This window comes from Ascaphus truei, chromosome 4 (genome assembly GCF_040206685.1).
Source record: "Ascaphus truei isolate aAscTru1 chromosome 4, aAscTru1.hap1, whole genome shotgun sequence".
NCBI lineage: Eukaryota > Metazoa > Chordata > Amphibia > Anura > Ascaphidae > Ascaphus > Ascaphus truei.
The window spans coordinates 363,910,577-364,052,433 of NC_134486.1; the positions used below are offsets into that span (position 1 = coordinate 363,910,577).

Sequence of the window (141,857 nt, forward strand, 5' to 3'; positions counted from 1 at the left end):
GGGTATCATACCACTCCGCTGGCTTGCGATGAGGTCCTCTTCTCCCGACACGCTGGGAGTCGCCGCGGCCGTGGGACTCTTCCTCTGCTCCGGCCGCACCAGCGCATGCTGTCGGGGAATCTCTATGCTCAGCTCCTCAAGACCACCGGTGAGTATCTTTTCTTGACTTTCAGCACCGCTGTAGTGGCCCACCGGTAGGCGCATCACCACCGACGTAGGACTTCCATGCTCGTCGTCCGACGAGGCGGACGCCGATGATGGTAAGGGTACCTCCGCAGGGGACCGACAGCGAGGTTCCAGGTTCTCGCTGTGGTTGCACGCCTCTGCGCCATCCGTTTTAGGTACCGTCATTAGCAGCGATCCCCATTCTCTGGGATCGACCTCCTCTCTCTTAATTCTTGGCAACGCTCCAGCCGTCAGCATGGCTGTATCTCCTCCCGCCTCCACAGCGTGCCCAGGCACAAACGGCTCCACGGCCCACAAATAATGGATACCACATCTCCATGCAGTACTTAGGGCGTCACCTACTGTTGGCTACACCTAGCGCAGATCCTCCCAGGAGTTCCTGACCCACGTTAACCATGCTACTCCATGAGCATGGCGTCCTACGACTAGCTGCTTCAAGGTGACTAGACCAGCAATAGCCCTGGCTCCAGATCTACCTTACTCCATTCCAGGCCCTAGGGTGTGCTTTGTGAGTAGCCATCTACCCCTGACTACCCCTAGGCTCCCTTCCAATCCGCAGCACATTACTGGTAGTACATATCCTTTTTCCCATTAGCCCAGCTAAAGCCTGTCTTGATGATCTCAGCAGCACCTCCAATTGTAACGGTGTTTCCCTGGGCCCCTCTCATACTGACCCCTAGGTGAGAAAACTGCCCCCAGTTACATATCATGTCGTGTGGTGCACCTGCTGGCTTACAGGACTCCTGAGTCTCCCGCTTGATGGTAATGGGGAATTCACCAGGACTGGCTCGTGAGGTAGTGCTGAGTTTGTACTCACAGTTGGTACAGCGCCTCCATCTCTTCCAGGTCTCCATGACAGCAGGGAGGAGTCTCTGGAAGAGAACCCCTGGGTGCAGCTTCCCCCTGAATTACTCCAGGCTCAGGCGAGAAGGTTCTTTTAATCAAGGCACTCTTTATTAACATCCTCCATGGCATACTGCCCATCATAGCGGCCGGTCCTTAGCCGCACATGTTCAAGGTTGCCCACCTCAAGGAAGTTCCTGGACACCACTCCTAGTCAGGGCCCTAGAAGCTGTCCTTGCTCTTCCCTGACTCTCTAAAAGAGAAAAGGGAATAGTCTGTATCCTCTCCTCTAAAGGAGGGCCACAATCTGTGCCAGAGCCCTGGCACAGTGTCTGGTCAGATTGTCCACTCTGCAACACTTGACAGACTGCCACTTGAACTGCACAGACTCACAGCTCTTGCAGAACACACTAACTTTAGGAAGTGATGCGTAATATATAGCTCCAGGAGGCACCACCCCTGTTTCACTGTCAGTGGACACAGAGCATGCTGTCACTTCCTTTGCTACACATTACACCTCACAGGGGGTTGAGGGAAAACCTCATGATTATTCCTGGCAAACCTGCCCTCGTAACAGGGTTTACTGCACATGAGGCGAGAGGCATGTAACCCCAACATTACACAGGGCTACACAGGCATACCCTGGTTTAAGGACACTCACTTTAAGTACACTCACGGTGTAAGGACATAATCGCCTAATAGGCAAACGGCATCTCACGCATGCGCCTGTCAGCACGTCCTGAACAGCAATACCAGCTCTCTACCTGTACCGAAGCTGTGCGCAAGCGGGGAGACTATAGAGCCTGTTACAAATGCGTTATTTACATCAGTTATGCACGTGTAGCCCTGGTAAGAAATTGGGCTATATGTCTTTCCTCCTACTGGTATAAGTCCTGCTAAGGGCAGGCTGCCAGTAGTTATCATGAGTTTCCCCCGCTTCAAGCCCTGCCCTGAGTGGTGGAGGTAGGCCCCCTGACTCTGTGTCTAAGGCAAGAGACACAGGGGAGGGGCCTGCTGACATCATGATGGGCAGGGCTGTCTCAATTTAGTTGGCAGTTCCTGTCACAGACAGGCAGTTAGTGTTGGAGTGCCTGACTGCACAGTCAGAGCAGTGAGTTAGCTAGGTTCCTAAGCAGTAGGGCAAAGTTAGCAATAGGTGGACCAGTGCCCCTCACCCTGCCTAGGGGGTGAGGGAAGAGGTAGCCCCACCCTGAGTGCCTGTGACTTGGGGTGGTGGCAGGGAACAGTGAGAACCCACAGACCATCCTGAAGGGGTGCAGTCTGGAGAGAGAAGACCTGCTGTACCTGATTGCTGCTGCTGTGTGCTGCTGTACAATAAAGAAGCTGCTGCTACTACTTTTATAAAAGACTTGAGTGAGACTGAAATCTCTCGCCCCATCGAGGGGTTCTCTGGAAGGATTTCACCCTACCCTGATAGGGCTTGCCAGAGATGGAGGCGCTGTATCACCACTAAGAAATAAAGGCAAGAACCCCAGAAACCTGTCCCTGTTGTCCCCCATACCATCGCGGGAGACTCAGGCCCTCCTATTCCTCACAGATATGCACCACCAAGACGCATGTAGCCAGACCACCGTACACCCTAGGGGTCCAATCTGCGACCAGGGGGGGGGGGGGGAGTAGATGGGTTACACACGTATATAACGATTGCAGTACAGTACATGCATCGATAAGTGGAAAAAAGGTAGTGCTTCACTTTAAGTTCATTTTCGCTTTACATACATGCCCCAATCCCATTGCGTACGTTATTGCGGGGTATGCCTGTATATTGTCATATGATGTTGCGGCTTCCTATTAGGGTGTGGTACCATAGCTGACTTGGCGGCCATCTTGAATTCCCAAATGGAGGGACAACAGCAGCTATTAAAACGTAAAAAAAAGGGTCTTGGGGAGGGGTGGGGGGTGCAAAAAGAAAAAAAGATTGTGGGGCATTGTTGATTTAAATGACATCACTTGTTATTTTAACATTGTTTGTGCTTGGGGATGTTTAATATTTTGTAAATAATTGATGAAAGTGACAGATGGTTGAAGGGCCCCAAACTCATTCCCGTTTTAGTAACCCCAAAAATATAGCACAAGCCACGTCCAAAGTGTGACATTATACAGCAGGTAAAAAAACATAAACAAACACACATTCTATGGCTACAGAGTGTATTATCTGCCTGTCAGTTTTGATTTAATAGTGCTCCTGCATTGTTTCAGGCAGCAGTGAAAGGATTTGCTGGCTCAGTAGTTGCCTGGTTTGTACATATTTACAAAAGGAGGTATTACTGCAAGGTGTCTGTAAATCATATGACCACTTTTATTGTATCAAAACAAGGACTGACTCACGTGCATAGGAGGAGGTGTTCTAGCGCTGCCTTGTTTACACCTAAGTTCTCAGCTACACTGCCCACAAATAAGTTATTTGTACAAATGTCTGTCTCCTGTAGCTAATTCACAGTTAATGGAGTGAAGAATAGTGTGGTTCAGATACAGGGGACCGTGTTCTGTAAAATAAAAAAAATAAATTAAAAAAAATGGGGGATGGGAGGGAGGAGAGTGTTGTGCTTTTAGTGCCACTCTATCCAATATTATTTCATCACTTCTCCACAAATTCTGCACACCATAGGCCAACTTTCCAATATGTGACACAAGGACACGTCAGTTCCTCCATCATTGAAGGGAATAGGGCATTGTCATTAGAAGCTTCATAATGTCATTGCCACGCCTCCACCATGCCTCCCCATTGCCTGAACCTACAGTTCACAATCACTGGAGCGACAGGCATGCGCAGTAAGTATAATCACGGACTTAGATATGCAACTAGGGTTAATACACACTGCTACTCTAGCCAACTCACATTTTACCTGTGCAAATGTATTCAGCTCACATAGATAGCTAACGGGTAAAAAAGGCACCTACGCGTTTCGCGCTCAAGTGCTTTATCAAGCACTTTATCAAGCACTTTATCACCATGATAAAGCGCTTGTGCGTGAAATGCTTATAAGCAGTGTTCGACAAACCTATACATTTGCACGCCCCGGGCGAGTGGATTTAACATCGTGGCGAGCTCCTATTGGCCCAAGCAGCACACGTGTGGTACTAGGTGGCGAGTAGATTTTTTTGTTCGGCGAGTAGATTTTTGGGTGATTTGTCGACCACTGCTTATAAGCATTCAATTACCCTCAAAGTGAAACTTTTTCTCATTTGTTTCTCATGAAAGAGATAGAGCAGTGTTTAAAAAAAGTCATACTAGCAGCCATTTTTTAATGGTATCAATGTAAACGTGGGCATACAGTAAATGGTTCAATGATAAAAAAAAACAAAGGAATATGAAAACATATCTGAATTAATGCTGCACCGTTTCCTATGATTCACACAGAAATCATGCAGAAGTTTCGGCAAACTTTACCCAATCGCAAAAATGTAGTTTAATGTTTTTTTGGGGGGGAAATCTACAAAAACATAGACGTAGCAGGCTTCATGACTGACTCTGTTGTGACATGGTGTGTAATTCTGCACCAATGCTGCCGTTTAAACACTAATATCCTACAGCACATCTGAGATATTCGATGTTATAACAGGATATGGTGTGTTATCATGGGGTGAGCACGAAACACGTGTATGTAATCTAGAGATGCAATTATGGAAGAATAATATTTTGACATTATTTCTATGCATAGCGATAACCAGGTTTTTGTTTTCCATAGCTATAAGACGAGTCATTCTTTGTGTTTCATTGCGTTATGGGTTAAATTAAATTGTGTGTGTGTGTGCAAAACAAGTTTCTCCCTTCAAACTTTCTTTAATGCTGAATCTGTAAGTGCTTTGTTTAGCTGGGCTCCTGGTCTTATCTATTAAAACTCCCCCTTGTAGTCAGAGATGTACCAGCTGTCGGCCTTGAGAAAGATGAGGTAGCTCAGCACCTGAGCTTTCTTTTTGCTTAATCTGCTAAAATATATTGCAAAATGTAAAACCAAGAAAAGTATGATGCCCGATGAAGTCATTTGGTCAGACATTGCAAAATTATGTATGCTTGCACCTTTTCTGGTATAAGATAGCTTACTTAGAGCATATAGTCCAGTGCATTATGTTAGATCTGACACGTCTTGATTTAATATGTTAATGTACTCTTGTAAGCAGCCGCTGCAATAAAGTTTCTCAATAGATTGCTTTTGCCTAAATAATAATAAGTGTGGACTGCGCTTTTCCACGACACTCTATAATAATAAAACAGCCCGTGTGTCTGTCTGTGAGGGCCATAGCTCCAAGACCATAAGACCTAGACACCTGAAACTTTGCAGACATACGAAGGGGGCCATATTGGTGTGCACCGGATGTTTTTGGTTTTATTTAAATGCATTAATCCTATGAGTGATTAACATTTCTCTGACAAGCATGTTAGTCAGTGGGTGTCAGATAAGGAGTCAGATAGCTGTAAAGTTTACACATAAAGCAGGTGAAGAAAATAAGGAAGTCAGTTGACACGTGAGGAGATAGCAAGAATGCTGGAGAAGAGAGGCAGAAGAATTTGGAGGCATCATAAGGCATTAAAGAAAAGTGATGAGAGGAACAGAGAAAAGGTGGGGAAGAGAGAGAAGGAGAAGGCGGGAAGAGAGAGAAAGAGAGAAGGTGGGAAGAGAGATTAAAAGAGAAGGCGGGAAGAGAAAGAGAAGGCGGGGAAGAGAGAGAAGGCGAGGAAGAGAGAGAAGGCCGGGAAGAGAGAGAAGGCCGGGAAGAGAGAGAAGGCAGAGAAGAGAGAGAAAAGGTGAAGAAAAAAAAACGTCACTGAGGAAATGCATGTTGATAAAGCTCATTAGAAAAAAATCCAACCCATCAGTTTGACAGACTTTTATTGTTGGGGTTGCAGCCTCACTCACTGGAAGGTGGAATTGTTGAGTTAAAGAGGGCGCCATTATCGATTGATTCAGTTTCAAGTCTGTAATGGAAAAGCTGAGTCCAGAGTACTACAACCCGTGCGATGCCAGATACTTTAGCTCAGTGGTTCTCAACTCCAGTTCTCAAGTCCCACGAACAGGTCATGTTTTATGGATATACCGGCTTTAAAACAGGTGGCTCACTCAAAATGACTGAGCTACTGATAAAGTTTAGCTAGTCTATAATAATAAAATAGTCGGTCTATCTGGGCCAGAGCTCAAAGACCGTGAAACATAGAGACCTGAAACTTTGCAGGTATACTAAGGCGACCCTAGGGGTGTGCACCTCTGAGTTTGTATTTTATTTTTGAATGAAACGCGTTAATTCTATGGCGTTAACATTTCTCTGACAAGCAAATCAGCCGGTTGATGCTGTACCTGGTAGGCTATGTATCTGACACGTGACATTATAATGCTAAGATAGCTATAAACTTTACATAGAAAGTAGACTAAAAAAGAAAAAGATGAGAAAGCAGATGAAGAAAGTAAAAGAGGAAGTCAGTTGACACATGAGGAGAAAGCAAGAATGCTTGAGCAGAGAGGCAGAAAGTATTGTGACATCAAATGGTATTAAAGGAGAGCGATGAGGGGAAAGGGGGAAGAGAGAGAGAGAGATTGAAAGATTGAAGGGGGAAGAGAGACAAAAGAGGTGGGGAGAGAGAGAAGAGGTGGGGAGAGAGAGAGAAGCAAAATATATCAACAATGCTGCACACCAAAAAGTATATATAAAAAACATACAATTACCGGTGCTCCTGGTTCAGGGAATACCTGTCAGTTATCCAAGTTGAGATAAAGAGAAATACAACTCAGGGCACTTTGGATTTTAAACTAATTTATATCGTCAATGGATTCGACGTTTCGGTCATCACAGCGACCTTTTTCAACAGTGACTGGCATAATGATAACCAAGAAGTGTCTAACATTTATAACTCCTCAAATCAAAAAGTTCCCAGGTGTCCCTCGTAGGTAATCATCCAGGTGTCCTCTTTCCTCATCTGATGGTCATGCGATCACGCGACGTGCGCCGGTTGCATGTGATGTCATTGCGGTATTCTTCCTCATCGTGGATTGGTCAGCTCCTAATCCTAAAATCCCGCGATGCTTCGGCTTCTGTCTGATGTCACTCCGCTGCTTGCGCTTCGTCCGAGGCTCTTGCTGCTAGACAATTCACCACCTTGTCATTTGCACATGCATCGTGGTCCATATGAAATCCTGTATGTTTTCTTTCTGCATCGCAACCTCTGCACATGTGTTGTAGTCAGTGTACGAATTTGTGTGCTTTCTCTCTGCACCGCATCTTATTCTTTCTCATCCAAGGGGGTTCATGCAGGGCTTTGATTAGATCATGAAAAAAGGACGAGATGAAATCTGTGGAATCTTAGCCTAATCCCCAAGTGAAAAGAAAATATAACTATGTTAAAAATGGAAGTTATGTTTTATGTAATTTGTGATACAATCACTGTCTCTGTATAAAATAGAGTGTTGCTGCTAGTGTGCTTTCCAGCCTACAGGGAGTTAATCTCCCTTAGAGAAACTAGTTTCAGCTGCAGCTAATCAGGATGGAGTCCTGCATGAACAAGGAAGTGTTTTAAGGCAGACACAGAGAGCTGCCATTGTGAGGGAGACTGCTTTTCCCCAGAGGAAGCGGAGGGAGAAAGTGCTCCCCAGCTAAGGAAGCTGGCACAGTACCCTAGACCCGCCGGATGGTGGTCGCGGAATCTGCTGGGACTGACTGGGTCTTAATCCCAGGAAGGAGAAGGAAGCACGTAACACCGCAATGAAGCAGGGATGACTTATCCATAACCTTAGAACTACAGAGGAGGGATTCTCTGAACTCTCACAGAGTCCAGAGGGAATTACCTGGAGCCCCAACAGTAACAGACCAAGAGCTAAGTAATATATTAATGTACCCAAGACTGTTCATATGGGGTGCATATGATAGGGCATGTTTTAAGCTGGGAACCAGTTTAGTTGGCTAGCGCCAGTTAGAATGGGCTGGAGTATGTTGTGTTAGTTTTCCCTAAAGGGAATATGTGTTATTTTTATGGTTTATTTTGACTTAAAAAGACGATGGGCCTGTTGGTGTATAATTTAACCCTATAAATAAACCCTGTGTAGAGAAATACAATGTTTCCAGCCTTATTCTGGGACTTAAAAGATACTGCAACGTGATGTAGGCATCACACATTAGTGTATTCATACAATCTACGGGGAGCATATAGGAGAGAAGACAGCAACACAAACAATTTAAGTGCAGGTGTAGTGCAACACTGAATAATAGTCAGCTTGTATCTTGGCTCTATACACAGCCTACTCACAGGATGCTAGGTGTTTAAAGGCGGTTTCAGACAAAGCTGTGGCTGTCAGTTCTCAGTGGGTCTGGTGTGATCAAGATGTCATCCACAAGGCTGATGACACCAGTAAAGAGAGATGAAAAAGAGCTCCATAGCACAGATCAATCAGATAAAAGTAATTTTATATGTAATGAATATAAATAACGCACTTACAATAGTACATACATATAAAATGGGCACGTAACACTAACGAGTGTCAAAGAGAAGCAGCACAGCGTGTAATCTCACCGCCCCACCTCAGTTGGACGTCTGTTAGTCCCAGGTAAGTACTCAGCGAACGGTCAGTAACCAGCTGATGTCATCCGTGGTCTCCGCTCTGTCGTGTCCTCGAGACTCTGACGTCATCTCCGGTTTGGTTCTCGCGGTGTGCAAGCTGTTTGCAGCTCATCTCCTAAGTCACCAAACATAACATGGTCCTCCCACTCTGCGCGTTATGCCTGATCAAGGTAACGGCTTCATCAGAGGGTCTGAGCAGGGAGTTAAGACTTTACATTTGTATTATATTATCACTGTATTCATTTAAATTTTATTATTCACACATGCACTATAGATTTTTTTCTTGAGTGCTGAATTAGTTATTCACTTTAAAAATAGTGATCATTTTATGCTGTTTGTGCCTATTGAATCACTTTTACTTGTTCACTCGGCATCCCACATTATATATATTAAAATTGTCTCAAAAATGAATGAGGTGAGTTGAACTGAAGAAGTGCGCATGCGCACAAAACGCGTTGGGCCTTTGAGAGTCATTCTAGCAGTCAACTTGTACAGGAGCAGACCCCTGCAAGAATCCTTTTGACTACGGCATATAGGAGAGTCAACACGAGAAGTGAGTTCCGGAACGCGGTCCCGCCTACTGTGACGCAATTCCGGGCGCGGACGGAAGGCGTCGTGAGAAGCTGCCTGCAGTGACGCCCAAACCGGTGTCGATCGGAAGAGGCGCTTGCAGTCTTCCACAAGTGGCACGCGTCCACCAACAGCTGCCGCCGGACCACCTTCACTGTATACACCTGCCTGTATCCTGTGGATTTCTTGTAAGTAGGATTCCGGTTTTACACACCGGATCCTAGACCTGCTCTTCAAGAGTTCTCTGCTTTTTATTATGTTTAATAAAGTCTCTGTATATTAGTCAGCCTATCTGTTTATTGTTGTATGTGCTTGTCTGTCTATGTCTATGTGATACATGTTGTAGTTCATACCTTGTTACGCTATGATGTTGTCTTCTTGTCTCCCCTGCATCATATATCATTGTTGCTGCTGAGGAGTTTGCTGTCCATTCGATTGGATTATCCTTCAATTGGACATTGCAGCATATCTCTGGACTTATCCTAATTCTATCCATTTGGACTTTAAGGCGCCGGTCTGTATTGTTTTTCTTGTGTTTTTCACTAACTGTGTTTGGGTTAGTTTTTCCTGGCAGCCTTGCCTCATTTAAACATTTATTGTTGATCACATTGTTTATTAGTATTGCACTTATTTCACAATCATTTTTAGCGCTGTTTACACCATTTTTTCCTTTTATGTACAGTACGGTGCTACTGTGTCAATTTCAGGTGTTTAAAAGGCACAACACTAAAATGCCATTTTATGCCCTCGCGTCTTAAGGCGGTACGTTTGGAAGCAATCCCGCGCTATGACATGGGTATGCCGAGGTATACACCATGTGATTTGTTAAAATAATGGGCGCTACATCTGTATTTATAAGGTTGTGAGAGTTAAATTATTTCTAAGTCCAGCTTCGATACAATTGAAGCAACCCTGAAAATTAACCTAAGCATTATTTGAAGCAACTTTTATTAAAACTTCTTATAGGAAGGTCTAGGAGCTCTGAAAATGAACGTGCGCGTCTTTTCAGTAGATCCTAGGGGGTGCGGGATTTAGAAGAATTTTGTATTATTTTTATGAACATGGTGTATAACAATGTATATGTATATGCCCTGTATATGAACTGGGGAATTTCCGAGTCCATGGTTCCGAGAGACCAGATGGCCACCAGGCTTGGTGCCACTGTGTCTGGTCCCAGACTTGAAAGTCTCAGAGATGCCAAGGTGTTAGGGCGGGCGGGGTACCGGAGTTACACACAAGTACCCATGTCCTGACATGAATAAGGGTTATCCGGCAACCATTTACCCAGCCCCAGACTCTGAGGAGCCTGGCACAACGGGGGGTTCAATATGCTAAGCGGCAGAGGTGCCAGGTTGGCGCATACCCCTTGGCAGAATTGAAATCAGTACTGGCAAATCTGTGATAGGCTGGTATGAAAATTCCCACACACTGATTGGCTGTAGCGTTTTGTGAATGGGACTCAAACTCCTATAAGAAACCTAGCAGCCAATCAGGTCGAGAGATTCTAAGCGCCAACCCAGCAGCGTCAGATTTGAATTGACCAAAAGATGCTTTGAGAGAAATAGACGCGAGCCGGCTTCAGAAATTTCAAGGCGAGAAATTTTCTAAGTCTCACTTTTTGGGGCCAAGTTCTCAGAATAGAACATAGTGGTCGCGGCTGGAACTACAATCCGAAACGAGTACCAGGTCGTTCGGTACTACCTCCCGGTCAAGGGATTTTGGCATCTCTGGAGCAGATGCGCCTGGTAATGCATGCCGAGTTGAGTACAACCAAAGACTTTGTTTTAAGGACTATCTGAGCTAGGAAAGGTTAGTTTTTTTAGCCCAGATCCCCCAATAAGTGTGCTTCCCCCTGTATAATTGTAATCCACTGTGTGTACATCTGTTTCAATGGAATAAATTACAATTTGTTTTACTCCTTGGTTTTGCTCAATGAATGATCCCGGTTTAAAGGTGTAATTGCCTGGTCTCCCGTGACAGTCCACATGCTAGAAAGCGATTTTTAATATCTACTAGCGTTTGTTCCAGCGGTACCAGTATGTCAACTATCCTCGATGCTCTAACTTTTTGTGAGAACGGTAACATCTTTTTTTTTTTTTCAACAGAAATTTTTTTTATTGGGGCATGGTACAGATCAAACATTGTCTAACAACACATTGCCATACATTGGTGTCCATAGTCCCTTTTCCCTCCTTTTTCCACTCTGAACAAATTAGGACATACAAGGAAGACCAACAGACAAACAGGACAGACAAAACAGACAATAGGGAGGGGGGGGGAGAGGCTGCGCAAGGAGCGCCTCACGTCTTTTTCTTCCTCGCATCTGTTTGGTGCGCGACCTTTTTAGGGAGCCCTATCTTATTCTGTCGTCACCCCTACCTGTACCCTGTCTGGTTACTGTCAGTACCGTTGCTTCAACGGAGAATGCATCTCAGACTATCAAAGCAATATATTGGTGGCATTTTCCCCGGGGATATCTGATTGAGCCAGCCACGGGGCCCAGACTTTTAGGAAATTTGTGTCGGTGTCATTGACCAGACTCGTCAATTGCTCTTCAATTGCTCCATCCGGCAAACATACCAAATTCTGTTCTGAATTTTCGTATTTGTGGGTAAATCTGGTTGCTTCCACAATGCTGCGATTTCGCACCACATGGCTGTTGCAAAATGTGCAATCAATTTCTGCGCCTGTCTGCTCAGCCCCTGCATGCGCCTGCCCAGCAGGAACAACCAGGGATCCAAGGGGACCACCAGTCCGAGAATTCTCTGTAGCCAATTTTGGATTTCCTCCCACAAAGGAGCCACTCTGGTGCAATCCCGCAGCATATGTAGCAAGTCTGCTTGTTCCCCACATTGTTTCGGGCACAATGGGGGGTAATCTTTTACAAACTTTGCCAATCTCACTTGGGTAAGGTACCACCGCATTAGGACCTTATATGCATTCTCCTTCAAAGTAGTGCATATGGAGCTTTTAGCTGCGGCCAGTACTATTGTGGCCCAGTCTGCGTCTTCTAAAGTCTCCCTTAAGTCCGATTCCCATTTGTTTCTATAACTCAGTTTAATTTCCTCATCAGTTCCAGGACAGACCACATCTCTGTAAATCCTAGAAGTAAGTCCCGTGGTGTCCGTTCCTCTTGAACACAGCTGCTCAAAATTTGTACGCCGGGGGCATTGTGGGATCTTAGTGTAGAATGCTCTTATCTGGAGGTATCTAAAAAATTCAGAATTTGGCATCCCTTTTTCTGATTTAATTTGGTCAAAGGATTTTATTGATTGACTCCCCTCCAGGTGTAATAACTTCGTGAGGCTCTTTGTTTTCCAGGCGACTAGGTTCCTGCTCGGCAGGCCCGGAGCGAAATCAGGGTTCCCACAAACGGGGTCATTAAAGTGTGCTGGGCAGTAAGAGCACATCTGTATCTGTACCCTCTGAAGTCGCCAACGAGCTCCTCAGTGCGGCCAGCGGCTCTCCCATTGTCCCATGTACCTTTTTTGGTAGTCAAATTAAGTCTTGTAGATCTACAGGTGCGCAGCATGCTTTTTCTAGCTCAACCCATCTGCGTAGGCCAGACTGCATGTGGCACTGTATAATTTGGGTTAATTGGGCCACTCTGAAATACGATATCAAGCAAGGTACCGCCAGTCCTCCTCTTATTGTTGGTCTAACTAGTGTGCTAGATTTAATGCATGGTTTTTTGTTACCCCAAACGAATGTCACCATGGAGGATTGTAACCGGAGGATGTCGTCCCTGGCCACTTGTATCGGAGGGTCTGAAAAAGATACAAGATTCTGGGAAGGAGATTCATCTTGAGGCTCTGGATCCTGCCGATCCATGAAATTGCGTAGCCTGACCAGTTTCTGAGATCCTCCGTGAAAGTCCTTATCAGTCAGGGGTAATTGGCTTTGTATAGGGCGCTATATTCCTTGGTGATATTTATCCTTAGATATGTAATGGAGGAGGCTTGCCATTTGAAGTTAAAATTCAGATCAATTAGTTTTTCAGTGACCTTTGGCAGGTTTATATTTACCGCTTCTGATTTGGTTTGGTTGATTTTGAATCCCGAGATCTTGTTAAATTCACCCAACAAGCCAAAAACATTCGGCAGGGAGGTAAGGGGCTTTGATAACATCAGGATAATATCATCTGCGTACAGGGCCACCTTGTGTGACTGTTCTTGTATTTGTATTCCTGCTATGTCTGGACTGTTACGGATGTACGCCGCCAAGGGCTCTATGCATAGTGCGAAAATAAGTGGGGACAGGGGACATCCCTGCCTGGTGCCACTCCGTATCGGGAATTCTTCCGAAGGGAAGCCCTGGTGCCTGACCTTCGCCTTTGGTTCCCGATAGAGAGCTAGAATGGCGCCCAACATTCTCCCCCCTATGCCAAACTCCCCAAGCGTCTCTCTGAGGTAGGGCCAATCAATCCGGTCAAAGGCTTTCTCGACGTCCAGACTAAGCGCCATAGACGGGATATTTTTTCGTTGCGCCAACTCAATTAGATCTATGATCCGTCTAGTATTGTCTGCCGCCTGCCTCCCGCATATGAACCCTACTTGATCTGGGTGGACCAGCTTTGGCATAACTTTGTTTAGGCGGTTAGCCAACAATTTGGAGAAAATGTTAGTGTCCGAGTTGATAAGGGATATTGGGCGATAACTTTTGCAATCTGATGGGTCCTTCCCTGGTTTGGGGATCACTGATATAGACGCTTGTAGCATTTGGCCAGGTATAGGGGCACCCTCTAGAAATGAGTTAAACAGTTTCACCAGGTGAGGCACTAGAATTTTCCGGAATTTTTTGTAGTAGAGATTAGAGAAGCCATCTGGGCCTGGGGCTTTTGATGGCTTCAGTGTTCTAATTACCTCTGATATTTCCTCACCCGAAAAATCTTCCTGTAGCACGTCCCTTTCCTCTCTGCCCAGTCTGGGTAGGTTCGCTCCCTTTAAAAATGTTTTTAGCTGCGTATGAGTGGTCTCACAATGGGAGACCTTCGCCCCATCATAGAGGGCCTCGTAGTAGGTTTTAAACTCTTCCACGATTTGTTTGGGATCAGAAGTGAGGTCACCTTTTTTTGTCCGAATCGCCTGGATATGAAAATTACGGTTTACGTTCCTAAGTTTATTGGTAGGTGGGGTATCTTGCTTGTTCGCCTTTTCATAAAATTTCCGCCTGGACCAAGTCATCTCCTTCTCAGCTAGGGAGGACATCAGTAAATGTAGTTTCGTTTTAGTATCAAGCCAGGCCTTTAGGGTCTGTGCTTGTTTGTTATTCTTATGGAGGGCAGATAGGGCCGTCAATTCAGATTGTAGGGTTTTAATCCTATGTTCCCTTTCTTTCTTCCGCCTACTATCCCTACTGTATGAGCTCACCTCGTAGTGTCGCCTTATGGGCCTCCCATAGAGTAGATTGAGACGTCACGCTACCAACGTTCTCTGTGAAATATCCCCTGATTTTGTCCCCTACTTTTTGTTCAATCTCTGGGATTTTTATTAGTAACTCAATGAGTTTCCATGTCGCTCCTGGTCTGTCCAGTCTGAAATCAGTGCACCGCAGCTCTACAGGTGCATGATCGGACCATGAAATATCATGGATTCCCGTGTGGGAGATCTGCTAAACCATTCTGTTGGACACAAAGAGGTAGTCTATCCTGCTGTAGCGGTCGTGTGGGTGTGAGTAAAATGTGTATTCTTTTTCACCTGGATGCTGCTCGCGCCATATGTCAACTAATCTATTGGCTTTTAGGCCTCGGACCCAAGCTGCTCTGCTTTGCAGGTGTTTAAGCCCGCCTGGAGTGCATCTGTCTGCGTGTGGGTCCAACGTGAGATTAAAGTCCCCTCCTAGTATTATACCGCCCTGCGCTACTTTGTGTAGGATCGTAAAGAATCTATCCATAAAGGTATCAACACGGTCACTGGGAGCGTATACGTTTGCTAAGGTGAGAATTTGCCCTCGGATGGCGCCCACCACTATTATGAACCGACCATTGTTATCCCGTTTAGTGAGTTTAATATCTAGTGCTAGGCGGTTGTGTACCAGAATCGCGACACCTCTCTTTTTCTTGTTAGCTGCCGCTGAGACCCAGGTTTGGTATCTACTGTCTATGTATTTTGGGGAGTTATTTTTAGAAAAATGTGTCTCCTGTAGTAGGATGATATCGGAGTCACTTTTTTTATAATCAGTCATGGCCAAACGTCTCTTGTGGGGGCTATTAAAACCTTTCACTTTGTGTGAAATCACTATGAAATCCCTACCATCGGTGGCTTCTGGGTATCGCCCTGTGATGGAGGCTTGTGTGTAGACCGGGGCACCTCTATCTCTCTGCTGGCACCTCTGGTTCCCAGTTCTTTCACGTGCTCATCTGGCCTGTGCGCGGGGGAAACAGAAGGGTACATATACGGGGAACATAGAAAAAACAAAACAAAGACAAGTAAAACATTTGGTGTACCACTGGGGTTGAGTCCCGGTAGCCACCTGAATTGCCCCTCCTGGGGTTCGGGTCTGGGCATTTCTTCCTTTGGTCTTGCTAATTTGCTCCTGGCCCACGATTGCCGGCCCAGTGGGGTCTTGCATGGGCCCCCTGAGGACTGCTCCCCAGGTACCCATGTGGAGTCCCATGACGATGGCGGGCGTAGAGCTACCCCCCCCCGCCTCTGAATAAGAAACAGTGTTAACATCAACATCCACATTATCAACGTTGCAGAAACTCATCACTCCCTATAACCTATTCTGGTCCCTTGACCTACTTCAAGCTCCTCCACCCCGTGTCTGCTAGCCCTCTTTGTTTGCCTGCCCCACCGTTCTCCCCCTTCTCTAGCTTTGCCTCGGCTATCTTGTATGTAAGACCTGTCGGGTGCGAGTGTATTCTCCATGTTTTGTTAGGAACGATCTTTTCCTTTTTATCCCTTACTACGCCTGCTGGGTATTGAACGCTAAAAGGGTTCCCTAGCCTTTCTTGCTGGGGGTTGTCAGTTGGATGCCTATCCCTATGCATGGATTTTCCCTCGTTTTCCTGTGCCCAAGGGAGACGCTGATTTTATGTTACCGCCGTATGCGGCCTGTGGCCTTATTGGGGCTTATCTGGGGCCTATCTGGGGTCATTTCCTTGTTTACCCGGTGGCCATCCCTTGTCGGCGGCCTGTTGTGGCTGCCTGCCCTGGCTCCCCATCCCCCCCGGGTCTCCTGCTGCTCTGCGTGCTGTTTATATCCCCCTGTTCATGTTCCTAAGGGACCCCCCCTGTCTGTTACTGTTGGCATGGCCGCGCTGCGGCATGTCCGCCGTCCACTTCCGGTATCGGCTGTGTTATGCCTCAACCAAGATGGCCGCCCGTCCATATCCGGTGACGTCCATCCGGTTTCCGTCATTCTGCCGCCGGACGTCCTCGGAGGCGGATGTCTTCTCGTCCTGTCTTCGCGCGCTGAGTGCTTCTGCATCTGGTGCTGTTCTTTTAGCCCGCCACGACCCGGAGCGCCTCCATTTTCCCGAGCGTGCGTTCCACGGCCTTCTTCCGGGGTGCCGTCCTCCCTACTCGGCCGTAGTCCCAGGTAAGTGCTTGGACATCTTTGCAGTACAGGTTGCCGCTCTCTTTGTCATCGCGTGTAGCATCTCTGAGGCAATAAGGGGTTTTATTGGGGCTTCCTCATAGGGGAGGGCAGTAGGAGACCTCGTAGTCCTTTGAACTGTGTGTTATAGGGTAACAGCGCCATTTTGGCTAGAACTTGCGCCGTAACTTCGGCAACTGAACCAGGGAAATTGTCTTTTATTTATGGCCCTTCACTCTTTCTCAGTCTCCGCCGTTTCCCGGTTTTTCTTGGAGGTGGCGACTTGCTGCCATTCCATGTCCAGCTGGGGTCCCGGCGCCGGGCCTTCCTTCACCCCCAACTTTTGGAGAAAGTCAGTACCCTCTTCGGGTTCTTTTATGGAGATGGCCCTCCCGTTCCTGATGACCATCAGGCCGAACGGGAAGGTCCATCGATAGCGGATGGCCCTGTCACGGAGTACTTTAGTGACCGGCTGGAGTTTCTTGCGCCGGGCCAGAGTTATAGGGGAGAGATCTTGAAACAGCTGGAGGGCGGCCCCCTCAAATCTGCAGGCTCCCTTGCCCCTTGCAAGACCGCTTCCCGCGTTTGGAAGTAGTGCATACGAGCGATGACGTCCCGCGGTTGCTCATTAGCCAACGGCCTGCTCCGGAGGGCACGGTGGCAGCGGTCCATCATCAGCTCTGCCGCGGGAACATTTGGTAGCAGGGTTTCCATCCACCGGGTGACGAAGTCCTCAATATCGGTGACCTTTTCAGGGATGCTGCGTATCCGGATGTTACTGCGGCGATCCCTGTTCTCAGAGACCTCCTGTCGGTCCGCTAGATCCGAGGTCTGGGCCTGCAGGTAGGAGGTCCGCTTCTCCGTTTTTCTGATACTTGTGGCGGCAGCCGCCATCTTGTCCTCCAGGGCACACGTGCGCTCCCCCAGTCCCTGGACCTCTTTTTTAAGCTCCTGGATCTCCGCACGGAAGAGTATTTTCATTCCGTTATACAGGCGATCGAAGTCGCATCGCCGTACTGGTAACTGCTCCGGTGCCTCCTCCATGTCCTCCTCGCGGTCGGAATCTGAGCCCGCGGCTGAGCTCGGCGCCATTTCTGCTCCGGCACCCTTTGCTGCAGAACGGCTCAAATATTTGCGCAGATCGCCTGTATTCTTTTTTTTTTGCGGACTGCGGGGCCATCGCTGATCGTTCCCTGACTTATGTGGGGGAATTGCGGTTCAAAACGCCAGGTTTTGTGCGGATATCTATGCTTTATTCGGTTGGCGGGGGTAGGAGCTCAAGGCTTAAGCAGCTAACCACCACACCATCGCGCATGCGCCTCTCGTTAGCATCTTTTTAAAGGACTCTGGATGAAAGATGGACGCATGTAAAAGTGGAATTTCTGTCAGTCGGTTTTCGATAAAGGTCTGTATGTAACATGTGCTCATAACGTGTAATTAGTACATTAAGAAATGAGATCTGTGTTGTACTCCAATATTTAGTGAAGCAGACTGGGGTTTTAAGTGAATCTAAATAGTTAAAGAATCTAATTAGCGCCTCATCTGTACCCTCCCAGATGAACACATTGTCAATATATCTACAGTAATAAGCCATTTTGTCATGATATACTGTATTGAGAGAGAGAGACGACCAGGGAGGGAGAGAGGGCAGAGGAGGGATAGAAAGAGAGGAGGGATAGAAAGAGAGGAGGGAGAGAAAGAGAGGAGAGAGAGAGAAAGAGAGGAGAAAGAGAGGAGAGAGAGAGAGAGAGAGAGAGAGAGAGAGAGAGAGAGAGAGAGAGAGAATGGGAGAGGGAAGAGGAGGGAGTGAGAGAAGAGAGGGGAGAGAAAAGAGGATGGAGAGAGGAGGAGGAGGGGAGAGAGGAGGCAGGAGGGGGAAGAGGAGGGGGAGAGAGAGAGGATAGGGAGAGAGAGAAGAGGGGAGATAGTAGAGGGGGAGACACAGAAGAGGGGGAGACAGAGAAGTGTAGACAAAGAAGAAGGGGAGAGAGAGGGATAAGAGGGGAAGCAGAGAGAAGAGGAGGGAGAGAGAAGAGATAGAGAGAAGAGGGTGGGGAGAGACAGGAGGAGGGGGAGAGAGAGGAGGGGGGAGAAAGAATAGGAGGGGAGAGAGAGGAGGGGGGAGAGAGAAGAGGAGGGAGAGAGAGAGAAGAGGAGGGAGAGAGAAGAGGTAGGGGAGAGAGGAAGGGGAGAGAGAAAAGAGGAGGGAGAGAGAGAAGAGGGGGAGAGAGAGAAGAGGTAGAAGAGAGAGAGAGAACAGGAGGGAGAAGATGGTGAAAGAGATGAGGAGGGGGAGAGAAGAGGGGGATAGAGAAGAGGGGAGAGAGAGAAGGGGGAGAGTGAGAAGAGGCAGAAGAGAGAAAAGAGGAGGGAGAGAGAGATGATGAGAGAAAGAAGAGGGGGAAAGAGGGAGCGAGAAAGAGGGAGGGAGAAAGGGGGAGAGAGAAAAAGAATGCGAAAGAGGGAGAGAGGGAGACCTGTGCAAAGTCTTATGACAAAGTTTTATAACTCCCGAGTGCTGCAACCCGTCAGAAGCCGGGCTCTTTAGTTAGTAAAAACAAAGTATATATAAAAAAAAAAATTGGAAAAATATCTCTAACTAGTCTCCTCTCAGTTATGTATGGATTGATACAGACTTACACCTTTCTTCATTATGCAAGATGAAAGTTAAAAAAAAACATTTTCATATTTCACTGTTGTTGTTTTCTGAAGTTTCAATCATTTGTGTTCCAGTAATCTGCAAAACTGGAGGTACTGCCGACTGGAAAAGGGATACTCTCCTGATATCTTGATGTAGGTTGCTGACCCACAATAAAAATTATAACTCAGCAGTGAAAAAATATTAATATTAACTAGTTTAATCAGTGCTTTCTACACACCTCTGTGTGTGTTATCATCGAGATACCAACATTTACATGCCCGTGAACTCAATAACTGTAGTCATATGACTTCCCTGTAAAGGTTCTGCTTCTTCAGCAGTGGCGTGTTAGCACAATACTCCAAGCTGGAATGCATTGGGTTTTGTAAATCCTTCCAAACTTAACTACATTGTCTCAGTGACAGTGGTGAAAAAAATGTATTTCAACTCTAATAAATAATCCAGCTTTAAATAAAGAAATGTGGCAGAAAAAGCAGTGGGTTCACTTTGTCAGTATCCAGCTTGATTCCCTATAATTTTCTAAGAAAAGGTGCCGGAACTCAGTTCATTAAAGTGCCCCCCCCCCCCCCCCATAATAAATAGCCTGACTTGATTGCTATAATAAAATGATAAAGTAATAATTAAAAAACTATTTTCCATGCGTTGGCGCTATAGTGTTTTAGAGCTGTACAACTATTATACTGAGAACGGCTGCAGTCTGTTCTAATTGCAGCCACAACAAGCATGCAGTGTGCTAAAGAGAGTGATACTTGCAGTGTTTTTTGTTGTTGTTTTTTGTTTGTTTTAGAAAAAAGAAGAAACATTTGAAGACGTGCACTCTCCAATGGATAAAGAACAGTCTTTCAGAGTGCTGCCAACAGGGTAGATGCTTAGATTCCTCTGCTGCACAGTAGCCACAAATGTTCTGGAACCCTGTCATACAATGACACACTGTGCATTCACCTGTGCATCATTGTGCAATGGTTTCCAGAACGTTTGTAGGTTTCACGTAAGAGAACAGGGAGATTCTAATATGTGCTGCACGTACTGCACATATAATTGCATATGGCTATGGGGACACCCCATCATACTCCAGGCCGATTAATAGAGCAGGTTGACGCCCACAATTCTCAGAAACCCATATTGCATGGCAGTTCGAAGACAGCAGCCATTCAAAATCATAATCTTATATCCTGCTGAGTATGTATACATCATAGCTTCCATGTGTACCTATTTTTCATGTCCTATGAACGCTTTGAGTGGCTGGCACTCGAGGAGCCCCATGAAGTAGTGGCTAAATCATGGATTTTTTTTAGTTAGTTTTCCAGGTCAGATTGTGTTCTGTGCTCCAGGACCATGATCTGGCACACAGGGAAACAGAATATGAGGACTCCTCCTCTGTCATTTCCAGACCCAGTGACATTGTGGTCACCCGTTCCCAATGTGCCATGACACTCAAAGGGTTAGAGCCAGGTGTCCTTATTCCTGCCTATGTGTGAGCACCAAGGAGATATCCATTGCCCGACTCCAATTGGTTCAAGCCTTTAACCCTTTGAGTGCTGGAGCAGCAGCGGGCAGAGGGCCGCAGCCCCTACGATCACCTGACCGCTTCGAGGATCCGTGACGTGATCGTTTCCGTCACTGATGACAGAGCGGAAGGGGAGGAATCACCACCCTTCTGTCCATCAGCTCAGATCGCGTCTTGCGCAAATCGACCAGCCCCAGCAAAACTAACAGGAAGTTTGTACATAAGTACTACATCATGGAGCACCCAGGGTGCCGAACCCCATGGCGTAATTGCTAAGCTCTGGGGCACCCAAAGGGTTAACTAATTATAGCACTTTGAAGAAAAATTACAGATTTAATAAATTATCAGGGGGTTAATGGGAAAAAATTACCACTTTTGTTATGTTTACATTAGTACTGTATATAGAGTTTGTGTGTAAAAAGGTTGCATGTACTATGGTGCCTTTATACAAGTGGCCAACTTGCTTGCAAGTACCTCTGTCTGTTACTTGCTTCTCTTCCTCCATCTCACCTCAGGACTTTGCTGACTATTTCAAGACAAAGGTGGATTCCATTTGTCAAGACATCCACTCTGTATCCTTCTCATATTCTACACCTCCTCTTCCTAACTCTGCTCCTCCCTTGACTTTTTCCTGTCACTGAGGAGGAAGTGTTGCTGCTGATCTCCTCCTCTCCCTCTACCACTTAGCCTCTTGACCCAATTCCTCAAACCTATTGCCCTCACTCTAATCCCTATACACATATTTTCAACTGCTCCCTCTGCTCTGGAAGCTTTCCCATCTCCTTCAAGCATGCAACAGTTAAACCTTTACTGAAAAACAGTAAGCTTGACCCTACCCATCTCTCTATCACCCTCCTGCTTTTTGCAGCTAAGCTCCTTGAACACCTTGTATTTTCACGCTTCCATTATTTTCTCACCTCCTATTCTCTCCTAGATCCTCTACAATCTGGCTTCCGCACTTCTCACTCCAATGAAAGCAGCAATACCACAATACTACACCCCCGCCTCCCCATTTTGTTTCTTTCTATATGTAAAATATGTGACGATGTAGAAATGTACATTCTTACCTAAGATGGCAATCGTTTGGTGCTCCTGTTATAAATCTGTCAAAATCCTGATTGTGTGCCTAACATAATGGCTGCTTCAGTCAGTATAACTCAGCAGTTACAATGTATCCTTATATTACTAAGGTAACATTGTCTATTGTTAAAGTTTACAGCACAAACTGTTGGGAAATTTGGTGACAAATGATCTCAAACAGGAAAGTGTTGCAAGTAACTTGCACTGCTTGTGAGGTGGGCTAAATAAAACCTGCTATAAAAATCAAAGGATGCTTTAAAAACCTCATTGAAAATGGCATGGAGTTGAATTTAAAAAAAATGCAGTATCATCTAATATTACAGAAATTATTTATTTAAAAAAAACCCCGTAAGATTTAACGTTTTCCTGCTTGAAACAGACCTCACCAAAATAACTAATGACCTCAATGCTGCCAAAGACCAAAGTTATTGCACCCTGCTTATATTACTTGACCTCTGTGGACCACCACCACCTGGATTTCCATTTCCATTGTACTTTCAGTATCTAATTTGCAAATACCTGCTCCTCCTTGTCGATCTCTCTGTGGGTGTACCCCAGGGGTCTGTCCTGGAAACTCTTCTCTTTTCCCCCTCTAGGTGACCTCATCACATCTCTTGAATTCAAATATCACATATATGCTGATGACAAATTTACCTTTCAACCCGACCTTACACCTGCTGTACAGACCAAAATCTCTGAATGTCTCAACATTATATCATCTTGGATGACCTACCGCTGGCTCAAACTTGTCAAAGACGGAGCTCCTCATACTTCCTCCCAACCTTGGCCCTACTGCCCCCTTCTCCATTACTGTTGGCAGAATTATTATACACCCAGTATCACAAGCATGCTGCAAAGGTGCCACATTTGACTCTTCCCTCACATTCACAATGTAGCTAAACCCAGTAAATGTTTCCTCCGTAACATTGCAAAGATTCGCCCTTTCCTCTTTCAATATACTTCTAAAACTCTACCATAGGCCCCCATGCTCTCCTGTCTCGAATTTTGTAACTTTCTCCCCTATAATCGATCCTAAATGCTGCGTCTCTCCTGCTGAAATCCCTCCCCTGGCTTCCTATTAACTCCCATATTACTTCAAAATTCTCCTCCTCTCTTTTAAGGCTACACAATCCTGTCCCTCCTTACATCTCAGCCCTAATTTCTCACGATACATGCTCAAGGATGTCTTCTGTCTACGCCTTTTGTACATAAAGCCCTCTCCCACACCTCTGGAATGCCGCCCCTCACCCCTTTGGCGGGGTGAGTATATTGGTAATGGTGTGTATGTGTATAGATATATATCATGTTTGTATTACTGCAATCCTCGCCTTGATAAAGGCTGATTTACAGCCGAAACGTTGGTTCATTTGGCACAATACATTTCCACATGATTGACGTCTGTGTGCTTGTATCACTCCTTTCCTCTACACCTCTGGAATGCCCTTCCCCTCAATATCCAACTAGCACCCTCTCTCGCCACCTTTAAGGCCCATCTTAAAACACACGTCTTTAATGAAGTATATGGGTAGCTCAGTTGGCTGATTACTATACATCTCATGTGCATTTACCTTGACCCCTTGCAGACACACTTACCATAACACCCCCTTACTTTCTCTGTAAGTTCTCCCTACTTACCACTTAGATTGTAAGCTCTTTGGTTACTTTTTTGTCTGAAGCGCTTATTCCTATTACAGTGGCGACAAAGTTTATTCGAACAAAAGCCGCCGGTTGACCAGGACTTACTCCGGCTGGTGCTGAGAATAGTCAGCGCGCCAGCCGCGTCCCCTCCTTTCCCCCCCCCCCTCCAATCTGCGCGCAATTTATACCCCTTCCCGACCCCTAGCTGCTCCTGCTGTGCCCCTCTGCTTCCCCGCTCCCCCGCTTACCTCACTTCAAACCTTCAGGGGAGTCGGGGAAGCCGGGCGCGCACGTGACTGTGACATCACCGACGTCACGCGAACGGGCCGCTTCTCCACGCTGCCGCCACGCCTCCTGCCGTGTGGCTTTTGTTGCAATAAACTTTGTCGGAGCAGTATGTAAGTGTGATACTACTGCAAAGAGCTATGTATATGGATGGCACTACATACTTATATACAAGAGGACCGTGGTTACCTGACATTCCGCAAACTGCCGGCGGATATTGAAAATGTCGGAATGTAAATACCATGTTAATGAGCGGCGGATAATCCATTCCAACATTGGCTAATGTGTTTCGCGGAATTCTTTGTGATCCATCGGATAACCCAGTCGTTGTAAAACAAAACGACGGATAGAGTGAATCACCTGTACCTACATTTCACACCACTCCGGGTTTGACCCGGAGACTACGGGTTTTGTCCACGGATCTTCGGGCTACAGGTTTACCTAGGTGGCGGCGTTCGGCAGCAGTATGTCCAGGCATCTTCCCCTTCAACTCCTATCAATATGGCCGCACGGAGTCAAATGGCGCCGCATTGCCATGTCAACGCCATGTGATGTCACATCACCTGTTGCCATGACATCACTCAACGCTACGTTGCCATGAACGCGACGCCTCGGTGCCAGAGTCCCGTTGTCATGGCAACTTGATGCCTTGTGATGTTACAGGAGGGCCCCATTAATACGGCGGGTTCCGTTCTGGGGACCCGCCGTAAAGCGAAAATTGCTGTAAAGTGGAACTGGCGATTTTCGTTAGGTGCGCATGCGCTGACCAGCAATGCGCCGTTCTGCGCATGCGCGACAGAAGGAAATCCCTCCATTCTGCGCATGCGCGACCCCTGGCCGGCCCGTTCTACGCATGCGTGGACATGACGGCGACATGGCGGCCCCCTTCTCGACACCGCCATATCGGCGGATCGCCGAAAAGCAGAGTGCCGAGAAGCGGGGCCCTGCTGTATGTCATGGCAATGCGACACGTTGCAGAGGGAGATGCCGGGAGGATGTCAGCGAATGCCTGGAGACGAAGGTAAGCGCTAAATTTTTAAATGTCTCCAGGTAAGGCTGCGTTTATAGTACTGGCTACGGCAACTGTGACGTTGTGCAGCGCCGTAGCAAGTACATGCGATCAGTCGCGGGTGCCCATAGTGGGCGTGACCACGACAGCTGACGTCATGCGGTTGCTGGAAGTCAAAGGATTTTGACATCTTCAGCGATCGGCCCGTGACATCAGTGGCACGTGAGCGGTTCAGCCAATGAGGGCGAACAGCAGACGGCCACGCCTCCGCCACGCCCTCTTGTCTCCTGCACCATAGTGTAGGAAACGCTGTAGGGACAGTGACAGCTGACGTCACGCGGTCGCGTCGCCGTCGCCCTAACTAAAAATGCAGCCTTAGCTTTCAGTAAAAAGTGGCAACCCTGTTTCACATTGACGTTTCACGTCCTGAATGACGGAGAATTTGGCAAGTTTAGCCCCATGGGGGCTGTAAGTACTGTAGGTGTGTTGGGTGTGTTACCATAGCTCCCCTCAATACATTTTTACATTGTGGTCATATATGTGTTACTGATTTTGTATGTACAGCAAAAATAGTTCCTGCATTACATACAGGCCTATTTCTGTGGGGTAACCGAGTTCAGCTGAGCTCTCTGCTGTAAACAGATGATATAGAAACGCAGGCATTTTACTGGCGCTTTTGTTTGACCGTTGCACAGTGACTTTTCAGCGCGAGCCTGCAGGCGGGCTCTCCCCCAGACATCCCCTCCCTGCTTCCCTACTCCTCCTCCCTCCCTCCGCCGAGCGACCTTTCCCCTAGTTTCCCGCTCTCAGTTCACCCGGCCTCTGACAAACTCAGCCGCCGAGTCACTGGGAACGTCCCCGCCCCCTCCCTCCCCGCAGCATGCCGGCTTCACGCGCCGATCACGCTCCCCGGGCGTCTCCTATTGGCTGGAAGAGAGGCCGGCTACGCTGTGATTGGCCGGCGGTCTCCCCCCTCTCATAGAGTGCTATGTCCTCACCTTGCCTCCGCGCCCCCCCTCCTCCTCCTCTCTGTGTGTGTGTGCATGCTGGAGCCAGCCCTCCCCGTGCATGCAAGATGACGAGGTACATCCCCAATGCAAAGAAGGGGAGCTTGTTATTGCTGATGAGCAGCCTGGCTCAGGCAGGCGGCACCAGGACCGGCTGCTGCACCTTCATCCTTTGTTACAGTGTAACAGGCAGACCTGCACCATGCTGCATGTATCCACTTCAGACATGCAGGACTCACCAGCTGTAAGTAGCCCCCCTCTGCTGTGCCCAATCATTCCTTCTGTAGTGTTAACAGTGCATCTCAAAAAAAGAGCTATTGTTAGGTGTATGGAAACCTTCTTCTGTCACTGCATAGCTCTACATAAAGAGTACTGTATGTATTATTATTCTTGTATATATATAGATGGTACATAAACATCATGACAGTAGCCGGCTCTATGCCACTTGTATGCATACCTTAAATATATCAGTGTATTCGATAGTTTAAATATTGCAGCGTTTGGTACAATGATGCTATTTTTGGTATTCACATATTTGAGTGGCTGGTTCGTGGAAATATTGTGTTTGCTGTTTGTGCTCAGTCACTATGTAAAAATATATATTTATTTATTTAACACATGCCAGCATCTCTGATGCGTATCTACTAATGATAGTAGATATGGGGGCAGTAAGGGACGTGTTGGTGTATCTGTGGGTAGTTAGGGGAGCACATCTCTGCACATGAATAAGCCTCTGCTGTTTCTATGTGCAATCTGTGGGGAGGGATGTTGGTCTGTTCTTGCTCATAATACGAAGATTATCAGCTGCTCCTGCAAAATCAGATCTGAGAGCAGGCAACACATTAACTCCTTTTGTGCCAGAGGATGCTACAGAGCCAATCGAGGCAATGAAGTGGGGTAACAAACGCTCTGCCTCCTCCCCACCAGATCTGTTTTTTTTTTGGATGGTCTTTGAGCAAGAAAAAAAAAATCCTGCCCCCAGTAGCTTCCTTCACACTCCTCCTCCTCCTCCTCCTCCTCCTCCTCCCCAGCACATGCCCTGCCCACCTCACATGGCTATTTTAATGCATGACGTCCCATGGAGCTATATTTGGACTGCAAAGCCCCACCCTCTGTGGAGTACAGGAGGGGTGGGATACGGGGAGGGGTGGTAGTAGTAGATTTGCTTAATGCACCTCCCCCAACACATTTGGGGTGGGGCAGTGCTACTGTCAGCATCAACTTCTCAGCTTCCTCCTCCTAACCTGAAATTGAAAAACAACATCATTCTCATCAGACAGGGGGGAGGGGAGGGTGGCAGCCGGGGTTGTTATGGGAGTGAGCAGGGAGTGGTTTCTGTAAACAAAATCTCTCCTCCCCCCACCCCCCCTCTTGCCTTTTTATTAATAGTGATTCAAATTTAGTGTGCTGACCCTGTTGTAACCAAACAATAGATGTGGAACAAAGTAGGACAGATCCATCGAAGAATGTAGCAGTTCACCTAAAATTAGTGGGTCTGTTGGAACTGATGAAATATGTTTATAAAGATTAAGCGCGTGTAGTTTAAATAGTCAAACTCCCGGTAAATGATCAAGACAGTCGGTGTAGTGAAACACGAGCACAGAAAAGTTTATTGGTGATTATTGGTACCACTAGGCCAGTGTTTTTTTTTAACTTTTTTTTGTTAAGGAAGGAATCCTATCATTATATTGTGAAATTCTGAGGATCCCCAACCTCTCTTGATAGTCTCTGAGAACAAAATGCATTGTAAGGAATACACTGATAGAGGGGCTCCTGCTCAGCTGGATATAAATATATACGTACTGGAGGGGTGCTATCCGGGAACTATTAGAACAGTTAATAATTACAAAGAGGGGTTCCCCATGTGATGCACTGAAGAGCCTCCACTAGATGAAAATAAAATATAACTTTTAATTATGATTGAATAAAACAATGCAGGAGAGAACTAAAATAAAATGTTAAAAACTAATAGAGCAGTGAAAACTGTATGACTAACATGATAAGAGTCCAGGGTTTAAGGGCAGAGTGTGGAATAGGGCAGGGGTGCGCAAACTGGGGGACGCTGGAGTGTTCAGGGGGGCGCGGCAATGGCAGAGGCCCCACGCTCGTCCCCATGGCATTAACATTAAATGCCGGGCGATCGCTTGAGGCCTCTGCAACTCTTCTTACCTTTATTCAGATGGCTGGTGTGATGTGTCGCTATGGCAACGACGACGCGGTGTCATGTGACGTCATGTCTTCGTGATGGGGCCACGTGACGTCAAAAATAACTATTGATTATCGGATCTATGTACTGCACGGAGCTTAATGATATTATAACGGCTCCCTAACTAGTCTTGATATATCTATCTAGTTCTATCACATATTCATCTATAGAACTCCCTACTATGCCTTCTGTACTAGCTAGACTATAAAAAAAAAATCACTATCTCTCCGAGACATGCGTCTGTCGCACTCATGACGTCACCACATCAGATGTCGCTAATATCCGACGCGCGCTTCGTTCGACTGAACTTCTTTGGGGGTGAACTTTTTCCCCACTCCCAAAGAAGTTCAGTTGAACGAAACGCGTGTCGTGGTAGCAGTGACATCAGATGTGATGAGTGTGACAGACGCATGTCTCGGAGAGATAAGAGAGATTTTTTTTTAAGTCTAGCTAACACAGCAGCATAGTAGGGCATATATATATATATATATATATATATATATATATATATATATATATATATATATATATATATATATATATATATATATATATGTATATGTATATGTATATGTATATGTATATATATATATATATATATATATATATACACACACAAGCTGCTGCTTCTTCTGCTGCTACTACTACTACTACTTAGGGAGCAGTTATAAAATCATTACAGTACATAGATCCGATATAATGAATAGTTATTTAGATGGTGTGGTCCTGTGCATACACGTTATGTGAGCACTATTTGTAACTCAGCACCTTTATGGTTATTTGTTTTTTTTTCTCACACCAATCACTTAAATATTATTTGTATTCCACTTGATGTTGGTTTAACACTTCATATCCCTTATCCCTTCAGGACTTTCTTACTAGCACAATAGCCCTCTAGGATATTTCTTGTGTGACTCAGACCCTATGCCACACCCTCTGCCCTTACGCCTTGGACTCTATCATGTTTACATGCTCCATTAGCTCTTAACATTTTATTTTAGTTCTCTCCTGTATTGTTTTATTTAATAATAATTTAAAGTTATATTTTATTTTCATCTAGTGGAGGCTCTTGAGTGCATCATATTGGGAACCCCTCTTTGTAATTATTAACTGCATTTTGAGGAACCCCAACCCTCTGTAATAGCGCGTCTGAGATCAGATGCATTGTAAGGAACCCCAACCCTGTCTAATGGCACGTTTGAGATCAGATGCATTGTAAGGAACCCCAACCCTCTCTAATAGCGCGTCTAAGATCAGAAGCATTGCATTTTCTAATTGCTACGAATCCTTTAGGGATGCCTGGGGAACCCAAGGGTTCCTAGGAACCCCTGTTGAAAAACACTGCATTAAGCATGTTCATTTATCTTCATATCTTACCTACTTTTCATCACCATTGTATGTTTCTCCTTTTATTGAGACTGCGCATTAGCTCTGAAAGCCCCTGTTTGTTTTCTGGATAAGACTCAAAGGTCGCATGTTATGGGTGACTGGCCCATCCCTTTCTTCCCCTATCTCGACAAACCTCATGACCCTTCTCTACATTATCTGCACCCACTGCCAAATCGACCTGTGGCAAAAATGATTGTTCGCTGAACGCTTGTGAGGCAATGACCGGTTAAACATATGTACACATGGTAACAATTTACATGTTAAGCGATTGTCTCTCATCCCAGTTCTGCTGCACCGTAGATCCCAGCGGCATCTTGAAAATAAATGCTAATGAACATATAACCGAATCTTCAGGCTGCAGCAGAGATAAGGAGAGAAAATAAAAATAAAAATATCGTATCTGGAAAGCACAATCAGCTTTTGTTGAAAGGTTGCGTCCACAAAATGTGTGTTTGCCAAGAATTGTCAAGGGCCCCCACCTGATTCGAACACGAGCTGTGTGTGATTATCAGTGATAAAGGACAAGAAGATGCCTGAATCTCTGATAAGAGAATCCTTGAATTGTAGCACTCGGCAGTGCCATGTTGATACAGGTCACCTGAGGACGTGTAGAGCTGCATGTGCTGTGAACATTACACGGCTGTGAGCAGGCATTCTCTCTCTTGTTGTCTGCTGGTGCTGCTGACATCATTATTTTAAGCTTCCAAATAAATTCTCTTGCAGTGCAGCCATAAAATGTAAAAGTGCTTTATTGATGGTCTGATAATGTAACTTGCTAACCATAACCAAAACATGTTGTTTACTTTACAGCCTTTTTTTAATTATTATTGTTTTTGGCTCTTGTACGCAGACACCTTTTTTTTTGTTTTGTTTGCATTGGTCTTAAAGCAAGGGTGGTGCAACTGCAGTCCTCAAGGGCCACCAACAGGTCAGGTTTTCAGGATATCCCTGCTTCAGCACAGGTGGCCCAATCAGTGGCCACTTGGAGCTTGTGCTGCGCGCAGTGCCCCTCAGTCACTGCCACGACCGGTAACCGCGCTCCCAGCATGCTTTTATAGCGGGACCGCTAAGCGGGATTAGGGGCTCACTGTCGCGCTGCTCAGTGTGGCCTGCGCGAGGACGGGGGGCACAGAGCAAGTGTCCGAGGTGTGCAAAGGCTGGGGGAGGGAGGCGGAGCGCTCTATTCAGACATTTATAAATATAAATAAAAAATTGGGGGAGGAGTGTGTCAGTGTGTCAGTGTGTCACAGATACAGTGTGACACAGAGCTGCTGACTGTGGGGCAGCCGGTACGCAGCCCTCAACTAAAAATTCTGCCTGGCTCCTAAATATTGTATCTTTTTGTTCACTCATGACTTAATTTAGCAGGCACTGTACCTATTTCTTATGCTCTGTATCCATTGTACCTGTGTCTGCCTCAATCTGGGGCAGAGGAGAACTCCACTGCTCGTCTCCCATCGGTTGAAGCTCAGAACCTTCAGCTCATTACTGCACTTTGCAGATCAATGACTGATTTGATAAATGATCAGCCGTTGTATAGGGAATGTATAACTACTTATATTTTATGTATATTCAAATAACTCCAGGAATAAAGGTGCACTATTGGTAAAGACATGATCTTTACATATAATATATTACCTGTGATACAGCACCTTCATAGATGGCGTTCACTTGCTTGTAAGCTCATGTACCTCACTTTGACAGAGGAGCTAAAGTGTACAGTACCTTTTTTTCATGTGCCCTGCTGGAGGGTCTGTACAACTATTGCACCTTTAAGACAGACATGTTGAACTCTCATTAACATGTGGATTTAAATCTCTGATTCTCCGTAGTTCGACTTCATGGACATCTGTGAGTCCATACTGGGACGGAAACGACATGACAGCGAGAGGTCTACATGTAGCACCTTAGAACAGAACGACATTGAAGCGGTTGAAGCCCTGGTGTGTATGAGCTCATGGGGTCAGAGATCGCAGAAAGGTGACGTCTTGAAGATGAGGCCGCTCACTCCCGCTTCTGACTCCTCCGATTTTACCATGCAGTGTGAGCCTGCACCTCCGCTGCCTAAAGATTACCACTCTCTCTCTACCCTGGTAAGAATAAATGCATCTACATATTATTAATGTGTGTGTGTGTGTGTGTGTGTGTGTGTGTGTGTGTGTGTATGTCATGGCTTTAAGTGCCAGCAAGGCCTGCTGCATGCAATCAACATCACATATATATGGATCGTGTTTCGTTTGGATATTCTTCCAGTGTTTCATTGTTACAGAGAAAAGTGAATGTCAAGTAGTTTTAGGGCCTCTAAAAAATAAAAATTAAAATACATAAATACCAGTATTGTGATTTGTTGTTTTCTTTTCAGAACAGTTACGTATTGCAACATATTAATGCAACTCATAAATTGTCTGACTGTTCTTTCCTGAGTGCCCCTTAAAGAAAGTACATATTATTATGTATATGTAAATGGTGGTTGGCTTCCTTTGCTGCTGTAGAGGCTCCTTTGTATTGACCAAGAATATCCAGCAGAGTTAAATTAATCTGAACCATTGTGTCGGAGATGCCAACCTCAAAGTACCAAAATAAGCGAGATTTGAGCATTTTGGATAATAAAAAAAATCAAAATGACACTTCAATAGAAACGTTGTTGATTTTTACCAGCGAGGCTCCATAGAAGTCTGAGAAAGCAAATGCTAAAGATCCGTAAAACTAACACCAAATAAGAGAACGTTGACCGGTTTGCATTTAATTTAGTGGGGAAAACAGAACAATATTGAAGGGGTCCTGATATTTGAACGTGCAATCCCACGTATCCATCCAAAAAAATGGCCGTTTGTAAAAACAATAAATTAAAAAAAATCTAACGATCCTTAAACTAAATTGACAGAGCTGAACGCAAAGAAGTTGCTTCTTTTGTGTCTCTGAAAAATGAATGACTAATTGTATTTCTAAGGGGCCTCTGAATGGGGAAGTGTGTGTCAACCAAGTGTTTTAGTTACTCTCTGCTTGTCCTTCTGGCCAATATAGATAGGGGGGGAGGGTGGCCTTGGCTGTGCAAACTCTTGTCTGATGTCACTGTCCAACAAAAGGGAGTAAGTAGCCAGAGGAAATTACACCCCTCCCATTTCCCCCGCTCACCATGTTTACAAACCTAATTTTAAAATGATTTTAAAACACTTAAGTGTCAGATTTAAAAATTAAAAAAGGCATCACGTACCCAGGTGTAACCTCTTAAACGTGTCACTGCCATTACTACACTTTGGTCCCAGTAGGGACTACCCCTTTAAAGAATTAATTAGTGCACGCCGTAACAAACGCCAAACAGTTGTGGACATATATACTCAAATCCTTTATTTTTACATAGCCCTTGTGATGCCACTTGTGCATACGAAGAAAAATTGCAGTTTTGGCGATCAGTAGTGGTTCTGTAGAACTGACGGTTAGTATACCGTTTGATATAAAAACTCCTAACTTTCAAAACACGTGGCCCCCGTATATATTTGCAAAAGGGTTGATAATTGATTGATTGATTGATGATTGGCAGAAATTAATACCATCAGGTCTGCAGGGGGCAAATCCACGGGGAGAGTACAAAGTGTAGATTTAACCAGGGGTGCAGCAGAAAGATGGAGCAAGAGTCCGGATCCAAAGTCGGGGGAGGAATAAAGGAGGACACCGGATACTGGACTGGAACCAGGATAAGAGCCGGATTGGAGCAAGGCAAGCTCGAGGCAATAACTTGTTTGCTACTAAAGGGCAAGAACACAATAACAGGGGCAGAAACAAGCAGCAACACAACCTGCTCCAGCCAGGTAGAATGAAAGTTGTGCTGCCTTGAGGTGAGGGACAGGTGGCTTCTTATAAAGTAGAAGTGTGTGCTGTATCCTGCACAGCTGACTTAACGAGCTGCCAGGAATGCAGCAGTCCCTGTGTGGGGGTCTTGACAGTACCGCCCCCTCTACGGGGTGGAAGCATGTGGGAAAGACCTTCACCAGGGATCTTGGTGCCATAGCATTACAGCATATGCACCTCTTGAAACAGGACCGTCTCTGACGGGTAGCAGACTTGAAACAGGACCGTCTCTGACGGGTAGCAGACTTGAAACAGGACCGTCTCTGACAGGTATCAGACTTAAAGAAAAAACGTCATTGACGGTTAGTGGACTTGACGTAAATCTCTCGCTTATGGGTAACAGATTTGAAGCGAGACCATCTCTAACGGGTGGCAGACTTGAGGCAAGATCGTTCCTTTGCGACTACAACCTCTGACAGTTCTAGTAACGAAGGCAAGAAGGACGAGTTCAGTACTTCCGAAGTAGTGTCCCTGAAAGCTCTGATTTGATAGCATCATAGAAGGACTCGGATGACATCACAGGTATCGTTAACACTGAAGCCACCTTGGAGTGTCAGGATGCATGAACACATACTCCCTCAGCCTATATATAAGAAGCCACCTGTCCTTCACCTCAAGGCTTGACAAACTTACAGGTCTGCAGGGGGAAAATCCACTGGGAGAGTACAAAGTGTAGATTGAACCAGGGGTGCAGCAGAAAGCTGGAGCAAGAGTTCGGATCCAAAGTCAAGGCAGGAACAAAGGAGAACACAAGAAACTGGACACAGGATACCGGACTGGAACCAGGAGAAGAGCAGGATTGGCGCAAAGACTGAGCAAGGCAAGCTAAAGGCAATAACTAGTTTATTACTAAAGGGCAAGAACACGAGAAAACAATAACAGGTGCAGAAACCAGGGCAAAATAACAGGTGCAGAAACCAGGGCAAAATAACAGGTGCAGAAACCAGGGCAAAACAACCTGCTCCAGCCAGGTAGAATGAAAAGTTGTGAAGCCCCGAGGTGAGGGACAGGTGACTTCTTATATATAGTATAAGGGAGTTTGTACTGTAACCTGCACAGCTGACTGTTCATGATCTGCCAGGAATGCAGCAGTCCCTGGGCGTGGGCCCTGACAGATACAATACTTCTAAAGTAGTAGAGGGGACATTTTTTAAAATTTAATTTAAGACCGTTGCATGATGTTTTCCTGGCTGTGCTGTTTGCTTCCTCAATTTGCTATCGTAACCTTCTCCCTTCTGAGATCTTGCTATTAAGCTAGGTTATGTGGGGTCACATTTGCCTTATTAGCTTTAAACCCATTACTTTGTGTCAACTGGACCTGCAAAGCAAAGGGGCTTATTCACAAAAATCTTTCAAACTATTTTCTATTCGGTTTGTAATATAGTCTGTGTGGCAATAAACCTTTCATAAAATGACCATGTTTTGTTTGTTTCAATAAATGCTTTAATCTGTGCAGCATTCGTTCCATGACTCAGCCAATGAGGGCGATCCTGCCGGGTGGCGTCAGGGCCGTCTTTCCCTTTCCCCCTGCAGCTCATCACAGCTGCACGCGCCGCCAGCCTGGCAGACGCACGTGCAGCGCCGACACAGGGGCCTCAGCCTTGGGCTGTGATTATACCAGAAATCGCTGGCGACGCCGTGCAGCTTCAAAACAATAAAATCCAATGAAAGCGCACATACCAGTTGCGACATAAGCGCCGCAATGAACTGCAACGCTTCTGTCTCATGAAGAGATTTGAGATTGTTTTTCACAGGCGACGCCCGCGTCACATGATTCGCACGGCCAATCACAGTGCATCTTAAACAAAATAACTGCACGTCTCCTCTGCAGTAGTGCTACAAATCGCTATTGCATGTGCACATGTCGCCTGGCGACGTCACTACGATAACGTCACCGGATCGCTCTGCAGTTTCTGGTATAATTGAGGTCTTAAGCTGCACTCCTAGCTCCAGTAATAGAGATAACAACTATTGTGGTTAAAGGGATAGTGATGTAAATGATACATTATAACGGCAAGCTGGTGTTATGAATCTTCTAGGAACTGCTTTATAATTTAATCCTAAAGACTGCAACATAGGGATATCCATGTCCTGCATTCTCTGTCCCAAAAGCAGGTGTGCCATTTGGTTTTGGTAGTATTTATCGTTCGTATGCTTAGACATGGCTTGTCCAATGTTGGCTGAAAACCTATTATACATCCTAAATGTTAAATAAAATGTTACAAATGTTCAGACGGTACAGCAATGATTGATACTCACGCTATTTAAGGGGGCCGTTCAATGAAGCAGAATAAACAAAAAAAAAATAACTACATTCACCATCACACATCATACTCCCCTTTTAATCAACACACACTCCACATTGATCTCTGCTCAGACAGCACACTCACCCTCTTAATCATAAATATCGCTTGTTCAACACCACGCGCCTTCCTCCACCCCACACCAAGCATTCTCCTCTCCCTCCTCCCATTGCAAAGCCCTCACTCCTTCCCTCCCATCTTCCAACACACACTTTAAGCATGTGAGCTGCCCAACGAGCATGTACTGCACTGTCGAGATGGAGAGGCTCCCGTTCTGCCCTCTGTGCTGGGGAGAGAGAGAAGCGTGGCAGCCGCCACGTCTCCAGGCATTGTGGGATGTGCCCATTGAGCAGCCAGCAGAGTTTTTTTTTTTCTTTTGGGGCCGTGGTACCCCTGGCAGAAGGTCGCGACACAGCAGGGTTCCCCGCCACCCTGGTTAAAAAACACTGCTTTAAAGTAACGGTTTCATTTATTGGCAGAATGAGCTGCATTTTTCCGAGAGCACCGATTTCAAGCATATTTGTTTGACTAATGATCGCACCATAGTTACTTAGCAAGCAAAGATAAGGGCAAAACTAACAATGTAGGCCCATAGATATCAAGGCAAATGTGGTACGATTCTGGGCCAAACAACTGTACCGTATGTATCAAAGAAAAATCAATATTGGTGTGTGTATAAAGTGTGTGTGTGTGTGTGTGTGTGTGTGTGTGTGTGTGTGTGTGTATGTATATATAATATATCACACAGATCGGCATTTTTGTACTTTTAAAAGATCTATTCTTGCTCTTTGCAACACTGTTTTTATTTTTAAATATGTATTTTCAAATTTGAAGTGTCCGGGAGACTAAAATGGAGCTCTTTAGGAGAGGCTGAACTATTGATGATGACCTGATTTATTGTATTTAACATTTGACATTATTTTGCTTTCCAGTGCATGACTCCACCACACAGCCCTGATTTTGTGGAACCGTGCACAACGCTCCCGGCTGCCTCCCACGCCACGTATTCCAAGCCGGCGACCGTCATGTCGAACAGCTCGCGATGTTCAGTCGCCTCTGCAAACACGTTCAGACCATTGGTTTCAAGTGTCCACAGACTGTCTTCTCAAGGGCCAGAAGTGTCTGACAGTCCTCAGCCATGCAGGGCGATGGCCACGAGCGTGATACGCCACACAGCCGACAGCCCTGCTTTCCACTGCATTCCTGTGCCTCCATTGACACCCGGTGACAGCACCTCCCTACAGAGGTGGGAAGTCAAACAATGCAAACCCAACAAGGACACACATCCCTCGGAGAGCCTGATTAGGAACTCCTCACCCCTGCACCTTCCTCAGTCCATTAATTCCTTTCCTAACAGAAACGCCGGCAGCCAGCAGCTGGTTAACGCACAGATGCACTCGCCAATTAAATGTGAACTTGATCACTCAAATGACGTTAACCAGTTCATGTCTGTTCCTGTTTCCAGTCCTTCAGTTCTTTGCCAGATGATTCCAGTTAGTGGACAAGCGGGTGTTATTTCCGCCTTCATAAGGCCCCCTGTTCAGCCTGTTTGCAGTACTGTTAAGCCGATCCTGCCCCAGGCAGCACCGATCTCCCAGTCAGTGCTCATGGGGACTCCTATGTCTCAGGGCACTGTCATGTTCGTCCTCCCTCAAGGAACAGTCACGCACCAACCTCACCAGTGCTCACAGACTCTAATGACTGTAGGGAACACCAAGTTACTGCCTCTTGCACCTGCCCCCGTGTTTATCGCTTCAGGGCAGTGCAGCCCTCCGCAAATGGACTTCTCCAGAAGGCGTAACTATGTCTGCAATTTTCCCAGCTGCAGGAAGACCTACTTCAAAAGTTCTCACCTCAAAGCACACCTTCGCACGCACACAGGTGAGGCATGTGAAAGAGAACGTGTGTGTTTATGATATTGATTATTTCTTAGTTCTGGCTCCCTAAAAAACCTACATATATTCCATGTTGAGTTTGCCTGTTACCCACCTATAACTTATGACAAAACCCATTGGAATAGTTCATCCAGGCAGTTAGGTTCTTTAATGTTTAAACAGGGCCAGAGGGTGACTTGTAATACAAAAGTATAATTAATACTAACATGACATTAACAGATACAGGCATTTGTAGAGGAGCACTGCTTCTTTGGAGCAGTATTTCTTTACACCTTTAGTCGCCTTAACCTCTTTCCTATTGGAAAACTTAAAGTAGCCTCAATCAGCTGCCATGTCTGATATGTTGATTTCGTAGGGTGCCTACAAACGCACAGTAACCGCCAACATGAGTAATAATGTAAAAAAAAAACAAGGCGTTTTATTTGATGGGTTTTATTTGAATTGGAGGAATTTAAAAGGCAACCAAGGTTGAGATCTGCATCTGAGAGAGCTCCGATAGTATCTCTTCCCTAGAAATGTTAGTTGGTTGGAGTGTGTTGTGATGCTCCAACACATCGCGCGGGAGCTGCTAAAAAGTTCAAACTCGCATTTTTTCTCAAAAGTGGCTATTCTAGTAGCTCCGATTAGATTATCGGAGCCCTGGAATTGCGATATCGAAGATTCGTCTCTCCAGCCCACTGGGTCACGAGATGGGATCTGAGTGCAGCATTTTTCCTGTATCGGATTGATGCCGGGAGTCTCCGGAGCTGATGCACATTAATACCAGCACCAGAGACCCCCGACTTCCATCCGATGCAATTCAAATACATTTACAAGCAGCTTCATAACCTTAGCGGCTAACCGCTAAGGCAATGAAGGGGTTGCCTATCAGTGCCAGGTTTATTGTGGGTAGCGGGGGTGGGAGAAGGTGGTATTTGGCCCATGGTGGGTGTTTTAGGCCTACCGGCTGGGTAGCAGAGGTGGTTTACCCCTTCATTACCATGGCGGTTCCCAGCGCTGTGGTAGTGAAGGGGTTACCTCCTCCCGCAACCTTCCCGGCAGACCTAACCACCCACCCAGCAGCAACTACCCCCTTCATCCACTCCCTCTGCCCCCAATAAACAGGCTTTCCAGGTTTAACCCCTTCATTGCCTTTGTGGCTAACCGCTAATGTAATGAAGCTTTTTTTATTTTAATTCTAGTACTAGTGTAAGGGAGCTAGGGGTCTCCTGAGCTGAACAGCATTGATTTCAGGTCCGGAGACCCCCTGCTTCCTGAGTTACAGGCTCAGTTATGGGGTGCCGGTATCCTCATGCAATGTTTAAATCTCCCGCGTCACATGACCTGGACATTTAAACGTATAGGCGATACCGGCACCCCATACCGGGGCCTGTAACTCAGGAAGCATGGGGTCGCCGAACCTGAAATCAACGCGGTTCTGCTCTGGAGACCCCCTGCTCCCCGCACACTAGTATTTGAATAAAATCACTGCGATCGCCTGTGAGAGCTGTGCAGGGAGAGGCGTATCTCCCTGTACAGCTCAGGTTGCAAGAACATTGCACGGGGAGAACTTGGAAAAAATCTGAGATCACTTTGCTGCTTCGCTGTACGGTTTTGGCATTTTCCTAACGGTTTCAGAGGGTTTCAGATTCTTTCTGAATACCGTGATAACTCAAATGACAAACCGTTCAGCGGGAACATGCCACATTTTCTAGGTAGCACCAAAGTCATCGAAGCTTCTAGAATACATAGAAATGATACACTGAAAGAGGGTGGCCTACAAAGCTTCATATGAAAACACGTGCTTGAGGAATGCTATCCAGGAACTACTAGAGCGATTCATTGTTATAAAGAAGGGTTCCACATATGATGCACTCAGGAACCTACGCAAGATAAACTATAACTTTTAATTATTAAGTAACAGAAACTAGGAGAGGGTGAAAATAAAATGTTAAAGCTAATGGAGCAGCGACTGTATGACTAGCATGATAGTCCACAGCGTAAGGGCAGACAGTGTGACATGGGATCTGCATCACACACACAATCCTAGAGTACTAATGTGTTAAGTGCTAGTAGGAAAGTCCTGAAGGGATCAATTATATAAAGCCAACCTCGAGTGGAAGGAAGTGATATTTAGGTGATGAAAGTGAGAACAACAAATAACCATAAACAGTGCTGAATTACAAATGGTGCTCACACAATGTATACACAGGACCACAACACTATCTCAATAACTAATCGTAATATCGGACCTATGTGCTGCATGGAGCTTAATCGTGTTATAACTTCTCCCTAAGTAGTCTGCATTGTATCCGTACACCTGCAGATCATTTCTCTAATATATTTGTATATAGCTGCCCTGCTATAACTGCTCTATTAACTAGACTCATAAATCACTCTGTCGCTCTGAAACATGATGTCACTACTACCTGACGCGCGTTTTGTTCGACTGAACTTCAGGGGTGAGCGGATACCTGCTGTTCTCCGATATTTGTACACCTTAATTTCACTGACATGAATTGTGCTGTCACCCGACAGTTAAAAACTCAAATGTCTTGTTTTGTATTAATACCGTGCAAAAGTTGGTTAATATTTGAGTTGTTTTCACAACAAGTGAAACATTGTATAGTATTGTTTGCAAATCAGTATAAAGGCAAGATGTGGATCTGCTCTTTCTAGGACCGCTAATCAGCCACTAATAGGACATTTATCTTGGTACTGTATATGACTAGAAGCAGAAGTGGCTAATTTTTAGGGAGCTTGGTCCATACAGTGTCTCGTAAGATCCCCCTTGTTGATTCTTTGGCTGCAACCCTGTATGAGCCCTTAGGTTGGTAATGAAACCTTTGCTGCATTTCAGGCCACTCTGTATGCAAAGCGGTTAATAAACGAATCCAAACGGCCGCAGCTGTTTCTCCAAATATCCAGTTTAGAAACCCCTGATTTATTCCCTCGTTCACCGCTATATTTTTTCTCTGACCAAACAATTGGGCAAAGTGCTCATGGACTGTTTTCTTCTTCTTCTTGCAGGAGAAAAGCCTTTCAGCTGTAACTGGGAAGGCTGCGATAAGAAGTTTGCACGCTCAGATGAACTGTCCCGCCATCGGAGAACTCACACAGGCGAGAAGAAGTTCGCTTGCCCGGTGTGTGACCGCAGATTTATGCGGAGCGATCACTTGACCAAGCATGCGAGGCGGCACTTGACCACCAAGAAAATACCTACCTGGCAGACAGAAGTTGGGAAGTTGAACAGAATCGCTGCTTCGGACAAAACAAGAAATGCCGGCCCTTCTTTAAGCATGCTCGTATCCACGCCTGCATCGGTGTAAAAAGTGCATGAGCGAAAAGACTCACGTCAAGCCTTTTCACACATGTTCTGAAGCACCATTGACTCAAAACACAAAGATTTAACAATGCAAATTTTTTTATACAATGTCAAGCCACATTTTTGTTTTTTCTTTTTCTTTCCAATAAGGGTTCCTTCCCTATCCAGTTTGACACTGCGTTACACAAATTCTGACTTATTATACACATTTATAAAATGTAAGTTACTGGCCTCGCAGCAGAACCTGGCAATAATCGGGTTTGTGTCCAAGTGAGCCTGTATCGTGGTTTAAAAGTAGAATGAGATATTTTCTCTACTTTTTATAACTATTTTTTTGTATAAATAATATTTCTTGTTTTTTCAAAAATTAGGACTTATGTGATGACCGTGGGGGGGGTTGTAGAGCAGACCAGAAAATAAATAAATGGCTATTTTCAGATGTGAATATTCTCAGCGCTGGGATAAGGGCATATGCGAGTGTTTATATTGAATAAGACCCTTGGAGAAAGGGAAATAGCACAGCAAATATCTTGTAAAATCACTGGGAATTTATCAATGTTGTACAATCCTATGGTGGAAACTTTATTTTAAAGCTTGGACAATCTTGTAACTCAATTCTGCCTTTTCTCTCGTGTCGGTCAGTGTTTACAGTTTATATTGTAATCGAATAAAAAAAATTAAAAAAAATAACCCATGTCCAGAAGTTGTAAATTTCGACTTAAAACAGAGTTCACACCCGCAACCACGCAACCAGGGTAAAACAACATTGATGAATCCACCCTGTACATTTATCAAAGGGAATTTGAGATGGCTTATTTAAAAAGTATATTGCACTATTCTATAGTATGTAAAGTTTTACCTTATTTTATTGTCTTGTATGTATTAAATCTGTCTACTTTTTTTTTTTTTCTTTTACATACATTTAATGGAAAATTATTATTGTGCAAATTTAGCCCAGAGGCTCACAGCATAGCGCACAACACACTGCACTCCTGTGTCGCGTGTGTGCAGGGGCTGACGGGTTGTTACCGTGTATGACTTATGAGGTCTAATGATATGTTTAATGTGCTAAATCTTGGTGACTCATGCCTTAAAATCAAACTAAGCCGTTTTCAATCTTTCCAGGGATTGCATTTTCTTTTCTAGTGGGAACTCTAAAAATAAAGGATGAGTGGCCAACCTTTGTTTTTTCCACCTCAATGATAATGAAAAGTGTATGTACTTTCACATTTTGTCGAACAACCAGCTTTGAAAATGTCGACATATACGAGAAAATGTAAACACAAGGGCTGGAAAAAGCACTCTAGAATTCAGGAGATAATGGTTGCAAAGATTTCCAGGATAAACCTTTCAAAAATGTGTGTGTATATAATATATATTTTTTTAAATAAGGCATCAATAACCAGGTTTTCGCCTATTAATCATATCATTATTGTTTGTTCACTTTTTAACCCCTTATGGTGAAGAGCCCCTCCTAAAGTCTCAAGCTTATGCACAAGTCAACCTTGTACGATTGATCTGTTGGTATCACAGCCCACAAACCATCTTTGGCCTTCTGTGAGACTGCACCTAAGCTGAAATAAAATGATCACTGTACTCGCTATACTCTTCTTTGTTGTTGCCTTGTGCTTTGAATGCTAATCATGCACCCAATTGATGCTTTCCCTACATTTTTTTGTCTTCGGTCTTGGAATGCTCCAAATGTCGCCTTGCTTTGTGTTCAAGCCTTACTACTGCTGGGTGTCCATCGTCTGTAACATCTGCACATAGTAAATTGAGTGAAACAGTAAGAATATGTGAAGTTCCATTCCCATTGTTCCTTTATTGCAATATTTCAGGTGTTTTTATCACCATTTAGGGCCATATTCTATATAGTCCAATGGGAACCTTCAGATAAAAAATCCCAATTTGAAGCCAATTGGGATTTATTTATTTTTATGAGGAAAAATGCGTTTTTTTTTGTTTTTTGTTTTCAGTAGATTAATACGTAAAGATTAATATTGGAGAGATTGAGCTAGGTTAAAGAAAAACACATTAATTGAAGATCCGATATTTATTTTTTTTCCCCATAGTAAAAAATAAAATAATAAAGTTTTTTTTTTTTTAAAGACACTGTACAGCGGAATGGTGTGACAGTATGATGTATTGCACCTGGTACACAGAGCCATGTATGAGAAAGGATTTTATAAAGATGTTCGCCTTGAACAAAAGTAACACCTGGTTTACTAATAGAAAAAATCACCCATTGGAAGTACAGTCAGACCTGTGTCATTTGAGTTGTTGGAGTGTCTGTGATGTGTGCAGTTTGTTATTACTTTTGAGGACATTTCTTGAGCCTGAATTGCAGTTATAATTTTATACACTTGCATTCACAACACACACAACACAATCACAACACCCGTACACAAACTCTTTTACCTGGGGGGTGGAATAGGGCTTGCCTGTGTGTGAGCTGCTTCACACTGTGGCAGGGAAACATGCAGGGGGAAGGAGGCATTGGCTGTGTTGCAGTGACCGGGGAAACAGGTGCTTCCACACACCCTGTCGGCGCCCATAGAAATAATGATACCCTGCGCCCGGAGACGGTATTCTTAAACCCTGAGATTTAGGGTTTAATCTTATCGTCCAGCAAGAACCCCAGTGTTCTTAGATTCCTGTGGTACAGCGAGGTTTCAATCGGGTTCATGGTCTTCATTCCATTTGGCTTTACCTTGCTAAGAGACAGGGATTTTTATACTTTCACAGAGACGGGATGTCCTGTCTGCTATGCCACACCATACATGGAAGATGTTTTTAATAGGTTGGGAGTGTCTTGGTGCATCTTTACTTCGGCTGTTTAGTCTTACAGGTATAGTCAGGCTTGTAAACACCATTTAAACAGTGAATGGGAGACACTTCATTTTGGGATCAATGAAATCATACCCTTTGAAGTAATTCTTTTACACATTTCTGCGAGGAAGGACTTGCATGGCATTGTTAAAGCAGTAAAACACATAATAGAGCTCAAAAACCCGGCAGCCTTTGAAGCTCCTGGTCAAACTCTTCTCCCCACCACATTACTAGGAATTTCCCGCCGTCTCCAGTGTCTGGGACTCCAAACTCCACAATACACGTGTAGCCAAGTGCCCCTGGCTATAGCCTTCCACTGGCCTCAATACTATAAGTCCTGATAGGAACAGGCAGTGTCGGGGTTAAACTCCTGCCAGGGCCTAGCCTGCAGTTGCAGCCAGGATGGGTACTATGTTGCCTTATCCAGGGGCAGGCCGAAGCCGGCAGTTGGAGTGTCATACCTGGGGAGGGTACTGACTGGGTCAAATGTATATGGTGTGATGCCTGTCAGTACCTGGACCTGCCCTGTTATGGAGTGGGGTTACAAGCCCTTCCCGCCAGGTATGAAAGCTGACACTTCACCAAATTTTTGAGCTAGCTAACTATGTGTTTGGTGTGGTATGATGTGATAGCTCCTTTACCCTCTTGCAGGGAAAAGGGCGAGGAGAGATTCTTGGGGCCTCAAGCCCCTGGGGTCTGCTCCAGGGAGAAGTGAAGGATGCCATGCTCTCTGCCAAATAAAAATGCCGTATCAGCAATAATGTATAGTCATTGTGAAGGAGAATTGCCTCTGGGGACCATCCTGCTTCCAGCAGGATCCTCATGGGATGGAGGCGCTGCACCCTGGGAAGGAAAAGCCTGCCCTGTTGCTGCTCCCACACAACATCCGCAGAGCAACTCAGACATCCTGTAACCACAGGTGAACTACAGCACCAGAGAATCGCCCATGTAGTGGCCGGATCTCCCGTGGCAGGGGGGTATAGGTGCTACACATGTTTACGGCAATAGATTAAATTGTCCACAAGCATTACGATAGAAGTTACAGGGATAACAGAATAATAAACATATCAATAGATGCTTAATTTCAGTTTAAATAAAAAGGGGGGGGGGGGAGGGGGGATTCAAAGGATTACACTTGGGATACAAGGCTGCATCCCAGCTTTAGATGCGTGTTGGAGAGGTTTGCCGATTTTTAAGTAGCGGTTGAAGTAATTTAAAACGTAGCAGTGCTGCGTCTGATTTTAAGATATTCTAAACGAGCGGAGCCTTTGCTTACCTTGTTGTAGAAAAAGTTTCTACAATAGTCAATGCTGTGAAAATCAAGGCATTGGCATTTTTTAATTACCCAGTAATGCCCAATGTCACTCTTTTGGTAATTAACACTTACTATTTATTTATTTATCAAATGTTTTACCAGGAAGTAATACATCGAGAGTTACCTCTCGTTTTCAAGTATGTCCTGGGCACAGGGTTATGATAACAGATACCTGGTTACATTAAGGTTTTTTTTATTATCTGGTTACTAGACAACTATGTGGAATCCAGGTGTACAATCAAGCGCCGGTAGGCGTCTTATGGCATAGCACCACCTAGTGAATATGCCCCACAATGCTTCACATGACATTAAATGTTTGTGCCACTGAAGGTGAAATGGATGATTATTATTATTATTAGAAGACATGAATTGTATAGTGCAATAAACAGAGACGGCATTTGATGGAGATGGCATTTTATTGCATTAAAACTGCGAACTTTCACAGAACTGAGTTCAAAGCAGGAAAAGATGAGCACATACAAGAGATTAAACACTTCAGCAGTATCTCACCACAACTGTTTATTCAGTCCTCTGTGCAGAGACAAAAAACAGTCGCAATATTTCGGGGGGGGGGACACAACCCCCACCCTTCGTCTGCTGAAAAAATGTGCTGAATTACAACAGGACGTTCAGGAGTCAAATCTGAAAGCAGTGTACAATGTGTTTCCACAAATACATATTTTAATTAGAGATCTGCGATACTCTGGCCAATGTCCCAACCCAGGCAAAACTTGCCCTTTCAGCCGCCAAACAAATTGTGTCCGTGTCACAGTTTGCAAGTGATTCACCAAAGCATTTCCTGCATGCGAGTGGCAATTTTGTTTGCTCAATACGCTTATTTGAAAATGTCTGTAACACCGCTGGATTCGTTTGTGAGAGTCTTTAATATGGCGAGATTGGCTGAATGCGGAGACTGTAATGACCGCACACACACCACGTTTTACTCACTGCCTCGTGATATTGTGCATGCTCGTTTGGCTGACATTATTAGCCCGTGGGTGCTTGAACCAACGTTTTGCAAGGAATCACGTTTTTTTGGAGGAGGAGGAAGAGAGGGGGGAGGGGGAGGAATGATAAAAATGTTGCGATTGCATTTAATAAACGTGTTCTGGCCGCACATAAAACACATCCTCGCTTAGTACTTACAATTGAAAGCATTTTGTATAATTGCTCTCAGCAGATGGCTCACAGCAGAATGCGCTTCCTTGAGCCTCTAGCATTTCTGTCTTAGAAGGTCCACAATCAATACAGACTTTCCAAGAAACCTACGCTAGGAATTTGGGGTAAGTAGTATACAGTAAATGCAGCCATCCTGTGTCACATATAGTTCAAGAGGATAGGTATAGGGTGCTCTAATATATCCGGAAATAAGATCGTTCACAAAATGTCCAATGTTTAAAGTAGACAGAACAAGAACAGCTCATGCATGGAGTGGGTATTCTAATATAGACAAAAAAAAGGTGAGATGTCTCATATGGAAAAATATCAAACCTTCCTGAAGGAGACACACAGAGATGGTAACCCACCCTGATGCACCCTCATTGGAGGTACAGAATATAAGCAGTTAACTGAGACAATAATACTTGCATAGCTTCTCAAATGGAATGTATGTCTTAGAAATATACTTCAAGTCCTTACTCATTCCTAGAGCTTCTTGACCTCTTACATGGTGTGACCAGCTGCAAGTAGAAAGGTCCAGGTAAAGAAAAAAGGGAACAGCAGCACACTGCCAAGGGAGCCAGGTATAGAAAAATACAAAACGTTTTATTTAAGTAATAACATCACCTACAGGAGGTAGCCCTCCACCTTCCCCCTACACCTCCTGTGGGTGATGTTATTGCTTAAATAAAACTTTTTGTATTTATCTACACCTGGCTCCCTTGGCAGAGCGCTGCTGTTCCCCTTTTTTCTTTACTTGTGTCACATATACCTTAGGATTCTACACAATAGGGCTTATTGCAGATCCCTTCCAATGGGTTGGGGGCCATTGTCTACTGATTATCTAAGGAGACACAGAGGTAATTACAGATGTACCCTACACAGCGTCAGCATCGACGTACGCATGCATTGGTAGCATTTTCCAATCAAAATAACAAAAACTTGCAGCAGGTTTTTATTAGCAGATAAAGGGCGTCATGCAGAGAGCAGCGCTATTTAAAATTGGAGAGGGGAATAAAAAGAAGCTTTAATGGAGAGTTTTTTTCTCCATATGCAGAAAGGTCCGAAAACTGCATTTAGAATCCTTTCTGCATATGGAGAGTTTCAACCAGCGATATGAGCGCTGTTGAAACGTGTTGAAAAAAAAAAACGCGTTTTTTTTTTTCCTCCCCCACCGGCCGCCGACCTCCAGCTTCTTGCCAAATTTTTTTGGCGGAGGTAAATAGAGAATTTCTCTCCATGTTATTGGCGCGATCAGCCACTAGATGGCGATCGCGCCTTTCTGAATAGGGATATTTTTTCAACAGGGGAGATTTAGGTTCTCGCCGGTAGAAAGGCGAGTTTAAATAAAAAAAATAAAAAAATGGCGCGTTTTCCCTAGCTCGCCATTTTCACCTGTTTTTAGCGCGATTTTCGTGGGAAAATGGCGAGATTTCAAATAGCGCTGCTCTCTGCATGAGGCCCAAAGTATTCGATTTCCGCACAGTGCAGCTGTTTTCAGTAACATTTTTACTACAATAAATGCTTCCAATAACCACCCCAAATTCTGCAGCCCTTAAATACCAGAAGGCCTTGGTGCTGAGCACAACTGAATGATAGTCAGGAGCATCGAGGTTAATGACCCATATGTAATAAAAGTGCATTGCCAGTCTGTAGCGATCTATCCTTTTACTGACCTTGTGCACTGTAGAAATGAATGAAAGGTATGTTGTCAGATTTCTTTTCTTTGTTAACACTACCAGGTGGCAACAAATCTTTTTACGGTTTGCACAACATCCCAATTAGAACAAAAAAAAAAGCAATGGAAAGTAAGGATTGCTCAATCAATAGGAAAATGTCACATTACATTATTTTCTTTTGATTGAGCAATTCTTACTTTGCATTGGTGTAGTACTTTTCCATATACGATTTTGCTCCCCCTTCCTAAGAGGTGGTGTCCCATTTGTTGTAAGTGGAGCTCAGGATTAGAGAAGTTTTCAGACAAGTGTTTTTAAAGCTGCAGACCAAGCAATATCCTACATGTGTGATTTTTTAAATAAATCAGTTCTGCACTATGAGAAATTACTTGTAGCATTTAAAAAAAACAACTCTAAATTAAATTTTTAATGTATTATTATGTAACAAGCATTTTTTTGTTTCTATAGCAACCATTTACAAGGTCACATCCCCTTCCTCTTCTGAAACAGGCTCTGGCACACCCCTTTTTGAGCCCTGCCCTCTCTCTAGCAGTGCACCAATTGTATCTAGTGACTGCCTGGTCTTCCCCACAAAACTTTGCATCTTAGGTCCTCTTTTGCTGCACTGACAGCCATTTAGTGAACCCCTGAGCCGAATCTTTGTCGATCGATCACAGGAGAACGGATCGATCGGCAACTTAGCTAATTATCATTGTGTGGATTGTATTGATGCTCATATTAAAGGGATTTAAAAAAAGCAGCTTGGGCTGCTGCTTTAAACTCAGTAACAGGGATGAGGTCAGATAATGGGAAATAGCGTATGACAAACAGAAAATTCAATAAGACCAGACACAGCTTAAAACCAATTGGGTAATGATTATACAACGCATGTTTTTGGAACAATGTGCTGTAAGAATGTTTATCCCATTTGATACATTTGTCGTTTTCATCTTTTAATCTGTGTTCAGCTATACCATTTTATAAATGGAGGTTTAATTGATGCCACATTATGGCAAGAAGTGCTGATGCTGATACATATTATAAATAAAGTTTGTTTCAGCTTTATTCTATTGCCTGGTTTCCTTTTACCATCCATGGCTTTTCAGTTACTCTATCTTATAAATCCCTGTTATATCAGGAAAGGCTGGTTTATTCAGTGGAATAAACGTGTGCCCGTGTCCTCCACCATGCCAAACACTTTGCACTAAAACCTGCAGCTATCACGTGATAGATGTTTAAAAACTCAACATTCGAATACTGTTGAGTTTGATAAAGTGCATTTCCTTCCACTGCTTGGATTGTCCTCGCTGTGTCTTCCCCAAAGCAGACCGTTCATGTACATATACAGGCACCTGTACATCTCACTGGGAGTACTCTCTTTCAATGCTGTCCATTAGTGCTTCCTCAGAATCGTCATATGTTATAGGATCTGGCGCTTCGTCAGTCTGGCTATGTCTGCTTTGGCACCTGCAGATCCACAGAATACAAAACGGTCAAGACTGGAATTAGAAAATCCATATAACATAAGGTTTTTTCCATGTTTTGCCTAGAGCAGCGATTCCCAACTCCAGTCCTCAAGTACCCCCAACCGGTCAGGTTTTACATTATATCCCTGCTTCAGCACAGGAGGTGGCTCAATCAAAATGACACTGATTGAGCCACCTGTGCTGAAGCAGGGATATCCTTAAAACCTGACCTGTTGGGAGTTCTTGTGGACTGGAATTGGGAACCACTGGTCTAGAGGATGTAGCCATTAAAGTGCAATATTATTGATCATTAATGGTTATTCAAGTGAATAGTCATTAATGGTCGATAATGGTTGTCAAACTTTACTGAATAAACCTTGTTGTCTTTGTTTACCATCAGATAATCCCTCCCGTTCCCGATGAGCTGCTATTTACTTGTTGCTATTAAAGCCATTGACCCCTTTGCTTTTACTTTGCCAGAAATGTTCTGTTTTGCTGATGCAGTGTTTTAACATGTTTTTGTCATTCTTTTACGAATTCTTGCATTTTTAATGTAAAGCCCATTTTCTGCCCCAGAGAACTCGCAAACCTTGCACAGATTATACCTTTTGAAAAGAAAAACACAACAGAAACATTCAAAGACCGTTTGTGTGACTATAGGTTTGCTATTATATTACCCTGCTACATGACACATCATGTAAGCCAGGGGTCTGTGCCCCCCAACCTGCTCTCCTCCCCCTGCTGCCCCCCCTTATTACCTATTCTCCGGCATTTTCTGACGTCATTTGACGCTGCGTTGCCATGGCGAAGCGCCGCCAGAGACCAGGTAAGGGACTTAGGCACGTTCTATAGTGCTGGGCGCGTGCGTGGATCTTTAGTTGGCTGACGGGAGTCAGACTTTCTATAGAAGGGCCACGCGCGCGCACAGCAGGGAGAGGGGAGCCGATAGACAGCGGCGAAGATGAGGAAATTCATCTTTTCGCGCCGCTGCCTGCGCTCAAATGTATGTATGTGTTTGTGTGTGTATGTATGTATGCGTGTATGCGTGGATGTGTGTGTGTGTGTGTGAATGATTGCAGAAGTGAAAAAAAAAAAATATTTATTAAAGTTTTTTTTTCATTAAAAAAATCTTATCTAGCGCTTCCTTTCACTCACACAACCCATGCACACACATATACTCACACATACACACACATATACTCACACATGCACACACATATACTCACACATGCACACACATATACTCACACATGCACACACATATACTCACACATGCACACACATATACTCACACATGCACACACATATACTCACACATGCACACACATATACTCACACATGCACACACATATACTCACACATGCACACACATATACTCACACATGCACACACATATACTCACACATGCACACACATATACTCACACATGCACACACATATACTCACACATGCACACACATATACTCACACATGCACACACATATACTCACACATGCACACACATATACTCACACATGCACACACATATACTCACACATGTACACACATATACTCACACATGCACACACATATACTCACACATGCACACACATATACTCACACATACACACACATATACTCACACATGAACACACATATACTCACACATGCACACACATATACTCACACATGCACACATATGCACACACATGCACACACATATACTCACACATGCACACACATATACTCACACATGAACACACATATACGCACACATGCACACACATATACGCACACATGCACACACATACTCACACATATACTCACACATATACTCACACATGCACACACATATACTCACACATGCACACACATATACTCACACATGCACACACATATACTCACACATGCACACACATATACTCACACATGCACACACATATACTCACACATGCACACACATATACTCACACATGCACACACATATACTCACACATGCACACACATATACACACATACACGCATATATACATTACATGCAGCTCCCGGCACTATATACAGGAAAATCATGCGGCACGTGCACGCGCGTTCGCATAGGCACGCGCGGCCGCACAGCCGCATCCTGTATATAACAACCCTAACAGAGGTCTTGCGCGCTGCCCCGGCATTTAATTTAAATGCTTTGGGTTTAGAGCTCGGGGCCTCTGTAAGCGCCATGCCCCCTCCCCCCCCCCCCACCCCCTGCCTAAGGACATTTTGCGCCCCCCCTGATGTAAGCGTTAATGGGGGACTATTCATTAAAAAGCGAGTATCAACATTTGGAGCAGTAAATGGCAAGATTACCTGAAAAGTGTCACTGTATTCATGAAAAATTGTACCCACAAGTCCAAACCATGTAACACAGTGTTAGTGGAGTAGTGATTTTGGTTTGAGAAAGACATGGATGTTTGCTTGGTAAGAAATAAAATTCTGGTCTGGCTGTGTTTCCCCAGGGAGAGGGTTGAGAAACACTAATCTATAACTATACTTTTCCCCTAACGACCTGAGGCTTGGAAGCTACAGTAGTATCGAGTACCATAATGCTTCTATGACTTCTTTAAGTCATTAAAATGACTTTCGCTTGATCCCTTTGACTTTTACATTTTTGGTGTCCTATTGCTTTGGGATTATCCTACCTGATTAGCACCCATTTTTTCTCTCTATTCTTTAGTTTCTAGACCTTTTTGGGGCCATCCCAAGTTGCTGGCATAATTTTTTTGCATGTACTGCTATGCGAGGCCTTGTGTACCATAGCACAGGCTGTACACTTTCCTCATTAACTAGGGGTTCCCCCTCTCCCCGGTTCCGTTCTTCTGAACGAGGCACCACACGTAGGGTTTATATTTGCCGCTACTAATAAAAGAGACCACTCTGAATTATTGGGTAATGCTTCTTTTGAAAACAGGTCTCCTAGAAATATCTAACGTTAATAAAATGTCCCGATCAAGCAACATTTTTAGGGTTCTCTTTGCATACTTCTGCACGGTTTTGGTGTAGATCATTTTTGGCCATTGAGGAGGGCTATTATACATTATGCTACATGTCAGTCAATTGCCCCAGGCCAACCCTGTGACAATGTTTCCCATCTCACCCGAGAGACAGCGGGGGGCTCAACCACTTTCATTTTGATCACTTTATTTTTTCAAGTGGGGATACAAACATATTGACGTAAAATGTAGAATAAGGAGAATTAAGGTCCAAGACCTTGCATTTTCACATAGCTTCAATGTCCAGTACTTACTGATAAGGTCGATTGTTGTTCTCATTGTCCTGTGTGCTTCTTGTTATTAGACTCTTAAAAATAGAATACAAAGCAATTAGACATAAAGTTCACCTGTTATATCTAGTGACTTTCAGATACATTTCTGGGGGGTGAGCCGCATTAATAGCACGCACAACGCAAAAGAGTACAGGAGCAAAGAGAGCGTGTGTGCTTGTTAACCCAACAAGCGTGTGTGCTTGTTAACCCAACCCCCCCCCCCCTCAAAGACTGAGCCTCTGATTGAGCCACCTGTGCTGAAGCAGGGATAGCCTGCAAACCTGACCTGTCGGTGGCCCTTGAAACAAAAATTTGGTCTGTTTTGACGATGCAAAAATGACCCCCAGCTACAGAAAATGTAACAGAGTTTATAACCCTGGCAGGACCCCCATTTATTTTGATGACTCTGTTCTCTAATAATCAGGTTGCACCTTGAGTGTTGCACGAATACCCACGTGGTACCACATGCTCTGGTTCTTTCTGTGTTACATGAAACATGCCTAATTAAATATTTGTATCTGGCTTACTGGCCACGCATATTGTTAGCCGCGGCTCCAGGGACTAACCAGCGGTGGTTGCTTCAGTGCTGGCTATCAGCAGCATTCACAGGGAATATAAAATGGGTTACGTGTGTAAAGTGGTTAACTTGCAGTTTTTGTTCAATTCTGAATAGGATACAATAATGTGTGTTGCTTTCACACCTCCTTTAGGGAAATGCAGTTTAAGGGAAATTGGAATTACACATTTCAAGGTCAGCAATAAGTACTGAATACAAAAACCAAAGTGAAAAATCAGATGGATCTTTTATTGTATATTTTATTGGCATATAAACATAATATTTTACCGCAGATAAAAACCGCCTGGGCCCAGATTCACTCAGGTGCGTTAGGACAGTGCTAATGGAGCGTTCTCAACATTATTAATGCCCCCCCCCCCCTCCTCTGGGGTTAAGGTATATCACTTCCTACCAATGTCAGTCTGATGAAAGCTGTTTTTTAAATGTATTCATGCACAAGAGATATCATATATATCCAATTCACCTTGGTTTTGCAGATTCATACATAAAAGATTGATGTGCAAATTATAGTTTTTGTTGTCTGTGTCCTCTGCAAAAAAACTCGTTTAGCAAAAGCCTTTGGGATGTGATAAATATGTCTATTTGTTATTTCACCACAAGGTGGTGCTGTTAGCAAACATGTTAAAAGAAGCTTTGCGTGGCTTCTCCATTGACTGGTGCAGATAAGCACTATGCAGTCACTTGTTCCATTGTGAAAACAGACCACATTATTATTTGAACCTGAGACAATCTGGGAGGTAGTTCAATTTTCTGATTGGCCACTGTAGTACATCTCGTTCCAGTTATAATATGGTTTAGTAACTTCAGATGGGACCTGTACAAGTGATCTGGTGGCCTACCCACCCAACATAGGACCCAAGAAGCATTGAACTATTGGACCATGCCAACATATATGGGCATGTAAAGCTTTAGATTCACACTTCCTATAGCCAGGGTTGCCACCTTCAACTGATTGCCAACCCGGAGGGAAAAAAAATCCCCTTCTTGACGGCGTGCTGCGGCGGCGTCTCCTGACATCCTGCTGCAACTCCGCCTCCAACTGCAGTGAACATGGCTGCGTGTCATCATATGATGCTGCGTTGTCATGGCAATGTGACGCTACATGATGTCATGATGCTACACGTAGCGTCATAAAGTTACGTAGCGTCCCATTGCCATGGCAACGTGGCGTGATATGACGCCGCTTGGCCATGTTCACTGCAGTTGGAGGGGGAGTTGCAGAAAATACCAGAGAATGCTAGAGACCTGGACGCCGCAGCACGCCGCCACTCACCGCCGCAGCAGCACACCGCCGCAGAACGCTGACCCCCACCGCCACCCGCCGGCGCAGCATCACACCACCGCAGCACGCTGACCCCCACCGCCACCCGCCGCCGCCGCAGCATCACACCACCGCAGCACACTGACCCCCACCGCCACTTGCTGCCGCAGCATCACCACACCACCGCAGCACGCCGACACCCGGAGATTGACGGGCTAAACCCGTAGGCCGGAGGAAAGTACCTGAAACCCAGAGACGTGGCAACCCTGCCTATAGCACATGTGGAAAAAAGGGGGATATATTTTGTCTAGATGAGATTGGGTCATACAGTATACCACTAGAGCAGGGGTGCGCAAACTGGGGGGTGCAAGAGTTTTTTTGGGGGGGGCATGGTGGTTACAGAGGCCCCACGTTCTTCAGCGTGAGGTCTCTCTAAACTCACTGACCAGGCTTCTGTCCACGCGTCTCCATGGCGACGGGCATCATATGATGCCGCGGTGTCACGTGACGTAACATGACTGGGCGGCATCATTTGACGCTGCATTAAATGTAAGGGGGGGTACGACCGAGGGGGAGAGCAAGCAGGGGGGACGCAGCGCAGGACGTTTGTGCACCCCTGCACTAGAACATACCTTTGTGGCCATTCTCATTAATAGTTGTACATAAATATTGACCTTGTCTTTTCCTATACTGTATATCCAGATTAAAAAAAAATTTAATGTAAGGGGGGGTACGACCGAGGGGGAGAGCAAGCAGGGGGGACGCAGCGCAGGACGTTTGTGCACCCCTGCACTAGAACATACCTTTGTGGCCATTCTCATTAATAGTTGTACATAAATATTGACCTTGTCTTTTCCTATACTGTATATCCAGATTAAAAAAAAAAAATGAATATTCATATCTTGACAAATTCTTTGCAAACTTGCGTATAGATTTTCTTTTTCAAGCATATTAAATGGACTTTGAGAGTACTGTACAAGCAAGGTTACATAAGCAGAGATACCCTCCAAATCCAATAATTGCCTCTATCACTTCATGACGATTGTATCAATGCTAGGGGAGCCAGGAACTCAGAGGCAAGATGGAGATTACAGTGGTTGACTGAAGTCCTCATATTACACTACTTGACATGCCCTCCATCACTGCTCACTAACACTGTGACTATAACGCTTATCCCTGTGCTGCTTCACAAATATCCCACCTGTCCTGGTGCATAAGGTAGTCTGGGTCACTGAAATTCAGTGTCAGGTGGCAGCTCTTATTTGAAATAGGAGATAGCAAATAAAAATACCACTTGTGAGTACATTTGCATGTCTCAGAAAGGTCTGCAATCTCTTCTTTCCCCATTATGTCGCTTTGTATAAAATGCTGCCCTGCAGCCAGGGATTCTGGGTAATGACATGCAAATGAGCACTCACTCAGTGTGTCACTTTTACCTCTAACCGTTTTAACATGGACCCGTGGACTGTGTTATTATGCCTGCAGTATAACACAGCCTTTTCAGCACAGCCTGGCTTAAAGTAGTACTTAAATAGGAGATACCAAGACAGGCTGATAATCAAGGTCCACCTGGTCATTCTCCTATACAGACTGACCCTGCCCTTGACTTACCATCTTGTTGCAGTTTTCACTCATGGTGTCCGGTCTGTATGGGATGTTGTTACACACAGAAGATGATGTTTGCAGCTCTGCTGGTTTCTGTGTGGTTCTGTCAGTCTCAGTGCTGTGCTTCTGCTCTCCTGCAACCTGCAGCAGTAACCCAGGACTTGATATCGTGGAGACTGTCTGAGACCTGCAGCTGACAATCTGCCCCTTGTACGTGGACCTTTGCCAAGATAAGCAATCCTCTGACTCCGCCAGTGCCTCGTCCAGCAGCTGTAGATCCTGATCTATGTCCATGGGTGCTAACCTGCCCCCCCTAATCTCCCTGGTAGGCAGGTTGTCCCCAGTGTTTCTTCCAGCTCCCTGAAGTTCACCTTCTGTTTCCTGCTTGCAGGGGACTCTTCCTTCACCGGGGTTGTCACTTGACGACAGCTCTGTGGGATTAAGGAGGTGCTGTCCACTGCTGACCCTGAGTGCTCTCCTGCTGCCCTTACTGCTGCCACTGCCCATAACAGGCCAGTGCAAAGCTGCTGCTGCTGCTTCTTGTTAGTTATTAAAAGCCCAGCAAGTTCCGTGTCAATGTCTGGCCCATTTGTCAGCCCCACGTATGTCCACCGAGTCCACAGGTGCAGCGGAAAGCTTGTGTCTATTATAATATCCTTCTCACCCCTGATAACAACTCACTTCACATGCTGCATTTGTCTCACAGGCGATATTATTTTAATGTCTTCACTCCTGAAAATAAATCTCTTATAGTTTAAACTGTCTCACTTCTTAAAATGCATCTCCTAGACCTGTGAATCTCTTCCCCCCCCACTGTTTTAATTGTGATTCCTCCACTTCTGCCTCTGAAGCTTCTCTCCCTCCCTTCTCTCCTCCTCAACCACCACCCACTCCCAGTAAAATATTAAAAGCAAACTAAAAAAAAAAAAAACCTCTAGCAAGTGAGCTGAGAGCAGCAGTAAAAAGTTAACTCCGGCGGAGGAGGGTCATTGAGAGCAGAACCAATAGACAGGGCAGGGAAATGAGCCTAAGAAAATACACCATGGAAAATCTGAATCCCAGGAATCTGAGCTTAAAAATAGAACGGAAATTGGGTGTAACCTGTGGATTTCTATGAGGACAGCGGAGTTGAACTGAGAGAAGAAGAAGACATTTACTTTGTGTTTTAAAAATGAAAAAAAAAAAAATCTGATTTGCCCCCAGGCTCAAATTTGTGAAAGGAAGTGTGGGCAGGGGGTGACTTCGCTTATTCGCTTATTCGCTGCCAGGAAGGAAAATTAGTGGTACCCAAGTGACACCATCTTTGTACTTAAAAAATAAAAATGTTCTTGTTGGTATGATACGCAGACAGCTGTATGTAAAGTATTTCCTGCAGTTAGCGGTAGTGCAGTGAGTGGCTTGTGATGGAAACGCTTTTTCTTTCAGTCTGGTGATTTAAGACATCGCTCCGGAGTGACAATTCTCTGACTGTTTTACTATCTTTGTCCCTCTAACAATCCATTCATTAGTTATTTCCTTTACTGGTTTACGACTTGACCCCTCCCTGCAGCCGCCCTTCTTGCTCAAAGGAACAGCCCCCCTACATGGCTGTAATATATAGGAGACGCAGTAATGTTAAAGCACTCACCCTGGTAACACTCTCTCAGTCATGAATGTATATCTTTATTTATATAGCACCAACAATGTACTTAGTGCTTTACAAAAACAACACAGTACAGGGATATATAATAATAGAATAAGGGCTGCAAAATCAGACAATAGGAAAGGAATACCCTGCCCCGCAGAGCTTACAATCTACTGTAGGTGGTTTGTTGGGAGACTTACAGAGACACCAGGTGAGGGAATAAGTGCAGTAGATGGCAGTGCTTGGCCACAATGGTTGGTAGGAGTGACTGGGCGAATGGGACAGTAGCCACGAGTCCAGTCTATTGCGATGCTTCTTTTAAGAGGTGAGTTTTAAGGTTGGTCGGTATTAAATTAGATGGGTTAACACCATTAGCAGGGAGGGAGGGACGAGAGCATATGTAAATAAATCGGGCTCCAGGATATGAGAGAGAGATTTGTGGGGGTGCTTTTATTGAGAAGTGTAGAAGATGTTGGGAAAGAGGTGAGTAAATAGTGGTGTGGTGTATAGGGAAGGGAAGAAGAGATGTGGATAGAAGGAGGAGAGTGGGGACATTGGAGAGAATAGAAATGTTTACAAAGGAGTGAGGAAACAGCAAACAGAAAAAGTAATAGGGAGGGCATAATGAGATGCAGGGAGCAAGGAGAGAAATGTAGGAGAGTTCCCAAGTATTGGAGGAGTAGACGTTTGTGGCCAGGTCTCCCTCCGGGGTTTTCCGTACCTCCGGTAGCTGCGGAGGGCTGTGGGGATGCTTGGCGAGTGCTGGTGGCATTCAGGAAACAAGCGCATGTACCGGGAGAGGGCGGTGAGGTGTGTGGGAGCGTGCGGTAGTCGGCGAGGCGATCGAGTCGCCAGAGACTCCTGGTGGCTCCCTTTGCAGAGCGCCGCCATTTCGTATGTGGCCAAGCATGCGCAATAGAGCCAGAACAGCGGCGGCCATCTTGGTTATAGCTCCGCAGGGGAACTACAAGCCCCAGCAGCTCCTGCTCAACAGTGCTGTAGCATCCCCTGCTCAACAGAAAGGATACATTTGGCGCGACTGAGACCACGCCAGTTGGAGCTGGGAAAAGAAGAGGGTAGGTTGTGTGTGCAGGGCGTCTGTGACCCCTACATACAGAGAGAGAGAGAATGTTACGGTGGGACACTCCTGCTGGACACCACCCAATGTGGAGGCGGACTCGTCACTGACGACGATGGCGTGGGACCTGGTGGTCCCTTTGTCTACAGTCGGCACTACCAAGTGCAGAAGTACCCAGCAGGAATCAACAAGGCACCAACTTTACACACGTTAGATGTGGGCAGCGCTGTCTCACACATTTGGTGGGTTGCTTCTTGTGGACACGAGGGTGGTTGGGTGCCCTAGGTCACCTCAGTACTTTGGGGAATATCCATCAGCTGTGGACACTGTGTTGGAGGGCACTGTGGGGTTACGGCCCTGCGTGGCCTAGTTGGTGGGGATGTTATAGTGTCGCCCATTTTCTTATCAGTGTCTGTATTATTGTATTGGGTCCTGTGTTGGGGTTATCCAACATAGTAGTATCCCGCACAGGTGGAGGCGCTGGCATCAGACAGATCAGGTACACCCCAGGCTCCCAGCAGCAGAGATTCAGGCCTCCTGTGAGCCACAGGTTACGCACCACGCACACAGTAGCTGCCATATCTCCCAGGCGTAAAGTGCACTACATTTGGAGGCGTTGCTGAGATCTCAGATCTGGGGTGCCAGACTCAGCAATCAAATTAAAGTACATCCAATTCTACATCATTTTTGTGCGCTCAAGACAGGAGGTCCATGCCTGGGCCTTGAAAGTCCGAGAACCACCCAGCCACGTGGTGGCAGTAGGAAATGTTCCCGCCCTCACGCCCCCGTGTGAGGTTCAGAACCAACTAAGACAAATCCCCGGCCTAGCCAACACATGGGTTAGAGGCCGAGAATATGACTCCACTTACTATTGGAATACTATACTTCTGACCGCGGGCCAAGAAATATGCATGACAGATGTCCCTCAGGCCTTACACCTACCAGAGGCCCCGACCGAGAGCTACCCACTGATATATATACTGAGTTACCAGCAATCCGGGCAATGTTCACCTCGGGACTCTCCTCTGAGGTCCCTTCTCAGGCCGATGCGTCCGCATTCCCCCACCTCTCCGGGGGATGGAGGATCCCAGCCCCGGCCTCAAGTATTCCCATCCGGGTAGACTCACCCATGCCCAGGGTGACCTTCACCCCAAGTGCCCTGCAAGAGCCATCCCGCCCAGAAGTTGAAAGAACAGGTGTATAAATTAGGCCTGGGAGGGCAGTGTAGCATTGAAGATTACACAGCATCTTAGAAAGATCATTTGTAGTTTAGTAAAAAGTCTCAGAACATTTTGAAAGGCAAGTTCTCACCATTGAAGAGTTGGTAACAAAGTGCAGTTCCTATTGTATTCTTCCCCCTCCAGATCAACTCAAATTTTTACTCCACAGACACATCATACTGTATGTGGCACAGCCATATAGCACAACCAATATAGACTGACTTAAATATTCTCAACAAAATCACGTGACAATGCAAATTAAGGGAGGGGTTGTGCCTAATCAACTCAGACAGACATACCAAAGAGATGTTAATGTGATAATAGTTCTGTTGCAGTTAGATTTAAATTGATAGAAGAGATTTCAGTAACCCACAGACATACCTGTGTGAAGAAATGAGTAAGAAAGTTAATCCAGATACATGCATCCATGTTTAAAGATGTAGAAAACATCCAGAGATGATAACTCCAATTTTACCTACTCAGACACTTCATGTGACATTTAAGATGTCTCAATGCTGATCTCAAGATCTTAACCTGTTTTCTGCCAGAGTACTGCAGTGCATTAGTGTATGGCGATGACGGCCCCACTGGTACCAGAAACAGTTAAACTTGTTTAATACGTTTTCAAAACTAGACCTATAAAAGCCATGGCACCATTGCTAAATGAAGGAAACACACACACAGGTAGTCCTCGTTATCCAGCGTTTCACTTTACAACGAATGGCATATCCAACGCTTTACAATGCAACCCCATGGGCCGTTTTTCGACGCCGGAAAGCGTTATCCAACGCTCACCGCCACCGATTAACATGAGACTTACTTTACAGCGGTTTCACTATCCAACGCTACTTGCAGACTGGATTCCGTTGGATAACCGAGGACTGCCTGTAATACCCACTGCTTTTGCTGGATGTTCGTAAATGAGAAAAGGCAGGTGCAATAGTTTCAGTAATCATGTAGTAATCAAGTAGTTAAGTCGAGTTATGAAGCAGCGTCACTGGAGACCAGGACAATTTACACCGGGATTGCAAACACCAGACAGAACGAAGGTTTTAAATAAAGCAAGTTTACTTTGACCGGAGTCAACAGAAACCACACGATACAAGATTAAAGCACAACTCACCAAAACAGGGGTAACAGGAGTTACAGGGGGGGAGGGGGAGATCCTAGCTCCGCTTCTTCAAGCTTATCCAGGTCAGCTTCCACTCTGCGCAGGGCTCTGGGCCCTCAAGACCTCGGGGATGCTAATCGCAGAATAGCAAGTTCAAATGTCCTGCTCATCTCAGCCTCGCTGTGGCAACAAAAATACACCTACAAAACCAAAGTCAAAGGGAACTCCTGATATTCTGTGGAACTGAGATTGACAGGGGTTTACATATACCTCGGCCCCCATCTTAAACTACCGAGGAGGGATGCCGACTAATCAGCGCATGGATGCTACATCAGCCAATCACAGAGCACGGCGACGTCGGCCAATCACAGAGTAAGGGCTCGCCATGATGAGCCAATCAAGGCTGTGGGAGGGGAAAGTGCTTTAGGACAGTGAGAAATTCAAACTGAGCACTGGGAAGTGTGTCAGTTGGGGCGGGGCCCAGTTTCCTGTGTGTGCTGGCTAAGTAAAGTGCCCACTAAGTACACAAAGGAGTCATTCGAATACATTACATTATATATGAATGGAGGGAAACAACTTCTACAGAGCGCACAGTATCACACACGTCAGCCATTTTATCAATAATAAGATGGAAATACTGCCACAACCTGGGCACCTATCTGGATTGGGAGGGGCAATTTCTGGGCTTCATTATTAATTTTTTTAACTTTTTAATTGAAGTCCAAGCTGCCGTTTTTTTACCCCCTTTAATATGTGCATCAATACAATCCACACAATGATAAGTAATTCGCTTAGAACGGAACCCGCCGCATTCCTGGGGCCCTGCTGTACCTGCAAGAATTTTCGAGGTGCCATTTCTCTGTTCTAACAGATTTAAGGAAATGTTCAATTTTTTTTTTAAGAACCCTGATACAAGTCTAAAAAGTGCATCTTTTCTTGTCATAATGAATCATAGAGAGGATCTCCAACCTCCAAACCTCTATAAAAAAAAATAAGGTACTTGCTTTATCCAGTGTCTTAAAAGAAGTTGTTTTGCTATGGTGATGATTACAATCACAAAAGAGGGTAAGAGCTTATCCAGAGTCTCCTGCCAAATGTTAAACATAGTTGAATTTCTTAGGGCCTCTGAATGGGGAAGTGTTTGTCAATCAAGTGATTTCCTTACCTTTATCTCTGCATGTCTTTACCAGAGAACCCATTCAGTTAAGGGGAAGGGGGACCCTGGCTGTACAAGAACTTGCTGAACACGGTGTGATATCACTCAGTGACATTACACAGAGGGAGCAGACAGAGGAAGTCAAACATATCCCAACACATCCCAAGTCTAACTTTAAACAATAAATAAAAAATTCTTATAGATAGTCCAATTTGGGTAAAAAAGGTAACAATTATCCAGATGACCGCTTAATCATGTCACCGAAATCAGTTTACTTCAGACGTAGGAGGGATTGCCCCTTTTAAGTCTCCAAAAAAAGAGAGGTTTCTAATTTTTGGAAGAGACGTTCACGAGAAGACTGACATTATCCCAAAATGTAGCTTAGACAAGACACATATAAAGAATTAGATATACACAAACTTAGTGAACTCAAAAGCCCAAATCCACAGTATTCTATATTAAGATGAGAAGAGAGAAGGGGTGGCTCAGTGAGCAAAGACACTGGCAAACCTGGTTCAATTCCTAGTTTTTATTTATATAGCGCCATTAATGTACATAGCGCTTCACAGTAGTAATACATGTGGTAATCAAATAAATAACAGGTCATGGGAATAAGTGCTTTAGACATAAAAGTAGCATTAAGGAAGAGGAGTCCCTGCACCGAGGAGCTTACAGTCTAATTGGTAGGTAGGGAGAACGTACAGAGACAGTAGGAGGGAGTTCTGGTAAGTGCTTCTGTAGGGGGCCAAGCTTTATGTATCATATGTTCAGAATATCCACAGTGCTATTCATATGCTTCTTTAAGCAAGTGTGTCTTAAGGTGGGTCTTAAAGGTGGATCGAGAGGGTGCTAGTCAGGTGCTGAGGGGAAGGGCATTCCAGAGGTGTGGGGCAGTCAGTGAAAAGGGTTTAAGGCGGGAGAGGGCTTTAGATACAAAGGGGGTAGAAAGAAGACATCCTTAAGAAGAACGCAAGAGTCTGGATGGTGCATAACGAGAAATTAGGGCTGAGATGTAAGGAGGGGCAGAAGAGTGTAAAGCTTTAAAAGTGAGGAGAAGAATGGAGTGTGAGATGCAGGATTTGATTGGAAGCCAGGAGAGGGATTTCATGAGGGGAGATGCTGAGACAGATCTAGGAAAGAGTAGAGTGATTCTGGCAGCAGCGTTTAGGATAGATTGTAGGGGAGACAGGTGAGAGGCAGGAAGGCCGGACAGCAGGAGGTTACAGTAATCAAGACGGGAGAGAATGAGGGCCTGAGTCAGAGTTTTAGCAGTCGAGCAACAGAGGAAAGGACGTATCTTTGTTATATTGCGGAGGAAAAAGCGACAGGTTTTAGAAATGTTTTGAATGTGAGGGGCGAATGTGAGAGAGGAGTCGAGTGTGACCCCTAGGCAGCGTGCTTGGGCTACTGGGTGAATTATCGTAGTTCCAACAGTAATGTGGAAGGAGGTAGTAGGGCCCGGTTTGGGAGGAAGTATGAGGAGCTCTGTTTTAGCCATGTTGAATTTAAGGCGGCGGAGGGCCATCCAGGATGATATAGCAGAGAAACATTCAGAAACTTTGGTTTGTACAGCAGGTGTAAGGTCGGGTGTTGAAAAGTATATTTGTGTGTCGTCAGCATAGAGGTGATAATTAAACCCAAAAGATGTTATTAGGTCACCTAGAGAGAGTGTGTACAGAGAAAAGAGAAGAGGTCCCAGGACAGAGCCCTGGGGTACCCCCACAGAGAGATCAATAGAGGAGGAGGAGGTGTTAGCAGAAGAGACACCGAAAGTACGATGGAAGAGGTAGAATGAGATCCAGGATAGAGCTTTGTTCCGAATATCAAGAGTATGGAGAATGTGAAGGAGAAGAGGGTGGTCCACGGTGTCAAATGCTGCAGAGAGGTCGAGTAATATGAGCAGAGTGTAATGACCTCTGTCTTTGGCAGCATGGAGGTCGTCAGTTATTTTAGTGAGGGCTGTTTCCGTGGAGTGAGCAGTGCGGAAGCCAGATTGTAGAGGGTCTAGGAGAGAATAGGTGTTGAGAAAATGGAGCAAGCGAGAGAATACAAGACGTTCAAGGAGTTTAGAGGCAAAAGGCAGGAGGGAGACAGGCCGATAGTTAGAAAGACAGGTAGGGTCAAGCTTGCTGTTTTTGAGTAATGGTATGACTGTTGCATGTTTGAAGGAGGATGGAAAGGTTCCAGAGCAGAGGGAGGAGTTAAAAATGTGTGTGAGCATAGGGATTATAGTAGGAGCAAGAGGCTTTAGGAGATGGGAGGGAATGGGGTCAAGAGGCCAAGTGGTAGAGGGAGAAGAGGCGATCAACAACGACACATCCTCCTCTGAGACAGTGGAAAAAGAGTCAAGGAAGGCAGGAGGAGAGTTAGGAAGAGGTGTAGCATGGGGGGAAGAACCAGAGGGGATGTTCTGACGTATATTCTAAGACCAGTCACAATATAAAGAATCATAAAGCAGAACATGTTTTATATACATTTACTGTACTGTAATAGCTTGCAAAGAGAAAAACAACAAATATTTGGTAAGATAATATATCCTGGTAAGCTCATGTTAATACAGTTGATGAAAAATGTTTAGGACCATAAATGCACCTTTCTGTCTTTTACTTTAGGTACATGTTATAAACTATTCCCCTCTGTTAGCTAACTCAGAGACTCCTGTACTTGCTAAGTAATGTCGCATAGACGGCATTTGTCATCTGTACTTGCTCGATTATTGTCTTTGTTTGTGTTCCCTTGATCGTTTTATTGACCTGATGTGAGGAGGAGTTTCTATGCCTTTTCAAATGTAAGTGTTGCTCAGTATCCTTGAGGTGGTTGATTGAAATTCCCTTTGTGTGGTGTTAAATTGGTACATTCCTTCCCGAGTACTGGGGCATCCCAGAGATCATAGAACAAAACCTCTTTCAGCCTTCATTTTAACAAGAAAATATGAGCAGATTCCTCCTCTGCTACATCTTTTCATTTGGAGTGAAAACTCCTACGTCAAACTGCAGCTGCTGTTTGCAGACACCTTCTCACCTCCTACAAGAATGTACACACAGACTTTCAAGGAAAGACTGTGCTAGTCTACTGGTCCTGTAAGAGTTTCTCAATTCCACACACACGCAATTGTTGGGTTATGCAATCTCCTACTGTTTATTTATTTTTATTTATTTATAAAAATGTTTTACCAGGAAGTAATACATTGAGAGTTACCTCTCGTTTTCAAGTATGTCCTGGGCACAGAGTTATAAAAAATACAAGGTTACATTAAAAGAACAGGGTTATACAGTCAATTCACGGACATTTCACGCACAGATAGAGTTGGAAAATTGGGTAGAAGGGATAAACGGCTTGTGAGTTTCAGATTGAAATAGATCAGCTTTAACATCACCGAACATCAGCGAACGGCAGCAAACGGCTCACACCCTTTGGCTGTGCCAAAGGCTGTCTGCCTTTGGGGCAACGCAGGTATACACTGGGGTGGTTGATATTGAATCTGCTGCAGCTGTGAACAAAAAAAAACTGTCACATCACTGTCACATCATATCCTAATGCTCACAACTCTGAAACACAACAAAAACAATAGAGGGCATTTTGTTGTCATACACACTACATTGTATAACTATTTTCCACTGGATGTTGTGATGACAAAATATAAATGGATTTATTATGGTGTTAGAGATTCTCATGAAGGAGAAAAGAAGATGTAATCGGGCCCACCAATAAACTGGATATAAGGAGATTATAAAGGTGTATAATACACACATAGCAAAGTGATATAAAGTGCTCGAAAAAGTGTTTTAAAGTGAACTCAAGTGAACATATTTTTGCACATGTGAAATTAACCTTCTCAAGTGAACAATACAAATAAAATCAAAACACCATCATTAGTGCAAGTGATTCATGCGGAAAACAATGTAAAGCAGCTGTAGAAAACCCCTCTTTTAGACCGTTCCTAGGTCTGTACGAATCTTCTTTTCTTCCAAGTGAGGGGAGCGCAGAATGTTCACAGCGGAGGAAAAATACAATAGAGAACAAAATACAGTAGTGCGACCGATGCGGTATAATAAATCTCTAGGTGAATATAATATCAATCCACTCACAGATTTCTCCTTAGATTTAGAGCATGTTAGAGACTCAGGGCCTCATGCAGTAAGCGTTGATAAGGGAAATATGGCCATGTTATAGCCAAAATTGGGTTTGAGATTCAGTAAGCGCCGATAAGTGCTTCATATCGCCAGGTTTCGGAGCCGATAATTTGGTTATGGCCAGTCGCCTGCCGATAAGCCTGTTTTCGACACTGATCGCCACTTTTTTAAATCGGCTGGATTCAACAAAAAAAAACAGCTTATCGGGGCTGATCGGCACTACGAAATTGAGATGTTATGGCCGATTTCTCCCGCCAACTAAAGTTGGCAGTTTGGACGGGAGAACGATCGCTAAGGCTGCCGGAACGGCACTTAGAAAAAAAACATCTTCTGTACATCAATGGAAGTCAATGGAGCGGGGACGTATAACAGTATAGTACTGTTTACGTTTCATTGCTCACAATACAAGGGGGATTTGCATTACAGTGTGGGGGCATTCCCTGCATTGTGTCACAGCTGATGTGTCTTATTTGCATAACATTCGACTTTTACATGTTTGCTGCATTTGCGGGTCACATTACTCATCATGTGATGATGTGGCAAGGGAAAATACTATACTACACTCTTAAAGGAGAACCTCACATCATATCACACATTTTACTCAACTCAGCGACAATTATTTACATGATGTCACACATGTCACACATGTCACTCATACACAGTATATTCATCTTCCTTTACATTACACAATGCTTGTAATGTGACACGCATCTTTAAACGTTCATGTACATCTGTCTTCTCATGTTTACATATACTTTTGGGTCCTCCCTATTTTCATGACGTCACTTATTGGACGCTCAATCACATTGCATGTTTACATTGTAACCGTAGCATTACAAGCACTTCAACCTAACTTATACACACATGTACAGTAATTCATCATTGGGACACCTTGTAAACTCATTCTATACCAACTATCCTCCTTACACAAATGCATGCATATGCACACGACTATTCATTGTTGCCAACATGTCACAATAACATGGATAATTACACATGTTACACAAAACTTTTCCCACGTCAATCTCAGCCTTTTTGTCTCATTACATGACTGACTCTTGCGTTCACAAGTGTTACATGCATTGCACATGCAACTATTTATTTGCAAGCAATCTTTGTACAAAGCTTCACGTCACATCATTGCCAAATATCATCATTCCCTGCAGAATACACACAACAAATACTTAGAACAACAAGTGCACACAGCTTGCCACAGAAGTACTTTATTATGTTAATGTAACACCTTGCATTTTACTATGTCACCTGACATCATCACATACCTATTTAAAGGACGCACATTACCTGCTCATTCACAGCTACTCATTTCAAAATGTTGCGAATGTTTAGGAGACGGAGGAACATTCTTTTCTATGACATGCTTGATGATGAAGACAATCATATAGGGCAAGGGAGGGACACACCGAGGGACAGTGACAGTGACGCGGATACGACAGGGACAGGGAGAGGGACAGGCCGAGGGACAGGTAGAGGGACAGGAGATCAGAGGAGAAGACAGAGGAGACAACTTGTGCCTCGTCCGCGTCTGTACAGGGAGAGAACCCTGTTAGATGGGATGAGTGAGGAGGAGATTGTAAGTCGCTATCGTTTGAGTTCAGCAGCAATCTTAGCTCTTTATGAGGAGATAAGGGGGGATTTAGATTTTTTCACAGCCAGAGGTCGTGCAGTCCCTGGGCTTGTTAAAATGCTGTGCTCATTACATTATCTTGCTTCCGCGTCATACCAGACAACTGTGGGCATAGTGGGCGGGGTCTCGCAATCTACATTCTCGCGGGCCTTGACCCAGTTTCTCTATGCACTCAATAGACGCGCTAGGAATTATATTCATTTTCCTACAGAGGCGACAGAGTGGCTGGAAGTCAGGACTGGCTTTTATAATATAGCAGGGATACCATGTGTGCTGGGTGCAATCGATTGCACACATGTTGCTTTGATTGCACCTAGTCAGAGTGAGCATGTGTACCGCAATCGGAAGCACTACCATTCACTCAATGTACAGGTGGTATGTGATGCCACGATGAGGATAATGCATGTGGTACCCAAGTTCCCTGGTTCCAGTCACGATTCCTCTATCCTGAGGAACTCTTCAGTCTTCCATGCGTTCGAAGAGGGACATTTTGAACCTGGTTGGCTGCTGGGTGAGTACATATTTACATGTTCTAACACAAAACACATGTTGATTTAGGAATGTTGGCATTGTACAATTTGATCACTAATGTCAGCTTATGTGTGCTCCATTCATTATAGGTGACTCAGGATACGGAATTAGGCCGTGGCTCTTGACTCCGGTGCTAAACCCTCAAACTGAAGCAGAGGACAGGTACAATGCAGCCCATATATCTACAAGATCTGTTATAGAGAGGACATTTGGCCTACTCAAGACCAGGTTTAGGTGTCTGGACAGAACTGGTGGGGCTCTTCTATACAAGCCTCAAAAAGTGTCTGATATTATCCTTGCCTGTTGCATTTTGCACAATGTTGCACTCAGGCACAATGTACAGTCAGACCTAGCTGAGGCTTTGGTAGACGAGCATCCCACCCATGTAGCTGCTGAAAATGAACAAACAGCCAGTGGTGGCCAGACACGACAGAATCTCATCAATTCATTTTTTTCTTGTAAGTACAAACTCATATGTTCCTAGTACTACTTTTATAGTTTAATTATGTTATATTAACAATAATGTTTCTTTATATAACCTTCTGTTAGGACACAGATGAATATGGGTTGCACACCTTTCTTTTCTCTGCTGTGTGCACAAAGGGATGTGGCACCGGTATGTTATTGTTGCACAGGTTATATAATCCCTCTTCAATTGTACTTTAGTTGTGTGTATGTGAATACAACTTGGGTAACAAAGCAATAATATTTTAGCATTGTGTTATTCCTTATGCTAAGACAAAACACATATTATGCCCATAATCATTCATGCTTCTAGTATGCTTACATACAATGTTATTGGTGCAGTGTAACATGTACATCCATATGATGTGTACACCAGGCTGATTTACATTTTGAATGTCATGAAATATACATGGTGTTGTACATTTAACACCAAATACACACTTTGCTGTGTTGTTTACGGTACTGAAGATGGCATGTCAATGTTTGCAATTTATATATTGTTCCTTTGCATTATAGGTATATCTCCAGTATGACTGATCATGGTATGTATATTTGCTGACATCTCTCATAAGATGTGGCTACCTCAATCTTCCTATAATTATTGGAACTAAAAACCCAACATATTGGTTTAAACACAAATGTTACATATATGTACTTTCTGTATCATGTATATGCATTTAGCTACTCTTGAGCTTTCATGTGCATTGTATTACAAAATGATTACTCACATTTCATCACATTTTATGTATGTTTCCTTATAATTTCCATTAATGTAATATAGAGGTGGTTGGAGAAAAGGGGATAACTGTACTTATTTGTTTACTTACGGGAGCACATTCATCACTAGCATAGACACACTTTTTAAGACAACTGTTTGTGTCTCTATCAATTGGTGTAGGATCCATGTATAACACCGACAAATGATAACACCAGCTTTATTATGGTAGCTTATATCATCATATTGACTATACTATGTATTTCTAAACGATTAATAAACACAGTAAACTATAGTTAGTTAGGTTAATGAAATATACACAGAAACGTACTTCATAACATGATGGTGATGTCATATTCAGAACATCATGCATTGGAGGGGACCATAACATCTGGCCAGTAACATTATTTGCTACAGTCCCAAACCATTTTATCTACATACCCATGTAACAAGAGATTTTAAAAATAAATGGCTACTTGGTTGTAAGTGTCCTTTACATTGGGAGAAGGAGTGGCTCACTGAGTAAAGACACACACTGGCACTGATAGTTTGAAGCAGGGGAGTCTGGTTCAATTCCCGGTGTGGGCTCCTTGTGACCTTGGCCAAGTCACTTTATCTCCCTGTGCCTCATGCGGCAAAAAAACATTTGTACGTTCCACGGGCCAGGGACCTCAGGCTGAAACATGTGTCTGTAAATCGCTGCGTACAACTAGCAGCCCTATACATGAACATGCTCATATTATTATTATTATTGTTACATAGTTTCGACAGTCATACGTTCCATTACATATTAGAATACACAAATGTGTTAGCAGAGTGGGAATGGTTGTTATATATAAAACACACCATGTCATAAAATGTTAGTAGTCATTAAAGAACACTCAATAAAAATTCATGAGGCACTCTTTTGCAACATCATTATGTTAATTAAGTGCTTATGCAATATAGGCATAAGGGTATCACATTTTTAATTGTTTGTTAATAAGCGCTGCAAGCAATATAAAATTAGTTCCATATGTAGTATAGTAGTCGGTGGCTCCTCCTCACAATCATCTCATATAAAGGTAGACTCTTCTGAAATCATACATTGATCCGATTGTATCTTCCCCGACATCTCTGAAATACAGCAAACACATGATGGTCAAAGATGGCACCTTACTAGATATGCATCCGTGACAACGCGTTACGCAGCTCTATATGATTGTGTAGATACACACGTCACTCACTTATATGTTAGAAGTAAAACTGTTCATCAGTATGTAATGTTTCTTTAAATTTGTAGCAGGCATAACTATGTATAAGAAGTGAACGTTGCCTGTATACTGAAAGATGTGCGCGCACATCTTTGTGTGCGCACGCACTTCACGCTTGGCTCCACTAACTGTTAGCGCATGCGCAAAACAAAGCGTACGTTGTGCGTTCAATACATGTTGAAAATACCAGTAAACATAACATCTTTATTTCAAATACAATGAAGACGAAACTACATTCGTTCTAAACGAGTACATCTGTATTCTTTTTAAACAGACGTGTTTGAACAGAAAGCACGGCCGATAACACAATGCGCAAATGCAATACGTGTGACGTCATGTTAAGCCAGCGTGAAACGCACGCTAACACTCCTCCCACTCAATTAACATTCGGCTAACGCCCAGGGTACGCCTACAAACACTGAGCCGCACGCATCACACACTGCAGTTACCGTTACTATAACAAAACATGACAGCCAATAGGCTTTGAGGCGCGCACGTCGCTTGGGGGCGGGACTTACATCACTAATCCTTTTTAAGGACGCCTTGGCCCATGACAAGGGTCCCACGTCATACGTGGTGGACCCGGTTTTCAATGTTGTAGATGTTGCATGATAACAAAACAGGTATGTGTTAGAGTAATGGTAAAATGTTGCTAATATGTTTAAAGGGATAGGAAAGTACGTATATTTATTCCGTCAGCAATGTGTACTACTCTTTCAGGTCCTACTATATTGTATTAGGAAACAATTTGTTTGTGATCGCTACATGTTATGCAGTCTGCAATGTTACGCTGTATCCACGCATTGAAAGTGAAAATGGTGGTTACAAAAAAAAAAAAAATTTAAACGCAGAGTCAACGCATAACGATTGTTATATTTACCATTCTTCTAGAATTAACTCTTCGCCTGGCTGCAACTGGTCGCTCCAGAAATGCAAGCCATTTTCATTCACGCTTAACCCAACCGCTGAATCCAGTATGGCACATATCTCCTCCAGGATGCGCTCATAGGAATCGCCACTGCTTTCTTCAAATAATTGGTCGGGAGGTAGGTTCATTTCTTCCGGTTCCCATTCCAATGCAATTTCAGCTGAAAGGCTTGGTACATAATCATAGTACTTTTGTTCTTGTACAATGTGGGTTTCAGGAATGGAGGCTGCAGATATTGCAGCACGTATCGATTCAAACGGATCAGTAGTAGCGGATACATTGCTATTGCCATTAGGAATAAATATGCCTTTCACGACAATATAAGTGCCGTCTTTCAGGATAAATTGTTTTTCCGGGGCAATCTTCCAGAAACCATAGGTGTGTTGTAGCTTATCCTGGTCACGTTCAAAAAAGTCATTACTTGATAAAGTGAATCTTATTGAGGAATTAAAATTCCGTGCATGCTTACGGTCTTGGTAATAAGGATATTTTGCTCGAATGAAATCATCGATTTGGCGTGTGCTTGCTTTCTGTCCGCGACTGTTCAAGATGGCTTCACAGATCATGTACTTATACCCTAAAAGGGGATTAATATTGTTAACGAATTCATCAGCCATGTCTGAGTAGCACAAAAGCTGTGTGCAGGTCTGTGTTATTTGCTCATCAAAATGAATGTGCTGAATGGCTAACAAACTCCTGTTTTTCCTTGTCAAGGTCAACAAAAGTAACTACTTTGACTCCTTATTTCAAACGCCAATTGGATTTGTTTGTCTAATTGGGTTAACAGTTGTGGTTCGTGATATGGGACTGTGGGAGAAACATTTCTCCTTCTTTTATCTCGTTTGTGAAAAACATCCCTAGACTGTGAATGCGTTCACATAGTGTTTTTTTGAAAACTAACAAAGACCAGTGTGTGAAAATATTTCTTAGCCAGGCATATCAGTAAAAACACACCTGCAAAAAGAAATGTTTTTTCCCCGCTTACATTTCTGTGTGTATGTGAAAGTCTGGTTAACTCCCTGTCTGCATGAGTTTAAATACGTGTGTATATATATATATATATATATATATATATATATATATATATATAAATATATCTCTTATAAAAATATATATATATTTATATATAATATTTTTTTTTTTTTTATATTGCAGGAGTACACACAACATTGATGGCATTAAGTATACCTTGTATGAAACCTATTTAAATGGTGAGAAACATGATTGAATTAAGTAATAAACATTTGTTTAAGCACAATACTGTTAGAGTCTCATACTTAGGATATTTCTCAAACATTAGGCCTGTATTATTAAAATAGTGTTTTCACAAGGAAGCATGAAGTGTATTAGTTTGTGTATACCAGTTTATATAGTACTATATATATATATATATATATATATATATATATATATATATATATATATATATATACACACTCACACACTCACACTCACACTCAGTGTGTGTGTGTGTGTGTGTGTGTGTGTATATATATTATTATACATTCTGAGATGTTATAGAAACGAACACACAACTGATTAAAGGACAAAATTACAATGGCCAAGCAAGGCAAAGGTAAGTAATAATTTACACATAATCCTGCTGTACACGTACAAGAAAGATGTTTGCACTTACTTAGGTGTTTTAATAATTGCATGTGACTAATATGCATATGCAATTCTTACATCAATTAACACACCCAAATGCAATGTTTTGCTGCAAAGTCAATGGCAGCTTCTCTAAACTTAGCAACTGGCTCCTGGTGGACCATTACTGAACAGACGATTAATACATAAATATTTATAACACTATTCATTAATTGAGTGTTAACATTTCCAAAACTTCACGTGTACAAGAACATAGTTGAAAGTTTGGAAACAACACAGTCTTCAGCATACATACAATAGTAATTAGATAATCTGAAGTCAACAAAACAAGGCCAAAGACATATTTTCTGAATTATAACATTTATTTTTTTTGTTCCTTTTGCGAGCGAGTAACAGGCCTGCTTGTTGTCTCTTGAATTTTCCTTTTTCTTTTGCCACCAACTTTAGGCACAACAGAGCCACTTTGAGTGGCCTCTGGCACTTCACGGGCAGGGCTTGTGGCCAGTGACTGTTCACCTACGGGGCTTGTGGCCAGTGACTCACCTACAGGGCTTGTGGCCAGTGACTCACCTACAGGGCTTTTGGGCAGTGATTCACCTACAGGGCTTTTGGGCAGCGATTCACCTACAGGGCTTTTGGGCAGCGATTCACCTACAGGGCTTTTGGGCAGCGACTCACCTACAGGGCTTTTGGGCAGCGATTCACCTACAGGGCTTTTGGGCAGCGATTCACCTACAGGGCTTTTGGGCAGCGACTCACCTACAGGGCTTTTGGGCAGCGATTCACCTACAGGGCTTTTGGGCAGCGACTCACCTACAGGGCTTTTGGGTAGTGACTGTTCACGGACAGGGCTTGTGCCCAGTGACACATGTGAGCAAGTTGGTAGACACTGCACAAGTGATGGTTGGTCTGTTTCATGTGTGTCTTGTTTTGTTTTTGTCGCCTCCTTTGTAGGTGTCTGCTGCTGAATTTGTACAGATGGCAGCGGTAGGATGTCATCAGGAACCTGCACAGCAATGTCTGCTACTTGACCGGTAACATTTGGGCCTGGTGAATGAATATCAGATGAATGTGGTGAAAACTGACCTGCATGAACAGATCCTGGCTGGGAGGTGTTGAATTGTGGTACATTAGTCATTCTCCAGTAATTAGCTTGTGTTTGCTGAACAACTAATGCTTCGAATGAGGTGTTGATTTTTTGCAACTGTTTAGGCACTTCAATGAAGACTCTGTGGAGATGTGCCAATTGTGATACTGTTTCTTCCTGCAGTCCAATCATCCTTTCCAGCACTGTCATCATGTCTGAATGGCGACGATTTTCTGCGTCCACTATTTTTCCCTCTGAAGCTACAATTGCATCGTATGTGGAAGTTGATGGACGATTTGGCGGTACAACAGTTTCTATTGGCACCTCTTCATGGTCACATGATTGTATTTCAGTCTCTTCTGTGGCGTCATCCTCATCATACTCATCATCCTCATCACCATGATGTTCTAAAAAGAAATGTACACATTATTAAATGGCATGTTAATGTATGCTGTGTTACTATGTAATTGTACTGTGTCCTAAGTAACACCTAACATGTTAGCATACGTTTTATAACCTCATTAAAAACTACCTTGACTTACGAATAATGTTTGGACTCAGTATGAAATATGAATGAATGAAAAGTTGCTCTAAACTCAGAAGTCCTACATGATAATTAACATCACTAACACAATACATGTTGCCTTACACTTAATTTTCACTGACACTAAGTAATCCTATTTAAAGAAGATGTGCAAAACAAATAATGCACATGACAACATAACATATAGAAGAGCACATATTATATGGCCAGCAAATGATACACTCACCTTCTAGTAGTGTTGAGCTGGCTGACCCAGGTGAAGACACTTGTTCCATCTCAGGTGACACATGTCCTCCAGGGGCAACTATATATAACAATAACATAAGTTTTACATTTACATGTGTAAATATTGAACAAACACTTATTGTATGTTCTGTATTTATGATTAACTAACAACATCAGTTCCTTAACCGAAAATGTGTGTGAAAGTGAACATAAATAGTTGTAATAACACTGTACATGCCTGTGTACTTAGAATTTTTGAGTTCCCTAACATACAACATACTATGTTTCTGCAGTAATGCGTGAGGATAAATAGATTAAATGAGTACATAAAAATCATATGTTGTGTAGTGATATCAGTATCATAATGTACATAACTATCATGAGATGACCATTCACAATGGTTATCATGAAGGTGGTCATATTGCAAAAAGTGTTGTTTTTGGTAGAGGATATGTGTGGTACATTAATCGAAGATGTGGCACACCTGAATGTGGCTGTGACTCAACAAGACAACACATGCAGTGTGTGATAATGTGTCTTTCATAGTAGTTCAACTATAGATATGAGTGAACTAATGTGTGACGTACGCTTTGATAAGTAATGAGTTGTTGGGGCATTTAGTAGCTAGAGTTAAGCTTTCAAATGAGTGTGATTAACTTCAGTTGTGCTATTCAGGTTGTAAGAAAGGTATTCCCTTCCCCAAAAAGCCTAATCAGCCACACCTTTCAATGACTTGAAACAGGTGCAAATGGTGTGAACTAAGTTGACCGTGAAATGAGGCTGTAATTAGTGTGTGTGCTGAACCCCACCCCCTCTGTTGAAGTGTATGCTGTGATGAGATATTAATTGCAGCTGCTTTAACACAATGGTAGATGAGCTAAGTAGTCATCTGCAGTGTTTAAGTTATGAAAACAATGACATAACATATGATACGTGTGCCTCATTATGCTGTCTGTATATGACATAAAGCAAAAATGGACCTTTTCATAAGCAACTATAGATGTGTTAGTGCCAGTGATGTTTGTAGGCCGTTACATGCAATTTCTTTGATGCATGCTTAAAATAGGCAGTAATGTCATGTTTGTCGGAGTAAAATCAATAAAATACACAATAATATGATACATATTTCTGTTCTGTACCTGTAGCTACTAATAATTTCTCATGAACATGTGTTACACATGTGTACTACCCTGTTGTTCCCCATCTTCGCCCACCATCAATTGCTTCCACTGCAGCTATGCATTTTGGGAATTCACATGTAAATGAGCACGCAATGGCACGTGCTATATTAGTTACTGCTTTTAGTAGGACTACTACATATATGTCTATTTTGAGATATATATATACAGAATCAGACATATACATATATAGATGCAGGTATGCTTATATTGTGAAGACAGTATAAAAAGCAGTGTAAATATGCAAAATAACTGTAAGCAACGACACGCCTAGTACAGTAATATTTATCACCTGCTGGAAATTGTGACGGATAAATTCCAATGTCACGGTCACCAGCCAAGCCTTCCACGACGACGGTAAGTAATTTTGGCCGAAGCAGCTCCTCCAATGGAGTCAATATGAGACGTTGTGGTGTGGGCCCACCTCCAGTGCCAGTAGCATGCACGCGTTGGTCTTGTATTTTCTTTTTCAATTTGGACCTAATATCATCAAATCTTTTCCGACAATGATACTTGTCCCTGACACTATTCCCACAGGCATTGACACCAATGACTATTGTGTCCCACATTTCTTTTTTGCTTGCTGCACTTGTCCGCCCTTGAAAAACATATAAAAGATATGAGGTAAATTAATAATAATATAAGCACCAGTTTCCTACACTGCTAGCTGTTCCAAGAGATAGCAAACATGCTGTTTTATGTGTAATATGTGCAGCACATGAGCATTCACTACTAAACCTATACATGTAAGCAAGGTTGCATTCATATTGTATGCAGTTCTGGCAAATTGACCGCCTGTGTTTATTTGTCCTTGTAAGGCATGATAAAAAGCTGTGTTTCCACACTAATGAACATAGAAAGATATTGTGTACCCATATTTGCATATGAACAAAACTCAGATGACCTAGGATCACATGTATTTGAATAATAAATGTAAAGTTACACTTACCTACTAAATGTCCATAGAGACTGTCATAGTGCTCCAGAATGCCAGTGACAAGAGCCCTATTTTCCTGGTCATTGAAGCGAGGATTACGTGGCTTCTCCACACGTTTTTTCCGAGCAGGTTTAGGGTCAGAGCTTGGCTGGTGCTGACTGGACTCTCCTTCTTCCAATGGAAGAGCCTCCAAAAGCTAGCCACCAGCAAGCACGCCACCACCAGACACCCCATCAGCAACTGCGCCACCAGCAGCACTCCCAGCACCAGCACTCCCACTCCTAGCACCAGCACTCCCACTCCTAGCACCAGCACTCCCACTCCTAGCACCAGCACTCACACTCCTAGCACCAGCACTCACACTCCTAGCACCAGCACTCCCAGCACCAGCACTCCCACTCACAGCAACAGCACTCCCACTCCCAACAACAGCACTCCCACTCCCAACAACAGCACTCCCACTCCCAGCAACACCACTCGCAGCACCAGCACTCCCACTCCCAACAACAGCACTCCCACTCCCAGCAACACCACTCGCAGCACCAGCACTCCCACTCCCAACAACAGCACTCCCACTCCCAGCAACACCACTCGGTGCACCAGCAACATCACTCCCCTGAACAGAACGTTCACTCCGACGCGTACTCGCACGAGTAGCACTCCCACTCCCACCAGCATCACTCTTCCCACGCTTTGCGGGCATACTTCCAGCACTCACAAAAAACAGACAAGAAATGTACAGGCAATCACACGACCCACTTCCACATATAAAACAAGACAAAGATGTAAACAAAACAACAAAGGACAAAGCTCACCCAATACACAACAAGTCTCTCAGTCAATATGCAAATCTTCAATCGTCCAGCTCTGTGCGTCTCTCTCTCTCTCACTCCCAACAACACAGAGAATGATTAGCAGTACACGTTGCCTTTAAATATGGCGCGCAATCAAAAACATGCTTGTTTCGCCTGATTCAGCAAGATTTGTGATTGTGCAACCTAACAGCACCCCGCCACGCACGCCGATACACCTGTGTGTGATCGGCTCATCATCGTGAGAGTGGGCGGATTTGTTTTCTGGTTGATTTTGAATGTATTCGGCACTTACTGCATACGGAGAGGGAAAAACGCCAATAACATGACTAATCGATAAGCTTGCCGATTTCACATAATCGTCGCTTACTGCATGAGGCCCTCAATCTCTCTCTAACTAGAGCCAAGGTAGGTATGGGTGTCAGTGTGATCTCTTTTGCAGCAGTATAATGGACATCATCAGTATGATCTCTCTCGCAGCAGTGTGGTGGATCCTCTTGTGTAGCTCAAGGACATATAAAGAAAACTCTCATAGTGCGATATGTTCCCAAAGTGTATTGTACATCACAGAATATGAAAGTAAATACACTCACATTTCAACATGAGAATCGGGCATTGTACGAAATGATGAGGGTGTTTGGCTTCTCAATTACCGGCGCGCGTCTCTGCCCCTAATCCCTACGCCACTTCCGGTGATGGCTCGAGTATGGGCGGAAATGAATGAAGAAGCGCAGATACCATTTTGCCAGCACTCCTCGTTCCGTAGTCAGCCCTCACCGGATAGATTCTACGCGTTTCGCTCAAGGCTTCTTCAGGAATCGTATCCTGTCTGTCGTTTTGTCTTGATATTTATAGGCTGATGGCTCTTTGGTATAATTGGCTTAGGACAATGTCCTATAAGCGCACGTGGCGGCGGCAATGTATTTGTTTTTGGTTGGCGTTGCGTCGCCCGTCGCGGGCACTATACGCACGGCCTAAGGAATGATGCAGGTCACACACACATATACAGTCAAAAGGTACTGGGGACACCAGCAAACTAACTTTGCACTGCAAATCAGTATGTACATATTGTGTAATAGAAAAAAAATATAGGGTAAAATAATAAGATACAGTTAGGAATCCATATGTTTCATGATAAGAGCACAGACCAAGAAAGACAATGTTTAGTTCTCATGTGACATGTCCAAATATTCAGGATCAGGGTGTCAAGTACACAGGAGAATATCAGTCCACTATATACAACGTTTGTTTTGGTAGAGGCAAAATGGTCCAAGACAAGAGAGTAGGGTAGTATACAAACGATAGGTCTGAGAAGACAAAGTCCTGATGTAGTTTATCCATCAGACTGTAGTGGCCCGAAATTAGTTTAAACTACAGACTACTCATGGAGCAGTCACATTGTGTGTATAGGTATACCTGTAGTAGAGGTATCACAGGGGTAGCAAACAAGGATGTGTGGCTCATCGCAAAGTCCTTCAGAGAGCCTGACAGCCTAGTTCTTTAGTTAGTAGTATGGACACCACATAGTGTCTAGGCAATTCGTTTGAACTCTACCTCAGGATTGGGGAATAAAACAGATAATCCACATGGGCTGGGATTTGGGAAGTATCAAAATCACAAAAGATTTATAAAAAGCAAGCATAGTTCTGATAAGTATTGAGCTGCCTGCCTCCTTGAAACACACACACACACATCTTAACAGCATTATAGGCCCCCGGGCAAAGCAGTGCACTGGGCCCTGCCAACTCTGAGCTACAAGTCGTAATTTTTCTCTTTCTACCGAGTTAGCGGGAGATTTAAATGTTGACGCGGGTGATCGGAAAATTAGTGTTAAATTCTGGCCTGTGCATAGATTAGCATTGGGCCCCTATGCTCATGGGGCCCCCGGGCAACTGCCCAGCGTGCCCATGCATTAAGACGGCCATGCACACACACACACACGTTTCAATCTGTCTGTCACGTTCTCTGTCTCCTGCAACTTTTTTGCTACTCAGTCATGTCACATATCGATGGAAAGCTCTTTTGAGTATTTTCCAGGAGAATTGTCAGGGATGACCTGGAAAGTTTGCCACAATCGTTCTATCTCTACAAACTATAGGTTGCTTTTTCGAAATTCGTATCACTTGCGGTTCACATGTAGTATATATATATATATATGACACTGTGCACTCACAGGTCTTAAAACATGAATGTTGTGTATTTATTGAATGATTGATGTTTCAGCCTACAGCAGGGACCTTTATCAAGACATCGCCAACCCCACACTGTGTCAGTGTCTATACTTTAATCAAAGAAGCAACTGAAAAAATGGTGAAAATTTGCACGAAGGAACAGTGTTCTTATTCCAAGTAATGTGCCGTGCAGCTCCTTCTAGTGAAAGTAGTGACTGTAACCAAATAAAAGACTGTACATGTAGCTATCAAATATTACACAGTAATATATTAATAAGGCAAACAGATACATTATGAATTCACACTGATATATGGAGATAACACGTTCATAACTTATAAAAGATAACACAAATATAATTTAATACTATGCTCCAGTCTTTTACCTAGACTATATGTAAAGGGCCTCGTACTATATTAAACAGAGAATAGATGCAGACATACGGCAGCCCAGTTGCTAGGTGACAGGCCACATGGCTCCCCTAGCTTTAAAAACGGTAAAAGTGCATACATTAAAAACATTAGTAGAATTTAAAGCGAACTAATGTGAATGAAAACAACAAGATACAACTATGGTAAACTCTCCAATTTATAAAATCAACAGACCCATCGAAGGATGATAAATCAGCAGTGGAATAGACCCTCTATTATTGGATTCATAGGGTACACAGGTCATAAAAAAGTACCTTTAATAAAATGGACATAGGTAAAGAGTTGAGTAGTAGGTAAAGTCTCTGCAATTTTGCAATAACCCCCATTTCACACCTCCTGATGAGCCCCCTCCTCTATTCCTCCCCTCTATTCCTCCCCTGTCTCCCCTTGTAATTTCTTCACCCCATCTCACTCTTACCCCCTCTCTTCAACATTCCTTTTCTTACACTCCCCTCATCAATTAACCCCCTCTCACTCAATCCCGCTCTCTTAATCCCCGCTCCTCACACTCACTTCCTCCTCCCCCCCTGACCACACACACACAGACACAATTCCCCCCACACAATCACCCCCCTCCCAATAATTACTCCCAATCAAATACATACAAATCACCCCCCATAAAAATACAAAACACACCTCCCCAAATACATACAACCTCCCCCCCCCCAATAGATAAAAAAACACACCCCCCCACAGATGTGTGCAGAGGTACACTAGTGGAGACCGATATGGGTGAAATTAAACCTGGCTTTATTGAGCCTGTTCCTTTAAACTGTTCAGCATACAAAAACAAAATAAACAAACACCTACTCCACTTTGGAGAATAACTTAACTGTATATGCCCTAACTATCTGTAACTGGCTGGTTAGGCCAGTTCCCAGTCCAAAAACATAGAGTAGAACATTTTATCAAGAAGAAATATATACAATAGTCTTATCTGACCGTTTCCTGTTCTCCAGCTACAGGCTTTGCAGTCCAGCCACTCCCAGGAATATCAGTCTGGTCTTTCCTCTCCTCTGTCAGCACACTTGTGTGCTAAGGAATCTCTCTCTGTTTCTCACAGGAGGCTTTTCTAGAGCTCTGATTATCCAGGTGGAGCCTGGCCAATTGAGTGGCTGCAATTAACCAGCTCCCTGCTGGATTCAGAGCTCTGAGGCAGCTTTATTTAAACAGGGATAAGTCCCTGTTACACCCCCCCTAATACATACAACCCCACCAAGAACATACAACCCCCCAAAATGCATACAACCACCCAAAAACACATACAGCCCCCTCAAATACATACAAACTCTACCCCCAAATATATTAAAAAAAACACTTATCTTGGGGAAGTTCTCGGGCCTCCCTCACTGTCCCACGCAGGGACGCTGGTGTGCGCCGGGCCTCTGTCTGATAATGGTGCGCGTCTGGGCCGCGAGGGAGGCCAACTGCTGGGGAGAGCTGCTGCCCAATGGCAACGAGAGGACCGGCAGCTGGAAAAAGAAGTTAGGGCTGACCACTGGCCGGTTCTCCCACAGCCACCGGGCCTGGGACACTTGTCCCGATTCTCCCAAATCGACGGCCCTGTCTGTAGTACTTGTATAATAGCCTTATAGAAAACACCCATAATTAAGGTTTTCATTCAAGCCCCTTCGGAGACAGGGCGTTCAAATAAAAAATCAACTTGGCCTCTCTTTTGTAAAGCATCTTGGAACGGTCCCCTCCTTGACATTGATTGCACCTCATAAATGTGTCAGCTCGTACTAACTTCCAGGTCTGAGCAAACTATTTCTTCATTCAGCTGAAGCTGAAACTGAAGGCAGATGCACCACAAGTTTGTATATTGTCATGACTATTTTCTGCAAAGAATGAACATTTTGTTTAGCTTTAGGAACCAGAATTCCCTTTCCACCTTCCTAGAATTGTATCAATAAGTAACAGAGGTTTTTAAATTTTTTTTTTTTTTTACAAAATAGGAAGGTTTAAATGGATTGTAAGGTCTAGTCTTGTGGAAAACATTGTAAGAGATTGATTTGCTTATTATCTTTTGGATTGTTTTCCCTAACATTGACAACACAATCAATATTTGCCAAAGGTCCTTGTATCACTATTTACTTAAAGTTCATCAGTAATTCTGTAGGACAGCCAGACCAAACAGAACAGGAAGAAAAGTACATCTTTACTCAGTAGTGCCATAAATCACAGAGATCTTTCTTTTCACACGTAACCCCAGTTGGAAAAGATTAGTACTGTATATAGTAATGTATTGCAAAGGTGGAGTACCTATGAGTGTGTATGCATGTTTTCCATATTCCCCAAACCAGCTTGCTTCCCGGTCCCCGTCCCTGTCACCCCCCCCACCCCCGTTATCACATATCCACATACAGTGGTTAGGCAGTGACATGTAAAGGATTCTGGGTAGTGACACGTAAAGGATTCTGGGTAGAGACATGCAATTGCGCACCTAGTGGGCGTGACACTTTTTGCTTCCTACTCACATTACTATGTGAATTCTCCGGAGTTTAGGGACGGGGAGCATGACAAAAACAGCAAAGCACCCATCTATTGGCTATATGAGGCAACAAGGGGGATAAAAAGCTTAAGTGGGATAAAGAGGTAGATCTAACACTGGAATTATCTCAATTCCGATACTGGATATTACAGAGCGATCGGTGTTGCTTATCTGCATGTGGTGTTTTTCTTTTTTTTTTGCCAAGTCTTTAATTTAATTCCGAAAAAATGCTTTCAGAAAAGGCCTTCTTTAAATGGGCAGCCCCTCCTGGGATCAAAGTGTACTAATGGTAGCGGCCATTAGGTTACATGTACTGTAGGTGATTGACACTATTAAAAAAAAATAGACAAGTAAAATTATTTTTAAATCTGTTCAAACTGTTTTTTTTTTTTTTTTTTAAATAAGTCTGTTCTGTAGTATTAGATAATTAGATAATAATACATATTTTTTTTCAATTCAACTTTAATGCCATTTTAAATGAGTTTTAATATACTGAGCATCCTTTGATATCTACAATATAGCAGGTATAGCCCACCTCCCCAGCAGTGCAAGATATTTGCAAACATTTTCCTGTTTTTGATTATGTGTTGCCAATATTCCCAGCAGTTTGAGCTGCAAACTGTAATAACAGATAATGTTACTATTGTAATATAAGCATACATTGTAGCTGCTAATTTACAGACTGAAGTATTGATTGAAACTAAAAGGCAGCCATTTAGTGAACCCTGGGAAGCCGGATCTTTGCTGATCGATCACAGGACAACGAATCGTTCGGCAGCTTAGGTAATTCGTTTTCAATAAAGGTAATAAAAAGCCTGCATATAGTAAAACAAACAAAAAATATATATATTTTATATATATATATATATACAGTATAAACTTTTTTTTGTAAAGAATATTTAGGAATAATGTCCATCCAGCGCCTGTCCCATTTGTTCTTGTGTTTGGCTAGTAGCGGCAGCAGAATCATTTAGGGAAAATAACAATAATTACCAGATAACAATCAAATGAAACAAATCCAAAGAAAATAGACATTAACAATTTTTTTTTTTTTTACAAAAGAAGCAAATAACTGAACATTTGACATTAGGGTGAATTGGGGGATATATTTACCATGCGGTCGTTATCACTTCAGTGGGCCATATGGTGTCTTCAAGTGCTGAAAGGTCTCTTATGAAATAGCGCTGCTTTGTTAATTCGGGCCTAAATCTTTCTAGAGACGCCAACCGCACGGATACAGAAAACATACTTATTTTGCCCGATATGTGGGTCTGTATGTTTAAACACCGCGCAGTAATCTAGAAGCAGCATTAGTACTGGCGCACACACAGAGAGAGGACATTCAAATGGAACTTTTCTCTTTAATACATTTGACCCTGTTTCTTGCAACAGTTTTGCAACCAAGTTCTGATAAGAAACAGTCCCATTTGTATAAAAATCTGCAAAACTGAGGGAAACACGCTTTACGCTCCGATAAGCCATTTTAATGACATTAACCCAAATTGACATCACGTTAATATTAACACTTTATCCTTAGGACAAGTGTTATCATAACATTTATGTCCACTAAATTCCGTTAAGGTTAACGCTGGGAGTTAACATGATGTAATTTAAGTCATAGTGTAAACATGGTGTTACTCGCACCCAGACTCAGAAATAGGGCTTTTGCAGTGTCTGGTTGGCTGCAACTACAGTTATGCATGATTTAAACGCAGTATTAATCCCTGAAGTTATTTTCCTCTCCTCTAGCTCTCCACTCCAGCAAAAGACCTATTTTGTGTCTGGATTGGTGTAACGCCAGGGCGTACTTAACGTCATGTTATTGGAAGATAATGCAACGTTATAATGCAATAACGTAAAGTTAAGCCTGTGCCAATGAGATATATTTCGGACATTGATTTTGCATGTAATTAGCTTTGATCATACCATGTTACACTCAGAGAACCTAACATCCACTTCTGTTTTAGGAACCATGATTTTGTGGGGTGGGGGGGGGATGTGTTCACGCATTGCTCGCAGTTGCATCAAATGTAACAAACTAGTTTAATCAAGGTTCTTACATCTTGTGCAGATTGTTGGCCAGAGAGTTTTAAGCTGCCTCAGACCAGTTGTAATTTATTATCCTACAGTAAAAAACAGGAAGAAAAGGACAAAAAGAAAAAAATTATTTGATACATGCACTTATAAATCAGGCATGTGGCAACCCTCACTCTACCCCATCGACGGGACACAGGCTTAATCGAGGACCGCATGCTGTCCCCTGGGATTTAGCTGCAGCCCCGATCTTCTCCCCCCAGTGCAGAGGAAGCAGAGATGTTGCTGGCGTGAATGGTAGCTACTCCCTGCTCCTTCAGCTGCTAAATGACAGTGAGCTTATAAATATTGTCCCTCTTCTTTCCTAATCAATAGGTCCCAGTGTAAGAAGAGGAGCTGGACAGGACTCACTAGTGCTCCGGCGTTATATAGCTCACTGGAGGGAGCCGGCCCATATATATATATATATATATATATATATATATATATATATATATAAAAAAATATATATATATATATATATATAAATAATGTGCGAGGGCTCCGGGGCCCTTTAAATACACCACTGCTCTACCGTAATACCTCTTACTGACACTGCCTGGATCACAAACAAGTGCACACAGAACAAAAGTTACAGCAAGTACCTGGATACATTGAAGCAAAATGGAAATGCCCCATGTCTTGTCAATTTTGCTCCACAGTTCTTGACCCCCATATGCCTTAATTCTGTGAAAGCCTGATAATGCCAAACAAAAGCACACTGCGCTGAACCTAAAACTGACGTCAGAAGAAAACTATTTCACTTGTTACAGTCTCTAGCCATCTGAATGTCAATAGTGTGGTTAATATTAACTAATAATGTGATTCAGGAGAATGCTACAACATCAGCTGAATTAACCATTAGACTGAAATTCAAATGCAAAGATTTTATATTTGCTTTAGTACATTAAGTAGGTTTGTGATAGGGTTAGAGTTTAACATTTGGTATCTATGTATAGCAATGCCACCTATGGCTACTAACCTGCCCTACTCCTGGCAGTAAGCCCTGGTAAAGCAGCCTGCCAGTAGTCAATATGGGTTTAACCCACTCACTGGTGCTGCACTTGAGTGACAGTGGGTGGCGGTGACATCAGGCCTGACTATGTCCAATCATGGGACAGACCTGATGCCCCCTTCCTGGCTGTGCTAAAGGGCGGTGCCACCCCAAATTTGTAGTGCCTCTACCCCCTTGAGAGAGGCAGGTCAGACAGCCATGAGCCTGACTATTGGGCCTTCTCTGGTCTTCTTCCCTTGGGGGGAGAGTTAGTCTGTGCCATACCTCTGCCTCTGCTAGAGGGGCAGGGAAGAGAATGGGCCTTGGAGTTGCTAGACGAATAGGTCGACTGTATCCAGTGAGTGGAGATCGGAAGGGCTCTGCACAGGGTGATGGGGTGTGGATCCTCCAGCAAGAAGGGAACCTTGCCAATAGGTCCCAGTGTATAAAGAACAGGCCATCAGCTAGGCCAGCGTTTCCCAAATGGTGGGTCGTGACCCGGCACCGGGCCCTGGAACCAAAATTGCCAGGTCGCAGCGAGGCTGGCCGTGCGGTGTTCCCCCCCCTGAAGTAAAAAAAAATGGCGGCGATTCCCCCGCGCATGCGCAGGGCCCACTCCCCCCCGCTCCCAACGTGGGACGGAGGAGGAAGTACCAGTTCCTCTGCGGCCGGAGGGGGAAGTACTAGCTCCTACTGTGGCCCTCTTCCCCCCGCAGCCAGCTTCCCGCGCTCCCCCCGAGCTCATCTCCCGAGCCCACCTCCCATGTCCCCAAGCCCACCTCCCGTCCCGGGCAGCTGCCGCGGGGATATCGGGGGCAGCAGGGGAAAGCGTCCGGCGGCAAGGTAAGTCACCCCACCCAGTCACTGTCACCCAGTCACTGTCACCCAGTCACTCTCTCCCACCCAGTCACTGTCACCCACCCAGTCACTGTCTCCCACCCACCCAGTCACTGTCACCCAGTCACTCTCTCCCACCCAGTCACTGTCACCCACCCAGTCACTGTCTCCCACCCACCCAGTAACTGTCACCCAGTCACTCTCCCACCCAGTCACTGTATCCCACCCAGTCACTATCACCCACCTACCCACCCAGTCACTGTCACCCACCCAGTCACTGTCTCCCACCCACCCAGTCACTGACCAACCCACCGTCATTCACCCTCCCACCCACAGTCATTCACCCTACTGTCATTCTACTGTCATTCATCCACCCAGTCACTGTCATTCAAGGCAGGCAGTCACATGTCTTTTGTTGAAAATACAGAAAAAAACATTACAATGCAACCTGTTTATTTTTATATCTCAATAAGAAAACAGTTAAGTAAAAGTTGCGCGCTAAAAGATATTTTTTTGTGGTAGGTGCGCTATGGGTTCGGGGGGGGGGGAGCGCCTGCTCCTTTCCTTTGTCCCGGGCCCAATGATTTCTGTTGGCGGCCCTGGATAGGAGGTAGGAGGTGGTAGGGGAGGGGGGGGGGGTGGTGTTGTACCTGTGCCTCCTGTCCTGGCGCTCCCTTCCCCCCGGTCCCCTTGGTGCGGGAGATGGGAGCGGGGGCGGGCAATGGTGACTGCGAGGTCGCTCCAGTCCCCCCCCCCCTCCAGTCACACATATCCGTCGCTGCCTGTAATTCACTGTGTGTGTATCAGTGTGTGTGTGTGTATCAGTGTGTGTGTTTGTGTGTGTGTATCAGTATGTGTGTGTGTATCAGTGGCTGTGTGTGTGTATCAGTGGCTGTGTGTGTGTATCAGTGGCTGTGTGTGTGTATCAGTGGCTGTGTGTGTGTATCAGTGGCTGCGTGTGTGTGTATCAGTGTGTGTGTATCAGTGTCTGTGTGTGTATCAGTGTCTGTGTGTGCGTGTGTGTCTGTGTGTGCGTTTGTGTGTCAGTGGCTGCGTGTGTGTCAGTGGCTGCAGGTGTGTGTGTGTATCAGTGGCTGTGTGTGTGTATCAGTGGCTGTGTGTGTGTCTGTGCAGGCCAGCAGTGGCTGTGTCTGTGCAGGTCTGTCTGTGTGGGTGTCTGTGCGTGGTCAGTGTCTCTGTTGGTCTGTCTGTGTGAGTGTCTGTAGGTCAGTGACTGTGTGCGTCTGTGCAGGTCAGAGAGAGAATGGGGGGGGTAGAGAATAGAGGGGATTGGGAGAATATATGAAATCTGTATGGACACTCATAACTGTTTTATTTTACCTATAGGCGATAAAAATTTTAGTGGGTCACGAAGGAGAAGTTCAAAAATAACCGGGTCACGGAAAAAAAAGTTTGGGAAACCCTGAGCTAGGCAATGGATTGCCATATACAGTGACAACAAGGTGATAAGCAATGTGCCCCTATGAGGATGCTGTGTGGGCACAATAATACACATAAGAAAAAGAACTCAGCTGGTAGCACTCTATAACTCAGAGTAGGTAGGTTGAAATAATTCAAAATACTTTATTAATGTTGATTAAAGTAAGTGGGTGTACATAAAACAAACGTGACTGTATATCCCAGTCATGTCCTGCTATCACCGGGGTTTAATTGAATGGTAAATGCTAATGTTAGCATGTAACCACAGATAGTATATGATCCATTAACCAAGGTAGCACACATATATATCACCCGGCCTATAACACTGTATGTATTGGTGTATTGGCACTCTATCATACACCCATTGTAATCCCCTGAAGGGTAAATGCCAAAAATAGGTGAGGTGCTGCCCCTCTAAGTCAATTGCGGTAATCGTTTAAAAAGCTTGTAAGCTTACAGCAATATAATGTGTGCAGGTTAAATAATACAACCCCTGGTTGTTACAGGTGATTATACTGTGCAAGTTCAATATAACCCCTTGGGTGCTGTGTGGGCACCCAAGGATGAAGTTTGTTTGACTGTCCATGTAAAGAAAGAAAGAAAAATTTGTGGCGCCCTCTATCGTTACTTCCAGCTGCTTACCATACCAGCCCTGCACGGATGCCAGCAGCCTGAGAACAGGTAAATAGAGACACTGAGCACAACCTGTACAGAATTAATACACTTTTAAGTGACACTCTTTTATTGGCCGGGGAAAGAGGTGTTACTGGGAGAACACCTCTTTTGCACATATATACATATTGCATATCATTAGCAAGACACATTTAACTATACTCTCTTTCAAGGAGTAACACTGGGTTACTATAAGGTCATTCTCTTTAGTGGATATACATTAAGACTAACCCAACGTTAATTTAGGTTAATATCAGGTTAGAAAGCGGAACTTAGTGCATCTGGGCCTCAGTGACTTACCCAAGATCACATGGAGCTGGCATTGGGGTTTGGAACAGGCTCCCTTGCTCACCATGCTCCTCATTCCGCATTGACACTGAAAACTTTAATTAGTGTTGAAAGAAAGCAAAAAAGAGATGGGAGGTGGAGCGCAGAGAAAGAAAATACCAGGGTGAGATAGGGTCAATTTATTGTAACAACAAAACACAGAATTACTTACAATTGGTAAAACAGCAGCATGTAGATACTCCCACAGAAATCTGGTCTGCGTCTATTTGGTTGCCCCCGTCCTGACTACGACACACTGCTTGAGTCACACAGGGTCCCTGACCCGGAACCGGAAGTGTAGCAACCGAGTGATAGGCGGGCTCTCTCAGGTCGTGGCAAAAGCTATAGCAATAGCAACAGCCACTCCAGACTGACGGGGGGATTTCCCAGCAAATACAGAAAATAGGGAGATTCTACTGTGCTAAAAAATGCACTCCTACCCAGGAGTGCAACATAAAAGTATTCAAACAACCCTCTACGCGTTTCGCGCAGTATAGCGCTTCGTCAGGAGGTATTAGGGTATTGCAGGAGGTGGTCTTATATAGGTCACCACCTAATTAACCAACACAAAATACATGTGTCAAAACATACTTTTAAAATAATTCCCAATGGTGAATGTGACTAAAGATGCATAGTATACATATACAAACACTGAACATATTTACACATAAAAATAAATACAATAATACTTAATGTGAACTCTACAAATACATGTCTACCTATACTCATACCAATAATCCAATTAATGATTAAGATTTGATTTTAAATTGATAGCTACCCATTTTTGATCTCTGATGTTGCATATTGTATACTTATACAGTTATATCTTTCACTAGCATACATCTCCTAAAAATACATGACAATATTAAAAAATAATTAAAATCAACATCTAAAATTCCACGTCTAAAAGCTATATATATACCTAAAGTTCATTATTGATGATATTATTGTTTATATAATTGATATATAATGATTATAAATTATTTAAGAAAAGGGTTTAGTTCTATCATTTCGTTAAGGCCACCAGGGATTTTACTTTTTAAGGTATAAATCCAATATTGTTCTCTTTGGAGTAATTTTAATTCTCTATTACCTTTCCTAATATCTCTTTCTACGACCTCCAACCCTCTAAAATGTAAACCCTTTGTTTCACCATTGTGTTGCTCTAAAAAGTGCATGGCCAGATTATGTACCTTCCTCCCAGACTCTATATTTCGTTTTGCATTTTTAATACCATTAATGTGTTCTCCAATCCTTACTTTTAAGGGGCGGATGGTTTTACCAATATAGTATTTTTTGCACGGGCAATCTATTATATAAACTAAATGTGTCGTTTGGCATGTAATGAATTGATTTATTTTATATTCTATTCCAGTCTGATGGTCTTTAAAAACTTTTTCTTGGGACATATGTTGACACATCACACATTTGCCACATTTGTGATTGCCCATCGGTTTACATAAAAAACTTTTATTTGCAACAGATTTTTTGTTGTTTGCTCCTTTTAGGAGGCTTGGTGCTAGAATACTTTTAAGGTTTTTAGCCTTCCTAAAAACTATTTTCGGTTTAGCAGCTAATTTATTGTTAAAAACAGGATCCATTAATAAAATATTCCAATGCTTATTAATTAGTGTCTTTATCTTTGATTCTTGTTTAATAAAATTGGTAATAAAAAAGGGAGTTGAATTTTCTTGAATTTCTGGTGTTTTCTTTTTAGGTATTAGTAAATTAGATCTTTGTCTAATTCTACTTTTCATTAAGGATTTGTTTAAAATCCCTTTTCTGTATCCCTTATCAATAAACCTCTGTGTTAAGATATTTGTTTGATCGTCACAGTCCTTTTGTTCAGAACAATTCCTGCGTATTCTTAAAAATTGTCCATAGGGGATATTATTAAGCCAATTGACAGAATGATTACTCGTATAATCTAGATAGGAATTTGCGTCCACCTTTTTAAAAAGTGTTGAAAGAAAGACCTTTCAAAGTATTGCATACCGTAGGTGAGAAATTGCATGTTGGACTCGTAATTAGAAATTCTTAATGTTCTCCTTAACTGCTCATTTTATTATATTGTATATATTGTCGCTGTATCAAAGACCACTGGCTGAAAAAATGGGGAAACCCAGGGCAAATAATATACATCAGATTTATCAAAGAGAGGATCATGTGACTCAAAGCCATGGGATGCTTTTCTTTGACAAATCTGGTACCCTTTGTTTGCCCTACAATATCTTTGCAGCTGAGTGATTTTGATACCCCCATTATTTGTACCATTCAGTTTAATGGTACAAAAGGTGTCTTACGGCTTAGCAATGCTTAGCAAACATGATGCTACATACTGTACATGTGCGGAGCCTACGTATAGTGTTGCTAAAAGCAATTTGTTGTATTTGTTCGTCTCCTGTGCGCCACTCTAACACGCGTCTTGGTGTACCAATGTATCAAACCAAGTTTGAAAAGACATACTTAAAAACGAGAGGTGTCTCTGGTTGTATTTTTTCCTGGTAAAATATTTGATAAAGAAATACATTTTGATGTCTTGTGTGGCAAAAAAGGTTTTACCACAAGGTTCTGCGTTGTAGGCCGAGTTTGGATTTTGTCTGTGGCGCGCATATGCAATTGATATGTAAAACAAAAATGAAAGTAGACGCAAACAACTCTTAATGCATTGATATGTACGAACGTGACACACATCATACAAGGAATAGGAAAACGTGCACCAAATGTGAGAACACGAGTAATGACATACCAACATAAGCTGCTAATGATATTAGGTGAGAAATGTATTTCTTTACGCAAAGCACTGTTTTCTTTATGTAGCACTGTTTCCCTCTGAACACAGAAGCTACTACTACTGTATACACCTGTATGGCTTGCAGGAGCCTAAGCCTCCGCACTGAGAGCCTGGGGTATATATATATATATATATTCGCAATCTCGCGGTGCAACGCCTCCACCTGAGAGGGATCCAGACAGAGCGGGAGGGGCCCCTCACAGGACACAACCAAATAATACAATTGGTATGATAAAGCAACAATAACCTTTACTGTACATATATAACTCTTATACTCTATAAGTTCCCAAAGTAATTCACTCCCACTTGTGAGTGTGTACCCCTGTCCCACCACCGTGTACCCCCACACCGTGTCCACAGTATAACCCTTGTCCCGTGGTCAGCGCTGCCACTATGTATGAGTACTCAGTAGTTGGTGCACATGTGTAACGATACCTGCCCAGTGCGGCGGCACCTGGGCGTCAAAGGATCTTCGAAAAGGATCCGACGACCTCCTGGGCGACGTCCGGTTCCACCAGCGTGATGATCTGTCAGGGCAGTCCACCCTGAGTATAGTCCCGCTCTCTCTGCGGAGTAGGCCTGATCCCAAGACTCTGGGTGGGAAGCGCAGCATCCGCTGTGTCCCTGACTGTACAGCTTATACACTAAGAGGCAGGGTCCCTAACCTAGGGCCTGTCCCTGAAGTAACACAACCTGGTATGTGGTGCAGGACCTAACTGGGGCATAGGGGGCTGCTGGCCTAATGCAGTGGATCACAGACCCCTGCACTCACCTCCTACCCCTAGCTCTTCCTGGTCCTGACTCACTACCGTGGGCTGAGCGCGCGAAAAGTATCTCTTCTATGCTGCCGAGATCCCTGCACTCCTATTGGCCCTGCTTGGCCACGTGTGCGCTGGCCCCTGTGTCTGCTAGGGGTTGTAGTCCCCGCAGCACCTTCCCTGCCTGTTTACCTGCGATCGCTCTGCTCCTGCGCATGCGCGACTTGTAATAGTCACCGGAGCTTCAAATGCACATGCGCGAACTAGCGCAAGATGGCGCCGCCCTGCACGGCCGCCGCCGGGAGTCCCCGGTGATGCGCTTGCCCTGCGCAACCACTGCCGGTCCCGCAGAACTCCCGGCACCCGCCAGACATTGCCGCACACCTCCGGCAGGCGCCGCAGAGGTAAGGGGGGGCCCTAAGAGACCAAGGGGTCCGGGGCTACATTTAGTTTCCAAAATACTATTCATTATATATTGCCCCCAATGTGTTTATTAAACACAGATGTAGCCAACCTTATTGCATCCACATAAAATGAAGGCTGGGGGGGGTGTCATTATGCGCACGGCAATATTTGTCTAAATGGTGCATCGGCAAACTATTTTTATATGTTTATTTAATTTATAAAAATGTTTCACCAGGAAGTAATACATTGAGAGTTACCTCTCGTTTTCAAGTATGTCCTGGATGGCGCATCGGCAAACCCCACTTTGAAGGATGCACCACCTTCGAGCGTCACTTTGACGATGCAATAACATTGGCTACGTCGGGTATATCGGTGATAGTTTTTAGGCACGGTAAATACGGTAATTCATTTGTAATGCAGATTTCATGATATCAGTGTGGTAAATAATTAATCATTTTGAGGATGAAAGCTTGGTTACATTTTTACAGAGCCAGCCAGAATTGAGAGATATATCATTAACTAGGGCATGCGAATGTGGCCACCGTGCCAGGAACTGACATTATCATTCTCCTATCTCCCCTAACTTCTAAGGCCGTGATTATACCAGAAATCGCTCGCGATGGCGAGACGCCGCGCAGCTTCAAAACAAGACAATGAAATGCAATGAAAGCGCACATACCAATCGCGACGGTAGCACCGCGACGTGCTGCAAAGCTTCTGTCTCCTGAAGAGATTTCAGATTTTGTTTTTCACAGGCGACGGCCGCGTCACGTGATTTGCACGGCCAATCACAGTGCATCTTAATGCAGTAGTGCTACAAATCGCTTCTGCATGTGCACATGTAGCATCGATACGATGACGTCACTGAATTGCTCTGCAGTTTCTGGTATAATTGAGGCCTAAAGTTGTGTATGTGTAGGTAGAATATCGTTCCAGTCTTGTAATTCCTCGGAAATGTACCCGGCTTTCCTATACTATGCCACTTCTCATTATTGTTGCCAGGATAACCCCATTTACTGTTCTCCAACAAATACTTGGAGATTATAGAGAGGCATTCACATTACGTAGTGGGGGGTCTGAATTAATGGTACTTCTGGAATGTACATTGTACTCATCAGATATCTCATCTGGAAGAGTCTCTGACTTCATTGTTTTACACTTAATGCCTGCAATGCACAGGATCACCTCGGAGACGCCTGCACCGCTGAATGTGTTGTTTCTCTTTAGTAGCACCCTGGATGTTAGTGAAGTACACAATACAGTACAATGAGTGTTCTTAAATGTTGATGCTTTTTTCCATGATTTGATATCGTCTCTGTAAGCTTTTCACTCTCTGGTCTATCTGAGCCATAAGACATGAAGGCACCTTGTAATAAAAAGCACTGATTTGTGCACTGGAAAGCAGGCTGCACTCATCAGAGGGACGGCTGCTCCACAGTACGTAGCTCAGTAATCATGATAATTGTAGTAATTAAAAAGGACTTTTATTCAACACATTGTAAAATAGGTAGTGCCAACGTGACAGCACATATGTATATAGAGACGTGAGGTCCCCTACATAACAACGCAAACAGACAAAAGAATAACGTTAGGCCTGAGACATGGTGCAGGGAGGAGCGCTGGGCAGCGCTGACGCTCATGCTCTCCTGATTTTTCTTGTCCCTGCATGAGCGTCAGCGAGCGCACTTGTGTGCCGGGTGGGAGGCTTTCGGGAGACGGAGTGGGAGGCGGGGCTAGCGCACCACGGCGCCGACGTCACGGACTGCCATTGGCTTCTGGCAGTCACGTGACCGGCCCTGCGCTTCCCTCAGCGGGAAATCTAAAATTTGTCTGTCGGCTAAAATTCCACACGCCTCCGCACGCATGCGGAAGCGTGCGGAAGCGCCGTCTAAAGCCGCGCTGATAGAGATAATGTTTCCCCTCAGCGCGCCTCAGCACAGTCTTTTTGACCATGTCCGAGGCCCTAGAAGTAATAATAGTCAGATACGGTACCCAGGTGGTAATTAAAAGATCCAGTCAGTAGGGAGCTGATTTGGAGTAGGCAGACTTGCATCAGACCCACAATCTCCCCCCACCCCCCAAATGGATGTACATATATACGTAGGGATGAACATGGGCATAATAAGTCAAGGGTAGTAGTAATTGTTTAAACTCAAATGCGGCTGTTAGTCATAAGGGATTATCTGCTATTAGGCATGATTGAGATAATGTTGCATAGTCAGGTTTAGCCAGTATATACATCCTTGAGCTCTTATACAGAGCAGCATACAATGTATCAAATGATGCCACATTGTAGGCATCTGGTCTCAGATAGTGACGGCAGCAGTGTTAGGCTACGCTTACAGTATAGTGCCGGCGACGGTCGCTGGAAAATCATTTGCTTAAAGAAGCATATGAATAGCACTGGATAATCCTGGACACATGATACATAAAGCTTGGCCCCCTGCAGACGCACTTACCAGAACTCCCTCCTATTGTCTCTATATGTTCCCCTACCTACCAATTAGATTGTAAGCTCCTTGGAGCAGGGACTCCTCTTCCTTAATGTTACTTTTATGTCTGAAGCACTTATTCCCATGACCTGTTATTTATATTATTTGTTATTTATTTGATTACCACATGTATTACTACTGTGAAGCGCTATGTACATTTATGGCGCTATATAAATAAAGACATAAAATACAAAATCAAATAGAGATGACTTCCAGCGATTGCGACCAATCCGTCGCTCTGTCGCGCCACGCTTACTATAAGCGCAGCCTTAGTGAGCTGCACACAGTAGATTTCTTTAAAACTGAAGGATATATATCCTGCGGAGCAATCTGAAACACAATGAAACATTTAAGTGAATGGACCACAAGCTTTCTTTTAGCACCACCAGAAGGTGTCCTATGGAATTGTGGTGGTTTTTAGGTAGTGTATGTGTGGGGGTGTTGGTGTGTTCTGGTTACTTGTGTCTTTTTCGTTTCCAGGTGAAGGAAGAAGCAATAACAACCGAACCCAAAAAGAGGAAGAAGTCAGACACCAAGAACAAGACAGTCGAAACTATTTGGGAAGGAATATGGCATACAATTTATTTAATGGGAAAGTTAAAAAAAACAGTTCTGTAGAGTATGCGGCTGTGTGAGGATGCGGCACATAGCCCAACCAAACAAACAATCTCGCCTCCCCCTCCCCCCGCACCCACTGCTTGCATTCCCATCCAATCCCCAGAAGGGAGGTAGCACAACAGCCATCAGCGCATTACAGAATAGCACTGCTTAGTAAAAAATGGCCTAAACCACCAAAGAGCCATGTTTTCTCAAGGAAACTATTGCACTGAGAATTAGAAGAGGAATAAGTTGTATATAGTGGCAAAGCAGTAATGGTTTAGTGGTCTTGATTGCACAAGAGGGTGGCTTGACTTCAATACTTAGCCACTTAACCTTTACGGTGCTCTTATGACGTACCTGGCCCACTAGAGGACCTTATGGCCTACCAAGTTCATCGTAGGTGCATACTCATTTTCTAGGGGTTGTTTGAGCTAAGTGCTCCAATGGAGGGACCAGCCCAAACAAAACTGAAGTGGTGCCTGGAGCAATCACATGACTGGACGTGCCAGACTGGTGGCCCTCTGGTGCCGTCGGACCCCGGTACTGTTGCAGTTTCCTCTGTTTGTTTGTTTTTACCCCTGCAGTCTCTCTGCCCTTTTTTTTTTTTATCAAACTGGAAACTGGGGGGTCCCCAGAGCTGAAACATGCTGGAGTGGAATCTGTGGCCGACCTTTTCTGGTTGATTGATCTTATTGGTAGCCCCCTGGCGAGAGAGGTAAGGAACTAAAATGATATACAGTACATACAAAAGTTAACAGAAACAAAAAAGAAAAAAAGAGAGCCGAAAAAGTCGTATAAATTGTCCCTCCCCCAAAAATGTGATCGTCCTGTACTTTAAATTGAAAAATTCAGAAGCAGTCCTTTATATCATACATCAAGGTATAATCAGTGAAATAACCAGTGGGTACAAGAGTTGAATCTCATTAATTTAAACTCCAGTCCCTCCACCCCATCCCCCTGGTTTCCGAGATACTTACTGGTAAAAGCACCATATTCCTGTCCCCTTCAAATAGGAATACCCTCCTTGCCCATCTGTATCAGGGATACTGTTGGTGACAGAGCGGTCACATTTATTGAGCTCTTGAAATTTGGATAGTCTGTTCACTATAATAAGGAAAATTCAGTAATATCACATTTGAACACCAGGGGTCAGACTTGAGTCTGACCTACACTTTGATTGACATATCGCGGAACCAATAGGGAATCAGTTCCCTCTATATATACCTGACCCTGGAGACAACTTTTAGGCCTAACCAAGCCAGCAAAATAGCACGGGAAGTTGAGCAAGGAGTTAACAGGCATCTTACCGAGCACCTACCAGAGACCGAAGCGGAAACCCTTGAAGGATGCACCAGGACCGAGATAACGCAACTTGCAGAAAAGCTGGCAAATGGCAAAGCACCAGGAAGTGACGGAATTACCAACCTGGCCATCAAGAAGCTTCCGCCGGCAGCCATGGAATGCCTCACAGAAATCTTCAATGCATGCATGCGGCTCCAGCACTTTCCTCAATCCTGGAAGGAAGCCAAGGTCATTGTATTTCCAAAGCCTGGAAAACCACTGAGGGATCCTGCAAACTACCGTCCGATAAGCCTGCTCTCTGGACTGTCGAAACTCCTGGAGAAAGTTATTCTTACGCGCCTCCGCCACTTTGCCTCTGGTAAAAACATTCTACTAAAGGAGCAATTTGGATTCCGGAAGGACCACTCAACCAACCATCAGCTGCTGCGAGTCGTTGACATAATAAGCCATGGATTCAACATCCACAAATCAACTGGAGTAGTCTTCTTGGACGTGGCCAAAGCGTTTGACAGAGTTTGGCATGAAGGACTACTGCACAAAATGATCAACCTGAAATTCCCAAACTACCTGATTAAGCTGACTGCAAGCTACTTGCGGGAGCGCACATTCCACGTGGCTGTGCGAGAAGAGCTCTCAACAACACGCCCCATCCGCGCAGGCGTGCCACAGGGATCAGTCCTGGGACCTTTCCTGTTCAACCTCTTCATGAATGACATCCCCACAGACCTCCACAAGACCCAACTGGCACTCTACGCAGATGATGTGGCAGTCATCTCCCAGTCCTTCAGAGAGAAAGAAGTAGCTAAGAACATCCAGAAAGCACTAGACATGCTATCAACATGGTACAGCGACTGGCAAGTAGGACAGAACTCCAGCAAGACTACAGCTACACTGTTTACCAAAAAGAGGATCAAGGCACACCCACCAATCACCCTTAACGGAGAGGCTGTCAAATGGGAGCCAAACAGCTCTTACCTAGGGGTAATCCTATATAGCAAGCTAAGCTGGAGAAACCACATTGAGAAGATTCAACAGAAGGCAACAACCAAGCTGGCAGCACTGTACCCTCTGCTGAAGACAAGGACCATGCCCATCAAGAGCAAAGTCAATGTGATCAAGGCGATCATTAGACCCACAATAACATACGCCTCCCCGGTGTGGAGTGGTTGCCACCAATATCAAAGATCATCTCTCCAAAAATTACAGAACAAGGCGCTGCGGATTGCGTCCAACGCTCCACTTCCTACAAGAATAGCAGACCTTCATAAGCCACAACTTACGTAACTATACACAGAACGTTATATAATAAAAATGGCACAACATACATGCAATCTTACTTATTAGCTCTAGATCAGATTGCACATTTCATTGAACATCACAGCAACAAACTGCACTCTGCTGTGAGCCCACTGCTGAGCCTCATAATAGGGTGCCCCGAATTGATCATAAGCCATCCTCATTGGAGGTTGACCAGTTCTTTGGCTTCGGCGAAGTTGCTCTTCAGCTACCTCCTCGGGAGAGTAGCAAGTCTCGTTTGGCATTTCCAACTCTGCCCTTGAGGGGCTCGATAGGTCTACAAAGTCTTTTTGAGGCACAAACCACGGGCTCTGTGGGTCTAGTGGCTGGCTCACTGGAGTCAGCGTATCTGTCGTTGGACCAAGGGGCTCTTTACCCGTAGCTCCTTCGGGAGATGACCCCGCGGCCGGAAGGCCCCTTTGAGAGGTTCCCTCTATAGGATTCTCAGAGGTGGCATTTATTACAGTCTCTGGGACATCCTCTGTACTTTCAGCTTCTCCATCGATTGAAACAGTGGGCACTTCCAATTCGTTGTCCCCTACTTGAGGTAAGGGGAGCAGATAGTTCCTATGCCATACCTTTACCCGGCCTTCGGAGTCCTTGATGCGGTAAACCGGGAGGCCAGGCATCTGTGATTCCACCTCATAAACCCCATCTCTCCACCGATCAGCCAGTTTGTGCTTTCCGGGAATGCCCAGATTATGAAGGAGAACAGCATCCCCCGGGCGGAGCTCTTTATGTCGCACCTTGTGATCGTAGCGCCTTTTGTTACTCGCATTCAATTGCGCCACCGCCTTCTCAGCCAATTTATAGGCCTGCTGCAGGCTGTCTTGTAACCTTTGTACATATCGGAAATGCGTCCTGTTGGATACCCCATCGGTAGATATCCGCAGTCGCACGTCCACGGGCAGCCTAGCTTCTCTTCCAAACATCAAGAAGTATGGAGTATACCCTGTAGACTCATGTCTAGTACAGTTATAGGCATGCGCCAACGTCTCCACATGCTTGCTCCACTCAGTCTTCTGAGAGCCTCTTAATGTTCCCAGCATGTCAAGTAGCGGTCGGTTGAACCGTTCGGGCATGGCATCATGGCGTACTGGGTGGTACGGGGTGGTCCGTGACTTAGCTATATTCAACAACTTCAGCACTTCTCGAATGAGAGTACTCTCGAAATCCCTGCCTTGGTCAGAGTGTAGCCAGTTCGGTAATCCATAATGAATAAAGTATTTCTCACAATACTCTAGCCACTGTCACCGCCCATTGATCTTTGGTGGGGAATGCTTGGGCGTATCTAGAATAGTGGTCTGTAATCACCAGTACGTTACCGATGCCCCGGGTGTCTGGCTCGATACACAAGAAATCCATGCACACCAAATCCATGGGCCGGAGCTTTTCAGATGGGCCATAGGGGCCGGCTGAGTGGGAAGTGTCTTCCTTTGTATACAGCGAGTACAACGTCGGCAATGCATTTCCACCAATTCCCTCATTTTTGGCCAATAGAACCGGTCCTGAAGTAACCCGAACGTCTTGTCAACGCCCAGATGGCCATGATCATCATGTAGTGCCCAGAGGACCATATTTCTCAGACTTTGAGGCAAGAATAGCTGTCGCCGGTCGGGATGATTGTGGTACGGTATAACCCCATACAGTAGGCAGTTGTCCAGTTCGAATTTGCCGAACTCATTCAGTAGTAGTTTCACCAGTTCTCTAGGTGCTTGCTTAAGGATAGAGGGATTTCCTTGTTGCAGGGCTTGGTGAGCTAGCTCCACCACTGGGTCTTGAATCCGACGTTGCACCAATTCTTTCCAGGAAATGATTTTGTCCTCCGTAATGTTCATTCTTTCCGGTCGTCGGTACGCCCGTGGGACTGACCAGGATTGACACCCTAGTGAATCAGCTATTCTTAACTCAGAGAATGCCACTTGATCGTTGACCACTGCTGCTAGTGAGCATAGAGCACTTATGCCAGGCCCCGGAATTTCTTCCCACACCTCCTCATCAGTGGTAGGTTGAAGCCCAGGTCTCGCGACAGAGCATCGGCCCCTATGTTGGTAGGCCCCGATTTGTACTTAAGGTTGAACCGATAGTTGGCCAGCGCCGCTAACCATCGGTGACCTGTCGCATCCAATTTGGCGGACGTGTTGATGTAAGTCATGGGGTTGTTATCTGTCCTGACTTCAAACTGTACCCCATACAAGTAATCATGTAGCTTGTCCACTACAGCCCATTTGAGGGCTAGGAACTCCAACTTGTGGACTGGATAGTTCTGTTCGCTTGGAGTCAAGCTTCGACTTGCATACGCCACTGGTCGGAGCCCCGTATCATGTTTCTGGTGCAACACTGCTCCCAAGCCGCTGAAACTGGCATCCACATGTAGAATGTATTCTCGGTCGGGATCGGTGTAGGCCAGCACCGGCGCCTGCGTTAGGTTTGTTTTCAGTCTCAAGAATGCTTGCTCACAAGCAGGGGTCCATTTCTCTCCAAAGGGTGTTTGTGCAGTGGTAGCTTTCCTGCCTGAGTCTTCAGGATAGATTTTTAAGAGGTTATTCAAGATTTTTGCTTTGCTTGAGTAGCCTTCCACGAATCGCCGGTAGTAGCCGCAGAATCCCAGGAAGGACCGTAGTTCCTGGACGTTGTTGGGCCGGGGCCAATTCACTACGGCCTCTATCTTCCCTGGGTCGGTGAATAACCCCTCTGCTGATACAATGTGGCCCACATAGGTCACGGACGTGCGGCAGAACTTGCATTTGTCCAGGGACAGCTTAAGTCCTTCCTGTTGAAGTCGATCCAACACCTTCAACAGCCACTCTTTATGCTCCTCCAGCGTCTTCCCGAACACTATAATGTCGTCCAGGTACACCAAGCATTCTTGCGGGTTCATGTCTCCCAGCGTCTTTTCCATTAACCTCTGGAAGGTGGCAGGAGCTCCACATATCCTTTGCGGCATATGGGTGAACTGGTAGAACCCCAGCGGGCAAATTAAAGCGGTTCTCTCCTGATCTTCCAGGTCCATGGGCACCTGATAATACCCCGACCTCAAGTCCAGCACGCTGAACCATTTACTTCCCGTCAAGGTGTTCAGGAGGTCCTCGATGCGTGGGAGTGTGTACTGATCAGGTACCGTGCGATTGTTCAATGTCCTATAGTCTACGCAGAGACGTACGGTCCCATTCTTTTTGCGGACCACCACGATAGGCGAGGTGTAGGGACTGCGTGATCCCTGAACAATACCGGCTTCCTCCATTTCGGCTAGTAGTCTCCTCAGCTCTTCCACATCTCGGGGGGCTATGCGGCGGGAACGTTCGCGGAATGGTGCGGTGTCGCTCAATCGAATGGTGTGACGGGCGCTGCGACTGCACCCCACATCCATATTACTTGTGGAAAACACCCCCCATCGCTCTTCCAGTTGGGTCTGCAGTCTTCCTCTCCATTCCTCCATCAAAAGCGAGTCTCTGAAGTCAAACGCCAACCTTGGGGTTACTGCATGGGCGGCGGCCACCGGGCGTTCACCTGCGGCCTTCCTCTCCGGAGTTACTGGATAGATTCGACCCAATGGCTGCCGGCGATCAATGCACATGAGGTACGGAGAAAGGTTTCGCACGTACACCTGAGTTCGAGACGGAATTTTCCCCGACCACTTCTTTATCGAGGCCAATACTTCGTAGCCGAGCCACTGGACATCGCTTGTCGTGCTTTCCAAGGAGAATAGTTGATCCTCCGGACGTCTGGCCGGATAATGACAGGCTGCGACCATCATTCTTCCCTCCCCGGGCGGGATCTCGGTCAACCCACCCTCTTGACTATACAGCATCCCATGCTCCTCTTTGGTCGCAATCTTACCACAAGCCTCTTGTAACGCTGGGCAAGTGGCTAGAGCCAGCAACGGTAATTCACCCGCTTCCTGCAAATACATGCGGATCACAGCTTGCACAATGTCTGTGTTGGTCCCCATGATTATCGGGGCGCTGGGATGATCCTGGGGTTCTGGGCACACTAATGCTTTCACCTCCATGGGATGATGCTTGCCTGTGTTCAACTGGGGAATGTCCAGGTGTACCTTCACCACTCCGTCAATAGGGTAGTCTTCATGGCTCAGTCCTCTCAATTGCAAGGAGTCAGCAGATAGTAGTGGCAGTCGATGCAAGTGTTGATCGTAGAAGGGCCGATACACTATGGTCACCTGGGACCCAGTATCCATCAGCGCAGAGGCGTAGATGCCTTCGATCACCACCTTGACGATGGCTGCTGGTGCGATTCGACTATTCGCCGAGGACTGGCCCGTTGCTTCGCCCGCCTGCGGAGTACACAGCATGGACTTGGCCAGCTGAGACGCTGTTCGCCGTGGTGAGGGGCAATACGCTCAAATGTGCACCATTTTTCCACAGGCATAACACTGGAGGTGACTGTGGGAGGCACTGTCTTGGAAGGTCGGAGATGTTCGACCCGACGCGGGGCGCTCTCTGGCGGCTGCAGGCGGTTCAAAGTCCTCCTTCTCTGGGTTCACATCCCCTGCCGCCTCAACTTTGGTTTCTGACTTCTTGGCTTCTTTGACCACCACCCCCGTCTTCTTTCCCGGGGTTAGGTCACGCCCCAACAGAACAGTCTCATGTGCCTGGACTCGATCCATCAGGTCATCAAACGCCAGTGCTTGCCCTGGCACTAGGCAGCCACTGACGCGCACGGACACTGGATGCAGTGGAAGGAGTTCTCTCAGTAGCTGGGTGGTGCGCAGTCTGTCGGCATCCACCTTCTGCACCACTCCCTTTCTCACCAGAGTCCACAGATCCAGATGCAGGCGTCTAAGAAAGTCAGACACCATCTCTCCCTCTTTCTGAGCAAGGGCGTGGAACTTGGCCATCAGTGCAAATGCATCCACAGGAGTCCCATATGCTTTGGTAAGGGAGTACATGACGCCAGCCGTATCAGCATCCGGGTGGTCGTCTCGATAACATTGCACTATGTGGGACGCTGGGGGTCGCAGGCATTCAATTATACGCTGCCTCCGGACAGCATCCGTGCAGGACCATTCAGGAAGTACCTGTTCCGTGTGGTCTAGCCATTCTTCAAACCCGACTTCTCCCAGAGCGGTGGGTTTGTCGCCAGAAAACGCCTTCAGCTTTCGGTATTGATGGGACTGCGTGGAATGGTGTATGGCCTCTGCGAGCACAGGAATGGATGCATTATCCAACAGACTATTCCCAGCAGGGGAGTAGGCATCCAGTCTAGACATGCTGGCTCTACTTAACGCGGGCCTAAGGGCGGAGGGGGTGAACAAAGTGCCTAAACCCATGGCAGCGGCCATCGGGGGTTCAAGCTGCTTTCAGGAGTATGGAAAGGGGCAGTCGTGACTGTACTCGACGGGCCAGGGTAACCCCACTGGGGTGTGGACGCAGCCAAGGGTTCGGCGTGATCCACCTGCACTAGCGGGCAATGAAGGCCTGGAGCGTCGGGCAGGATTAACACTGGCGGGAGAGCTTCAGGGCATATATCCCGGTCTGTAGTGAATAGTATTTTACGCCAGCTATACTCTCGGTCATAGTGATGGTCTTGCACTCGGGCAGTGTCCAGGAGTGGAAGCTTCCTTACTTGATCGGTCACCGTACCCAGGGAGATGGCAGCGGGGACGTGTCCAATGGCTAGGGCACAGGTCAGGGGAATTTCATGCCTCTGGCCCACTTACGCACCTCAAGCTGTGAGGGCACAAACATGGCGGAACAAAAATAGAGTACAAGTGAGAAAAAAAATTGTAGGGCACCCCAGGTCTGAGATCTCAGCAGCGCCTCCAAATGTAGCCCTTTTTTTGAAACTCTAAAGAGACTACGGTTACTGCACACACCTGTGGCTCTAGGAGATCTGAGCCTCCGCTAGCTGGGAGTCTGGGGAACACTTATTTAGCACAGCGCCTCCACTTACCCAGGATCCCCATCTCGTAAGATTCCCCTGGGTAAGAACAATGTTCACACACATATGATTGTAACTGACTGTACTAGAGCGAAATGCGGCCTTCTCACTTATCATTGGCATAACACATAACACACCCTACTTAACTTATACTATACCACTAGTCATAAGCAGCAATACAAAACACACGCCTAAGAACCGGTAATGTCCTTATAATGTTAGTGGCTCAGCCACGCTCCAAAAGAGTAATGTCTCTGTCCCGTCACCGCGTGCCCTACACACCGTGTCCATGTACTTATTAAGGACTCCACTAGTGTCCCCAAAGAGTGTTCCCTAAGGCGGGATCAGCGCCTGTTGACCGGTGTTGGTGCACTTTATGGTAAATACCTTCCGGTCATGGCAGTGACCGGTAACAGCTTCGAAAAGAATCAGATGAATCAGCGGCCTGGCTCCTGTGTCGCAATGTCCAGCCGTCTGGTCCCAAACGGCTCGCAACAACCTTGCTCCGCACGCTTTGTCCCTAGCTGTTATTCAGTAAGGCATGTGTCTACCACTATAGGGCGTCCCTGCAGCACAGCAACCTACTGTGACTCAGGGGTTCTCCTAGGGGTCTGCGGGGAAGAGCTGTCCTATGCAAGCGGGTCACGGACCCCCTGCACTCACACTACCTCCTCCTTCACCTTCCCTATCCCCTCTCCTAGCGTGGTCTCTCCCCCACGCTTCCCTTTCCTCCTCTGTAATCCCAGCCTCCTGATTGGCTCCTGACATCAGATGGCTGTCCTAGTGCTCATGGGAGTTGTAGTCCACCAACGGAGCCTTTCCCTTATGGTTCCGTCGTTCGCGCGCTTATACTGCGCATGCGCGACCCTTCCGCTCTGTCAGTGCCCTCTGTAAGGTTGCGCAATAACATGGCGGCGCCCTATACTGTCGGGCCGCCGCAGAACCTGCACCACTCCCTCCGGGCACACACTGCATCCGCATGAGGTATGTAACACACCCCTACACACACACATATTATATATATATATATATATATATATATATATATATATATATATACAGTGTTCGACAAACCTATACATTTGCTCGCCCCGGGCGAGTGGATTTAACATCGTGGCGAGCTCCTATTGGCCCAAGCAGCACACGTTTGGTACTAGGTGGCGAGTAGATTTTTTTGTGTGGCGAGTAGATTTTTTGGTGATTTGTCGACCACTGTATATATATATATATATATATATATATATATATATATATATATATATATATATATATTATATAATATATATGTATATATTGTGAGAGGAAAAATATTCCTCCCCTCTACAATTTTACCACTTTTCCTCTCACAAAATATACACACACATAATATATATATATATATATATATATATATATATATATATATATATATATATATATATATATATATATATATATATATATATATATATATATATATATATATATATATTTATATATATATATATATATATTTATATATATATATATTTATTTTTTGTTGTCATGGAATAAGAATCATATTTCTGTTTGGCCCCCCTTCTGCTTGTCAGCTCCTTAAGTTCAGCTGCATGTATTTGTTCCTCACACACACACACTGTGCCTGTATGTGTATATATATTATGTGTATATATTGTGAGAGGAAAGGTGGTAAAGTTGTAGAAGGGAGGTATATAACTCCTGCTTTGGCAAACTATGCCTTGCCCTACTAAGGGTTAAACAGCCAGGGGAGGTTCTGCCAGAACTGCCAGGCAGAAAGGCCAGGGTAGATCAGTTTCCCCCTGTCCCCTTATTCCAGCTAAGAGAGCTGGATGCTAAAGACAGGCACTGGCCTGCAACAGGTTTGGTTTATGATATCTGTGTTTTATTGTTTGGTAAGTGGGAAAGCCACCCAAAGATAGCTAGAAAATTGTTGTATAGTTAATGAGATAGAGTGCACTTGAGTGACAGCGGGAGGCGGTGACATCAGGCCTTGGCATGACCAATCATGAGTCAGACTTGGTGCCCTCCTCCTGTCTGTACTTAAGGGCAGGTACCGCCCAAATTTAGTGCTTTTAGCACTCACAAGTGCAGCCACTTCCTTGACTTTGATTTGATTAAAAACAGTACCTTGTCTGATTTCTCTATCTGTCCTTTCCCACGCTTTGACTGTAACCTCATCACATTTTCTCTCTGAGTCACACTCCTCACACTCAACCTACAGCCTGTCCTTGCTACACTCACAATCTGCGTTCTATTGACCATCAGTCCTTGCAGACCAGCCTGAAATAAAAGTTTTATGTACTACTACTCACCTCTGACCAAAACAGCCTTGTCACAACTTACAACACTGCCCTTGCCTCCTAACTTGCCAATATGCTCCTCCTCTACGTAGGCACTCATGGCACTCCAACCCACAACCCTGGCTAAATACACAAGCACGTTTTCTGCGCTCTCTTGTACTCATTCTGCTGAACACCTCTGCCAGATTTCATTAACTACAAATTAATTCTGTCCTGCTTTAACTCTGCTCTTTTTCTTGCCAAACAGGGTTACTTCACCACTGTTATAAACAGGCATAAATCCAACCATGCCAACTCTTCTCTGTCTTTAACAACTTTCTTTGACCTCCACCATGCTCCATTCCTTCTGTTGCAACCCAAGACTATTCAATCTTTCTAATCCCCATCCATCCGTCTTATCTCCAGTTACAGAGGAAGAAGTATCTCTCCTGCTGCTCTCCTTAACCTCCACCACATGCAGCATTGACACTATTCCCTCTCATCTCTTCTACCATGGTCCCCATCCTAACATTTTTAACTAATTTCTGCTTTCTGGAACTTTTTAAACTCTTGTTAAACAAGCTATTGTTAGACCTATTCTTACGAATAACACCATAGACCCTTCTAACTATCACTCTATCTCCCTATTGCTTTTTGCTTCTAAACTTCTGGTACATATCGCGTCTTTACATATACTTCACTTTCTTAACTCCCATAACCTACTTGACCCTCTCCAATCAGGCTTCCGCACTGCATACAACTGGAGTAACCTAATTGCGCTTCATGTACCAAGGACAGTTCCTGATGGTTAACACTTTGAAAATTCCCCAAACAATGTTGGGATTTAAGCCAAAGAAAAGAAAACCGTAAAAATACAAAGATAAGTCTCAAAAGTCATAGAAATATGAAATGTATAATCCTGGGTAGTGTATAATGGGTGTTTGGTGCAATCCTCTTCAAGAAGGTGTTTCCAAACCTCTTGCAATCTGAAGACACTAGAATAACAGGGGGCAGAAGAGCACACAGAAATACCTCAATAGTGCAGTACCTTTTAATGCTGAGCAGAAAAGGATTCAAATCTAGATAATAGAATCACACACAAGTGGATATATAAGCCAGTAATTGTTTTGCAATTACCAAAAACAGTATTTAGATAAGCATGTAGATGCAGATGGTAAACATCATACAGTGGTAAAGTAAAAAGGTCAGCAACTATGTTTCAATTACCAGACAGTCTTTCAATCAGCATGTAGATTTAGAAACACGGTGTCCCAGTCATCTGGCAGCCTGCAGCATCCTCTGCTCTTAGCAACCCTTCAGTGTTCCACTTCACGTGGTCCTGTTGCCTTGGTGATGTCGGCGGTGGCATCGCTCAGGCAGATTTAGCTAAAGACTGCTCCTTTCTCCATTGCTAACTGCGGAATGTAGCACTGGTAAACCGAGATTCCTTCTCAAAGGAGTCCTCTACTAGATTCTGATCATACTTTTTAATCTTTGAAATGGTTTTTTTTTTTTTTTTGTTAATTTTGGCATCCGTGATGAAATTATTGTCCTTTGAGCTGTTCCTTCTTACCATATGCAACTGCCCAAAGGGAATATTCTTAATCAAATTGGGATGATGGCTGCTTGTAGCTTCTAGATATCCATTGCAGTCAACTGATTTATTAAATAATTTACCCTGAATATTGTTACTGCCATCATAACATAGCTCCACATCCAAAAAGGCAATACGTGTTTTACTGAAGCAGTGGGTAAAAACTAAGCCCAAGTTTATTTGAATGTAAATGTTTTAGAAAAAGTTCAAATGAAAGCTCGTCCCCTTTCCAAATAAAAATGATATCATCTATATACCGTCTTCAAAGTATTATTTTATTAACAAAATATTGTTTTTCCATGTTAAGGACTCGTCCCACAAGCCCATATGAAGATTTACATAACTGGGTGAAAATGTAGTGTCCATCCATTGCTGTACCAAACTTCTGTAAAAAGAATACCCCTTCAAAGTAAAAATAATTATGTGTCAAAATAAAACAAATACTTTCTAAAATGACAATTCTTTGATCACTGGGTAAAGAGCTGTAGTTTTCGAAGTGATGCACTCTAGTGCTTAGTCTCTTTTGATGTTCAATACAGGTATAAAGAGCGCTTACATCACATAAACCCCAAATAAAATCATTGCTCCATTTGACATTTTTCACTAATTGTAATAAATGTGCTGCGCCCCAAATGGCTGCAAGTGGTTAATATATTGGGACAGATTGGCTGTGAGAGCCTATTCCTGAAATAATGGGCCTCCCTGGTGGTGTCTTGTCGTTCTTATGAATTTCGGGGAGATGATAAAAGACCGCCAGGACCGGGTGTTCGATAAACAGGAGATCAAATTCTGATTTTTTTAGGATTTGTTTTAGTTTTGCCTTTTGCAGGATCTCTCTTAGATTTTTGATGAACTGATCAGATGGGTTATTCTTTAGATTTTCATAAGTAAAGCTGTCCACTAGGATTCGCCCAACCTCTTACTGTTGTTATTGATAAGCGTTTTGAGGGCGGACTGTTCTTGGTGGGAAGATTTTTTTTGTAGGTGGAGGTTCTTCTTACACAGTACTTGTAATTCTTGATTGACCCTATGAAAAAATGTGTATATGTGCTCCCTTGTGAAGATTGGAAAGAAAGTAGATGGATTACGTAATTCATGATTGGAACATTTGAGTGTATGATTATCATTATAATTTGTTGGTGCTGTCTGTGTTCTGGGGTTGGGATCTTGACTGGTCGGGTTCCCTCTCTATCAAATCTCACACAGAATACTCTATAGAAACAACACTCACCAAAGTAGCTACTTTTACTTTAAGGAATAAAAAAATACAGATTAAATTAATTTTAATATGTATTTTTTATACTTTATAGTAAAATATGTTTTGCACCATGTCTTTTTCCTCTTGTATCTTTGAGGTGATTCTGGAGAACAGCATTTACTATACACAGTATCATTCAACTAACAATCTTGTTTTTTTAAAGGCCTGAAAATCTCCAACACTATTTAGTATATTAGCTATTGTTTGAAACCTATCGTTCTAATCTTGAAACATATTGCACTAATTTTTTTTTTGGGGGGGGGGGGGCGGGGGTCTGTTCCCATCTTTTTATATACCCTGGGAGTATTTGTGCCCTCATCGTTTTGGAAGCATTATATTTAATGCTGATTGTGACAGGGTAAATAAAAGCCACCAGCTATATGCCTGGCAGACCTATGTCTAATCTGCAGTGCAGCAGTGACTAGGTTAACTTCAGCTGGGAACCTCAGGACAATTAGTTGGATCCCAGCTGCCTAATTAAGGTGTGTTAAAACCCCAGGCTGTAGACACATGGGGCTGGCTGTTCAGGAGAGAGGAGATTACTGATAGAAGGTCTGTCTGTTGTATGCTATCTGAAACAGGAAAATCCCCTGAAACTCTGGAGAGAGAACAGCTTGATACAAGGTCTGTTAGCAAAGTACATGGTTTATGAACTATCTGTCTCCTGCATAGAAAAGAGTAGTTGCCTTATTTTTACTCTGTCTGATAAAGAGAAACTGTTTTGTCTGCTGAAGAAAAATACATTTTTCTTTTGTTTGCTGATGAAAAGCTATTTTTGTTTTGTGTGCTGTATAAATTAAGGCTAAATAAATAAGCCTTATCCAAAGAACCTGCGTGTGTAGTTGCATTTACCCTGCAACATATGGTGATAGAAGTCCTGGGATTTTCAAAAGGCTCCTGCAGTTAAAGGGCCACACACACACACACACACAAGAATGGAAGACATTTTGAAAGAGTTTCTGTGCGAGCAGACCAGAACGCAGTTACAGTTAATGCAGGAGCAGGCCCGGCTGCAAGCAGAGAGAGATGAAAGACTACAGGCAGCACAAGATGAGCGGATTGCCAAGCTGCTGACCAAATTCCAAGGGTCTGCCAGTCCAGAACTTGCAAACAGACCCCCGATACTCCTGAGGAAAATGGCGCCGAACGAGGATCCAGAGGCTTTTTTACTGACATTTGAAAGAGTTGCCGAAGCTCAGGGCTGGGCTACAGATCGCTGGGCAACTGCTTTGGCCCCGCTCCTCCTAGGAGAAGCCCAGGCCTCATATCAGGGTCTCCCAGCAGATCAGGCAATGGACTACCGACAAGTAAAAGCCACTATACTGGATCGCTTAGGTCTGACCCCAGAGACCTACCGGCAGCAGTTCCGGAACATGAAGTACACCGCTAAGATGAGACCCAGGGTCCTCGCTCAGCGGTTATTGGACTTGTGTACGCGCTGGATACAACCCGAGGAGTGCACTAAGGAGGCAATTCTTGAGCAGGTGGTTTTGGAACAATTTCTACAAATAATACCCCCTTCCGCACGCTCGTGGGTAAAACGCCACGCTGCTGGAACCCTAGCTTTGGTTGTCCGACTCGTGGAGAACTTCCTTGGGGCTGAGCAGCAGGCGAGTGCCCTGGACCTGACTCCACCGGCACTTGCGGACGCCCAAAGAGGGAGGTCAGATCAACGGGGAACCTACGACCCATCCATACGCAACCGCCAAGCCCAACGGAAGGAGCAGTCGTTCCAGCAAGGACGGAGTCCAAATGCTGGTCCCCGCCGAGACCCTCATCTCTCCTTCTGGATGTCGGCTCGTCGCAAAATGAGAGGAACTTCCGAATTCGTCACCCACAGGACCCACCAGATGCCTGGTCTCCAGTATCCTGTCCAGCGGAGCGCTATCCACAGCCCCCTCCTGCGAGGGAATCCTCTCCATGTTTCACCTGCGGAGAACAAGGCCACCGGTATGTGGACTGTCCACAGATGGATTGTTCATTCAGCAGGACCGTCGCCTCGGCCTTCACTGGAGAAAATTACAAGCCCTGGCTACTTCCTGCCCTGATTGGGGGAAAAACCATCCAGGCCCTTGTAGATTCGGGCTCTGGGAAAACTCTGGTCCTCCAGGAACTGTTACCGCCTAACGTGTGTTCTTTTGACTCCCCATGGAGTATAGAATGTATACACGGCGATGTAAAACGCTATCCGACGGCCAAAATCCGGCTACAGGTAAAAGGTCAGGAGGCTTACCTCGAAGTAGGAGTCGCTCCTTGACTCCCTGCCCCCGTTGTGCTCAGCTGGGACTGGCCTTTCTTTTCGGACCTAATGGCCCCAGTCTTTCACGAGGAGCCTCCTTCTAGGGCTCAGGAGAACCCTGGCAAACTGTTCCCCTTCTCGGCAGACCATTTTCCCAGTAGACACCGGGTTCAAAAGACTCGGAAGCAAAGATGCTCTGACAAACAGGACTGGTTGCAGAAATCTGGGTCTCAAGGTAACCATTCTAGTAGTCAGAGGTCACAAGTGATGGCTGGGGATGGCCAGAGGGAGGGGAATATGGGCCCTGGAGTTTTACCAGACCTGTACCTCCCTGACTTTCGCCAGAAGCAAAGAGAAGACCCAGTCCTTGCTAGACAGCATGACAACGTGGTGAAAATTGATGAGCAGATTTTAAATGCACAGGGGGTGATAGTATTCCCCCATTTTGAGCTATCAAATGATATCCTGTATAGGGTGAATAGGCAGACACAAACAGGGGAGGTCACCAGACAGATATTGGTTCCCAAGGCGTTTGTTAAATCTGTGTTCACTCTAGCCCATACTGTCCCTTGGGGTGGTCACCTGGGCAGGGATAAAACATTGGACCGTATTTCATCCCGATTCTATTGGCCAGGGATGCATAGTGATATTGCTAAGCTATGTGCGGCATGTCCGGAGTGCAAGCTAACTAGTCCAAAAGGACAAAAACCAGCCCCTTTGGTTCCTCTACCCTTGGTGTCAGTTCCCTTTGAGAGGATTGAGGTAGACTTGGTAGGACCTCTAGCACCTTCTGCGAAAGGACACAGGTTTATCCTTGTAATAGTTGATTATGCAACAAGATATCCTGAGGCGTTCCCCCTGAGAACAGTAACGGCGAAGCAAGTAGCCAACAAGTTGTTGGAACTGTTCTCACGGGTTGGACTTCCCCAGGCTATGTTGACAGACCAAGGTACAGGTAAACTGATGCAGGATGTCTTAAAGTTACTAGAGGTCAAGTCTGTTCGGACATCGGTCTACCATCCACAGACTGACAGATTGGTGGAAAGATTTAACCAAACTCTAAAAGGGACGCTGAGGAAATTTGTAGATTCAGAGAAGAGAGCTTGGGATGAACTTCTCCCTTTTCTGCTGTTTGCAGTGCGGGAAGTTCCCCAGGCCTCCACGGGATTCTCTCCATTTGAATTGCTCTATAGCCGCCAACCCCGGGGTATCCTAGACCTCCTAAAGGAGTCCTGGGAGGAACAGCGGTCCCCTTCTAAGAATACCCTGCAATATGTACTAGACCTTAGGAAGCGCCTAGATGTGGTTGGCCATTTTGCCAGGGAGAATCTTAGATCAGCCCAGGACAGTCAGGAGAGACATTACAATCAGAATGCTCGCATGAGAGTGTTTCACCCGGGAGACCAGGTGATGTTATTGTTACCCAGTTGCGAGAGTAAACTCCTGGCCAAATGGCAGGGCTCATTCGAAGTACTCTGCCGTACGGGTGATGTGGATTACGAGATCGCTCAACCAGGGTCCAGGAAGGGTAAACAAATTTACCATGTGAACTTGCTGAAACCCTGGAAGATGCAGCGGTCTCTATTCATCCACCCGGTAAAAGAGGAAACGGACTTGGGTCCTCAGGTCCTTCAGTTATCCTCTGAACAAAAAGGGGACTTGTTAGCAATAATTACACAATTCCATGATGTTTTTTTTTATATTACCAGGACAAACTAACTTAATTTCCCATGCGATCGAGACAGCACCTGGGGTAAAAGTACGTTCCCGTCCTTATAGGTTGCCTGAAAGTCGTAGGGCTCTTTTTAGAGAAGGAGGTACAAGAAATGTTACACTTAGGAGTGATTGAGGAATCATGCAGTGACTGGTGTAGTCCACTAGTTATGGTCCCTAAACCCGATGGGAAGGTAAGATTTTGTGTGGACCTCCGAAAAGTGAATGCGGTATCCAAGTTTGAAGCATATCTGATGTCAAGGGTGGACGAATTAATTGACGCCCTTGGTAACGCGGAATATATATCCATGCTGGACTTGACAAAAGGATACTGGCAAATACCCTTAGAGGAAAAGTCCAAATGCAAAATAGCCTTTGCCACTCCCATGGGTTTATACCAGTTTGTGACAATGCCATTTGGACTGCATGGCGCCCCAGCCACATTTCAGAGACTCATGGATAAGGTACTGAGACCCCATAGGACTTATGCCGCAGCCTACCTAGATGACATTGTCATTTATAGTAAACACTGGCGGGCCCATCTAAATAGGCTGAAAGCGTTCCTCAAATCTCTAAGAGAGGCAGGGCTCACAGCCAACCCTAAGAAATGTGCCTTGGTTAAGACGGAAACCAAATATTTAGGCTATGCAGTGGGAGGTGGAAAAGGCCACTAGCCGACAAGGTAGTTGCCCTGAAAGATGTTCTGACCCCCCAAACAAAAACACAGGTATGCTCTCTGCTGTGTTTAGCAGGGTACTACCGGTGGTTCATCCCCAACTATTCGGAAGTGGTAGCCTCTTTAACGGACCTCACAAAAAAGTGTGCCCCTACACAAGTGGTATGGTCAAGGGATTGTCAGAGAGCCTTTGAGGACACAAAAAGATATCTATCAGAGGGTCCCATCCTTAGAAGCCCGGACTTCAACAGCCCTTTTATAGTGCAAACAGATGCATCAGAGATAGGGCTAGGGGCAGTGTTGTCACAACGGTTTGAGGGAGTTGAACACCCTATCCTTTTCCTGAGTAGAAAATTGTTCCTGAGGGAAAAAAAACTACTCAGTGATTGAGGAGTGCCTCGCAGTAAAGTGGGCAATCGAGGCTTTGAGGCATTACCTGGCAGGAGTCCATTTTACTTTGGTGACGGACCATGTTCCACTGAAGTGGTTAAATAGCATGAAGGATTCCAATGCTAGATTGACTAGGTGGTATATGGCCCTCCAACCCTTCTCATTTGAGATTCAGCACAGGCCGGGAAAAGAGAACGCAAATGCTGACTTCTTTTCTAGAGAAGGGGTGGATGGTCGGGCTTCAGCCGTGCATAGCCCCAGCCACACACTAACAGGGGAGGAATGTGACAGGGTAAATAAAAACCACCAGCTATATGCCTGTCAGACCTATGTCTAGTCTGCAGTGCAGCGGTGACTAGGTTAACTTCAGCTGGGAACCTCAGGACAATTAGTTGGATCCCAGCTGCCTAATCAAGGTGTGTTAAAACCCCAGGCTGTAGACACATGGGGCTGGCTGTTCAGGAGAGAGGAGATTACTGATAGCATACAACAGACAGACCTTCTATCTGAAACAGGAAAATCCCCTGAAACTCTGGAGAGAGAACAGCTTGATACAAGGTCTGTTAGCAAAGTACATGGTTTATGAACTGTCTGTCTCCTGCATAGAAAAGAGTAGTTGCCTTATTTTTACTCTGTCTGATAAAGAGAAACTGTTTTGTCTGCTGAAGAAAAATACATTTTTCTTTTGTTTGCTGATGAAAAGCTATTTTTGTTTTGTGTGCTGTATAAATTAAGGCTAAATAAATAAGCCTTATCCAAAGAACCTGCGTGTGTTATTGCATTTACCCTGCAACACTGATATTTTGAGAAATAGCGCAAATTAATAGCAACCTTTAGTAAGTTTAGGTTTTCATTTCTACTATACTGCCGCTGGCTAGAAAGCTGCAATTTAATCCCTGAGCGATGTCGCGGGTTTCTGTTGCCCGCCAGAGGCAAAACTGACCCCTGCGGCCATATTATTCTCCTGGACGAGATTACTTAAAATATTTCTAAATAAAATATTTAAAGTGTGATTAACCAGGAACTTGGGGAGGAGGATCCCTGGAGCATCCAGGTATCCCCCACACCCCCCAGATTGATCAAGGTAAATAAATTCAAAACTTAAATAAATAGTAAATAAAATGTGTATCCTAAATGAAACACATACAACTCATAATGAAGATAGGTTGAGAAATCTCCACAAAAATAGGGCACAACAAGGCGTACACACACACACACACACACACAAAATCACATAGTAATTTATTAACTAAATCATGAAAAATGACGCACATTCATTAAAAACACTATGTAGTGCAAGCGGCAAATGTAACCCCTGTATAAATTGTATCTATTTAGCGCAATCAAAAAAATGTAAGCTCAATCAACAGTGATGAAGATCTCCTGGGGCAACCAAAAGGACCCTTACTTGAGACCTAGTACCAGAGTACTCAAATAACAATGAACTCACCAGTCACTAATCCCCATCAGTGAACATGATATCACTCCGTAAACAAAAAGCGCATGAAGATTATTCACTGTGTTGTGCCCAATTTTTATGGCAATTTTTCAACCTTCCTCTATGGGTGGTATGTGTTTCTTTGAGGATTACTGTTATTTAGTCTCCTTGAGTGCTCCCCATTTTGTAGGATAGAGATATAGTTAATTCCTGCTTTGCGTGGTTTCACGTTCTACTTCGTTCATACCCAACTGCCCAGCCAATTGCCACTCAAGCTCCCCGCGGACGCTCTCTCCATGGATGTTTTCTGCTGACATCATCCACAGACGAAACGGAGAATGAGCAGTGCTGGTTGCAGAAGAGGGCTCTCCACACGCCGTTCCTGGCTGAACGAGTCCCGCGAGCCGTTTGCAGCAGAAGTTGTGGCTAAAGACTGTGCTGGGCAATTTCCAAAACATGCATTATGTTTGCAGAAATTCTGTAAGTGTGTTTTAAACTGAGCAATAAACCCTTTCTATCAGTGTCACACTATGTCCTGTTCCTGATCTACGAAGACTATATGTTCATTTATCCTCCACTCTGACTCATGGAATAGAACAGGGGTGCGCAAACTGGGGGTCGCAAAATTTATAGGGGTGGGAGGCGTGGCGCTTACAGAGGCCCCAACATTTAAATAAAATGCAGACGGGGGGGTGCAAGGCCTCTGTATGTCTCTTACCTTCTCTCCGGCAGCTTCTAGCGATGCGTCGCCATGACAACATGGAGTTAAATGCCGCCGCGGTGTCAAATGGCAACGCGACATCACATGACATTGTGGCATCAAACCATGCTGCCGATGACAGAGAAAAGGTAAGGGGTTATTGGGGGGGGGGGGCGCGAGCAGCGAGGGAGATCTGGCAGGCGGGCGCAAACAAAAACGTTTGCGCACCCCTGGAATAGAGTATTTTACTCATGTGAGTGTGTATTATCAGTACATTTAATTTTATTTAACTCACAATAAGAACATCTGCAAATTGTTGTTCCTTTTTTCTCCCTTTTTTGCACTTTAAAGAAAAAGATTTAGAGAAACTATTAACTTCTACATTCTGAGTTCTCTACAGCAGGGGTGCGCAAAGGGGGAGGGGTCTGGAGATTTTCGGGGGTCGGAAGATTTTCCAGGGGAGGGGCGCGGCAGCTACAGAGGTCACGCGCTCTCCCCAAAGGCATTTAAATGAAATGCCGGGGGACTGCGCAAGGCCTGTGCATCTTCTCTTACCTGATCTTTGGCGACGCGTCACCATGGTAACCAGCGTCAAATGATGCCGCGGGGTAACGTCACGTTGCCATGGCGGAGGCATGAGCAGGTGGGGGGCGCAAGCCGGGAGGTGAGCAGTTAGCACACTACTGCTCTACAGTATGTTTGTAAAAAATGGCAAAACAAATATTTCCCCACATGAATAACCTAAATTACAATCTTTGGCTTGTGTACAACTTTCAGGTAACTGTGCTTCGCTTATTCAGCACAGGCATTATTTTGAGGTTAATATTACTCATTACTGTTGGAAGTACTATCATACACCCAGTATCACAAGCACGCTGCCCTCGACTCCTCCCTCACATTCACAATGTAGCTAAAACCTCATTTCCTCCTCAGTAACATTGCCAAGATACACCCTTTCTTCTGTCCCTCTACAGCTAAAACTCTAACACAGGCCCTTATTCTCTCTCGTCTCGACTACTGTCCGGCCTTCCTGCCTCTCACCTCTCACCTATCTCCCCTACAATCTATACTAAATGCTAGACTCACTGTACTGTCTCTGCATCTCCCCTGCTGAAATCCCTCTCCTGGCTTCCTATCAAATCCTGCATTACTTACAAAATTCTTCTCCTCCCTTTTAAGGCTACACACTCTTCTGCTCCCCCTTACATCTCAGCACTAATTTCTTGCTATACACCTGCCTGACTCTCCCGCCTAAAACCTTTCTCCCTCTCAGCCCCACACCTCTGGAATATCCTTCCCCTCAATATCCAACTAGCTCCCTCACTTGCCACCTTTAAGACCCATCTTAAACACACCTCTTTAATGAAGCATATGGGTATCTCCGCCGGCTGATACTATACATCTCAGATGCATTGACCCCTTGCAGACACACCATAAGACTACGTTTATAGTAAGGGCTAAGGCGACCGTGTGCCGTCCCTACAGCGTTTCCTGTGTTCTGGTGCAGGAGACAGGAGAGGGAGACCGGGGAGCGTGGCAGTGAGCGGTTCGTCCTCATTGGCATAACCGCTCGTGTGCCACTGACGTCACGCGACGATCGCTGAAGAAGTCAAAATCCTTTAACTTCCAGTGATCGCGACCACGTGACCCCCTATGGGCTCCCATATGGACGGACTGCATGTACTTGCTGCGGCGCTACGCAACATCGCAGTCGCTGTAGCCAGTACTATAAACGCAACCTAACACTCTCCTACTGGCTCTCAAAGTTCTCCCTAATTGCCACTTAGATTTTAAGCTCTTTGGGGCAGTGACTCCTTTGCCTATTGTTACTGTCATGTGTGAAGCGCTTATTCCCATTATGTGTTATATTATTATGTCACGTGTATTACTTTTGTGAAGCACTATGTACATACAGTAAGTGGCGGTATACAAATAAAGATATACATACATACCTACATACAGTAATGAGCAGCAAGAGATTCTACCACATTTCCAGGTTACCCTGCCCTCTTGTGGTTTCTCTTGTACATGACATGCTATCAGGTCTTGTGCCTAAAACCAGCCTCTTTTTCATACACATTAGTTACTTTGATCATATCTAGTTTTGAACAACGGTTTGTTTCACATACTGTAAATGAAGCAGATGATATCTTCTTTGACAAACTGGACATTGATATTCCTTTCACCCCAACTGTCTTGACAAACTACTTCTGCATGGAAATGTTTTCCAATGGCCCAGATCCACTGAGGTCTGATATTGAGGCGTTAACATCTGGTTAAGTGCTAACGTGTATTTTTAAAGCTCACCAATGCAGTGAATGTGCTGTTTTGGGACAGAAAGGGCATTGCGTTTACTGTAACGGCCGTTAAAAATATGTGAAATAACTTTTCCCACGAACAAAGCATATCCAGAGGCTTGTTATAGTTAACACAAGTATTTAATCTGATATTAGTTAGGTCAGGGGTCTGCAAAGGAAGAAGAGACATTTTATAAAAAATGTCTTTCTCCAAAATATTCAGAAAGCCGCAACATTTGCATGAATATTACACCCCCCACAAACACATACATATAGTGTACACACACTAATAGATATATACTGAATAAGCATTAACATATGACAAAGTATGTGGGGAATAAAATGCATTTCACAATAAGTCCCTTTATTTTGTTTTTTTTCATTGTTTTTCTGTGCAAAAGTGTCATTTACAAATACGCACATACATACACTACCCCACCCCCCAAAAAAACCTACACGACCCTCCCAAATACACACGCACACATTGATTTCACTATCCCCACCTTATCCTCGATTTCTCTCTTCCCACCTTATCCCTCTCTCCCCACCGTATCCCCCCCTCTCTCTCTCAGCTTTTGTCTCAAAGTGCTGTGCCCCCAAAATGTTACTGCATCTCTTCCTATTACTATGCAGTAAAACTTAGAAAATGCTTGTAGTACTACTTATAAGCCTCCATACTTTTCCCAATATATCTCTCCCCCCAGGTCTGTGTCTCTTACTCCCTCCACCCCAGGTTGGTGTCTCTCTTTTAGGGAACATTCATTTTATCGGGTGATGGAAATCTGGGGTGGGTCCAATTTTTCCTCATCACTGGGGCACTACAGTTTGCAGTCAGTGTACTTACAGCAATTACAATCCAGTCTGTTGACACACAAAGAAAAGAAGAGACTTATTTTCAGTGCACTGACACAGCAATGTGAATGTTTGATGATTATGACTATAAAATTTATATAAAACAAAAATACTCCTTTACCCTAATAAACCATACGCACCACTCTTGAATCTTTAATGAATTGTTTGTAATAAGGAATCATCTCAAATGACATGTTGAATGACAGGGTTTATGATGCTCCCCTGTTCGGTTGGAAATGTTGGAATGAATGATTGACATGGGCCCCAAGTTACAAATATACATCCTATCAGTGGTGGTCCAAGGAACAACAACTAAAATGATGCATTATACAGTTGCAAAGTGTTATGGTTTAGAAGTACAAAGGAACATTTAAATAGGCACCAGAAGAAAGAAAAAGCAGACGGTGACTGCAGCTGGAAGACGGTAATCCCATGGAAAATGTGAGGGCGTGGTAAGGGAAGTGAGTGGATGAATGAAGCAGAATCTCAACATGTGTGGTAAAAGAGACAAGTAAAGGAATTAAGAAATGCTTGCGATAGATACAAAGGAAAAACTTCTACTGCTTTTATTGCAGGTCGAGTAAATGAGGTGGGCTAAATATTCCTTCCGCAGTTCAGAACAATTTAATCAAAACTAACAAAAAAAAATGGCTATTATCTTTGTGTAGCACATGTACCCTCTGGGAGATACTTGTTGCAACTACAGGTGTTATGGTGTGGCATACCTGTGAGGGTTCAGGAGATCTGAGTTGTCTGCGATGATATGGAGACAGGACAGGCTTTTGATGATCACTGACGTTCTTTACTCGGTGCTTAGCGCCTCCAGCTGTAGTGGGCTCCAGGGTGCCCACAGATCAGTCCCCACTAAAGCACACTTCTTTCCTCATGCCCAGGGACTGACACTAAGACAGGAGAATGATGAAAGCAAATGGGTCTTTCTTCAGCAGTCACTGCAGATCTTCCTTACAGCGGTGCATAGGTTCATCAGAGGATCCAAGGCCTCTGGATGGTGCTGGCTCTCCTAGTGTGGAGCCTTAGATCCTGGCTTGGCTGGCCTCTCTCTCAGGCCCCACACCTCCACTCGATTGGAAGAGAACTAACTAAATTTAGCACTGCCTCTCTGAGGAACCAGACGGGGAGGGCTCAAGGTCTGTACCTATACCTGATAGGCTATATACAGGCCAATGGTCACCACCACACTTCTGTCACTCAGAGAGGAGCATGAGGGGGGTCAAACACCCACAGAATGGCCTGTCACAGCCAAGACTGCTAAGGACTTATGTGATATGGGGGAAAGAGAGGTAGAATAGACTAACCATGTTACATTTGGAATAAGGAACTAATACAATCAAACATTTTCATTATTTACTGTGACACTGCAATGGCTTATGGTAGCAGCCTTCATCGAGCAGTGGGTCAACAAGGGATGTTATTTATTTATAAAGTAATTTATAAAGTAATACTTTGAGAGTTACCTCTTGTTTTCAAGGATGATGATGATACAACTCATGCATTTGCCCTATTGTGCATAAGTAGGTACAAATTAGTGCATCAATTGAAATTACAATAGTCATTACATTGGGAACTCATACCTGAAGAAAGAATGGGGTACTGAGTTCAAAGTTTCACTAACTGTGGACGAGTTCTAAAGAAATGAATTCACAAATTTTAAGAGTTTTGCAAAATTATTTTACAAGAATTCTCACTGTCATGCACTCAGTTATACACACTCAGTCATACACACTCAGTCATACACACCTACTTACTTCTGTACCAACAGTCTAGATAGAATCAGCAATATCATTTTTGGTGAATTAATTTCCTCCCCAGGTTCTACCCAGGTAGATAGGGTTTGAACCTCAAAGAAAGAAGTAAGGACACAGAGGATAAATATATGTTTCAGAGGACCATAATGCCAAAGCATGAAAAGGACCCAGAAACACAACTACCACTGTGTGTGGCAGACACTCAGAAGGTACAGCAGAAGTCATTCGTTCTGTGCAATACTATCGTATATCTCTAGTATCTCAAGGTGATTGTGTGGTCCTTGTAATGGCAGAGCCTTGCGCAACTGTTTAGTTCTCCCAGCTGCATGTATCGGCACTTAGATGTAGGACTATGATTCATTACAACTTAAACCCCATCCACACGGACTTGCACAGCACAAGGTCTTATGGGGTCTTAACTTTTAGGAGTTAAGTAATGGTTGGCAGCTGTTATGTAGCAGTTATCTCATCTTTATCTTATCATTGCTCAAATCTAAATTAGCTCTATTGTCGGTTTCTTGCTGGTCCGATTTGCTATGAGGTGACAGGTGCTGGGGCAGAGACACAATCTCTTTAAACTGTGACTGACATATGCTGCTACAGGCCCAACTACTACTATTTAGACTCCAAAGTCTATGAATACCTAGTCTAACTACTATTTGACTATGACTAAAAGGCTTATGGAATTCCATTGGTACTGCTGATTAAGGACTTCTCGTATTGGGTAACTCCCTTAAGCTTCTTTCATACATAGACTTTAGTTACAGAGGTGTAGAGAATATGAAAGATATGAAAGATGTTAAAGGAGTGCCATAAAGCAAGTCTACTTAGTACATAATTATTTGCTGTGATAGTAGCATTGCACTAGGCATGATGCATTGGATTAAGATCGGCAAAGGTGGTGCGGGCACCGAATTGCACATTGCCAGGGGATGTAGGCGTGTTGAAGAAGGAAAAGCTATTAGCCAGTATTATAATCTGAGAGGATAATGATGTTGATCTTAAATGTAGAGTGGCCCTTTACAAAATAAGACATATGTGCTCAAGCTCTTTTTTTATGTTTCCTAAGGAATGTGCTGAATAGTTCAGTATTTTAACTACAGTATCTGTGCCATAGAGGAGGGGATGTATAATTACTAAGTCAGAGTGTACTTGGCTGAATATTGTGTATTGCTGAAAGCTAAAGTTTCCAATTCGTCACATGTATGAGACTTTGTTCTAACACATTGCGATTGGTCCTGATGGGGTGGAGCAGCGTATGGATGTCATTTGAAAGATATAAAAATATAATAAACTTGGTTTTTCCAATTTTCTGTACCACAGGAAAAAAAAATAGAACTGTTCTAACTACAGTGGGTTTCTATAGAATAAACCACATTTTAAAAGAAAAGTTAGGTTGGGGCTGAGAGGGGCCAGAGAAAAAAGCTAGCAGAAATGCAAAACGTACTTATTGATTACATTGAAAAACATTTTATTTGTTGATAGTATCAGAGCATGACATGCAGTCAGATGCACTGTGGGACTTCAACCTCACATTTCTATGTTTCTCCCTATCAGAAGGAAGGCCGATTTCCCAGCTGGCAACATTCAGCTGCTACACCTGCTTTCGGCTAAAAAAGGATGACATAACATTAAATGCTTGGTGGATAGAGAGAACTCAGCTATTCTGACTTTCAATCACCTTAAAGAGAAATATTCTCTCCCAAACCAACATTTTTTCCATGTACTCGTACATTATGTACTAGATATTATGGTCCATATGGTACTATTCCAGACACTATACTATGCTGGACACCATCCAGCGCTGGAAGAATCCTGACAGCCTATTGAAATGAATGAGCCGGAGGCGTCTTATGTAATAGAACTGCTCAGGAAATATGGGCCTATGTGCTATTAGTTATAAGTACATACAGTATGAAGGCACTTAGGACTGGTCAATCACGGTTTCAAAGGATACTGTTTTTCCACCGCTCTTAGCATTGAGCCGCTTCAAAACTTTAATTCTATAACCTATGATAAGAGGATTTTCCAGATGCGGAATCTATGGCAGGGATTAGGCATTGGTAAAGTAGAGCTGCACCTTTGCACGCGCACACACACACACACACACACACACGCAAGGAATTCACAGTTGTATAAATATAAAAGTGCAAATAGCTAAAACGGGGGGGGGGGGGCGAGCACATGCATGCTAAGTCAAACTTCTTTGTGTTTTGTCACTGAAATTGTGTTTTGATTTTTAATTTAAAACATCACAAATACAATTTCTGTGACAAAACAGTGACAAAAAACAAAGAAGTTCCACGTAAAATGCGCGTGCTCGACACACACACCTTTTTTATACCAAATAAAAAACAGATATTACGAACATTTGCCCACAAACTTCAGCTGATTTCATCCATAAAGTTTGGAAATGCAGGAAAATAAAAAAACACGAGGGTCAAATTATAGGATTTATACAAATTCTTCTGAAAAAACAAGCTAACTTGGCTATAAATCGCTACTTTTTTTTTTTAGTAATGCAACAGTTGGGTAAATAATTGAAAATGTTTAAGTCAAACAGCAGATTTGATTCTCATAGCTGCTAGAAAAGCTTCTCTTCCCCATCTGTGTAACAAGTTAAGAAAGTTCTGTTTTAAATACGTCCATAACAAAAGCTTGATTCATCTGTGCAAAAGACAGCATGGGGAGTACGTTTCTTAACAGGTGGAAACCATATGTAACTCATCTTCCGAGAGAAGACCAGTATATGATAAATTCACCATTTATCCCTTTTGTACCCAGAGGGGCCTGAACACATGGCAAGGGTTAAACTTAATCCTTGAAGCTCCATTCTTGGCGTTATAAAAAAATATATATATAATTAATAATTAATTATATATATATATCTATATAAATTCGAAAGGTTAGTGCTAGATGCGGTGAATCAGATTGGTGGCTCTATGACATCACCCAACTGCCACTCTCTTCCCCCTCAGCCTCACACACCACACACCTCTCTCTCCCCCCCCCCCATCACACTCACCTTCACGTGTGCTGCCCTGCACGCACCAACTTCAGGCTCCTCCCCCCTCGCTCCCAACCGGCTCCCGGACAGAGGGGAAGCACGGCGCGGCCCTCCTGCCCCAGCCGCCAACGCTAACTTCCCTCCCCGGCGCTCCCTTACCTCCGGTGGCCGCGCGGGCTGGGACATGGCCGCTGGGGGGCAAAACAGCCTCCTCGGATCTGCGCCAGTCCCACTCTCCACCACCTCTCACTCCCGTCGTGTGTGTGTGTGTGGAGAGGGACATTTTGCTCCTGCCAACAATTTGTGCCTCAGCCGGTAAGATGGCAGTGCCGAGTGGACAGGCAGTCCGCGGCCAGCCTCAGAAAGGACCCCCTTCCTCCTGCAGCTGCTCCCGGTAAGATGGTGGGGCCCAGCGGACAGGCGCTGGCGCAGGGGGGGGAGTCAGGAGAGGGGGGGGAGTCAGGAGAGGGGGGGAGTCAGGAGGGGGGGGGAGAGGGAGTCAGGAGAGAGGGGGGGGGGATTCAGGAGAGAGGGGGGATTCAGGAGAGAGGGGGGGGAAGGCCACTGACTGACACACACACACACACTCACTGACACACATACTCACTGACTGACTGACACACACTTCCCCCCTCAGTCAGCTCAGCTGCCAAACATACGGGGGGCACGGAGCTGTGAACAGGGGGGGGGGGTACGGAGCTGTGAGCCGGGGGGTGGGGGGGAAGGGAGTTGAGAGGGAGGGTGGGGGAGCCAGAACATTACATCACGGGCAACGCTGGGTATATCAGCTAGTATATATATATATAAAAAACCAAACAAATTGGAGTAGCGCCTTAGTAAGCCTGATTTAGATATATTAAGCTGTGTCAAATAGATTGAAATGACAAGGCTATTTGACCAAAGAATCCCCAAAGGGCGAATTCGTGGATAAAACAACTGTCCTATAAGTAATAGTAAACTGGAATATATAATGAAAAAAATAAAAATAAAAAATAAAGCATGAAGAAAAAAAAAAATGCAATTAAAGAATTATATAAAAACCAGATGACAACTTAAAGTCCACAAATGTACTTAGTCCACTGGAGATATGCAGCCCGATTATAAGGATCACCAAATCCCAAGGATATCTGCAGAAAACAAAAGAAAAAACAGGCGCACTCCTAGTGTAATAAAGTATAAAAAGGTATTTATAGAGTTGTAAAATATAAAAAACGCACTCACAAACAGAGTAAAAAAATATGCATGTATGAGATATACTCAATCGCCTTGAAGTTGCAGGGGATCCACGCCAGACAGTCCCGTTGGTGCCACCTCTGGTGCGTCCGTTGGTACAGCAGGATGTCATGGAGCTTTAGGAACCATGTGATGTTGGAATCAGCGTCTCGGTCAGAGACTCCCTCCGGATACACCTCCTTCAGCTTTCACTGCTCATCAGCAGGCAACCACAATACCGGAACGACGGCAGTCCCAGATAAATTTGCAACAGCCTCAGAATACTCTCTCCGTTTGTGTTGCAGTAAAATCCCCCTGACGAAGTCCTTAGTGACGAAACGCGTAGGGCGTTTCCCAAAGTGGCGAGTTTGTGGCTGATTTTACTGCAACACGAACGGAGAGAGTATTCTGAGGCTGTTGCAAATTTATCTGGGACTGCCGTCGTTCCGGTATTGCGGTTGCCTGCTGGTGAGCAGTGAAAGCTGAAGGAGGTGTGTGTGTATATACCGTAGTGTGGCTAACAAAATGCTTATATTTGTTATTCGTTTTTGATTATTAAGCTCGGCTAACACGGTACAGATACCTCTACTGTACACTATATATATATATATATATATATATATATATATATAGTTTTTTCCTGGGATCTTTGGAAATCGTTTCCTACCATCACATCGCCCAGGCCATCTTGCAAACAGCGTGGTTCATCAATATCTCGGGACCGAGGGTCTTTCCCAGCACCAGTTGAAGTTACCGGATGGTGGTGATTATATCACAATATGCTTTTAAAACTTGTACCCTTGTGAGTGCATTTTTACCCTCCCCTTTCCCTTCCCCTCAATAAATTTACGGTTTTACACTATGGGGCGTGCGCTCTCTCCTCTCTCTCTTTTGCAGATTCCATTCGGATGTGGTTAATGCTTTGAGAGCAGCCGGAGACCCCCAACACCCATCTTTTATTTTTACTTTTTTCATATTGGACATTTAATTTGAGGACTGGTATCACCCTCTCTTTATATATATCCTTTTCATTGATCCATTTCACTTTTATTCTTGTGTATATATATATATGTATATTTGTTCTATTTTGCATTGTTATTGGGTGTCACTTTTCACTATATATATATATATATATATATATATATATATATATATATTTTATAACTATTAGTACACCCTATATATTCGATTCACGCATACCCACTAGGATAGGCACTTAGTAATTTAACAACACACATTTAATTAATATTCTATTAATTTAACACACCCACACAATCACATCCCTATAGGTGCTGCTTTTTTGTTCTGTTTGTCACATATATATATATATATATATATATATATATATATATATATATATATATATATATATATATAGTGACAGAAACCAGGGTATGGTAATAAATTCCATATATAGGGCTCCCAGGATACTGAACAGTTTCTGTCCTGTTTAGGCTGGACAGTGCAGCCTCATAATACATACACTCCATCCCACAGTTTGGCAAGTGCTGGAACTGAGGGATGAGGGATCCAGACCAGGGTTTGTCTGCTGCCTGATTTCTGTCACCTGTCCTGCTGGTTAGAGATCAGGTATTTAAGACTGATTTCCTGGTTCCTCTTCCCTCTCCCCAAGAGCCTGGAGGCAGGAACGCTGCTGGAAGCAGAGAGGGGAAAAGCCTCTCCCCAAACAGGTTAAACCAGGGGTGAGCAAACTTTTTATGCCGAGCCCCCCTTTTCATCCATAAAATTTCTCGGGCCCCCCCTGCCTGATGTAATCAAAATCACATGGAAAAAAAAAAAAAACCCTTTATTAAAAGGTATACAATATAAATCCAAATATGTTTAAATACTTACATATTTCAACAGCTCGCGCTTGCAAAATTAGGCTGCGTCCACGCTCTGCCGCTGAGAGCGGTGACATCACCAACTCTCCAAGCATGAGCACAGGGTGTCCTGCATAATTTTGCAAGCGTGGATCGGGGCTATTTGTGTGTGTGTGTTTGTGTGTATTGACTGCTGCTGAGCGCACATCAAAGTCAATTTTGTTTGTCTCCCCAAGCGCCAAGCTTGGGAGAGCGTACGTGCACAAAGGCAATCCTTTGGGGGGGCATTCATCCACCTCTTTACTACCTCCCTTCCCTCTCCCCCCCCTTTTTTTTCCCCTTCCCCTCCCTGCTTTTTGTCTTGCTATCCTCATTGTCATCCAAACTCCTACCTACAGTATTATTTATTTTTTCCCGTTTTCAATGTTGTGTTTTCACACTTTTTTTTACATTATTTCTGTACATTCATAGTATGATTGATATAGAGATATAGTGCAGCCTACCCTTTCACTTGCAGAGGATCGCAGCGAAGCAGGTTGCCAGCGGAGGAGAGCAGGAACACAGCGCTATTGCAGGGCAGACACCGAAGGAGGGGCGTTTGACTTCACCGTGCTCGGGCATGCTCCTCCCCCGTACCTCCGAAGCCCCTGTGCGTGCGCTCACACACCATCACGTTGCCGCCACCTGCACTATCCTGTTCAGCCACCCACACACATCTTCGGCTGCCCGCCTGTGCACATCTTCTTGGCTGCCCCTCGCGCACAGCGTCTGCTGGCCCGCGCACCCAGTTTTCGTCGCACGCCGCCTGCGCCCCCCTAAATACTCTTGCGCCTCATTGCCCCCCCAGTTTGCGCACCACTGCATTACAACAACCACTCTCTCAATCAATGACCACATACACACACTCACCACATACACTCAATCAATCACCACACACACACTCACCACATACACTCAATCAATCACCACACACACTCAATCCCCCCCCCCCCACACACAAACACTCAATCCCCGACATTCACACACTCAATCCCCACACACACACACACTCCCCACACACACACACACACACTCAATCCCCCCCTCACACACACTCAATCCCCACACACACAATCCCCCACACACACACACAATCCCCCCCCACACACACACACTCAATACCCCCCCACACACACACACACACAAACTCAATACCCCCACACACACACAATCCCCCCACACACACACAAACTCAATCCCCCCCCCCCCACACACACACACACAAACACTTTCTCCTGGGGGGGCGACATGCTCCGATCCCCCAACCCCCATGCTGCTGAAAACTGGTGCGGGAAGCAGACAGGAAGAGAAGGAGGGGCTGTCTGTGTGCAGAGAGAAGCCCCGCCCCCTCTGCAAGACACAGACACATAGAAGCAGCAGCACAGAGCTTCTGGCCGCCCGTGCACAGCTCTGCCCGCCCCCAGGTTTCCCTGCAAGCAGCCCGCGCCCCCCCTACATAATCTTGTGCCCCCAAGGGGGCGCGCCCCACAGTTTGCGCTGGGTTAAACCATTCTACTCCTTTTGTCTAAAACTGCAAAGTTCCTTCTTTTTGTTGTTGGAAGTGGAAAAGCCACTCCAACCCTGAGTCAGGGAAACCTTAGTTAAGTTAGTGCTCAGGTGAGCAGGATTTTGTTTTGCTTGTGTTTCTTTTGTATACACTGTGGCAGTCTCAGTGCCTGGGACTGAATAAACCAGGTATAGTCTGTTGAAAGGAACAGCACATGACGCCTCGTCATTTAACCTACCCTAAAAGACCGTGTTCTAACAGTCCCGGACAGACGGCGGAGCCCCGGAGTAAGCCGTTTGTCACATATGGTGGAGAATGCGGGCAGAACACTAAAAGGTCTGCGGGTTAAAGAACTTTAAAGAAAACAAAAAAAGTTTTTTTTTCTCTCCAAACAAGATGGAAGACGTGGTGAGTGCGCTGGTACGCAATGTCGCTGCCCAGAAAGACGCGAATGAAATCTAGCAACAGGTGAATACAACCCAGCAACAGCTGTTAATAGCCCAGCAAGAGAGTAATACAACCCATCAACAGCTGTTAATAGCCCAGCAAGAGACTAATGCAAACCAGCAACAGACGAATGCAGCTCTGCAAAACGCGAATGCAAACCAGCAAGAGACAAACCGCTTGCTGAGAGAGGAGCAACAACGGTTCGCCCAGGGCTTACAACAGGAACTCGAGATCCTGAGAGGGACTATCAGTAAGACTCCACTGGCAGAGGCAGCCCCAGACCCGAAAATGACCAGGGCAAGCCACTACCTTCAGAAGATGGGGCCCTCGGATGATGTTGAAACCTATCTTCTCACTTTTGAACGCACGGCACAGAGAGAGGGTTGGCCAGAAGCTGAATGGGCCAGTCTAATCGCACCCTTCTTAAGCGGCAAACCCCAGAAGGCTTACTTTGATCTAGAGCCAGCCGAAGCTAACGTCTATGCAAAATTGAAGTTCGAGATCCTCGCCCGCCTCGGCGTAACCACGGCCGTTCGCGCCCAAAGGTTCCACGCATGGTCCTTCACATTGGATAAAGCCACCCGATCCCAGATGTATGACCTCATCCACCTCGCTCGGAAGTGGCTGCAACCCGAGATCAACTCAGCAAGCCACATCGTGGAACGGTTGGTCATGGACCAGTTCTTGAGGAAACTGGTCATGGACCAGTTCTTGAGGAAACTTCCCTCTGTCCTACGCCGTTGGGTCAGTCAGAGTGACCCCCAAAATGCAGACGAGCTGGTGGCCCTCGTAGAAAGGTACAATGCAGCAGAAGAGCACCTGCAACCCACAGTCATGGAGCATCCCCACTACCCAAGGTTCCAGGACTCTTCCAGAGATGGTAAAAGGGTACCAGGGTTAAGGGGGGCTGAAGAGCGACGACCGCCTTCACACAGCATCAGCAACAGTGACTCGCATACTAAGGGCAACAGCCAACATGGGGAGCCGAAAAAGGGCTCTAAGTGGGACACAGACTATGTACCTAAATGTGTAAATTGTTTTAGAGGGACCACACCGCAAAAGTCTGCCCACTAAATACTGAACCAATGCAATGCAACAACGTTGAACCTTATTCGTTGTGGTCTCAATGTATAGGCCCTAGCCCAGAGGACCCCTTGAATAACCATCTCTGGGTATTTGTAAAGGTAAATGGTAAGAGGGTTCGGGCACTACTTGACTCTGGGAGTATGGTTACACTAGTGTCCGAATACCTGTTGCCTATTGGGAAGAAACAGGTAAACAGTTCACAAAGAGTGGCAATTTGTTGTATACATGGGGATAATCACGAATATTCCACTGTGGATGTTCTTATTGAAACAGAGTTTGGTTCTTTAGATTTCAAAGTGGGTATAGTACCCAAATTGGCACATGATGTGTTAATAGGGACCGACTTTCCCCATTTTCTAAAAATGTGGTCCTCCTCTCAGAATAGCGCCCAGAGTTCAATAGCGGACCATAAAGAAGTAATAGAAGAAACAAATCCGTTCCCTTTTTCAGAAATGGAGGTTGACGAGGGCCCAAATAAAAAGGGGAAAGAGGAAGAGTGCTGTAAAATTCCCTTCCCCGTGGCTACCTTGGTAGGGAATACCCCAAATCAAGATGTTGAACAGGCGCTTACCATCCCAGAACAGGATAAGACCTTCGCTGACCTAGAGGTCAGTCCTGGGGGTTTTAAGAAGGCCCAGTGGGAAGACCCCACATTAGCGGAAGCAAGGGGGAATATACGGGACCATAATAGTACTCCGGGCCAACCAGATAGGTCACTTGCCTACCCCTACTTTGAGGTAGAGAATGACCTAGTATATCGGGTTGATAAAAAGAAATCAATTATATCTAAACAATTGTTGGTACCACGGACATTCCGTAATGTAGTATTACACCTCGCACATAGTCACCCATTGTGGGGACACCTAGGGGTGGAAAAGACAAAGGAAAAGGTTCTCCGAAGCTTCTATTGGCCTGGGGTTCTGGCAGAAATGACAAATTATTGCTCCTCATGCCCAGAATGTCAGATCACCGTCCCGTTCAAAGCGTATCGTAGCCTATTGGTACCCCTTCCCATAATAGATGTACCATTTGACCGGATTGCTATGGATCTAGTAGGACCCCTAATAAAGTCTGCTAGGGGACATCAGCATATATTGGTAATATTAGATTATGCCACCCGATATTCGGAGGCAGTTCCCCTACGTAGCACCTCTGCTAAAAACATAGCAAAAGAGTTAATAGTTCTGTTTACCAGGGTCGGAATTCCTAAAGAGATCTTAACTGACCAGGGAACACCATTTATGTCCCAAGTAACAAAAGAGTTATGTAAACTCCTAAAAATCAAGCATCTCAGAACCTCAGTCTATCATCCACAAACAGATGGTTTAGTGGAACGGTTCAATAAAACCTTAAAGAGCATGTTACGCCGGGCGGTCGATAAGGATGGGAAAAACTGGGATTGTTTGTTACCATACCTGTTATTTGCCATTGGGGAGGTTCCCCAATCATCCACAGGCTTCTCCCCGTTTGAACTATTGTATGGCCAACACCCAAGGGGCTTACTGGATATAGCCAAAGAGACTTGGGAACATGAGGTTACCCCATACAGAAGTGTTATAGAGCATGTTGCCCAGATGCAGGACCGCATAGCTGCAGTCCTACCTATAGTGAGGGAACACATGGAAAAAGCTCAAGAGGCCCAGAGGAATACGTATAAAAAGGGTGCTAGGGTCAGAATTTTTTTTCCAGGCGATAGGGTACTAGTTCTGGTTCCCACCGTAGAGAGTAAATTCCTTGCTAAGTGGCATGGGCCATATGAGGTCTTGGAAAGAGTGGGAGAAGTAAATTACGAGGTGAGACAGCCAGGTAGGAGGAAACCTGAGCAAATTTACCATATAAACCTACTGAAGCCCTGGAAAGATAGAGAGGTCTTGTTAACCCTAGTACCCCCAGGTCCGTCAGAGAATCGAGAAACTGACCCAGAGGTTAGCATAGCTGAAACCATGTCCGTTCATCAGAAACGAGAGGTGCAGAATTTAGTGAGAAGAAACAAAGAAGCCTTCTCTACACAGCCAGGTAGAACTAGCGTAATTGAACATGACCTAGTCTCTGAACCGGGGGTCCGAGTTAACCTTAAACCGTACCGAATACCAGAGGCCAAAAGAGAGGCTATAAGTTTAGAGGTTAAAAAAATGCTAAAACTAGGCGTAATTGAGGAATCCCAAAGTGGGTGGAACAGCCCTATAGTTTTAGTCCCAAAACCAGACGGTACAACAAGGTTTTGCAATGACTACCGTAAACTAAACGCTGTGTCAAAATTTGATACTTATCCTATGCCCAGGGTTGATGAACTGGTAGAGAGACTGGGCAAAGGCCGATATCTCACGACCCTAGATCTAACAAAAGGGTACTGGCAGGTTCCCCTCACAGAAAGGGCAAAAGAAAAGACAGCCTTCTCAACCCCAGATGGCCTCTTTCAGTATAGGGTGCTGCCTTTGGCTTACATGGAGCTCCCGCCACACTCCAAAGAATGATGGATAAAATTTTAAAACCAAATGCTCGGTATGCTGCTGCCTACCTGGATGATGTGGTAATCCATAGTGAAGATTGGCAATCCCACCTTCCAAAGGTCCAAGCTATGCTTGACGCAGTTCGATCTGCTGGACTAACTGCTAACCCCGCTAAATGCACTATTGGTCTGGAGGAGGCCCAGTATCTGGGGTATTCTATTGGCAGAGGTTTACTCAAACCCCAAACACTCAAAGTAGAGGCGATACAAAATTGGCCTAGGCCAGTTACAAAAAAACAAGTAAGGATCTTTTTGGGATTAATTGGTTACTATAGAAGGTTTATTCCCAATTTTTCAAATAAGGCAACCCCACTAACCGACCTCACAAAAGCAAGAGGGCCCCTAATGGTAAAGTGGTCCCCCGAAACCGAACAGGCCTTTAGAAGCCTGAAAGAAGCTCTCTGTGCCCAACCAATGTTGGTCACACCTGACTTCTCTAAAGAGTTTTTAGTCCAAACCGACGCATCTGAGGTAGGGCTGGGGTCTGTACTCTCCCAGGAGTCTCAAGGTGAGGAGCACCCCATCCTTTATTTAAGTAGGAAACGAAATCCCCAGGAGAAAAATTACTCCATAGTCGAGAAAGAATGTCTCGCAATAAAGTGGGCTGTAGAGACGCTCAAATACTATCTGTTGGGGAGAAAATTCCGGTTGGTCACAGATCATGCACCCCTCACCTGGATGTGTCAAAACAGAGAGAAGAATGCTAGAGGGACCAGGTGGTTCCTAAGTCTACAACCCTTTACATTTTCTGTGGAACACAGGTCAGGGCACAAACATGGCAATGTTGACGGGTTGTCAAGGATGCACTCCCTAATTTCCATGGTCGCTCATCCCTCAGGGTCTGAGCTGGGGGGGAGGATATGTGACAGAAACCAGGGGATGGTAATAAATTCCATATATAGGGCTCCCAGGATACTCAACAGTTTCTGTCCTGTTTAGGCTGGAAAGTGCAGCCTCATAATGCATGCACTCCATCCCACAGTTTGGCAAGGGCTGGAGCTGAGGGATGAAGGATCCAGACCAGGGTTTGTCTGCTACCTGATTTCTGTCACCTGTCCTGCTGGTTAGAGATCAGGTATTTAAGACTGATTTCCTGGTTCCTCTTCCCTCTCCCCAAGAGCCTGGAGGCAGGAAGGCTGCTGGAAGCAGAGAGGGTAAAAGCTTCTTCCCAAACAGGTTAAACCATTCTACTCCTTTTTTCTAAAACTGCAAAGTTCCTTATTTTTGTTGTTGGAAGTGGAAAAGCCACTCCAACCCTGAGTCAGGGAAACCTTAGTTAAGTTATTGCTCAGGTGAGCAGGCTTTTGTTTTGCTTGTGTTTCCTTTGTATACACTGTGGCAGTCTCAGTGCCTGGGACTGAATAAACCAGGCATAGCCTGTTGAAAGGAACAGCACGTTACGCCTCGTCATTCAACCTACCCTAAAAGACCGTGTTCTAACAGTCCCGGACAGACGGCAGAGCCCCGGAGTAAGCCGTTTGTCACTATATATATATATATATATATATATAACAAATCTGGGCAGATGGAAATCTTCCTCCAAAATAAAGTGCTTTCCTTTAGCGTGAAGATCAATGTTTCGGTCCTTTGTGTGGACCTTTATCAAGATCCATAAAGGTCCATACAGAGGACAGCAACGTTGATCTTCTTTCTATGTTAAAGAACTTTATTTTGGGAGGAAGACCTGTGTGTGCAGACATTTGGTTCCTGTATGTCCAGTCCAGCACCCAGCCAGTGTACTGTTTGAATATCTTGAGTGCCCTCTTGTTTGATTTCTTTTATCATTCACATATACACATATGAAACAAAACGTCATCTTGTGATCAGAGGGTGAATTTTTACCAGTTGTGATGCATGTGGTGTCCAGGCCATGAGATGTTGTTTACCAAATCTGATGTGAATACACCCAGCTGATATGCAAGTTAAATGAAAAGGTACAGAGGTTACACTTTGAAGATGCCTTTTTTTTTTGCCACTTCCATTTAAAAAACAGTGGAACAGATTATTGTGCATTTTATATGGATGTAGGTCTTATAGGTGAAGAGCCTTTTTGTTTTGTTTTTTAATGTTACTTGGTTTAAATCTAGTTTTTAAAAAATGGTAGATTTTTTTTATAACATTATCTCAATTGGTTTTTCCATTGGCGATAATTCTAGATCTATAAAATAGCTGTTATGGTGAAGAAGCAGCTACACCTGGTGGAGAGACAGTGTGTATAGAAGAAAACCTTATCAAACGTGGCGCTCTGTATACTAAGGTGACGTGAGTAAATACAACAGTGAGGTGTAAAATCAACTTAATAAAAAATATTAGTGATACTCATACAAACACATATAACGAATGCCGCTGTAACCCGGTGTAGGACTGCTCTCTCAGTCCTCGTGACAAGTGGAAGGTGTGGATCATCAGGAAGCGCAAACATGTGAAAACAAAAAACAAATACTGATGGTGCAGTATAGTAGTGATAATGGCGTGGGTGATATATTAGCAGGTCTATATGCAGAATACTCACAAACGTGAGGTGATAATGGACACGTAAAGGTATCTTTGGGTGGTGTGCTGCAATCAATGCAATCAGAATGGCAATCTGTCACCAACCAGATGGATCACTCCAATGGACCTTAGTAAAAGATAAAACCGGACATAGTGCAGACTGTACAGGATAATTTATAAGGGTAGATAAAATCCAATACACTCACATGGTCAAAGGTTTAAAAAAGCATTCAGATCTCACGCAGTGGATCTCTGCAACCGGTTGAGTGGTGTCTCTGCTATCCCTCTGTTCTGGCGTGCGTATCACGGATGCGTCTCACCGAAGACCGGAAGTGACGACATCCGCTTCCAGAGGTTCCGGTTGATGCAACGACGTCACTCTACGCGTTTTACCTTCTCGGTTTCTTCAGGAGTGCCGTTAGTGGTAAGTAAGGAGCATATATACTACAAGCTCCACTCTCATAGGTGGAAAACTAACAAGATAATGACTTATACTGAGATGGCCGAATGGTAATGGTGGGCGGGTGGTAGATCGCTAGACACCAATCATAAGCAAGTCCTATAGTATGTCATTGGAACCAATTACTTAAAACAATGAATCATATACAATGAATAATACTAAAAACATGTTTAAAACAAAATGAGCCATCACTATGGGTAACCTAGCAAAATGGACCCGTCGCCCACATAATAGCCGCCGGGCGTCCGGGGTTTGCATTGATTGGCTTTCTCCTCCCCTCCTCCTCACCACCACTAGGCGGCGTGGAGTTGCGCGCGCAGCAGCAGGGGGAGGAGGAGGGCGGGCTATTCAAACCCGTCGCGCGCGAGGAAAGTTCTCTAATCCTGTTTTTACCCCCCACCCATCCCATGAAGAATGTTGTTATGTCTAACCATTTCTTATGAATCTGTTAGCAGATCCATTGTTACAGCGTTGGCGGAACTGTCAGGCCAGTCATCGTAGGGACACCGTAAATGCCCGAAATGGGGCTCCACCCGATGCGGATGGGCCGCCAGGTAACGGTCCCCCGGAGAAGATCGTGCGGCTGGAGGTGCCGATGCAGGAGGTCGGTCGCTGTACCCCTGGCACCAGACTTAGGTAGCTGGGCTCTATCCTATGCGGGTAGGCCCAGGCGGCCATGAAATGGGGGACCTAGGGCGAATGGATGACGGGCCGTGGTAAGGGGCGAGAGTGTCCCTCGCGGCGGAGGCTGTGTCTCCCGGTTGACGGTAGAATAGGGCGGGCGGAGGAGGGCTCCTCCCGCCGGAAGATACCGAGAATAAGGACGACAAAGGACTAAGTTTATGGCTGACAGTTATTTGATAGTATTGTTAAGCAATAAAGCTATGACCATTTTTACTTCCACAAAAAACTGTGTCGTCTAAGTTTATAGGGTGGGTTAGGCAAACCACGCAGTAGGCCCTCTAGGCCGTTAAGACCACACTGGGTCTGTGATTCATAGGATCATGATAAAAACTGCTAATTGGAAAGTGGGGCGGGGCGAGCTTTAACCATGGGGAGGAGGGGCCACACCTCCAAGCAACAACAGCTGCATAACCCATCTAACTCCAGAACCCCAAAACCCACCCTCACATCATATATACAGCATATATATTAGTGTCAAAAAGCAGTGCGACTGAGCGTGGCAAGATATACAAATTGAACTGAAGACTTCCGGGTTGGACCGCAGGGGTGCGCTCCTACCCGGCTTTTCTCCGGGGGTGAGCGGGCGAGTGGATTAGTCGAACACTGATCATCATTATTATTACGTGGAGAAGCATGTAAATAAGTCCAGGGCAGCTGTTTACATTTATGGTTAATACCAAACGGCCATACCTGACTTGCTAACACCTTGGTGGATGTGAAAATATGCATTAAATAGAAATATTATATTTAGATATCAAATGAGTGAGTAATATCACATCATTTTAAAATAAGTGTTTCATGTTAAAAAATTTTTATTAAATAACAAAAGAAAGGAAATTCATAACCGAACGTGTGCTGAAGGAATGTTATGGTTAAGAAATCAAACTATCCAAAGCCAGGATATTTACAGTTTTGGAGACTAGTCTAATTCCATAACTCTTCTTCCTCTTTTGATCTGCATAGCATAATTGGTAATCACATTTTATGTAAATGACACACACAAAGATATATGCACATACATATATTAGAAACATGTATATTTATATTTAAATTTTATTACATCCCTCCTTTGTCACTTATTTTTTTATATTTTCTAAATATGTATATAATTATAGTTACATAGTAGATGAGGTTGCAAAAAGACGTACGTCCATCAAGTTCAACATATGCTAAATTTAGACAACAGATACTTTATTCTATATCCGTACGTACTTATTGATCCAGAGGAAGGCAAACAAAAGACCCCAGTGTTATATCATCCAATGATATCTCATAAGGGGAAACATAAATTCCTTCCTGCCTCCAAGAATTGGCATTCGGATTAATCCCTGGATCAACATCCTTCCCATATTTACTTATTTGATATACCCCTGTATACCTTTCCTTTCTAAAAAGATGTCCAACTTTTTTTGAACAAATCTATTGTATCTGCCATCACAGTGTACATGGGTAATGAATTCCACATTTTAACTGCCCTTACTGTAAAGAACCCTTTCCTTTGTTGCTGGTGAAATGTCATTTCCTCTAACCATAATGGATGCCCCTGAGTCCTTTGTACTGCCCGTGGGATGTATAGTTCTTTCGAAAGCTCCTTGTACTATCCCCGAATATATTTGTATATAGTTATCATATCCTCTCTTAGGCCTCGGACATGGTAAAAAATACCGCGCTGGGCCGTGCTGATGCTCATGCTCTCCTGCTCAAGCAGGAGCTTTTTTGTGTCATGGCATGAGCGTCAGCGAACACGCTTGAGAGGCGGGTGGGAGGCGGGGCTAGCGCGCCACGTCACTGAGTGCCATTGGCTTTTGCCGGTCACTTGACCGGCCCTCCGCTTCCCTCAGCGCGAAAAGTAAAATCAATCTGTCTCCTGCAATTCCGCACACCTCAGCACGCCTGCGGAAGCGTCTGCTAAAGCCACACACCTACTAAATGCAGGAGGTAAGTGTGCTGGCTCAGCGCTGTCTTTTTTTACCATGTCCGAGGCCTTAGATGCCTTTTTTCTAATGTAAATAAATCTAATTTAGCTAGCCTCTCCTCATAAGTTAGATTGACCATTCCCTTTATTAATTTGGTGGCTCTTCTCTGCACTCTCTCTAGTTCCATAATGTCTTTTCTAAGGAGTGATGCCCCAAATTTTACTCCATATTCAAGGTGTGGTCTTACTAGTGCTTTGTAAAACGGCATACTTATGTTTACTTCCCTTCCATCCATTGCCCGTTTAATGCAAGATACGATCTTGTTTGCCTTTGCAGCTACTGCATGACTTTGGGCACTATTGCTAAATCTGCTGTCTACAAGCACTCCTAAATCCTTCTCCATTAAGGATTCCCCATTTAATTTGTAAGTCGCCCGTTTATTCTTGTTTCCCAAATGCATAACCTTACATTTATCTGTATTAATCCTCATCTGCCATTTACCTGCCCACGTTTCCAGTCTCTCGAAGTCGTTCTGAAGAGAAATTACATCCTGCTCTCTCTACTACCTTACACAATTTAGTACCATCAGCAAAGATGGAGACTTTGCTCTCGATGCCAACCTCAAGGTCATTAATAAACAAGTTAAAAAGCAGGGGTCCCAGTACCGATCCCTGAGGTACTCCACTCACGACTTTAGCCCAACCTGAAAAAGTTCCATTTATGACAACCCTCTGTTGTCTGTCCTTTAACCAGTTTTCAATCCAGGTGCATACATTCTGGTATGGTGCATTGTTCACATGGAAGCGGGATATTTACCCCCACCCCCACATTCCTCACTACATAGAACCAATCAGGAAGCGAAGCTTGGAACTCCGTGCAAGAAGCATTGTGACGTCACAGCCGCACGGTCCCCTTTGTGTGTATGGGAGGAGATTCGGAAGAAGATGGGGGTGGGGGAGAGAGTGAGCGCGCCAAAGTATGATATGTTCAAAGAGCCGGCTCCCTGTCACGCTCATTTCACCTGCCATAAGAAAATCAGCAGAGTTATGGCGGGATTTCTAGGTAACGATTTCAGTGCCGGTGGGATTCTGAAAAGTGTTAATTTGTTAACTAACTAATTTGTTAATTAAGTGTTTAATAAGTCTCTGGTGCATTACTCCTATGCAGCATAATTGTTTAAAAAAAAAAAAATACAAAAATCAGTGGATGAAGGCATGTTTTTGTGCTTTATTGTAGAAAACGTTTTTATGGTTAGATGCCTCCCAAACCAATTTATAGGCTCTTGCTGTCACTAAATGAATGTTCAAAACATTGGTGGAATGAATGGGGGCAATTCTATAACCTGCTACAATGTACATACATAATAAAACGTACCTGTATACATATACATTCTTTGTATGTTTTTTTTTTTTGTTTTTTTACTTCCTCCTTTCCCATCCCCCCTTCACAAATTAAACAAGTTTCAGAAGAACTGCAGTTACACAACAGCTGTGCTGTGAGCCCGATCAAAAACGCAACGGAGTGAAATAAATCCCATGATTATTATGGACTAAAAAATATAGATACAGTGGCGACACACTTTATTCGAGCACGGCTAGTCCCGCGAATTCGGGTATACTCGGGTGTATTCAGGTTTCTGATATTTTTCAGCCAGAGTGCATTGCGTTATTTTCCGGCAGGAATTTAAGCTTTTTATTCCGGCTGGTTACAATACTGCAATGCCGTCAAAATACACATGGTGGCGCTTGCGAGCTATTCTCTGTGAAGCCGTCCCCTATAATGAATTGTAATGCAGTATACAGTACAGTATATATATATATACAGTACTGTATAACAACAACCCCTGTAAGCCCTAACATACAGTACTGTACAGTACTGTACTGTATATGCACATACATAAATGATACTACTGTATGGGCGGCGGGGGCGAGATGTGTTTGCAGCAGAGAGAGATCCGCTGCTCTCTCTCTGCGCAAACATCCACACATTAAAAATTATTTGAAATACATTTTTATTGATAGTGTAGATGTGCAGGGGGTCTCCGGAGCTGAACCGCGTTGGTTTTAGGTCTGGGGACCCCGTGCCCCCCGAGATACAGGCCCCTTTAGGGGGTGCCGGTATCCAGCTCTGCGTTAAAAGCCCCGATCACGTGACCGCGGCCTGTAAACCAAGCAGAGCAGAGGGATACCGGCACCCCCTAAAGGGGCCTGTATCTCGGGGGGCACGGGGTCCCCAGACCT

General features: G+C 44.6%; 3 protein-coding genes across 3 annotated transcripts; 1 reads left to right on the plus strand and 2 right to left on the minus strand.

Annotated features, from left to right (window-relative positions):
* The first annotated feature begins 25,907 nt into the window (after nt 1–25,907).
* On the plus strand, nt 25,908–42,437 carry KLF11 (KLF transcription factor 11). The gene is made up of 4 exons (XM_075598348.1): nt 25,908–26,134; nt 31,318–31,578; nt 36,570–37,518; nt 40,542–42,437. Exons 1-4 carry the CDS (start codon nt 25,952–25,954, stop codon nt 40,838–40,840), a joined length of 1,692 nt encoding a protein of 563 aa, XP_075454463.1. The 5' UTR covers nt 25,908–25,951; the 3' UTR covers nt 40,841–42,437.
* A 2,940-nt stretch (nt 42,438–45,377) lies between these two features.
* On the minus strand, nt 45,378–56,843 carry LOC142493778 (uncharacterized). Its single transcript, XM_075598349.1, has 3 exons — nt 56,007–56,843; nt 52,540–52,592; nt 45,378–49,281 (listed from the first exon to the last, which is right to left on the minus strand). Exons 1-3 carry the CDS (start codon nt 56,505–56,507, stop codon nt 49,176–49,178), a joined length of 660 nt encoding a protein of 219 aa, XP_075454464.1. The 5' UTR covers nt 56,508–56,843; the 3' UTR covers nt 45,378–49,175.
* A 17,329-nt stretch (nt 56,844–74,172) lies between these two features.
* LOC142492418 (uncharacterized) lies at nt 74,173–101,169 on the minus strand. The gene is made up of 6 exons (XM_075595061.1): nt 100,979–101,169; nt 89,328–89,356; nt 76,794–77,099; nt 75,325–75,402; nt 74,227–74,961; nt 74,173–74,180 (listed from the first exon to the last, which is right to left on the minus strand). Exons 1-6 carry the CDS (start codon nt 101,167–101,169, stop codon nt 74,173–74,175), a joined length of 1,347 nt encoding a protein of 448 aa, XP_075451176.1.
* Between the last annotated feature and the right edge of the window lie 40,688 nt (nt 101,170–141,857).

What these genes read in the sequence shown, in the direction of transcription:
- KLF11 (XM_075598348.1), top strand. Translation starts at nt 25,952, where the DNA reads ATGCAAGATGACGAGGTACATCCCCAATGCAAAGAAGGGGAGCTTGTT. An exon ending in ACCACTCTCTCTCTACCCTG is followed by an intron (nt 31,579 to 36,569) that starts GTAAGAATAAAT and finishes TTTGCTTTCCAG; the next exon opens with TGCATGACTCCACCACACAG. An exon ending in ACACCTTCGCACGCACACAG is followed by an intron (nt 37,519 to 40,541) that starts GTGAGGCATGTG and finishes TTCTTCTTGCAG; the next exon opens with GAGAAAAGCCTTTCAGCTGT.
- LOC142492418 (XM_075595061.1), bottom strand. Translation starts at nt 101,169, where the DNA reads ATGAACATTACGGAGGACAAAATCATTTCCTGGAAAGAATTGGTGCAA. An exon ending in GAACTGGACAACTGCCTACT is followed by an intron (nt 89,357 to 100,978) that starts GTATGGGGTTAT and finishes ACCTGTTCTCAG; the next exon opens with GCTGCTGGCATCCGTGCAGG. An exon ending in TCCGTCACAATTTCCAGCAG is followed by an intron (nt 75,403 to 76,793) that starts GTGATAAATATT and finishes TGTTATATATAG; the next exon opens with TTGCCCCTGGAGGACATGTG.
- LOC142493778 (XM_075598349.1), bottom strand. Translation starts at nt 56,507, where the DNA reads ATGGGCAGTGGCAGCAGTAAGGGCAGCAGGAGAGCACTCAGGGTCAGC. An exon ending in GTGAAAACTGCAACAAGATG is followed by an intron (nt 52,593 to 56,006) that starts GTAAGTCAAGGG and finishes TCTATTTTTAAG; the next exon opens with AGTCTAATAACAAGAAGCAC. An exon ending in AACAACAATCGACCTTATCA is followed by an intron (nt 49,282 to 52,539) that starts GTAAGTACTGGA and finishes GTGGATCTGCAG; the next exon opens with GTGCCAAAGCAGACATAGCC.